At 51.4% G+C, this 136,872-nt stretch overlaps 7 protein-coding genes and 2 long non-coding RNA genes across 18 annotated transcripts in view; 6 read left to right on the top strand and 3 right to left on the bottom strand.

Moving 5' to 3' along the window:
- Positions 1 to 10,166, bottom strand: part of LOC308488139 (transcription factor CP2-like protein 1) — an 11,208-nt gene extending 1,042 nt beyond the window's left edge. Inside the window, exons 1-15 of the mRNA XM_081027476.1 lie at positions 10,141 to 10,166; positions 8,029 to 8,133; positions 7,381 to 7,532; positions 7,168 to 7,241; positions 6,350 to 6,455; positions 6,135 to 6,241; positions 3,963 to 4,115; positions 3,627 to 3,737; positions 3,050 to 3,147; positions 2,785 to 2,839; positions 1,935 to 2,028; positions 1,462 to 1,552; positions 914 to 996; positions 308 to 453; positions 143 to 194 (exon numbers count right to left, since the gene is read on the bottom strand). Of these exons, the coding sequence (XP_080883602.1) occupies positions 143 to 194; positions 308 to 453; positions 914 to 996; positions 1,462 to 1,552; positions 1,935 to 2,028; positions 2,785 to 2,839; positions 3,050 to 3,147; positions 3,627 to 3,737; positions 3,963 to 4,115; positions 6,135 to 6,241; positions 6,350 to 6,455; positions 7,168 to 7,241; positions 7,381 to 7,532; positions 8,029 to 8,133; positions 10,141 to 10,151 (1,438 nt within the window). The 5' untranslated portion in view covers positions 10,152 to 10,166. The remainder of the gene's footprint in view (positions 1 to 142; positions 195 to 307; positions 454 to 913; positions 997 to 1,461; positions 1,553 to 1,934; positions 2,029 to 2,784; positions 2,840 to 3,049; positions 3,148 to 3,626; positions 3,738 to 3,962; positions 4,116 to 6,134; positions 6,242 to 6,349; positions 6,456 to 7,167; positions 7,242 to 7,380; positions 7,533 to 8,028; positions 8,134 to 10,140) is intronic.
- Positions 10,167 to 16,716: 6,550 nt separating this feature from the next.
- STAC2 (SH3 and cysteine rich domain 2) lies at positions 16,717 to 29,511 on the top strand. 2 transcript variants are annotated; one of them, XM_081027471.1, is made up of 12 exons: positions 16,717 to 16,833; positions 17,041 to 17,179; positions 23,479 to 23,785; positions 24,121 to 24,218; positions 24,385 to 24,475; positions 25,494 to 25,606; positions 25,696 to 25,768; positions 25,860 to 25,918; positions 26,381 to 26,478; positions 26,799 to 26,850; positions 27,215 to 27,352; positions 27,946 to 29,511. In XM_081027471.1, the coding sequence occupies exons 2-12, from the start codon at positions 17,090 to 17,092 to the stop codon at positions 28,048 to 28,050; spliced, it is 1,224 nt and encodes a 407-aa protein (XP_080883597.1). In that variant the 5' UTR covers positions 16,717 to 16,833; positions 17,041 to 17,089; the 3' UTR covers positions 28,051 to 29,511. The 2 variants fall into 2 exon arrangements, with proteins under 2 accessions (XP_080883597.1, XP_080883598.1); XM_081027472.1 differs by lacking the exon at positions 16,717 to 16,833 and adding an exon at positions 16,841 to 16,872.
- LOC308488137 lies at positions 24,626 to 30,101 on the bottom strand. The gene is made up of 4 exons (XR_013991859.1): positions 29,879 to 30,101; positions 28,939 to 29,057; positions 25,543 to 25,603; positions 24,626 to 24,919 (listed from the first exon to the last, which is right to left on the bottom strand). It is a non-coding gene; the product is annotated as an uncharacterized lncRNA (long non-coding RNA).
- Positions 30,102 to 30,140: 39 nt separating this feature from the next.
- Positions 30,141 to 35,755, top strand: LOC308488328. The gene is made up of 3 exons (XR_013991885.1): positions 30,141 to 30,276; positions 33,164 to 33,242; positions 35,664 to 35,755. It is a non-coding gene; the product is annotated as an uncharacterized lncRNA (long non-coding RNA).
- Positions 33,219 to 37,831, bottom strand: RPL19 (ribosomal protein L19). Of its 3 annotated transcripts, none has more exons than XM_081027998.1 (6): positions 37,765 to 37,831; positions 36,839 to 36,945; positions 35,693 to 35,815; positions 35,040 to 35,160; positions 34,571 to 34,681; positions 33,219 to 34,236 (listed from the first exon to the last, which is right to left on the bottom strand). In XM_081027998.1, the coding sequence occupies exons 1-6, from the start codon at positions 37,767 to 37,769 to the stop codon at positions 34,113 to 34,115; spliced, it is 591 nt and encodes a 196-aa protein (XP_080884124.1). In that variant the 5' UTR covers positions 37,770 to 37,831; the 3' UTR covers positions 33,219 to 34,112. The 3 variants fall into 3 exon arrangements, with proteins under 3 accessions (XP_080884124.1, XP_080884125.1, XP_080884126.1); XM_081027999.1 differs by having other exon boundaries at positions 37,272 to 37,775; XM_081028000.1 differs by having other exon boundaries at positions 37,636 to 37,775.
- Positions 37,832 to 40,175: 2,344 nt separating this feature from the next.
- On the top strand, positions 40,176 to 57,822 carry CACNB1 (calcium voltage-gated channel auxiliary subunit beta 1). Of its 3 annotated transcripts, none has more exons than XM_081028383.1 (14): positions 40,176 to 40,510; positions 42,919 to 43,005; positions 46,087 to 46,206; positions 46,949 to 47,071; positions 47,633 to 47,769; positions 47,992 to 48,068; positions 49,467 to 49,486; positions 49,735 to 49,815; positions 50,241 to 50,299; positions 50,485 to 50,594; positions 50,742 to 50,893; positions 53,614 to 53,709; positions 54,130 to 54,315; positions 56,000 to 57,822. In XM_081028383.1, exons 1-14 carry the CDS (start codon positions 40,427 to 40,429, stop codon positions 56,459 to 56,461), a joined length of 1,794 nt encoding a protein of 597 aa, XP_080884509.1. In that variant the 5' UTR covers positions 40,176 to 40,426; the 3' UTR covers positions 56,462 to 57,822. The 3 variants fall into 3 exon arrangements, with proteins under 3 accessions (XP_080884509.1, XP_080884508.1, XP_080884510.1); XM_081028382.1 differs by lacking the exon at positions 49,467 to 49,486 and adding an exon at positions 48,467 to 48,621 and having other exon boundaries at positions 56,000 to 57,821; XM_081028384.1 differs by lacking the exon at positions 56,000 to 57,822 and having other exon boundaries at positions 54,130 to 54,522.
- Positions 57,823 to 62,229: 4,407 nt separating this feature from the next.
- ARL5C (ARF like GTPase 5C) lies at positions 62,230 to 69,720 on the top strand. The gene is made up of 6 exons (XM_081028478.1): positions 62,230 to 62,498; positions 63,108 to 63,168; positions 64,278 to 64,425; positions 65,502 to 65,585; positions 66,120 to 66,271; positions 68,494 to 69,720. Exons 1-6 carry the CDS (start codon positions 62,453 to 62,455, stop codon positions 68,540 to 68,542), a joined length of 540 nt encoding a protein of 179 aa, XP_080884604.1. The 5' UTR covers positions 62,230 to 62,452; the 3' UTR covers positions 68,543 to 69,720.
- LOC308488241 (NADH dehydrogenase [ubiquinone] iron-sulfur protein 5-like) lies at positions 66,994 to 67,314 on the top strand (the record flags this gene model as incomplete). Its single annotated transcript, XM_081027791.1, has 1 exon — positions 66,994 to 67,314. The coding sequence occupies one exon, from the start codon at positions 66,994 to 66,996 to the stop codon at positions 67,312 to 67,314; it is 321 nt and encodes a 106-aa protein (XP_080883917.1).
- Positions 69,721 to 72,411: 2,691 nt separating the features above from the next.
- On the top strand, positions 72,412 to 132,108 carry PLXDC1 (plexin domain containing 1). 5 transcript variants are annotated; one of them, XM_081027465.1, is made up of 14 exons: positions 72,412 to 72,921; positions 80,969 to 81,147; positions 99,130 to 99,273; positions 99,563 to 99,632; positions 100,260 to 100,382; positions 101,006 to 101,124; positions 102,108 to 102,207; positions 114,134 to 114,229; positions 118,295 to 118,376; positions 121,642 to 121,702; positions 122,714 to 122,849; positions 127,271 to 127,306; positions 129,384 to 129,544; positions 130,811 to 132,108. In XM_081027465.1, the coding sequence occupies exons 1-14, from the start codon at positions 72,846 to 72,848 to the stop codon at positions 130,928 to 130,930; spliced, it is 1,503 nt and encodes a 500-aa protein (XP_080883591.1). In that variant the 5' UTR covers positions 72,412 to 72,845; the 3' UTR covers positions 130,931 to 132,108. The 5 variants fall into 5 exon arrangements, with proteins under 5 accessions (XP_080883591.1, XP_080883590.1, XP_080883594.1 ...); XM_081027464.1 differs by having other exon boundaries at positions 72,719 to 72,921; positions 80,948 to 81,147; XM_081027467.1 differs by lacking the exon at positions 72,412 to 72,921 and adding an exon at positions 80,585 to 80,846.
- Positions 132,109 to 136,872: the final 4,764 nt, after the last annotated feature.

Raw genomic sequence — 136,872 nt, 5'->3', positions numbered from 1 at the left:
ACAGAAACGGGGGCATCTTTTTCCACATGAGAATGCATTTATCCTCCCATTTTTCCTGAGCAATATATAGCTGTGTTTTAGCTATATGAATCTCTGCCCCTTTGACACAAACGAAGCTGCCATCTCCCTGTAAAACCCCTACCTTTCTTCACCACAGCCACGAAGTGTGATTCGTCCTTAAGATTCTGAACCACCTGCAAGGGAGAAGGGGTCACTAAGACAGATCTGTTCTTATAGCCAAACAGAACCAGGGCAGGGAGAGGGAAACAAGTATGGAGGGCCTTACGGGGAACTGCTGTCCCTTTACCTGATCGCTGAGGAGAATGAGGATGCCCCCAGGGCCCTGGTGGAAGAGGCGGTGGATCTGATTGGCTGGGAGGGCCAAGAGCTCTGCCAGTTTCCCCATCAGCTCTAGGGCACTGAGTTCATCCAGAGAAATTTCTTGATAAAAGCCTGGGGTGTGGGCAGCAGAGGGGTGGGGATCAGTGCCGGGGGGGGTTCCAGAGGGAGCCCGAGACACCTGGGCTTGGTGACAGCCTCAGGGAGGAGATGGGGCAGGGGAGTAAAGAAGTTAAAAGGCTTATAAATCCACTTAGTCTTCACCTCTTTCTCACCTTTGGGAATGCCTCAGACTGAGGGGAGCCCTCAGTTGAAAGAGGAGATGGGAGATCTACATATGAATGACAAGCCCAAGTATAGTAATAAGATTACAATGTTCAAATCCCACCTACTAATAGAATGACAAAATCAGATGGGGTTTAGGTTGTAGAACATGGAGGAATAAACCCAGGGAGAGGAGTAATCTGGTCATGGAAGGCAGGGGCATGCTGAGGAGGGCATTCCACTCCCCAGGCCAGAAGAGGTTCCATGCAGCCATGCCTGAATGGCTTCTGAAGAGAGGCCAGAATCTCACCTGAGTCAGGGTTCTTAGAAACCTCGTTCTCTTGCCTAGAGGCCTCCTGAGCCACATATAAAGTCAGCCGGTGACGGATGGGCCTGGGCCAAGAAAACAGTTTATGTATCAGCCCTGCATAGCTGAACTAACCGCTCCCACTTTGAGCCCCTATCCCTGGGAGAGACCCAGCCTTCTCCCAGGTCTCTAAAGAGACCTGGGAGAAGCATTTCTTAGGCATTTCATGAATGCCCGGGGGGGGGGGGGGGGGAAGAGAAGGTGAGAAAAATCCACCTCTGTCCCCAGAAATTGAGTGATGCAAAAGGGATGGACACAAAAGAGGTCACAGGAACCTAACTTTTTAGCCCATCCCTGCCAGCCTTGTTCTGTGACCTCAGACAAGTCAGTGTCTCTCTTGGGCCTGAGTTTCTTCCTCTGTAAAATGAGGGAGTGGAATAAGTGGTCTTTAAGGTGACTCCCAGCTTGAACATCCTATGAAACACCACTGCTAGCTGAGTTGGTAGGTGCTGCTCCATTAGGAAGGGACCCTGGTTGGCAGTGCCCAGCACCTGGCTCTAAGAGTATTGAAAAGGCGGATCCCATCGGCAGCTCCGCAGATCTGGATAAGGTCCTGGCGGGTAAGCTTCAGCAGATCAGTGCCTGCAAAGTCAGACAGGGCCAGATTGGAGGGAAAGGCCTGGGATCGAGGGTGGTAAGGGACACAGTCCAACATTACTCTATGAAAGAGCCCTAGTATGTCCAGACGGGAGAGATGGATTCAAATCCCAGCTCTGCCACTTGCTAGCTGTGTGTCCTTGGGCAAATTATGTAACCTCTCAGCCCTGCCATCAAGGGGTAGTGTATAAATTATATGGGATAATACCAGAGACGAGAGCCTAGCAAGCACTGCCTGGCAATTCTTTGTCCTAAATGAAAGTTAGTTGAAGGGCACACAGCAAGCCAGGACAGAAACAGGCTTCCTGTTTAAGTGTCTTATCCTCAGCCCCTTACAGGTCTGGTCCCCACCAGACCCCAGGCTCACCAGTGAAATTGGCCAACATCCTGCAGTAGCTGGAGAACCGGTGCCCATGCAACCACTGCTGCGTCTCTAGGATGGAGGCTCCTGGGTTCAGATCCTGAGGCATAAAGAGGGCAGTCTAGATAACACCATGGACCCACGGACTGAGATCAAGGGGGGAGGGGAAAGTCTCCCTGTGGGGACAGAGCCAGGAGTGCACTTTCCAGGCTCTCGCCCTCACATGGAAAGGGACTCAGGTAGTAAATGGCCATCAACTGTGATCGGATGGCCATCAGCTGTGGCTAGTTGGCTATCAGCTGTAACCAGTTGGCCATCAGCTGTAACCAGTTAGCCATTGGCCAGTATTATAACTGCCATGGCTACGTTAGCAGCAAATGGGGGCTAGCAAGAAGATGGTGGCTGGCAAGCATGGATTGCAGTTAGCACGGTGGATTGCAGCTAGCAAGTGAGGTTGGTTGGCAGAGAGAAGTGGACGGCAGGTTGCGGATCGTGTGGCTCCTGCTTCCTGTGTCTCCAACCCAGCCACCAGCGAGAATGTAGTGGTGTGACTCCCCTATCTATGGCTCCGTGGGTGTTCCTTTTTGGCCTCACCATATCCTGCGTTCTTAGGTGGGGAGCGGGACCAGAGACCCCTCATGACACCCTGCATGACATTTCCCTTAAGGGCCCCAAATCTGAGAAGGGAGGCTCATCCTGCTGGTGGAAAGTGCCCATCCTAACTGGGAAGTTTTGCAATCTGTGGCCATACAACATCTGTCCACCAGGGGGCAGGGCCACTCTATTCTGGAGCGTGAGATGAAGCCTCTCAGAGGTTTTGGGATAATGGGTGATGGGTTGGAAAGGAAAGACTCACCTCAGCTGGGCTGCCGCCCAAGGTGTCCAAGAGGAATGGTGGTGAGTAGCAGAGCCTGTGGGGGAGCAGAGTCAGTCTCCCACCCTGCCTGCCTTCCCCACGCCTGCCCTGGGAGGCAGAGCTTGCCGCTGTCATCCCATGTTTCCAGAGGCACAGGGCACAGCTGCACCCCTCAACCCTGCCCCTCCCCCTATTCCTGGGCTAAGGAGCTCTTCTCTTCACTCTCACCCCAAAGGGCTGATAGAGGGTGCTCATCCGCACTTACCTCTCAGGGGACAGAAGCTTGCAGGAGTGGGGTGAGGTCAAAGCCAGAGGGCTGAGAGGCAGATAGGACCCTGCACTGGGCTCTGGCCACGGTGAACACTGGGCAAACAAACAGCAAGGTGGGCCTAGAGGTCTGAGGACAGTGGTGGCTGTCCCTCATTTCCCTCCATCTGTCTATTAAGAGCCTTGGCCAGACTGGGTCGCTGCCCTTGTCAGGAGTTCCTGACAAGTTGACCAAGTATCCACACAAAGGAAGAGAGTAAACTAGCCTTCCAGTCTGATTGGGGGAGTTGGGGCAGGCTTCCTGGAGAAGCCAGCCAGCAACACAGCAGGAAGGGAGGTGCTCCAGGCAGAGGGAGCAGAGGGAGTGGGCAGCAAAGGCGGGCACAGGAGACGCAGCCTGGAAGGTGTCAGCTCCTGGAAGTCCTGAGCAACAGGCCGTGCAGTTTGTCCTTGCGGGAGACACGGGGGGGGGGGGGGGGGGGGCAGTCGCAGCCCTTGAGGCCTCAGTTTCCCCAGGTGTATAACAAGAACCTTTTCTCCAAACCTCCCCTCATGGCCCCACCACCTCAACACACCTCCACGAAGACCGTGCTCTCACAGGCTATCTGGTACTTGTCTCTCTCATGCAGGGGCTGTCTCTCAATCTTCTCCCGGTCAGTTTTCAATTTCCGGTCAGCTCCTTTGGGCTACAGGAGGGAGACGAGGAATCTCAGAGACACTCTCTTTACCTGCCCACTTCTCATTACAGAAGGGGCTCTAAGAAAGAGATCAAGCCCCATCCCTCTGTGTACAGAGAAGGGAAAGAGGCCCAGAAACAGAACCACAGTAAAGCAGGGCCAGAATCCACACAGCCAGCAAGGCACGCTGGCAGCCCTGAGAGGAAGGGGAAAGGGCCCTGGTGGTGCCTGGACCTTGAACACCTTGATGAGGCAGCCAGCTGAATGCAGGTGTTCAGGTGGAAGCTCTTTGTCACTGGGCTTGAAAGTGTCAATCTGGAGGCGGAAGGGGACGCCTTTCTCTCCACCTTTTTTCCGAGGAGTGAACTCAGTACTGATGCAGTGAACCTGAGGTGGAGAAGAAACAAAGGAAAGAAAGCATGGTGACTCCAGGTCCCACCCACATTTTAGGGACTTCACCTAAAACCCGTTATCTGCCTGTCACCTGTCAGCCATTTTTCATCCCCAAGCAGGGTCTAGTCTTAAAGTGTAACTTTATTACATCCTTTCCCTTGTTCAAAATCCTTCAATGGTTCCCAAAGCTTATGGGATGAGAAGCAAAGTTCCTGACCCTGGCATTCGAGCAGCTTAAAGAGTCAAGTCAAGCCTTTCTGTGTAGCTGCTCTCTCACCCATTAATGAACCCACTGACCCATCTAGCCAGCCTATGACCCCAGCACAGCTGCAGAGTTCTCCCCAGAATCCTCTACCTGGAAAGCTCTCCTTGCTCACATCTGAGCCAAGACATCCCATTCCAGGGTAGGGTTGCCAGCTAAAATACAGGATATCTAGTTAAATTTACATTTCAGATAAACAACAAACAATTTTTTTTGGTATCAGTATGTCCCAAATATTGCACAAACTATACTAAAAAAAAATTTATCTAAAATTTAAATTTAACTGAGTATCTTGTATTTTATTTGCAAAATGTAGCAACCTACTCCAGGAAGCCTTCCTGGCCTGTACCCCACATGGCCTGCAGCCTGTGTGTTCTACCTGGCAGCGGGATTCCAAGGGTAAGCGAGGTCTTCCCCTCTGTTCACTGCCAAATTCAGACCTCCCACAATCCTGTGACGAATACTTAAAGGATCTAACTTTATAGTTGGGGAAACTAAGGTTCACAGAGATTATGTGACAAGATGCATGGTCAAGATCCTTACAAGGAAGTGATGGAACTGAAATTGGGCCACATCTGCCTGACTCGTAGTCTAGCGGCTTAGACTAGAGTGGGCACTCAAAAAAGGGACTTCCAGGTGACTTTTGACAATATTGTTTGATTATAAAGGGAAATCTATTTGTAAAAAATATATATTGCTACAGAAATGTATAAAATATGGAGAACACTGAAAAAATGTGAAGAAGAATATAGGCATCTCCCATCACTCCACCCCTCAGAGAGCACTGTTAACATTCAATTATTGTCTCTTCCTATCTTTTCTCTGGACAAGAAAAGGGGGAAAAAATGTATATACACACACACACACAAAACACACACTTTTATTTTTACAAAGTTGAAATCGAACTTTAAATACAAGTTTATATTCTGCCTATTCTGTCGTTATAGGAAAGCAGTTTCTCTTGTCATGAAATATTTCTGAGGCATCATTTTAATGGCTACATAATTTTCATTGTAAGCCTGTACTAAAACTTATTTAAAAGTCAACTCTCTTCCAATGGACATTTTAATCACTTAATCCTTTATAGGATAAGTTTCTTGAAGTGGAACTACTGGGTAAAAAAATACGACCATGAAATTTAATAAATTTTGCCCAAGGGCCACACTACCTATAGAATAGGTGCACCAACCTGTATTCTCAGAATATGAAGGTGTCTGTTTCTCCAAAGAGATGTATTTCCAATAGTAGTGTTTTAAAGTCTTCATCCGTGATATATATGAATTTTTATTAGCATTTTATGAGGTTGAACTGTCTATCGGCAATTTATATCCTTACATATATTGTCTGCTTATCTCCTTTGCCTATTTTTCTGTTTGGTTTTCATCTGCTTTTTTCTTATTGATACATGAGAACTTTTTATATCTTAAGGATATAAAAAATTATATGTAGCAACTATTTTTCTCACTTGGTGTCTCCTTTTAATTTTGCCTAAATATTGCAGACCATTACTTTCTATGAAGCTAAATTCTGTCCTGTGTTTTATAGTTTCTTCCATTGCTCTCAAGTTTAACAAGTCCTTCCCTATGGTGAGATTTGATGAACATTTATCCATACTTTTTCCTCGAGGTGCTTCCTGGAAGTGACTCATTCTTACTGTCCCCTCACTCCACCCAAACTCACCTTTTCCCACCTAGGGTGCCGCCACCCTCATCTGACCTCCAGGCTCATCCCAGTCCCAGAGGCTGACTCACCTGCAGGAAGAGGGAGGTCCTTTTGGTCGGGTCCCAATGAAACTCCACTGTATTGAGTTGTGAGGGCAGCACTTGGGGTTCTATCACCCCCACAGACAGTGGTACATCTGCAGGCATAGGATGGCAAACAGGGAGCAAGGCTCAGGCCTCCCCATCCATAAGGGCTTCCAAACCAGATAGCAGCTCTAACAGGTCCCTGGTCACTGCCTACTCACCGATGTCCAAGATGCGGTCCCCAGGCCGGCTCCACCTCCACCCATCCAGCTGCTGCTGCTCCGTGTACTGCAGGCGTCGGTCATGGAACACCACACGCACCACACTCTGTGGGCATAGGAGGGCGTGTCTCATCGGGCAGAGGGTGCCTGGGCATTTGGGAACCAGTTCCCACACCTGAGGTACATTAAGCCTCCCATCCTCTGCCCACCTGACTTCCCACCCCCAGTTCTGTCCAGATACCCACCTGCCACTCACAAGCTGTGAAACTGGGGAAGTAACTTAGAGACCCTGAGCCTCAGTTTCCTCATCTGTAGAACAGGGGAGTTAATCCATTCCCACTCTGTCACTCTACCTGTTTCTTTCCTTTGCAGCACTTATTAATTTGCAATTTGTAAGTCAACTTGCAATTGCATGTGATTTGTGTAATTATGTTTGTCTCACTCAGTAGAATGGAAGCCCCCTGAGGAAGGAGACTGCACTGTATCTCTCTATATACTGCTGAATCCCTGTCTCAGGAAATAGTTTCTGGCAATGAATGGAAGCTGAATTATTTTTTTTTAATCTTTTTGAGAAAAGGAATCATGTGTGAATAACACTATGTAAACTTCTAAATCCTGGCTCTGCATCCTTGAGAAAATACTTAACCTCTCTGTGTCTGTTGCCTCAACAATTCCTGCTCACCACTGTGAAGGTCAGATTAAAAGGTAGAATTGTGAAGTTTCTCCTTGACAATGGCATCGCAGTGATGACTTTGGCTTCCTGCCCAGAGGGACAGTCGTACCTAGCCTTCGCCAGTCCTGGGAGGGGTGGCACCTACCTTCAGCAGCCGGGGCCACTGGGTGGCATCACCCAGCTTGGAGTTGCAGAGCATCTGCACCTCATAGGACTGGCCTGGGAGAAATGAAGGGGATGTGTGAGCCCCACTCTGAGGGCAAAGATGGTGATGGTGCCTGCCACCCCAGCCCACACTGGGCCCAGCCTCCAGAGTTTGCTGCCCCACGAACCACTCTCCTTCCCAGGCCCCACGTACCCTGGTTTAGGTAGGTGAGGGCCTCCTCCTGTTGCTTCACGGCCGGTGAGGTGGCTGCACAGAGCACATACTGCACTGCGGGGCGGGGAGGCTCCTCGCTGGGGATGTTGGGCAGCTCCTCCTGCTTCAGGTAGGGCAAGGGCAGGGCCTCCCTGCCAGAGAGAGGAGGGCACTGTGGCTTGCTGCCCTGTCCACCCCTATCCCCTGTGGGGATTTGACCACTTTGCCAAGTTCTCCCTCCAGGGAGCCTCCAGTCTCCTGTAGCAGGCACCCCGACAGCAGCCAGGGCTACGGGGACCCCATTCGGCCCCTCTGGCCTCTGAGAGACTTCCCTTAAGGAGCACATCTTAGATACTACTACCCAGTATCTACAAACATCTGCCATCAAGGCCTTGTGTGCAACTTCAGGGCTTGCCTGATACCAAGTCAATGCCCAACAAAAGTGTCTTGGGCAGGTCATGCTCAGGGTGTTTGGAGAGGTCCCAGGGCCCGTAAACTCCAGGTGCACTGACCACTTCCCAACCCCCCAAAGGAACCTGACAGCAGGAAGCCCATCCCCCTCAGCTTGAAACAGACAACCCTATCATGCCCACCACAACTCAGACCAGCACCTTCCTCGGGGTGGAGGAAAGGGGATCTGGCCCTTACCTGAGCAAGCTGCTTGTAGGCCCGGGGTACAGTTCCCCAGGACTGGGCCATAGGTGCTCTGGCTGATTGTGCCAAAACAGCATCTTGGAAAGGGAGCAGGACCAGCTGTGTGACAGAGAGTTCAGCACTGGGTTGGGCTGGACCCACTGGGCCATCCACCCGGGGCCTCAGCCTTTATACACAGAAGCAAGCCCACTGTGGGGTGGGGTGAGGCCTGGGGCCTCTGATTGGCTGAGCACTCAGGGCTTTAGGAAACTCAGGACCTCTTAGGCAGACCAAGTGTGGGGAATCGAGAAATGCTGTCCCCAGGGCTACCCAGCAATCATTAGCTTGATAGGGAGATGGTGGTGCAGCAAAACAAAGACACAGGGATGGACATCCACTCCCCCAGCATTCTCCAAGAGGCCCTGGGACAATGCGGGGTACCCTCAGGTTTCAAGATTGGCCCCAGATCCACAAACCATGTGGAATAGTGGAGACCTGTGGGTCTGGACCCCATGGGAGGAGCCTGACGGCTCCAAGGGACAGAACAAGCAGACACGCAGCATCACATGGACCTACAAAGGGTCTTTGCTCCCTGCTGTCTACCCTTCTTCCCCTCCCCCCACCCTTACACACAGGTGCGTATGGCAGGACACCTGTCCTTTCACTAGGGGCTGCCCGGTGAGGGGACTGGAGTTTACAGAACATAGCTCAGCTTGCTGTGGAAACAGCTCAGGGGGTGGTGCTGGGAGGGAGAGCCCACTTGTGGGGAGGAGGAGGGTGTGCCTGGGGGGCCCCTCCCAGGGCAGAAGGAGAGGAGCTCCAGGGGGGCTGGTTTCTTTGACCCTCCTCTGCCTGGGGGTTTGGGGGTTTGGGGCAGACTGTGTTTATGGACAAATACAGTCTGCCTGGGGGACGGCTTCTTTCCCTATGCTCAGCCCCTGTTGTCACTGTACACAGATAGCCCCAGCCCCCTCCATCCACTCCTGACTACTGTGTTTGGTATAAACAGATGAGGGCCTTGCAGAGAGCAGAGAGACAGGGCTCTAAACACATGGCCTGACCTCGTGTGACCCTAGCTATCCAGGCTTTGTGATTCTGAGGGACCTGCCTGCAGGAAAGGGTATCCCCACACACATCAGGCAGGGCAACCCCATCTCTAAGTACTTGGCCCTTGGTCCTGCTTCCCCTCCCATAAAATTAGACAAAATGGAAGAAGGGAGAAAAGGGGATGGAAACATTCCTGCCAGTGGCAGCCAAAGAAGCCCACATCCTCAATACCCCGTGATAAGATTCCCTTAGACTTGGAGATCGCACCCATTGCCCAAAGCTGGATTCAAGGCCCGGAGGCCCCACGGAGCCCTCCCAGGTTGGACATAGCAGGATCCCAGGAAGGCCAGGGGGAAGGGGAATAGGAGGAGTCCTGGCCAGAGGTATTGACGTAAGAACGTCCAAACCTGTGGAGAATTTTTATAAAAATGAATCTGAGCCAAACAGGGGACACCCCTGGAAGCCAGATCTCAACAGACTGAGATAAATAACAGTTTGCAGTTTCTTTTATGCATTTGAGATTAAGGAGGGAACTAAGGAAGATAACATGAAGGTGGGAAAAAGCAAGACAGGATCAGATTACCTCTTGCATGCTTTAGAAGGAGGGATCTGAAAGGGTGGTCAGGTAGTATTAAAAGGAGGAGTCTGAAAGGGGCCATTTCAAAGGTTGGTTAAACTTATATGCACAGAAGCAATGGACAGGACTTGTTTACGTCAAAGATAAGTCTTTTAGTAAAGAAGTTGTATGCTGGGGCGTACCCACCGTGACTTGCCCAGTTAGGAATTTATGATCAGATCACCCTGTGAGGTTACTTTCCATAGAACCCATTTAAATTCATCCACAAGGGGGAGAAGAGTGTGGGAGTGGCAGTGGGGCAGAGGAGAGAAGTGAGCAGGTGGAGGTAGAAAAGGTGGAGGCTAGTATGGGCCCCCTTCAAGGATACCCCAGGAGCTGGTCCTGGGAATGGGACTCCAACTCCAGCATCCAATCACCCACCCTCTGCCTCCAAAGCTGTCTGTATCCTACCGCTTCTCCCCCTGAATCCCATCTCTCCCATACTAGCTGCTCCTCCCACCTACCTTCCACCCATCTCAGTCTCTGCACGTCCGTCCCCATCCAGATGTTCCTGAGTCTGCTCCTGGCTTTCCATGGCTCTGTTTCCAAAGAAAAAAGCCCAGATTAAGGCATATGGAGCCTGGCCATGCCCCTCCCCCCACCCCACTCTTTTTCTGTGCCCCTCTGGGCCAGCCCAGCACAGAGTCTGAACAGCCCATCCTCAGGCTTAGAGAGGCCTTAAGAAACTTCTTTCCAGGCCCCCCACTATCAGAGGAGTCTCAGGCCCACGAGGCAGGGGCATGGCCCAGACTCTGTCTCTTTACCTTTCTGAACCCACTTTCCTCATCAGCAAAATGGGAGCAAGGCTTCCCTCCCACGCAATGTGGCAGTGAAGATTAATGGAAATTCTGTGACGCTGCATCTTTTTCCAGGGTTTGATCCCCCAGGAGCTCCTCTTGGGGTTGTGGGGGACGCCACCAAGGACCCCAGTGTCCCCACCAGAGCCCCCTCTTGGGGGGTACAGGCATGACTGTCCCAGAAACTTCTCCATACACAGATAATTTCAGGGGCAGTGTTTTGGATGCAATGTTTTTAAATGGGTTTTTCCCACCCAAAATGCTCTATCATCTATTATTTTCTAGGCCATGACATAACCCATCCTAATAATACCCTTTCAGGTTCCTTAAGCCAAGGAAGTAACTTTTTATCTGTAAAAATTGCTGAGAAATAACAATTCCATGACCTTCTTCTCCTCTTACCAAAATGTTTTGATTTGTTTTCTATCCCCAGGCAACATTCCAACCTGGAGAACAGGAGACTGAGGTCTACCCTTCCCTCAAAGAAAGGGGGGCTGAAAGGAGAAGTGTCATTCATTCATTCATTCATTCATCCATTTATTTGACAAAATGTTATAGAATGCCTACTATGTACCAGGCTTGCTCTTGTTCTCTCTCTCTCTCCCTCTCTCTCCCTCTCTCCCTCACACTAGTGTGTGGGTGGAATCCTGCCTATATAGGGCTCAGGCACTCCCTGCTACCCCTGCATTGGTGGTCAAAAGGAAGGCCTGGGCCCTGAGTTCAGGTAAAACTATTTTAAAAAGGAATGGATGAGAGATGATTTTTTCAGACATTGTCCATGCACACGAGCATATACACAGAAATCTGACAATACCAAATGGTAAATCTCTGTATGATCTGTGTGTCTTTGTACACAAATACCCCCACCCCAGGAAACGATTCTTTCTCCCAGCAAAAGCTCTCTGAGTACTCAGGGCGCACAGCTCCACAATTGCACCACACTAAACAGCGCCCCCTAGAGTCAGTCAATGCATAGGCCAGGTTCTAAGCACGCAGTCTTTTATTCCTGAGAGTCCGTCTCAACCACCAGTAAGTCTCACCTTTGAAAGGCCCCCCTCTCTGTTCACGCTTCAAATTTACTGCCTGCAACTTAACCCTTCCTGCAGCCCAGCCAATTACTGCTTATGTCTCTATGTACTATCTCTGCCCTTCACTAAATTCCTTTATAGCAGTCATCCGATGTGTAGTTTATTCTTTGTGTACTTTGTCTAATGTTTTCTTCCCATCACAGTGGAAACCCCTTGAGGGTAGGAACTAAGAGAGGTGCACTAGTGTTAGGGTTACGAGTATGTTTGTTGGAGTGGCCGGATGGCTCAGTTAGAGTTGTGAGCTCTTAACAACAAGGTTGCGGGTTCGATTCCCACGTGGGCCAGTAACTGCGCCCTCCACAACTAGATTGAAAACAATGACTTGACTTGGAGCTGAGCTTCACCCCCCCACACCTAGATTTTGAAAAACGACTTGACATCCTGGAAAAAAGTAACAACCTTTCTGAGCCTCGTCCTGCAACTATAAAAAGAGGATGATGAGAGCCTTTACCCCATAGAGCTAGAGTGAAAACTGAATGAGATAATAATTGAGCCCTCATAAGTGTGGGTATCTTTTTTTCTACGAATCCCCAGTGCCTAGTACATCATAGGTTTATTTATTTAGCACTTAAAAGTAGAGGTTTATTTCTATAGCACTTGTAAGTAGAGGGTCTGTTTATCAAACAAACAGTTCTTCAGTGCTCTGTATGTCTTCAGAGTGCTTTTCAAACAGTCTACCTTCTGAGGAAGATGCTTTTTTTTTCTGATATATTATCCCCCATTGTACAGATAAGGTCACTGGGGCTCAAAGAGGTCAAGTAGCTATCTCAAAGTCACACAGCTAAGAGGAGACAGAGCCAGGGTTTGAACCTAGACCATCTGGGTCACAGTCACTGTTCTTAAATCACTGTACTATGCCCCATTCTGCCTGATAAATTTAGTGTGGAATTTAAAATGAATCTCCAGGCAACATTCCAACCTGGAAGCTGGAGAATGAGGTCTACCTACCAAGTCACCCTCACTTCTAACCTCCAGATCCAGTTGCTTCCAGACTTCATCTTTTCTCTTTTCCACCAGCTCTGAGCAACAGCCTACACCCCAGTCTGTGCCCAGGGCTCCTCTCCAGAAAAAGATCCTCCTTTAATAGTTTGGGGCTCCTCAGTTCTCATTTCTTCAAAATTCTAACCCTAACAGCTCTCCCAGTCCACTGGGTTCCACCCCCTTGCTCACCCCAAAGTGATGACATTGCTATTACCGTGGAAACAGCTGCTTTGTGGGTGGGTAGGGGGAATGGGCTGGTGAAAGAAAGCAATGGCTTCAGAACACGATCAGAGGCAGGGGATGTGGAGGAGTGGGTAAAGGTGCTAGGCTTGGGGAGGGACCACCAAGGGCTATGACCCCCACACACACACAGACACATGACTGCTATTAGTCATGTCTCTTTGTCCCCAGCCTCAAAGAGAAAAGAAACAGAAGGGGAAAGAGAGTTTTCTTCATGGAGGAAAGAACAACATTCCCAATTTCATTGTCCCCCTCACATGAGAACAGGTCTCCTGGACAGTCGGGGCTTGTCAGGGGACAGGGGTAGGATTGCGTGCACTGGAACCCCTGTTGTTCCCCTCCAGGGAGCCTGGTGCACAGACAGCAGTAACAGCTCACCCAGGGAGTGTTAGGGACAGTGCCACAGGCAGTGGGAGGGCGGCTCTATGCCAGTGTCCAGAGCTCCAGGGGTTGGTGGCAGCCGGGGGTGGAGGGGCCCTCCTCCAGCCCCTGAGGACCTGGCTGTCCCAGATGCCACAGCCGGGAAGTGTGTCAGGCACTTGCGTAAGAGCCTTCTATATTTCCATAAAGTCATAATTACCGATGCCTGCCATGGGGCTTAGCTCATTAGAGCGGTATCTGCCCCTGGGGCCCTGGGGTGGGCTGGCAGGGGGAGATGGCGGAGACTGGGCAAGGCCAGGACGCTCGGTGTTTTCTGCATTCCCAGCCCCACTGAGCCTGGACCCTCTTCCTCTCACCAGCTGGGAGATGAAAACTCAGACTTGGCCTCAACCATGACGGACTCCCCCACCCTAGGAGAGCCAATTCTAAAGCTGGAGGGAAAGGCCAGCCGCTCATGTTTTCAGCTTGGGCGTTCCTTGGCAACCCATGGGGCCAGAGGCCATAGCAGGAAGGGCTTCAGCTGAAGGTGTTTGTAGGAGAAATTGGGTTAGTTCTTATGGAAGGAGAAGCAATCCCTCACATCAGAGAATCTCAGCCACTCACTGGAGGGGCCCTGGGGGACATTCAGGCCAGAGGTTCTTAATTTGGGGGATCATAGATTCTCTGAAGAGCCAATGAAAACTCTGGACTCTCCTCCAGAAAATGCTTATCCTCCAAAATTTCACACAGCTTCAGGGGGTTCACAAACCTCCTGAAGCTCACCTACAAGACCAAGGTTAGGAATCCATCATCATCATCATCATCATCATCATCATCACCATCATCATCATCTATTGTGTGTTTACTGTCCATTGCCTTACATATATTAACTCATTTAATCCTCAAAAGAATACTAAGAGACATGATTATTGCCACGTTTTAATCCAACTCCCCATTTCAACCTAATCTAGTCTCATTCTGCCAATCTAAAAAGAAGGGAATCAAAGTCCCTCCAGAGCTAGAAGCTCTCTGCCCAAGGTCGCAGACTGGGATGAGGACCAGGCTCCCTTCATGTTCTGGACATTGTGCTGCATGCAGATTGGAAGTTATCTGGTCCATCCCTCTGCCCTCGGGTTCCTGAGGGCCCTGCGCCCACTGTCATTCCCTTAGCTCTCCTAGTAAGCGGCACCTCAGTAGTTCTAGTTTGACTTCCGGTCTAAAGAGCCCTTCTGAGAATGTGACCGCCACTTACCCTCCTGCAATGCCTTGCCCCTTCTCTGCCCATCCCTCATTTCTGCTCTCTGAATCTGAGATGAGACAACGTTCCTCCCCCTCCAGGAGAAGCCAGCCTGGCTGCTCCTGCCCTGTCCCTGAGCCACTGCAGTAGGAGTTGTTGGCACTGAGACAATGACTCAGACTTAGTTCATGAAAGACCGCTCGGAAACAGCCAGAAAGGACATCCAGAGGTCACGGCACCCAGCCCCCTGCCTCCTCCACATTAGAGAAGTGAGTCCCGAGGGTGTGCAGAGGATGGGGTCACTCAGGCTTCTGGTACTGAGACCACATGGGCCCGGGGCCACCAACTTCCCTGGCTTTCCTGGTCACCCATACCTGAGAATTTTTCCCCATGTCTCATCAGAATCTCCCTGGGTTGACTCCCCCATGAAATAACAGGCTCCAAACAGCCCAAGAAAGTGAGGGAAGGAAGCTGTTTCTTATCTCTGCCTCAGGAAAAGCACTGGAAACGGACAAATCTCCTAGAAGAAAGGAGGGAAAACAGAACATTAATTTTCCCTGCCTGTCTTCCCTGGGCTAAGTGGCATACTGCATTACCACATTCATTCTCCTAACAGTAAGGTAACACTATGTCCATTTTGTTGATGAAGAAATAAAGGCTCTAAAAGGTTTATGTACCTACCCAAGATACACAGTTAATTAGTGACTATACAGGTACTGGACTCTAAGGAATGCAGAGCTTCTGTTGTTTGGGGGGAAGACAGGGTTCTTCTCCAAATGCAGAAGTCCCTGTTTGCTCCAATCCAGGATAGGTGGAGGGCCTGATGACCCTATTTCAGGGTGCTCCAAGCATCCCTTACCACTCAGTTGCCCAGGAAAGGGATGTTGGGGTGACCTGGACTCGGCAAGCGGTAGGAGGGCTGCCCTCAGAGGGGATTAGGAGAAGGCTGGTAATGAATGGGCCTTTGGGGAGACTGGTTTGAGGGCTGAGGCCAGGTTCTTCTAAAGCTCCTTTCAGGAAAGTTAGCACTCAGAGAGTCTGCAGCTGCAGAGGGTAGATGTAGAGGGGGAGGGAACAAAGCCCCTACAAACACAAACCCTCACGTCTGCCCTTGTCCTACTTCTGCCACTGGCAAACAAATCTCTATTCCTGGACACAGTAACCTGAGCAGAGCTCCAATGGTGAGCTCATCCTTGGGAAGACAGAGATTGCATGAATGGTTATGTGCGTGCGCAGGAGGGGGGGCACAGGGTCCAGTCCCTCCTCCAGAGCTAGCATAAAGGCAGGACCCTCTTGAGCACCACCCACCCACCCATCTCATTACCCACAGCAGATGAGGAAGAGGGAGACAGACCCAAAAATTTCTCCACCCATACTTAAGAAGAGATTCTCTCAACTTCCAACTTACTTCCCTTTCATTGGATAGGCCAAGAGATGAAGCTAGGTCTTTTGGTCAGGACCAGAGAGGGCAGGAGGCGAGGGAAGGGGACTTGGAGAAATGGCAGATAAACAACAAGCATTAGAAGAGGTGCCTTCGGGCCAAGGGGACAGAGCACATCTTGGAGGGTAAGAACGCACTTCCCCCCCACATTTTCCTACCCACTGATCTAACTCCCATTTTTGGTAGGATCTATAGGATGGGGCTGTGTCTTGGAGAAGTTTAGGGGTCTTTAGGTTGAGGCTTCTTCTCTGCTGCAGTCCAGACAGCAAGACTGGAAAGTGACACCGTTGTCCTGTTTTACATCCACAAAAGAGAAATTGCCAGGCCTGGCCTTTGACACATGATGTTAAGTTGTCCCTTCTCTGCTTGAGGAAACCCCTACCTTATAGGCCAGGGGTGTGTATATTTGGAGAGAGTATCTCAAGAGCAGAGAGATAACCAGGTAATGGGATAGAAGGGTTCCCATTCTTCCTCCACTTTCTTATCAATAAGTCCTAACTTCGATCTCATTCTCAGCTGTCCTGCAGATCCAACCTATTTCTATTCCCCCAAGCCCCATCCAGACTCTAATATGATCTCCTGAGCCTTCCCTCAACCTTGTCATGCCCCCACTCCGAATTTTTCAGTGTAAAACTGCCCCCTCCACTTCAGCACCCTCCAAGCCCCACCCCATCTTGTCAAGGCTTCCAGGCTCCGCCCAGTTCGTCCTCCTGGCCGCGGCGGCAGCCAATAGCTGAGAACCTGATTTGCATAGCGGCGCTGGGGAGCGGCTGAGGGAAGGGGGAGGGACCAGGCGACCTCCTAAATCAAAGTTGGGAGGCGAGGACTGGGCGGAGGGGGCTGCCGGGTGCGGGGCTGGGACCCGCGGGGGAGGGAGGGGGATGGGAGGCGGGCGCAGCGGCCGGCGGTGCCCGCCGGACACGGACAGCTCCGTCGCTCCCTCCCTCGGCTCATCCCCGCATCCCCACTTCCCTCCTGCCCTGGCTCAGAGAAGCATCCTCTGCAGCCCCTCGGTACTCACTCCTGGGGTCGTCCCACTCCTGCTGCTCCGTGTAATTTCCTTCCCTCACCTGCCAACCCGGGAACTTTCTCTGCTCGCCCCCGGGAGTGAGGGGTTGCTTTGCCTGGGCGGGGTTTCTCCTGGGGTTCAGTGGGGGCAGTCTTCGGAGAAGGGCTTCAGGGTCCCAGAGAGACGTCCGCCACCCGTATCCCACCCCCAGCGGGCCTGCCGTCGGGTCTCGGTACCCTCTCATCCCTTCTCCCCCAACCATGACCGAAATGAGCGAGAAGGAGAATGAACCAGATGACGCGGCCACCCACACACCCCCGGGGACCGTCTCTGCCCTCCAGGAAACCAAGGTAACTCGGGAGGCGCGAGGCCTGGACCCCGGTCCGGTGCGCCCCCGGCCCGGGCGCCCACCCAACGCAGTTTCCACTGTGGGTTCGGGTGCCCTGGGGTCACAGTGGCGGGCCCGTGTGATCTTTAAGGCTCCGATGGGTTCGCGACGAGGGGCCACTAGGATCCCCCATCAGACAAGCACAACACGCCCTTACGCGCGTGATGAGCCGATTCGCTACCGCGACCCTCCAGGGAGCTTGTAACTCGGCTTTGTTGGAGGGAATCGGCGCAGCGAAGGCGGAGGGAGTGTGTAGCCGTGTGTAGCGGGTGTGGGCCGGTGTACGCGCCGGTGTGCGTGCGAGGCGCTCCCCTCCTGCGTCCGCCAGGTCTCTGGATGTAGCTCAGCCTCTCTCTCCCTCTCTCTCTCTCTCTCTCTCGGTCTGTGTCTGTCTGTCTCTCTCTGAATATGTCTCTACAACCTGTTTGTCTCTGTCTTGGTATCTCCCTGTGTGCATCTTTCCCGTGTTCTGGCGGCGTCTCTCTGTGTTTATCTCCGAGTCTCTCTGGACGTCTCTGTCTGACCCGCTGCAGTCCTGCATTCCCCACTCCCAACCGGGTTAGGCTCGGGGACGTGAGGCCGCGGCCCGGGGGTGCGCAGCTTTCGAGTCCACGCTAAGGGCTGCGGCAGCGCGGGCCAGCGCGGGCGGGGACCGGAGGACTGTTGTTGCAGCTCCAAAGCAGAAAGACAAGCACCCCCACTCCCCACCCCGGAAACGGGACGGGGGTGGGGTGGAGTTGGGAGGGTAAAAGCAAAAAGAGAAATCGTAATTAATGAATGTCATAATTAACCCTAATTATGTATGGTTGTTACTCCTGCGGGAGTCACAACGAATAAATTATTCCCCACTGAAGTCAGGCGGAGAGCCCAGACTCCTGGCACTGAAGAGGGGGAGGGGAAGAGCGCTGCTCGCATTCAACGCCCCACCCACCCACCCAATCTGTCTGCTCCCTCCTCAAGTTCTAGGTGTTCCAGACTGCCCCGCAAGAAGTTCTGCAGAAGCAACCTGAACGGGTCTGGGGATGGGGAAAGAAGAGACTGTGTTTACGGTGCTCCAGGCCCCCCTGCCCTAGACTTCAGGCCAAGACCTACTTCCCTCTCCCTTCCACCTGGTGTTTTGTTCTCACTCTGCTTCTGCTATCCCTGTGAGGAGGGGGCAATTAGGACCAGAAATGGATAGTGATACTTTAGCTCTCCCTGGTATCACTAGCCCACCTATAGCTCTCTCCAGTGCCCATCTTCCTTCTCATTCTGTCTTGACCACCCCCCCAAGATATGAGGTTAATTCAAGGTCAAAGTCATCAAGGGAGTGACCAGGGGGAGATGAATAGGGCCAGGGTGGCGTCTGGCTGAGGCATCCCAGGAAGCTCCCCATCCCTAAACCAGAGAGACCCAGTGGGTCTCCATGTCCAAATCTTCAGATAAACACTTGACCTTCTCCTGCCCCCTTCTAAGAATGAGACCCTGGGCTCTCAGAACACAGAATTAACTTCCCCTCAGAGAGTTAAGTGTCTGTTGGGAAAGGAATGAGGAGCTGGGGTGGAAGGATATTGCTTGGAATATCTGTGACAGCTTCTATCAGGCAGAGGATCCCAGGAGCTGAGCCCCATCCTGAGTTCCAAGGCCCCTGACCTTCTCAATTGCCTTCTAATCACCCTATACACATGCGTACATAACCCCCATGCTTGCTTCCCAGAGGCTTGGGGGCCTCCCAGGCCCTGCCCTGCTTCTCACACCAGGGCCTGTCAGCCATGCCTCTTCCTTAAGAGCTCTCTACAAGTAGGCAGGAGTGAAAGCAGGTGGGAGCCTGGGCAGTGCTGCCTGCTGCCTCAGCAATCAGCAGGCTGCAAGCTCAGCTGTGTTGGGAGGGGGAGGTCTGGGCCTGGCAGGTCTGTACCACCCTCTTTCCAGCCCAGGACCCTCCAATGCCATCAGCTCTGGGTCTGACCATAGAGATCCCAGGAGCAGGGGAGGAGGGGCAGTGCACCTCTGACCTGGACGTCTGTGCCAGACCAGTTGGAGCTCCATGCCTTTGCCCCTTCCCCTATACTTCCCCTTTGTGAAGAACTCAGTAAAAACTACACGGGCTGGGCTGGGGATCAGGAAGGCAGAGAGAGAATAATTCAGGGAACTTGCCAGCCTCCTTTTACCCTCCCGCCCCCAATCTGTCTCAAAGAAACCTCTGTCTCCAGACTGGAGGAGTGGGAGAGATGGAAGGGAGAGGATTGGTTGCTGCCCATCCAACCCAACTTGAAGCAGGTACAACAGAGGGGGCTGGTGCCCATCAGGCAGGGAAGCCAGAATTCCATGCTTATATATCAGTGTTTGGGGCCCACTAAGGCATTTCTTGCCAGCTCAAATACAGCTTCCTGCTCGTCCTAAGGTTGGGTCTCACCCCTGCACCCAAGCTACTCAGGGACATTCCTAGTATCCACATCACCGTTGATGGGTTCCCATCCCACAGTACCACACTGGACCTGCCATTCCCCCTTGGGTTTTATCCTTGGGAAGACCCTGCCATGCCAGCTCTGCCATCTGAATCAGCTTGTGCCAAGTCCACCACTACCCACCACCAGCTGCTTAGTGTCCTTTCAGGAGCTGGCGGGAAGTGAGGAGGTGCTGTGGGGAATCAAGGAAAGAAGGGACCACTTAGGGTGAGAGGAGATGGGCAGGCCAGCCCTGCCTCTGGGAAGGGATTCAGAAGAATAGGCCTGGTGGTTCTGGTGGTTCAAGCTCTAAGCCAGACAAGCTCTTGATACATTCAGAGGGAATAGGATCCAGGTGGGCCAGCTCACCAGGGTACATGGCAACTTCTTCCCAGGCCGGGGAATGGGTCCTGCAACAGTGGGGATGCCAGAAAGACAGCTGGTGGGGAGATGGGGAAAGGTCCTCTCTGGGAACTAGGAGTCCCAGGAGTGAGAATACCTGGCCAAACTGAGCCAAAATGAGGTTTGGGTAGCCAACCTAGATCTCTGGAGTGCGCAGCACGAAACCGTTTGGCAGAGGTGCCCCCTTCCTTTCCTCCAGACACAGCCCTTGACATCTGCCAGCCACCACATCTGGGGCCAACAGCCAAGCCAGGGCGTTGCGAGCAGAGCAGGGGCTGCCATGTTGCTGGGGAACATTCTGTTCCAGAGGCCTCTGGAACCCTGCAGAGGTGGCTCTTGGCACTGAAGCCAGGGAGCCACCAGAAAAGGGCACAGGCTGAAGCATAGTCTTGAAATCTCATCCTATGAGGATTACTATGGAAATAATGGTCTTGGGAGAGGGAACATGATTGATGTCTTCAAGTGTTTGAAGGACTGATGTGTGTAACAGGGAGTAGCCCTTTCTGGAGCCAAGGGAGGTTCGAACAAGGGCTGATAGGCAAAAATTACCAGGAGGCAGGTTTCAGCTTTACATAGGGAAGCACTTGCCAGCGATCTCAGCTGCCCAAAGATGGAATGACTGTCCCAAAAGAGGGTGTCCCTCCCGTCACAGAGGTGACCAACAGAGTCAGACACTATTCAGAGGGGACATACAGAGTGATAGAGTGGAGACTGTTCTAGGTGGCCAGTCTTTCAAATCTCTTCTAATCCTAAATTTCATGATTGACGTGGTGGACAAGCCTATGGTGCAACTGAGGGGCAGAGGTGAGGGCCAAGGTAAGGTCCAGAGCAGCAGGATTCGCCTGGTGCAAGTCCTGGCTCTGCTATGGACCAGCTGAGCACTTGTGATGAGTTACGTGACTCAACCGCTCCGAGCCTCCATTCCTCATCTGAAAAGTGAGACGAGAATTGTCACCACCTCAGAGGCTAGTACCAGGATTCAAGAGATGAGATGCTGCTTATAAAGTGCTAGCTCACTTCCAGTCCTCTGACAATGACAGCCCCTCATATCTATAAGTGTATGTTTTTGCGTTTTGGACCCAGAGCCTTGCATTGCTTAGAGAGCATGTAGACCTGCCTCCTTCCTCTTTATTTATTTATTTATTTATTTATTTATTTATTTATTTATTTATATATTTATATTGGGGAACAGTGTGTTTTTCCAGGACTCATCAGCTCCAAGTCAAGTGGTTGTTTTCAATCTAGTTGTGGAGGGCGCAGCTCACTGGCCCACGTGGGAATCGAACCAGCGACCTTGGTGTTATGAGCACTGCGCTCTAACCAACTGAGCCACTGGCAGCCTCCCACCTCCTTCCTCATGGATGTGGGGAAACTGAGGCTCACAGAGAGGAAGGAAAGTGACGTACCATCAGACAGCAGGTTTAGTTTTGCTCGCACCCTCCAGAGACCTCATGTACTCTATGTCCATGGCCCCTGGGCAGAACAGTGGGTGGTTCACCTGCCTCTGGGCCTGTCAGAGCCCCCAGAGCCACATTCAGCCCATAGAACACATTTGTGTTCTAATTAATTGTCCCTCTGGCCCTCCACCTCTGCCCCAAAGCACAGGCCTCTGAGACTGGGGCCCTGCTTCTTTGTGCTTCTGAGACTACCAGCTTCTCAGACGCACAAAGAAGCCCACAGTGCTGTCCAGGAAGCTGCATTTGGAAGGAGCTGGGCAACTCAGAGTGCCAGACACCCCAGGGCTCTGACTTCCCAGCTGGCACACTGGGGTGCCTTGTGCCCAAACATCCCCCTGTCTGCTCCCCCCTCCATCTTGCTGCCTACTGGCCTCCCCTATAGCTGGAGCAGCCACCACTTCCATCCTCTTGGCACAGTTACCAGGCTGGCAGTCGTGACACATAGTCTGCCCGTGTGCCAGCTGGAAACACTGGCCAAGTCTCCCTTCCTGAAGCCAGACTCTGGCCCCCCTTTTCTATCACTGGTGGAGAGGAGTGGGCAAGGGTAAGAAGGCTCTCAATAGGAGGAGAGGGATGAGGATCTGGGTGGAGAGTTTTCCAGGCCTCACCCTGGGCAGATTCAAGAAGGGTATGTTTGGGTGAGCAGCAGCAACGATTCTGGCCTCACTGCAGAACCCAAAACGTGACCTCCATTCAGGATTCCAGTCATTTGCTCATCATTTATTCAACAAATATTGACTGAGCACCTACTATATGTTGAGGCCCTGCGTGGGGATTTGAAGAAACTACCGCTGTCGTCAAGGGGCTCACAGTCTTCTGGGAGAGGGAGAAGTGAATGACAACATAAACATGACTGGAGCTATAATGGAAGTCGGTACGGGGTGCAGAGGAGGGAGTGGTTTCACTAAATGGAATTCCTACAGGAGAGACAGCTTCCAGGAAGAGAAAGAGTCACTGGAAACCCTGAAGGATAAAGAGGGCATTAATTGCATAAGGCAGAGAAGAGGACAAATAAGTCTAAAGCTCAGAGGCATGAAATATGAATAAGTTCAAATCCTCATGTCTGGGCTGCAGGTAAAAGGCATAGGTTGGAAAGGGAGGTTTGGCCAAGCCGCAGAGTCAAGTGACTGGGGCCAGGGCATTGGCTGGGTCCTGAGGAGCCATGAAAAGTTTTCAGCCGGGTCAGGGATCACCTCCCTGGCAGCTGTATGGAGAGTAGGTGGGAACGAGCAAGGTGGCAGCAAGGGTCTGTAGCCTTGAACCAGACTGGGGGTGCTGGACCTGAACCAGGGCAGAGCTGTGCAGGTGATGCGGTGAGTGTGGGGGATTGGGCTGGAAAGGTGTTTTGGAGGAAAACTCAGCCTGGAGGATGAGGAAGCAGGATGAGCAGACCCTACTGTGACTCTGTTCAAGAACACAGGTGGCAAACTTGGGACCTGGTGTGTTTTGTTTAGCCCCCGAAGTATTTCTTTTAACTTGAGTAAATGGTACACCCATACAATGAACTCCTGTGTAGCCATAAAAAAGAATGATGGAACTCTTTATGTACTGGTATGGAATGATTTACAAGATTGGCTGTTAGGGTAAAAAACAAGGTGCAAGAAAAATAGTATACTACCATTTCTGCAAAGAAAGAAGGAAATAAAACCTCTTGAGTTTATGTCTATCGAATTGCACATAAAATTCTAGGTTTCTTTTGAAAAATAGGCAAATCAGACAACACTGGGCTGGGCATACAGACTCGCCTCAGTTGGCTAGAGGAGCCCAGTAGCTGCTCCCCGACTGTCTGGTTTGCCTCAGCCCCCATGGGGGTTATCTGGGATTGTGACCCACCTTCTGGAACTTGCAGCCTCTCTCTTAGTACTTCATCTCACCTCTGGCCCTCAGCCTTCAGGCTGCTATTGACCAAAGAGCTATCCTGGAGGCGAGCCAGCCCCCTCTCAGGCTTCCACTCACAGCTCCTCTTCTTCTCTCAGCTCCAGCGGTTCAAGCGCTCACTTTCCCTCAAGACCATCCTCCGAAGTAAGAGTGTGGAGAACTTCTTCCTTCGCTCAGGCTCTGAGCTCAAGTGCCCCACTGAGGTGCTGCTGACACCCCCAACCCCGCTGCCCCCTCCCTCCCCACCATTGGCATCCACAGATAGAGGCCTGCCCACCCCAGCACCCTCCCCCTGCCCAGTCCCGCGCCCCTTGGCATCACTCAAACCAGTAAAGCTGCACAGCTTCCAGGAACATGTCTTCAAGCGAGCCAGTCCCTGTGAGCTTTGCCACCAGCTCATCGTGGGTAGGTGCCTGAGGCGGGCAAGGGATGGGCCCGTGGACCTCCCTGGGCTCTTGCTGTTCAGGGTCCCCAGTCCTAACTATGCTCTCACCCTGCGTGGACAGATGAGTCTTGGGGGTGGGCGGTTGCCCAGTGTTGCTGTGTTTACCAACAAGTCAGGCTTCAGTGCCAGTTTACACCCTGACCGTGTGAGGGGATACGTATTAGGCCCTGAGGCTGACACGAGGGCACGCAAACCCCCGCTCTCTTCCTACCCCCTTAGCTGCCTCCTCTGCTTCTTGTCCATGGATGCAGCCTCTCTTGACCAGCCCCTCTTGTCGAACCCAAATTCTTCCCAGGAAACTCCAAGCAGGGCTTGCGGTGTAAGACGTGCAAAGTCAGCGTCCACCTCTGGTGCTCTGAGGAGATCTCCCACCAGCAATGTCCAGTCAAGACGGTGAGTAGGGAACCATACAGAGACGGCTGGCTGAGGGCTCCCAGGACTGGCATGTGGGGGAGTGAGTACCCTTGAGGCTGGTTCCTCCTGTGAGGTGGTGGGGAAGGCCAAGTACTCAGTGGGCTGTGACATCCCCATGCCCTCTCTCTGGCCCCTCTTGCCACAGTCCTCCTCCTTCCGCCGCAACTTCAGCTCCCCCCTCCTGGTGCATGAGCCACCACCAGCCTGTGCCACAAGCAGAGACTCCCCCCCCACTGGTGAGTGTCCCCCTCCCCCGTTGCCCCTGATCTCACTGTGGTGCAATGAGGAACCCATGCATTCCGCAGATGGGCACCTGAGTCACACTGGCATTTCCACTTCCCTTCTCTGGATGCTCCTGTCCTGAGCGTAGGATTCATTCCTTCATTCCTCCTTCAACAAACATTTTATTGAGCACCTACTAAGTGCCAGACACAGAGGCGCAGCACTGAAGAAAGTGGAGTTCATGGTCTGTAAGGGGGCTAGATATGACATGGCTAATCACACCAATCATCGATCAATCGCCATTCAGATGAATGCCTGAAAGGAGGGTAGGGAACAAAGAGATGATAAAGCACGCACTGTCCTCATCCAAAGAGACCAGGAAGGCATCCTGGAGACGTAAAGGATGGCAAGTTAGGCCACTGAGGATCTGGGGAAGACTGGTGTAGGCCGAGGGTGCCCTGAGGAAGGAAGGAAGGAAGGAAGGAAAGAAGGGCAGTTAAAGAAAGGACAACATAGCTGGATTGAGAGTGAGAGGGTGTGAAGGGCCTTGGGGTCCATTTTAGCATTATTCTTTGGACTTTATTCTAAGTGTAATTTTTGTGTTTGTACAAGAGCGTTCTGGCTGCTGTGTGGATTGGAGGGGCAGGAGTGGACGCAGGGAGAATAGTTGGGAGGTCATGACAGTTTCCAAGGGAGAGTTTGGTAGCTTAGCCTAGGCTGGTAGCAGTGGAGATAGAAGTTGGCAGATTCGGGAAACATCTGGAAGGTAGGACTAGGTGATGAAGTCATATGGGCAGTGAAGAGAGTGGGGAGTCAAGGATGCCCTGGGTTTCTGCATGGACTCCAAGGGAGGACATGGAGCTCTCCCTGCCATGAGGGAGACTTGGGTGGGACAGGGGAGGGGAGGCAGGGAGTTCAGCCTCGGGCATGCGTAGCTGGAGCTGGTGGGGCAGACAGAGCCCAGATACAGGGCTTCAGGGCAAAGTGAGGCTGGCAGCTGGGTGCCTGGCCTTAAGGGTGGATCCTCATCAGGGGCCAGCGGGAAGGTGGACCCCATCTACGAGACCCTTCGTTACGGCACCTCCTTGGCACTGATGAACCGCTCCAGCTTCAGCAGCACCTCTGAGTCCCCCACGCGGAGCCTGGTATGGTGGAAACAAAGGGGAACCTCAGGGCCAGGGGTCTTCGAGGATGAAGGCCCAGGAGATGAACCCTCTCCTCTCTCTGTCCCCAGAGTGAGCGGGATGAGCTGACGGAGGATGGGGAAAGCAGCATCCGCAGCTCAGAGGATGGCCCTGGAGACAGTGGTGAGTGGGGGTAGAGCCCAGGGGTGGGAAGGGAATGCCCTGCAGACGCTTCTTGCTGCCTCACATCCTGACCCCACCCTGGTGTCTCCAGTATTCACAGCCCTGGCCGAGAGTGAAGGGTCGGTACCAGAGAAGAGCCCTGGACAGCAGGTGAGGTGATGCTGGCACCAAGCCCTGGCAGGCCAGGTGGGAAGGGGATGTTACTTCTTGTCACTGATCCATAGGTGGGTGAGAGCAGGGTGAGGGGAGTAGCACTGTTCCATCATTTATATTCAGTCTACAGGGATGGCAATGCCAAGGTGAGTGGGCACAGGAGGCAGGGGTATTACCCCTCCCACCACTGACCCAGTGCCTATTGCTCCCACTCCTGCTCCCTTCCAGGGTGGGCAGTTCCAGGGTACAGCAAGCAGCGGAGTATCCCCCCCATTCTCCATCCCTGGACCAGTCCCTCCAGGGGTGTGTAAGCACAGCAGATAGGAGAGGCCCTATCCGTGGCCCAGGAGCACTGTGTCCCACCTGTTAGCCCGCAGGTAGCAAGGTCAGGACAGGTGGATGGTGGGTGGAGTGAGGAGGGTGTCGCCCTCCCATCACTGATCCAGAGCTCTTCCACAGCTCCCCAAACCTCCCTTGCGGAAGGACGTGGGACCCATGTATTCCTATGTTGCACTCTACAAGTTTCTGCCCCAGGAGAACAATGACCTGGCTTTGCAGTAAGTTCTTTGTGCCCAGCCCCACTGGGCAGCTGCCTGGCTCCCACTTCAGGTCTCTGTGTTCCCTTGGAACATGAGGGGGGCCTTCAGGAACCTTCTTCTGGCATGGTTGAGGCTGCTGGGCCCAGAGAGGAGCGGAGCTGCCCAGACTCCAACAGGGGTTGTTGTTGATGGCATGGCTCCTGCCCACTGCCCTGGCTCTGTCCTGGAGAGTGTCTGCTGTAGCTGTGGGCCGCCCCCAGATGAGGGGGGCCCAGGACTGTTGGGATGTGGGAGGGCAGGTCCCTTCTGCTGTTTGCTGCCCAGCTCTTTCCTCCCAGGCCTGGAGATCGCATCATGCTGGTGGATGACTCTAACGAGGACTGGTGGAAGGTGACTTGAAAGCGGGGGGCGGTCGGGGTGCAGAGGGACCTGCTGGGCACCTCACCAGCCTCTGCTCTGCGTGGCCACTGCCTCCCCTTCTCTCCAGGCCCCTAAGACCGCCCCTTCTTCAGTCACTGGCCCACGCCAAGCCTAGGACCAACCCTCAAGCCTTGCTCTCGCTGTCACTCCACCAACCCCTGCCTCAGCCTTGTCCCTCTTCCCACGTCGTACCCTTCCCAACCCAGAAGCCACCTGACTGGGGGCTCGAACACAGAGAGCCCAGGATCTGGCATTGGCTCTGTGTGGGCATTGTGTCTAGAGAAAGCAGTGGGGGGTGGGGTGGCACTGGTGCTCATGTCAGCCTCATCCCCAGGGCAAGATTGGTGACCGGGTTGGCTTCTTCCCAGCCAATTTTGTACAGCGGGTGAGGCCAGGTGAGAATGTTTGGCGCTGCTGCCAACCCTTCTCCGGGAACAAGGAACAGGGCTACATGAGCCTCAAGGAGAACCAGGTGAGTGCCTGCGCCCTGCAGCGGCTGGAGAGAGGGGCACGGGGGAGAGGCAGCAGGGCCCACGAGTGTCCTGGAGGAGGATGATCGCAGCGTGGCAGTGGGAGGGAAGGCAGGTTAGAAGTGAAGGGACTGCAGGGCCTTCTTGTCCTCTGCTGGTGGGATTTGGGGCTGGTGGCCAGCACAGGCATGGGGCTGAACGACATTAGAGACAGCTTGGGGAGAGGAGGCGCACTGGATTAGGAGTCTAAAGGCTTGAGTTTGAACGCTGGCTCTGCCTTTGGCTAGTCGTGTAAACTTGGCAAGTCCTTTTCCCTCTCTTACTTGCTTTGTGAAATGGGAATGGGACCACAATAAATCAGCTGTTCTCAAAGGTCAGCCCCGAAGTGCTGCTCGGTGTCTGCTGATGTCCTGGTCTGGTTGCTGTGCTCCGGCCCCTCATGGGATCTGCTCCCAGCACCCCAGCTGAGGTCTTGAACTACATCTGATGCTGGTGGCATCATCCCCTGGAGTGGGCCCCCTGGGAACGATTGGCAGGACTCAGGGCCAGGGCTGCAGGTAGTGCCAGGCCTCAGTTCCATGTCTCTCTGTCTCAGATCTGTGTGGGCGTGGGCAGGAGCAAGGATGCTGATGGCTTCATCCGCGTCAGCAGCGGCAAGAAGCGGGGCCTGGTGCCAGCTGACGCCCTGACCGAGATCTGAGAGGAGCCAAGAGAACCCAGATGCCACCCCTGCCCATGCCTGGCCCTTGCTTCTAACCCCGGGTGGGGGAGCAGGCATCTGCCCACACTTTTTCTCCCTCTGCCTGTCTCCTAGGGGCCACTCACCATGGCTTGGGAGCCTTGTGGTCTGAGGACGGTTTTATTTCTTGGGTCCCAGGGTGCCCTGAGGAGGTGCTCTGGGAGTTGGGGGTGGAGGAGAAAGTGAGAGGGAATGGGGAAGCTCGTTAGGTCTACCCAGTGCCCAGGCACTCCCAGAGCAGTTGTTGTGCTGAGTCTAGCCCTGGGGGGCATTCCTGGGGAACTTCTTTGCTGCTTCTTCCAGAGAGTCTCCCAGTGCCCACACCAGCTTTGCATGACTGACACCTGCCTTTCCCCACAAAGCCTCTGCTTGGGTCTGTGTGTGTGACCATGCAGCTGTCCCTTTGGAAGTGGAGCCTTGGGAAGGTTCCTTCCCTGACCCTCAGCTACCTGTCCTGGGTTGGGAGGAGACTCAGCTATGGCAGGGTCCCGAGTCCACCTCCTGGTCTCACTGCCTCTCACTCCATTAATTCTCAGGAAAGTTCTGCAGGAATCTCTCCCATTACTTGAAATCTGGGCAGGCAGAGGAGGGGAGGGCTGAGGACCGTGGAGTGTGCGGCAAATCAGAGACAGTCACCAGAGAGCAGCCTCACCCTACCCTTGCCCACTGGAAAAGGACATCCAAGAGCAACCGGAACACAGAAACCCAACTGAGAACAAAAAACTGGCCCATGCTTGGTCCAAACAGCCCCCATTTCACTGTCAGGATTCTAAAAGCCCCCAGCGACAGGACCAATCAGCTCCAGGATCCTCAACAGGCTAGCCCCAGGAGCCCCGCCCTCAGACTGACCTCTAAATGGCCCCTTCCTCGCCCGCTCTCTGGGCGCTGCGGGAAACAGGGTTGCTGGGCTGCGGTTGCAGGGGTCCCTTTTCTGGCTGTATTTGTATCCTTGATCTGGCCAAAGCACCCTGGGAGGAAGAGGGGGTGAAAGATAAGGAAGGTGGATCATTCTGTTTGGACACCAGGAAAGGAAGGGAGTAGGTATCCTGGGGGGAGGGTGGGCACACACAAAGAGGATCCTTCCCTTGCAGGTTATTTTATTCTGGTGCCAACCTCCCTCTCCCCCCCAGCTCAGAGCCTCCTCTTGTGCCCTTGAGCGTGCCAGCTGATGCCAACCCCCATCCCGGGCACAGTCACGCCCTCCCATGCAGTGCGAGGGACACATCCTCCTACCCACTGGCCCCTGCCCCACTTCTCCCCTGCAAAGGGGGGCTCAAGCCACACTGCCCTGTTTGCTGCCATGAGGCCCCCTCAGCAATATCCCAGGGGCGGGCCCTATGCCCACTGTACATGAGGCTGCATGATGGGTCTGCTGGGGCATTGCTGACCCCCAGACTCCTAATTAAATGTTTCTTGTCCCAAGGTGTCTGCTCCGTGTATCGTGGGATAGAGGAAGGAAAGGGGCAAAGAATGGGGGTGGAGGAATTTGTCTCTAAGGAGAGGGGTGTTGGGGCTGACATTGCAGGGGTCCCCACGCCTCTTCACTCCCTCCCACTGAGCAGCCTGAGACGTGGGATCTGGGGAGGTGTTTGAGAGAAGGCGCTGGGGAGAGAGGGTCGTGGGACGCTGGAGGGAGAGACGGTGGGCCTATGATCATTTTCAGGTTCCTAGCGCACCTGAGGCGCGCAGGGAGCGGGCACACACCTCCGCGCGTCAGAACGGTTCCTGCCCACCCAGCAGTGCTGTCCCAGACCCGCCGTGCCTAGGACCTGGGGGACTCAATACCCACCCGAGATCAGTCTCGTTCCCGCAGCTCCCCCAAGCCCGAGGCAGCAACGCTGGCGGCGAGGACGGGAGCGGACAGTGGGTCCCTGAGATGACTCAATCACGCCCATCGGGCGCCTGGCACGAAGCAAGCGGGCGGCAGCTCCCCTCCCGCAGCGGTGCCCGCCGCCCACCTGCTCCAGCAGAGCTGCCTCCTTCCCCTCCGCCCGCCGCGCCACGTCAGCGTCACTGCGAGCACGTCCTGTGCTATTTATAGGCAGAGGGGAGCCGGGAGAGAGCGAGAGGCGGGCTGCGGGGGTGCCAGGGCAACGCGGTGCTGCGATAACGCAGGGGGTGGAGGACCTGCCCCTCTCTGACAGGCACTCACCGCTTCTGCTTTCCAGCCCCCACCACCAAAGCGAGGTAAGCTCGGTGGGACCAGACCCTGAGAGAAGGCCCTAGAGCTGGTGGGGGAGCAGGAGGAGCATGACCACCCCACCCCCTCTTCCTAGGACTCTGGCGGTAGAAGTGAAAAAAGGAGTCACACACCTAGTTCAAAGGCTTAAAAAAAGGTAAACTCATATAAATAGGCACCTACTGCACCCCAGGAACCAAGCCAGGAACTTAATTTATTTAATCCTCTCAATGATCCAGTGAGGAAAGTGGTAGTGTCCCTTTTCACAGATGAAGAAACTGAGGCCCAGAGATATTAGGTGGCTTACCCAAGGTCAAACTGAGACCCAGATGGATTAGTCACTTACCCAAGGGCACCCAGCAAAATAGTTGTCAAGCTAGTCTCAGAAATCATCTCGTGCCTCCCAGTTCAGCTCTTCCCCCACCGGACTCTGGGTCCCTCAGTGCCTTAAACCAACAAGATGGAAACAGAGACAGCCTGAGATGCTGAATCAGGGGCTCCAGGGATCAAGACCCCACCCCCATCAAGCCTTTCAGCTAAGCCTTCTGCACACCCCACTTGGGTCTGCCACCAGCCGGCAGCTGGCCTGGACCCCTCCACCCCCTCCCTAGCCCATTTGCTGCACTGCTGAGCACAGCAGCTTTTTCGGGTGGCTGAACCACTGACAGCATGCTCACAGCCTGGGGGCTGGGAACAGCTGGTGCCCCCACCATAGCCTCTGCTCTCCTCTGTGCTCACTCTGGGGGTGGCTGAACCAGCAATACCATTGGCCTGGGGCAGAGGATGCCCAGGAACCTGCTGGTGGTGCCAACCCACCATTTGGCCCTGTTGTCTGACCCACACGTATCCTTCCATCCTCCACCTCAACCTGAGATTAACTGTGTGGGGATGAAGGTTCTCTAGGTTTAGGGGTGCAAGAAGAGGAGGAGTTTGGGAGCTAGAGACAGGAGGCCTAAGGGCAGAGATGGATACCAGAGGTGGAGGAGGGGGGACACAGTGAGCCCCTCCATGCAATTCCATCCATCCTGCTAGCACCAGCTACTCTCTTTGGCCCCTTCAACCTTCTTCACCCGCCTCCTGCCCACCCCACTCCCCCCCTTGCCCCCATACCCTCCCTTCCAGAGTCCCACACCCGCTGCAATGCTTGGGATAGGCTGGGGGCACCTGCTGAGGAGTACAAGGCAGGCAGCATTGTACTTCCAGCCTCAGCCCCCCTGTGCTTGCAGGATGACCCCCGCCAGGAGGTCCCTCTGTTAACCTAGAGTGAGTTCCCGGGGAAGCCAGGGAATGGAGCCGGCTCCAGCTTATGGCCCTGCAGCACCCACTGTGTGCAGTAGCTCTGCCCACTGAGTCAACCCTTCCATGTCTGGAGGAGTCAGAAGCAGGTGCTAGTGTTCATGCAACGCAGAGATTCTGGGGAGTCGTTGGCCCGTCCGGGCCTGTTTTCTCCTCCAGGACTTGCTCAGGGAGTCTTTACCTGGGGGCCACGAACCCCTTTAAAGAGTGTGCAAAATTACATAATGGGACCAGTTGTATGCTCTTGAGAGAATGGATATATCTTTTCATCAGAATTTCATAAGGTTCCAGGACCTGGAAGAGACCTAGCAATTACTTTAGGGGATCTTCTTGCTGAGGGTCCTTCCCAGGTACTGCTCTGAGAAGGGGTTGGAAGCCCATGGTGGAAAAGAGGTAACCTCCAGGCTTGGGGTGAGCTTCAGAAAGAAGTGACTAAACCCTAAACTTCCCAATAGATAGGATCTTACAACCCATAATTCTTCCCTTCCCTTCCCTTCCACCCTACCCCACCCCACCCCACCCCACCCACAACAAAACCCAAATAGTGAGGCAGTTTCCTACACTTGCAGCAACCCGTGAGAGAACAGCGCCATCTCCTGGTCCAGGGTGGAAACCTGTGCTGCAGGCTCAGGAGTCCCACGCTGGTCCCAAGTTTTTACCTCATTTTTCTTCCTCTGGTCGCTCTACTGCCTGGAGGGTGTGGAGGTAGAGCGGTCTTCAATGCCCTCCCTTCGCCGGTCCAGGCCTGGGGAAGAGGTGTCCCATGCTTCAAGCTGGGAACTTGGCCAAGGCCCTTTTCCCCCTTCTAGGCCACCGCTTCCCCACTTGGGATGGGCAAAGGATTCGAGCAAGAGCTAAAGGATTAAATGCACACAGGCTGCTACAGCGGCAACAGGGAGCCCACAGATCAGTGACCTCTTGTCCCAGTCTGATGCACATGTGTGGTGAAGGTCCTCTAGAGATTCTTGAGTCTGGGTTTCCTTGTCTTGGGCCGCCCACCTGCCCCACTCTGTCCAGACTGGACGAGGACAAATGAGGCAGAGCTGGAGAGGGGTCTGCTACTGCCAAGACTTTAGCCCTGCCTTTCCCACACAAATGCAGATGGGACATCTGCCCAGTCTATCCCCTGAAGGCCCCCAATTGGCCTTTGCATTGCTTCCCCAAAAACAAGAATTCCTAAGAAGGGAGGAGGGCAGGGAGATAACACGCATGGGCACACCAGTCCTAGCTGTGCCCAATATAGTGGCTTTTTCTAGCCAACTTTCCTCCCAACCCAGACCTCTCACCTGAGTTGACACTCCTGTATTTAAATGGAGGACTGACCCCTTCTACTTGGACACCTCACCTTCAAACTGCCACCCACTCAATTTATCCGAAACTCAGCTCTTCTAGCCACTCTCCCACCTCAATTGGTTCCTTCTCATCACTATCCTCCAAAGCTTGAGGCCTGGGGACCAAGCCAGACTTCCTCAGTCCCCACAATGTCTAATGTCCATGTTACTTCCTAAATATCTTGAATCCGTTTTCCACCCCAACAGTGCAACATTAGTTCAAGTTGTGTGAATTCAACACATCCCTTCACCTGTTTTCCTTCTACAGAATGAACATGGTTAATAACCCTCCTTTACAATGTTGTGAAGACTAGAATCAATGCCAATGTACTTAGCTCACAGAGCAGGTAAGTTTATTGTAAAATGTATTGGCAGTTATTACAAGTGGCAAAACAAAACATACTTCCTATTTGCAAAAGGGGATATGAATTCCTTAAGCAACTCACAATGGCATTTTCGTATATTATATTCCCGTATTTCAATTTGAGAAGCCTTTCCTTTGTACCCTATGCGATAGATAAGAACCTTAAAATCTGGTAGGACAGGAAAGCAAGTTTAGAAATTGGGATGCTCCAAATGACAGCTTCAGTAGTTTAGAGCTTAGGTACTAGTGAGCGACTGAAGTCCAGCTGTCAGCTTCTTGACTGGTGGTAGCTGAAATCCCTACTGTCCTGGAGTTGTAGGGCCGTAGACATCAACCCTGGACCTCAGTGCCCAGCTGAGAAGTGTAAACATACTCTTTTGTTGTTTTTAAAACATGACAACTGATATCACAATTACTGGTTCCCAAACAACATTTCAGACCTCTTTAAGGTGACACTCATGCTCTACTGTCGAAGGCAGTTCTGAAGCAGTATTTTAGAGGCTTGGGTAGAAGCCATTCCTTCCTCTTTTCAATGAAAGGCCCACACCCCACTAAAACAAGATAAAGAAACCATCTCTTCCATGGACCAAGGGGTCATGAGCCTGACCAGAGGCCAGGAGCCAAGAAAGAAATGAAACAGGCACCCTGGAAAGGGCCTGCATCTGTCCTCAGTGTGGTCAGTACTGGCCCTCTAAACAGCAAAGACCCACCCAACTGTCAGAAACTTTGGAAGCAACAGAGAGGTAGGCAGATGAAAGCTATTTTATTGAATGATCGATCCATATACTGGACAGTGGCTAGAAAAGCTGAGTTTAAGTACAGGCCACTATGTACAGGTGAAAGAGATGGAGCTTTATTTCTTGGTCTCTTCTTCCTTGGACAGAGTCTTGATGATTTCCTCCTTCTTGGCCTGGAGTCGCTCTTCACGGCGCTTGCGTGCTTCCTTGGTCTTAGACCTACGGGCCTCAGCCTGGTCACTGAGTAATAGAAGAGAAAAGATGGGTCAGCTTGAGAATAGATGAGCTGCTGGGAGATGGAAGCACCTGCCCAGTCCTCTCCCTTTGAGCCTAGTCAGCTTGAGGAATGAGTTCCAGGGGCCACCAAGAGCTCCTGCTTCAACTAATCTACAGTCCCTACCCTGACAATGATGGTAGATGGTGTGGAGAGGACAGAAGAGCATATACTTCTAACGCAGACTGCATGCAGGTCAAGATTAGGTATTAGCACATTTTAAATGTCTCAGAAAAACCCCTCCTTTTAAAGGTCAAAGAGCCTGCCCCATGACAGAGGCCAATTCCTGAAGAAACTTACGCAAGAAGCTTCTTGCGAGCCTTGTCTGCCTTCAGCTTGTGGATGTGTTCCATGAGAATCCGCTTGTTTTTGAACACGTTACCCTTCACTTTCAGGTACAGGCTGTGATACCTGCAGGGTGTAAGAAGCAGAGGTTCTGGTCAGCAATGGGATTAGAGGTTGGCCCTTCCAGAAGGTCCCTAAATGTGTGGGTTTCCTTTCCTCTCTTCTATTGCTGTAGTAACTACTTTCCCCCAAATCAAGACTTTCTGTGCAATTTCTAGATAGAAGAGCTCATCTGGCAGATAAATGTGTAGACTATGTATGAGGAAAAAGAGAGCAGTACACATGGAAGACCTTTCTTAAAAAGGCTTACTTAACACATATGGCTCTCTTGCCAAGGCCAATGAGACGGCTTGTGTCTATGCAAAGAACAAGCCATCAACGCAGCAAACAAGTTTTGGTGGACTCAAGAGGAGGGTGTGCTTACATGTGGCGGTCAATCTTCTTAGATTCACGGTATCTTCTGAGCAGTCGGCGAAGAATTCTCATCCTTCTCATCCAGGTTACCTTCTCAGGCATTCGAGCATTGGCAGTACCCTTACGCTTACCTGCGGGGAAGAGGAGTTAGGTCTACTGTAGTGTATCCAGGTCGCAAGTCAGTTTTTTACAGGTGATGATCCCAAATATTAAATTTCGTTCATTTACTCAAAGTTTAAGGAAGCACAAACAAGGCAATTCTTCTCCATTCACCTTGCACTGAATGTGGATATGAGAAGGCATGCGCCAAGGCAGTATGGTAAGCTGGAAGGGGCTTTAAAGGTGGTGAGACCATCATCTCCCTAAATCATCCTGACCTTAGAAAGTGCTTTTAGGATTTATTGGATAACATTTTCAAGTACCTAGCAGAATCCTTGGCATAATGTAGGTGCTCAATAAATGAGACTTCTACCAACGCTTTCAACTTCAACACTAGTGCCAACTTTCTGATTTGCACATAGAGAGAAAACCCATCCAATTCAGAGTAAGAAAAGGGTTCAAGATGAGACAGAATGGGAGAAAAGTATTCTGAATGTATCTCAGTCTAGGCTTAACCATCTATTTTTTTTTTAAGTCTTAGAGAAAGGGCAAGAACGCACTCACCTATGCCCATATGCCTGCCTTTCCTACGGGCCAAAGTGTTTTTTCGGCATCGAGCTCGGGAATGCACAGTCACAGGCTTCCGGATGATCAGCCCATCTTTGATCAGCTTCCGAATCTGCTGGCCTGGAAAAACACAACGCACCTGGTCAGTCAGTTGGGGCCTAGCCCCAAGAACACCAGTCACAACCCAGAATCCAACTAGGACAGGCCAAAGGCGAGGCTCACAACCCTCGCGCAGTGATCTCAAAAATGGTAGCTATTCCGAACTGTTTTATTTCTCATTCAATTTTTTTTCTTACCCTTTTAGATGTTTTATAGTTCTCTCTCTCTCTCTCTCTCTCTATATATATATATATATATATATATTTACAATCAAAATAGTGTCCAGATACAGCCTAATCCTTTAGATCCTATCTGTCGCACCTATGAGCTACGGGTCTAAAACAAGATGAGGATTTTTTAGAGCACATATCACAATGCCACAAACCCAAATAGGTTATGATTTCCCCCGATATTTACAAAGAGTCTTTGCTTAACCAATCTTCCGTCAGCCTCTTGAACCTTCTCCTAGGCCTATCTGTGCACTCCCTTGTAAATTCTAGTTTTAGTAAGAATCCTGCACAATCTATCTCCCCTGCTGTAAAATCCCATTGCAATGGTCCTGAATAAAGTCCATCTTTACCTAATGTCACTGAATACTTTCTTCCTGTAGCAGTATTACATGGAAGTAATGTGGGGATCGATGTTACCTAGAGGACCGACATCTGTTGAACTGCCTTGAATATGCCAACAGGCTCTACTGAAGTCTAAGGCCAGGTATTCCCACATCATTTTCTTGTTCATCCCTACTCCCCAGTCCCGTCTCTTCTTATCCTTCACGTTGCTATAAAACAGAATATCCACTCTAGCAATAATCATTAATATAACATCAGGTGCTTCCATTAACTTCTATCCTGTCATTCTGGCAAATGGCAGAAGAAAACCTCTGGCATCTCCATTATTTCTGCGACTCCTCCATTTTATAAGACCTCCACACTAGGAGCTTTCCCTAGGTTTGTTTGAGTCAACACAATTGTGTTCTCTTTAATCTCATGAAGGCTGAGGAAGGGGTAGGGTGAAGAATGGATATAGATCCCAAGAACTCACGGGAGTTGGCATTGGCGATTTCATTGGTTTCATTGGGGTCCAACCAGACCTTCTTTTTGCCACAGCGGAGGACACTGGAGGCAAGCCTCTTCTGAAGCCTGAGCATACTGTCACAAACAAAACACGATCAGACCCTGGAAGCCATTCCTGGGCAAGAATGAGCATCCCCGGCAAGATGTATGTTCCCTCCAATGTCTTCTACTGTTATTTAACATAACACATGGGAAAGTGGATGTGTATATGCACTTAGTGTTAAGGACAAACACATTTCCCTGCCACCCCAGATTAATAATCTTTCTTATATCAAATATCAAGCTCTTTCTCCTCTGCAAAATGAGGACAATGGATAAAATGGGGCGGGGGGTGCTATCCTCATTCTGGTGTTCAGCTCTAAAAACAACTGTTTAGCATGAAGAACCCGAGGCCAGCAGACCTGGTTTGCTAGTTTAGTCCTTTGCTTCCTGGGCTCGTTTCCTTCGTCTTATCGTAATAATTACGTTCTGCCAGCGTTAGAGTTTGCTTATGAGCAGTCGACAGGCGTGCTAGGGATAACCTCCCTCCGCGCAGATGGAGGCCTGGGGCCTACGTCACGTGGAGGCAGACATCGGCTGGGATCCAGGGACGCCCTGCGACCACGGGGGCCACAGCCTAGTCCCCGCCGCTACCTTTCTTCTGCCCACGTGGGTCGCCCCCGACACAGGTGCGGCGCGGGACCAGTCCTTCCGGCGGCCTGAGTTCTCAGGACGCTCCCCTCACCCCCATCCTCCAGAGGCCCGGCCCAGTGTGCTCCCGTCTACCCCGAGCTCCCGGACCGGCCGCTTCAGGACTGCCTCCACCTCATCGCTCCCACCCGGGGCCACGGTACCGGGCCCTTTGGTCCTCCAGCAGCCCGGATCGACCCAAACCAGGGAATCGCGGGCCCTCACCTCATGGCTGCAGCCGCAGCAGGGACAGGAAAGAACTCCTTCTGGCCGGGCTCCTCCCATTATCTGTAAAGGGGAGAGCCCATCCCCGGCTCCGCTTTCACCCGTATTCCCCTCTGGTCCTTTCATCTTCTGCCACCCTAAACTTACTTATATCCTGTGTAAAGACCCGAGATAATAGAAGCCTGGTATCGGGAATCGTTTTTAAACTTAATAACATAGAAAAATGTATCCTTTTGTTAAGGCAAAGTGGTATAGCCCGACTTCCTACTAGGCACGCGCAGCATGGGTGCCTGGTCATGTGGGTAGTGGAAGCCGGAAGTCAGCTGGATTGCGCAGGCGGGCTGGGGGATTTTTGCTGTAGTGGCCTACTCCCTGCAGGTGTCCTGGATTCTCTGGAAGGTTGTTTTATTAGCGGGGGAAAAATTAGTGAATGAAGCAAGAGAATAATGAGGGCAGATATCAGACAAAAGCAACCTTTTATTAACGCTCTCAGTAGATTGGGAGCCCCCGGAGTGCAGAATACATCATCAAATACATTACTTTGTTTTGGCACCACTGCGGTCCTTAATCTCTTAGTGCCTCAGTTTCCTCCTAATCCTAATATTTCCGTCATCCAGTTGTGAAAATCACGTGAATTTATGTTTGCGACTTGTAAAGGAAGACATTAAGACAACAAGCTCCTTGATGGCGGGAACCAGTGTTTTGTTTGGCTCAGTGTACTACAGCAGGCTTGGACCTTTGCACATAGTAAACATTTGAGAAATAGTATATTGGCTGAGTGGATGCATAGTTATGAAAGTTAAAAATTCGAACGACCCGACAACCCACAGTTCTTTCTCCCTGATCTGGAATACGCAATGCAAAAATCCAAGGAGAATATTCTGCGTTCTGGCTCTAAATCCTTGCTTGGTTGGCTCCAGCTAATCACCCCATCTCTATCATCTGAATTTTCCTGGCTGCTAAGTAGAGCTCAGAAGGTCAAAAAGAGAAAGGGGAACGAAATTCATACCACTTGCTCACAACACAATTACTGTCATCCTCATTTTACAGCTAAGTGAGGTAGTACAAATAAAAAATCCAGGTCTTTCTGACTGCAAAACCCATACCTCCTCTGTCATGCCAGGTTCTCCTGTGCCCAAAGCGCAGATGGGAAACCTGCTCAGGGTTGTTCACGAACAATGCTAACAGGCTTTATCCGCACCTTCCCTTTAAAGTAATGTGATTAGACAAACGACTTAGGCTGGCCATCCACTTGTGGAGGGTGAAGAGGAGGATTCGGTGTATTCAGTCCCTAGCAGAACACAGCAGGTTGGCCTTATATGTATTAGGGTCACTGAACCTGGGCAAATCTACATTCTACTTCTCATCTCACCTCTTTGTGGAGCAGGGGAAGGCGGAGAATAGGGAAGTAACAGGTCCTTCCATCATGACTGACCCCTGCACAGCACCTTACAACGTGGCCAAAGCCCCCAGCAACCCATCATTTAATTTCATTCTCCCTCATCCTCCCAATAATCCCAGGTGACAAAGACCCATTTTACAAACAAGGTGTAGTGATTTGTCCAGGTCCACACCACCACAAAGAGCCTGAGACCAAATTGGCACCAGGGTCTCTTACCAGGATCCCCTACTCTTCTCTCCACAGATCATGGTGGGTGGGGTCCACGCCCTGGATATTTGTCTCTATCTCAAGGATGAAGGGGGAGCAATTCCAGGTCAAAGGTCATTAGATTTGATTTTAGGCAGTCTCCTCTCTCAGCTCCATATTTCTTCTTCCTCTTTCTTCTCTCTTCCAAGGTACATGGACCTCACCCAGCCCCATTCCTGGCCTTTGGAAAGGCCTGGGGGATACTAACGACTAGGGGAGAAGGACTCCTGGATCTCTGAGATTTCTTGTTGCTGTTTCTGTTGGGACTCCCTTTGGACACCCTCCCCACCCCAGCTTCAAACTCCGGCCTGCCGGCACCGCGTTGGAGGGGAAGGGGCTTTTCTGTTTGGTTTAGGGAGGCCTGGGCCCACACAAGGGAGAAAGGAGTTAAAGCCGGGTCCCAGGATCACCGGGTCAGGGAAGTTCAGGTAGCCCAAGGTGGAGAGGAAGGGGGAGACCCGCTAGCAAGAGTGGTTTGGGACGTAAGGGGGACGTGGTGCCAGCCGTGTTAATCTGCGCTGCACCTCCATTAGCGCTTGGCACCTCCTGATAGCCGCCCCCCCTCCCCAGCCCCAAGGCAAGTTTCCACTCCCCACGCCCGTCCCCGCAGAGTAGGCTGCCTTCACCCCAGGCCAGTCCGAAGACAGAGCCAGCCGGATTCCAAAGCCAGGAGGGGCGGGCCTCCCTCCCGCCGTCCTCCCATTGTCTGCGCCGAGCAGGCGGAGGGGCTGCGAGGGGCGGGGCCGGGGCGGGCTGAGGGAGGGAGGGAGGAGGGGTTGGGGGAGCGGAGCGGGCGCGGGGAGATGCTGAGCCTTCAGGGGCGGAGGAGGCGGCGGCGGCAGTGGGGAGAGCGGGAGGAGGGAGGCAAGGCTGGAAGAGGGCAACCGCAGGCCGGGCCAGGTGGCTGGATCGGGTGCTGGCTGCGCTGCGCCGCTCTCGGTTCCGACGGCCTCTCTTTTGTGCTGAGGGCGCCCGGCTGGGCCGGGCCAGTGGCCGGAGGGGAGGCTCCTCTCCATGGTCCAGAAGACCAGCATGTCCCGGGGCCCTTACCCACCTTCCCAGGAGATTCCCATGGAGGTCTTCGACCCCAGCCCACAGGTGAGGCGTGGTGGCCGGGCCGAGGGAAGGGGGCCGCTCCCGCGGACCTTGTGGGGTCGGCTCGAGGGTCGCTGGGGAGGAAGGGGTTATGTGCCCGGCGCGGAGGAGAGAGGGAGCCTGTGCGCCCTCCGTTCCTGCAGGTTAATGATTGATGGGCGCTTGGCCCGGAGTTGGGCTGCGGTTTTGCGGAGCTGGAGGGGGCGGTTGGGCCGCCTGTCATTCTCGCCTCCTCGTGTCGCCCGCGTTCAGGGTCCCTGCTGCTCGGGTACCGGCTCCAGGGGGTTGAGAGCTGGGGGGATTCCAGGGTTGAGGGAGGCTAGAGAGAGAGCTCAATGGGGGCTACGCATAGCACGCTCAGGGGCGCAGGGCGGGGGTGGGTGAAGTGGGGGTGGCACTGGGAGATGGCGGAGGCGGTAGTCCGAGGGCGGCGCCAGCAGGCCTTTGGAGCCGCAGACACTGTCCCTCCAGGGTGGGGAAGGGGCCAGCCTCCATTCCTGCCACCTCAGCCACACCCCTATATTGGACCAGCTCCTCTCCAACACCCACGTTATCTCTCCCTCCTTACCCCCTCCCCCCAGCCCCGGAAAAAAACGCCTCTAAAGTTTGGAAAGTTGGATGGATGCCAACTCACTGAGAAGCTTTTACCTGGGGGAGGAAGTCTGCTGCCCCAACCCCACTCACGCTTCTCCTGTGCCCATGGGTTACCCCCAGGAAGGGGAATTCTTGGGTGTGGTGGGTGTCCATGTAGTTACCAGGAGGGTCTAGGGTGGTCGTGCCAGGGGCTTTTTTGGGGACATGTCCTTCTCCAATCTGTCAACACCCCAAGGCTAGGATAGCATTAACTTTTCTTGCTGTAGTTAGCCTGGAGCAACTGTAACCTCCATGATGTGGTTCAAGGGTGTGTGTGTGTATGGGGGGGAGTCAGGTCAGTCCTAAAAATACCTCCCTTCTCCACCCTAGGCCCCTTGGATCCTGGGTGGCAGCTGACTGGGGCCTTCCTTTCAGCTGTCCCTTGTCCCTCTGGGTGCCACTCCCTTTTCCCAGTCTGGGATGGTGGTGGGAGAGAGAGTCCGGAGCTCACTGGGGGAGTCTCTTAAATTCATAGAGATCCTCAATCCTAGAGGTTGGGTATGGGTCTGGTTTGAAGAGAGGGGTGGGAGGGAGGATTCTGGCCTTGCCAGGTGCCTTTCTCACCCGTCTATCCATCCTCTTTCCTGTACTGTACTCAGATCCAAGGAACCAGAGTTCCTAGTCTGGTCGTGGCTTATCAACCTTTTTTGGTAAAGAAACTCTAGGGTACAGGCTGTGGGGCTGGGGCTTGGAGGGCCTGAAACCTCAATCATCATCCTCTACTCCGGACTGGCCTCTGGCCAATATGTGTATGTGAGTTGGGAAGGGCAAAGAAGTAGCCCCCTTTACAGGAGGCCTGGCCACCTGAACGTGTGGTCAGGCAGTATCCACTCCAGCCAAATCAGGAGCCTAGCCAGTAAGACTGAGCCAGCCTACCCCAGGGACCTGTGGGGGCTATGTCCTAGGCTCCTCTTGGGGCAGGGCCAAGGGGCATTTAGATTGATGCAGCCTCATAGGTACCATGGGAACAGGATGTAGGTACTGGCAGCTGGAATCAGTGAATGCTTGATCCCTCTTGCCCCCTTGGGGAGAGGTGTGATCAGTGTGATTGTGAGGAGGGGGCTGAGAAACAGTCCTGCAAGGGTAGCTACCCCCCCTCTCCAGCTAAATCTGCCCCATGGCAGTGGGTAGGGATTGGGGTTAGATGTTTACATTCCAAATACTTTTCCAAGCCGCCCCCCACTCCCTCCCTGGAAATCTAGTTTGGGGTCTCCCAAGAGCCAAGAGCTGTCACTCCCCTCCCCACTCTGCGAAAAAGGAAATCATGAGTTGGGCATGAGAAAAGCCAGGCTGGGGCCTGTTGGCAGTTGGCAAATCCTCTTCTCTCTGGGGGCCACAGGCACACTCCGCCCCCGTCTGCTCCAGCTGAGGGGGAGAGGAATGGGAACCTTCCCCAGCCCTCTCTGCCCCACCCCCCAGCACTGCAGGCAGCCTCTCCCTTCCCCTGAGGCCACTGCAGCCTGCCCAGCATCTTAATTGGCTTTGCTGCCTAATGAGCCTCCAGCTATTCAGCGCCTTCCCCTTCCCAGCCTCTCTGGCGTGGTTTGGGGGTTTCCGTGTGTGCTTCCTAGGGCTCTCTTTCACTGTCCCCGACCCTCTGGTTGTGGTCTGGGGCCTCCCTCCCCCTGGGGCTGTACCATCTCGGGAAGAAGATGGGGGGCGCTGTTCAAGTCAGAGAATGATACTCCCAAGGCTTGGCTGTAGCTCTGGCCCTGATGGGATGAGGGTTGGAAAAGGGCCTTTCTGATTCCACTCTTTCCCCTTCCTGGCTTCTCCAGGGCAAATACAGCAAGAGGAAAGGGCGGTTCAAAAGGTCGGATGGGAGCACGTCCTCAGATACAACATCCAACAGCTTTGTCCGCCAGGTAATGGGGAGGTTGGGCTGAGAGGAGGGAGGTGGTTGGTTGGTGGAGCCCAGCGTTGGTGAGCTGGGTCTGAGGCTTTCTCCAGGCTCCTCCCCCATGTCATTTATCACCTGTCTGGAGCTACCCATCACCCTGACACCCCATGACCTCTTCTACATAGACTGTCAGCTGCACCCACTCCCTCAGCCCCCTCCCAGTCCCTCCCCCAGCACCAGGCACCAGCCCCTGCTGCCTGCGTCATCTCATTCAGGGACAGCCTGGCCTGCCTCCTTCTAGCTTGCTTCGGGCTGTCACCCACTCCCCCTGCCGGCTGTCTGCTTCCTTGTCCTCCCCCAGAATCTGACAGTGTGGAGTAGAGGCAGGTCCTAAGAAATGAGGAGCCAGGACATTTGAGTCCCTGGAACTCTAGTTAAGTATCAGTCAGGGAAATGCCCTCCTCAAATCTATATATGATTGTTCTTTAGTATGCAGAGAGAAAGTGTGTGAGGGAGGCAGGGTAGAGGCAGGAGGGAGTTGATTTTAGACAGGATTTTAGCTTAGCAGCCCAGACTGAAGCGGGGTGTGGGAGGGTGGGGTGTGTGTGTCACTTGAATAGCTTTCTGGGGTCTTCTGTGCTCAGTCAGGAAGATGCCATTTTCATTGCTGTTCTAATTCTCAACCCCAGGCCATCTCAGGCTCAGGGAGAGGCAGTGAGAGAGGCATGTGGTTGCTATGACTACAGAGCATCTCAACAAAGCCTGGTACCCAAAAAAGGCAAGGAGGGCTTGGGATCAGACAAGGAAAAGGAGTAGTTGAAGAGGAAATTGGCAGGGCGTCTGAGGGCAGAGAACAGTAGGGAGGAGGAGCCCCGTGGAGGTCAAGCCCCCCCTTGGGCCAGAAGAGAGAGGGTGGTGCCAGGCAGATCCACCACAGATTGGAGTGAGGCCCTTCTTTTTGATTCCTCTGTCTCCAGAGCACTTGGCACGTGTCTGCCTGACTTGGGTCAGAAAAGGGGCCTTTCGTCCCAACATCTCCTAAGTACACAAAAAAGAAGTCCTTTCTTCAGTCACTCCCTCATCCCTTCTGTTGCATTACTGGGCCAGGGCCGGGGCTAGGGGCTAGGAAGAATGACACTGCACTCAGTGTAACCCCTGTTGACAGAAAAAGGCCTTGGTTCCCTCAGTGTTTGGCAACCCAGGGTGTCAGACCCCAGCCTCCAATCCTTCCTGTCTTAGCTCCCTAGCTCTGACCACCCCCAGTAGGTGGCGGGGAGTGTGGGGGGGCAGTCCTTGCCACATCTCTGAGCTAAATATACCCCAGCAGTTTGCACATGTAGCAACTCTGCTTGAAACCTGAGCCCCCTGGGGGAACAGGCAGTTTGGGCCACCTCCTAGGCCAGCAGGGCCAGGCACTGAGGGCCCCGGGATGGAGGTGCCCAGCCGGACCCTTGTGGTGGTAAGCTGGGGATGGGGAGGGTCTAGGTGGGAGCAGCCCCTCAGGAAAGCTGGTGGGGTGGGCCTTCACTCCAGCCTGTCTCGGCCTCCTCACTGTTTCCCTGCTTCCCGCCATTCCTGATAGGTCTGTGTGTATACATGTGTGTTTGTATGTGTGTATATGTGCATGCATGTGTGCATGAGTGTGTTGGGTCAGTAAGTGCATCTCGGCCACTCTATCTCTGGGTCTGGTTCTCTGGCTTTCTGCACATCCGTCTCCCTGACTCTGCGAGCTCCCGTCAGAAGGGGTGAAAAGCAGTAGTAGGTTAGCTGGTTTTCACTCTCCTCCATTTGCATCTTTGTCTCTTTTCCAGCTTCTGTTAGCGACCTCAGCCCCCACCTCTCACCTTTTCCTTCATAAGTCTCCCATTTTTATGATTTGGCTGGGAAAAGGATGGGCAACTGCACTAGCTAATGACCAGGGCCTTCTAGGAAAGGTGAGACTTTGTCTTCTTTTCCCAGATCCCTTCCATACCAAGCTAATGGGCATTTCTGGTCAAGCGACACTTTCATGCCCTCAGGAAAAAACCCCCATATCTCCACAGTCCTGTTCTTTCCCCCACCTCACCTCCCACCCTTGTAGCAACAGCAACGCTGCACAGTGACACAAATCCACATTTCCTGGCTCCTGCCCTCATGTGCTACACACCCTCAGGGACACTGACACCTAGGGCACCCCCCGTATGCACTCATGTGTACCTGTCTGCATTCAGTCACACTACCCAGCATATATCATAGAACATACCCTCTTACACACACTGGAAGTTGCACCTCCAAGCACATCCATGAGTAAGCATGTTCATTCACACTGTGGGTCTGGACAGGCTATGTGTATCTTAACACATGTGCCTGCATCTCTGAAGGAGTTGTGCTCTAGGATGGTCAGTGTGGTTAAGGCCAGCTTCCTGGCACGGCCAGACTTCTGAGCCAGCCTTAAGCCTGGCATCTGCAGGCCTAGTCCTGGGGAAAGGCCTGCCCCACGTCCTGCTCTTAACTTGCCTCTTCTTTCTGAACCACCCCAGGAATCTTGGACTCTCTTTTTGTATCTTATGAGAGCCTGAAGGTTGGGACTCCCCTGATTCTGGCAGGGGACATAGGATTCTATCTTCCTTCAACCTTGAGCAGAAGATAGCAGTATTTTTGGTGGCCCCATCATGCCGAGCATGCTGCCCACTGCCAAGAGTGCAGAAAGCTCAGGTCTATGCCAGCGGCTATCGTCCCTGAAAGGACCCACTGGGCTTCTGCTGATTCTGTCTCAGACAGTGCTGGGGGCAGGAGAGGGAAGGAGGAGCAGAGAGTGGAGACTCGTCCCCTGGCACTCCTCTCCTATGCTTTGCCCCTATCAGGTTCCTGTCCCTCCCTGGGCCCCAAGCAGCTGTCCTTGGACCTGCCTTAACCCCTGGCTTGCTGCTGTCACCCTTCCTAGGGCCACACTCTTCCCTCAGTCCCTGATTCCTTCCATCTAGTACCACCTTCTTCTAGCCCTTGTGGCATCATGCTGGGTGGCTGGGGCTTGAGGCATCCGTGATGGGTGGCACTTCCCTGCCTTCCGAGGCCCAGGAGCTGGGGAGGCAGCAGTACCCTGAGTTGGCCCCCTGTCTGTTTTCAGGGTTCAGCGGAGTCCTACACCAGCCGTCCATCGGACTCTGATGTGTCTCTGGAAGAGGACCGGGAAGCCTTAAGGAAGGAGGCAGAGCGCCAGGCATTAGCCCAGCTCGAGAAAGCCAAGGTGAGAAAGAAGGGAGGGGCTGTGCTGGCATATTTTCACCACCCTCAGGCCTTGGAGACAGCCTGGGCATACTGAGGGTCAAGTCTTGGCTCAGCTACTTCCGAGCTGGTGTGCGCTGGGCCTCAATGTGCCTCTGTCTTTGTAAAGTGTGGGCTATGATACCGACCTCCGTATACAGTGTAGTAAGTGTCTGTTTCCACACATAATAGGTGCTTGAGAAGTGCTAAAAATTTACACTTCTTTCTGGAGTCAAACTTCCTGGGCTGACTCTTAAAGCTGCATGATCTTGGGCAAGTCACTTAACCTTTGTGAACTTTACTCTCCTCATTCATTAAAATGAAGAGAAGAATACTTAACTTCATAGAATTTTTGTGAGGAATAAATGAGATAGTACACGTGAAACATGTAATGTAGTACCTGGCACACTAAACGGAAGCTGCTATCATCATGATTGTTGCTATTATTCCTTCTGGGTGTCCTTCTGGGTTCCCCCACCACTAATACATATTCCCCAGTGTCCCCTCCACTCTGTGAGAGCTGAATTCTAGTTTTTGCTTTCTTTTTTTATTGTGAAATTTAACATACATACAAAAAAAAAAAAACTATGTAAACCATTCAATGTGCCTTTTAATGAACAGTTTACAAAGCAAATCTCCACATAATCACCACCCCCGTCAGGCAGTTGTGCATTGTATTATGGTTTAAGCCTCTGGTTGTTTTCCTCCCTGTGTGCCTCCTCTAGACAAAGCCAGTGGCATTTGCTGTGCGGACAAATGTTGGCTACAACCCGTCTCCAGGGGATGAGGTGCCTGTGCATGGAGTGGCCATCGCCTTCGAGCCCAAGGATTTCCTGCACATCAAAGAGGTGGAGAGAACACGGCATCTGGAGGGAGGGCAGGGCAGTGGGTGCCGGGAGAAGGGCAGCCAGATCTATAGTGGAAAAAGACTTCTGAGCCACGCTGGGCTGAGTCTGCTGTGTGACTTTAGACAAATGTCTCCACCTCTCTGAGCCTCTAATTTTTCATTGGTAAAATGGGGTAGTAATGCCTAGGTCACATGGTTGTTGGGAAGGTTTGTGATGATGCCTGTAAGTGGAGTGGCAGTTTGCCAGGCACATGTAGATGTCAGCATTTACTTCTCTGCCATTCCAGGGTTGGGCGGACACGTGGGGAGGAAGGACTCTCAGAAAAGGGATGTGCTGGAGGCGGGGTGGTCCGTGGCCCAGGAGGATGCTGGTCCTGGATTTGTTTTGAGAATTGGGAGCTATACTCAGAGGCTGGAACCAGGGGCTGGGCTCTCTGAGGTTGCCACACCCTGGGCAGGGGAGGCAAGTCCAGGGGTGGTTTCCCCTGGAGGGTGGCTGCTGGCTTGCATATCCAATCTCCCTCTTGGTCTCTCCCACCCCACTTGCTGCTGTTGTTTGCAGAAATACAACAATGACTGGTGGATTGGGCGACTGGTGAAGGAGGGCTGTGAGGTCGGCTTCATCCCCAGCCCTGTCAAACTGGACAGTCTGCGTCTGCTGCAGGAACAGAAGCTGCGCCAGAACCGCCTCAGCTCCAGGTGTCTGGCTGGGGGCGGGGCACTGCCAACCCCTGAGAGGCCCTGCAGCCAGGACTAGATTTCAAGGGTTGACCCATTGTCCTGAGGGCACAGAGCTGCCTGTGGCATCACCAGAGGGGCGGGAGCACCTTGGGGGAAGGGCAGCATGTGAGAGAACAAGATTCCTCCACTTTCACACCCACCCCTTTGCTCAGAGCTCCGTTTGCCTCTCTGCCCACACAGCAAATCAGGTGACAACTCCAGCTCCAGTCTGGGAGACGTGGTGACTGGCACCCGCCGCCCCACGCCCCCTGCCAGTGGTAAGAGCTGCCGCCTCCCCAGGGAGTGGGGAGGGCTCCAGGGTGGAGTGGTCTCCCCACTGCCTTTCCCCTCCTTTCCCTGTAGTAGTGGGTACCCCAACCTCAGTCCTCCAAACACATCTAGGGGTCTGCTTTCCATGAAGAGTAGGGTACCCACACGCTGGGCCGGTCAGCGCCCGTCCTCTCATGTCTCTCCTTTCCCATTTCTTTGGTAGCTCCATCTCTCTGCCTGACTCCCCTCCCCCTACACCCCATTCGTTTCTCCCAGCCCTGTTCCATTCACCTCTTCTTCTTTCTTTTTTCCCCATCCCATCTCTGCGTTCTGTGTTTGTGTCGCCATGTCCATCTCACTCCTCCCCACCTCGCCTCCCTCCCTCTCTTCTGACTCTCCGGTCCAGGTAATGAAATGACTAACTTAGCATTTGAACTAGACCCCATAGAGTTAGAAGATGAGGAGGCAGAGCTTGGGGAGCACAGTGGCTCTGCCAAGACTAGTGTTAGCAGTGTCACCACCCCGCCACCCCATGGCAAACGCATCCCCTTCTTCAAGAAGGTAATTCTTCCTGGGCTCTTACACGAGGGGAGGGGGTCAGGGCCCAGCTCTTTTGCGGGGTGGGGGGTGAGGGGGGAAGCTGGAATGGATTCAGGTGTGGTACCGGCATGATTCTGTGGCGATCCAAGCTTCCTGCTGAGGAGAAGGGAGGGGTAGAATGGCACAGAGGACAGGCACATCCGTCTCCACACATAATCCCACCCTGGTCCACTGCACAGGAAGGGATGGTTCTTGCAATCGAAGCACCCCTTCCCTTGTAAGGTCTCCCCCGAGCCCCCAGCATCAGGGTCTGGTGCTAATGAAACCTGACCTTTCCCCTCACTACCAGTGGGATATTCCATGTTTGCCCCGCACCCCTGCATGTGAAGGGGAGAGTGGAATGGTGACCCTTCTTTGCCCTTTTCAAACTCCATGGGACCAGGGTGGGCTAGGACTCCGTGTGGGGGTCTACTGGCTGCACAGAAGGACAGTTAAGGGAACCCTTAAAATGGGCCTATACTGGGGGCAAGAGATGGGCACTAAAGTAAGAGCTGTCACCCTTCCCAGCTCTTTTCCAAGATCCAGAAAGGGGGTCTTGTTATGTCTGAATATTCCCAAGTCCACTAGACTGATTGTCAGTCCCACTCCCAGCCCTGATCCAGGGTCATCTCTGGCTCCCCTTTGGCATGGGGGTCCCACCCCACCTCTAGCTCTGTCTGTCACTAACACGCATGCCCTGTTATCTCTCCTCGTCTGCCTGCTTTTCCTCCCCCTCTTGTCCTGGCTCCTTCCTTGCCCTCTGCCCCTGCCTGGGTACCTTCCCTTCTTTCCTCCCCCTCCCGCCTCTTGGCAATCTCTGGACCCAGCCAAACAGAAGCAGAAGTCGGTGAGTATCACAGCTTTCTATGTCCCCCCTCCCCCCACCCTGGGGTGAGCTAGGGAGATCTTCTAACACCCATTCCCATATCTGCCTCCTGGTTCTCCCTGGCCATCCCTCCCCACCCCCACCCTGATCCCCACATCTGGGCTTTGGGACCAGGGAGAGGAAAGGATGCATGGGGGTGCCTGGAGGCTGGGAGAGAGGTGCTAACGCCATCTCCACTTCGGGGTTTCCCCTCCCTCCTTCCCCTCCAGACAGAACATGTGCCCCCCTATGACGTGGTGCCTTCCATGAGGCCCATCATCCTGGTGGGACCGTCGCTCAAGGGCTATGAGGTAGGAACCCTGAGTGGAAAGTGGACCCAGAGGGGCCCAGACCTCCAGAGAGACTCCAAAGAAAGGTTCAGATGCCAGAGAGATCCCTGGGAAGGGCCCAGGTTCCCAGGGGATGCTCCCCTTCAGAGAAATTTCCCAGAGGGTCCCAACCCTCAGGGAGACCCACCCAGAAGAGTCCAGTCCCTCCCAAAACTCCCCCAGAAGAGTCCTCCCAGAGGTCATACCTAGCAGGACCTTTGGAATCAGAGATCATATTGGCGTCCCCTCAGTCTCAGAAGCAATTTCCCTCCCCCTTCTCAGGGGCCCATTCATCTCAGGAATTTAAGAAAATGGAATGTGAGGGTGCAAATAACCAGCAGCTCACCCTTCCTGACTGGCTTTAAACACCTGTTTCTCCTCCCTGCCACCCCAACCCCCATCCTCAGGTTACAGACATGATGCAGAAAGCTTTATTTGACTTCTTGAAGCATCGGTTTGATGGCAGGTAAGATCCTGGGAGCTAGCTACCCCCTTCCACCGTGGTCCTCTGCTGCTGGGGATGGGCAGGCTGGCTTGCATGATCATCCGGGGACTCTGGGACCGAGGGATAGGAGGCAGTCCTGGAGCCTGGGGAGTGGGCAGGGCATTCTAGCCTCCCCGACACCTGACTCCCTTTGTCCTGTCCCCCAGGATCTCCATCACACGTGTGACGGCGGACATTTCCCTGGCTAAGCGCTCAGTCCTCAACAACCCCAGCAAACACATCATCATCGAGCGCTCCAACACACGCTCCAGCCTGGGTGAGCTCACCCCTCAGCCCCCGTCTTTGGAGCCAGATGTGGGAGGGGAAGTAGGTGGGGGGCATCTCCAGAAGTGTGCTATCCACTTACTGCCTCCTGGGGGGCTCCCTCACATTTCCCCCTTCCCCATGACTCCATGTCCCCCAGCTGAGGTTCAGAGCGAGATTGAGCGAATCTTCGAGCTGGCCCGGACCCTTCAGTTGGTTGCTCTGGACGCCGACACCATCAACCACCCGGCCCAGCTCTCCAAGACCTCACTGGCCCCCATCATTGTTTACATCAAGATCACTTCTCCCAAGGTGCGTGCAGGAGTCGGACCCTAGTGGGGACAGGAGCGCTCAGGAGTCAGGCTGACTATTTAAATCCCAGCTACTGCTTACTAATGTGTGACAGTCTCCCCAGCTTGACTTTCCTTCTCTGTAAAACTCCATCATACAGATATTGTGAAGATTCAACCTAAAGTGAATACTTAGCACTTAGCAAAGGGTCTGACATCATGTACCCCATCATGTATTAGCTCTATAATATTACATAAAGAATCATATAAATATTTTATTGGGGTTGTGCAGGCCAGTCCCCTGTCTCCACTCTGGTTGACCTTCCATCTTTGGTCCTGAAAACTGAAAGAAATCTGTGCTTGTTGTCCCAGTGTCACTCGGCTACTTGACAGTTGGGAGGTCTTTGCTGTCTTTGGATTTCAGCCCTTTTTGCCGCACTGTCCTCATTTGGACCTTGATAGAGATGAAATCGGTAGGAAGGCTGATTTACTTCTTTGTCATATTGCAGCCCCATTTTTTCCCCCCTCCTAGATATTAGTGGGAGTTTGAGGAACATGGAGGGCAAGTGTAGGTGAAGGATTTGAAGTTAGAAGACAGCATGGGGTTCAAATCCTAGCTCTGGTTGGCTTATTAATTAATTAGATTTTGTTGTTGGTTTTCTGACTGTTATTTTCATTGAAATTGAGGCCGCTGAGCCTCAATTTCTTCACCTATGGAATGGGGATTATAATCCCTTCCTGTGTTATTGGTGAGAGGATTCAAGGTGATAGTGTAACGAGCCCAGAGTTCTGTTTGATTTCATGATGGCAACTAGGGGTGGCAGTTGTTATTATCCATGTAGCACCCTATGAACTGAGCACTCAGTTACTTAACCTTAATCTTTCTGAGTCCTAAATTTCTAATGAGCATAAAGGGCATGATAAGATCTAAGTACTTCCTCAGGGTGATTGAAAGGATCAAATGAGATAATAGATGCAAAAATACTTTGTGAAGTAGAAAGTAAGAGATGGAAGAGCCCCGACTGGGTTAAGGGTGGAGACTCAGAGTTCAGACTGCCTGGCTTTATGCCCAGTGCTGCCACTTACCAGCACTATGCTCCTTTGGCAGGTCACCTAACGTCTCCACGCTTCAGGTTTCTCATTTGCAAAATAGGGATCCTCAAATGGTGGTTGTGAAGATTAAATAAATGGATTACCCATGCAAAGTGGCTGGTACCTGCTAACACTATATCTATTCTACTTTTTTTTTAATTAAGATATTTAGTTTAAAGTAATTTTACATTTACAGAAGAGTTGCAAGAATAGTAAAAGACTTCTCATTCTTGGAATACCTTTCGCTCAGATTCACTGTTTTTTTAAAAGCTTTATTGAGAGATGATTCACATATCATTCACTTAGCCATTTCAAGTATACAATTCCATTTTTTTCAGATTCACTAATTTTGCATTTTGCCTCATTTACTTTATCTGTCTCTATCGTTTTTTAAAATTGGGGAATATTGGGAAACAGTGTGTTTTTCCAGGACCCATGAGCTCCATGTCAAGTCGTTGTTTTTTGGGTTTTTTTTGGCAATCTGGTTGTGGGGGTGCAGCTCAGTTCCAGGTCAAGTCGTTGTTTTCAATCTAGTTGTGGAGGGCGCAGCTCACTGGCCCATGCGGGAATCGAACCAGCAACGTTGGTGTTATGAGCACTGCGCTCTAACCACGGAGCAAACCGGCCGCCCTAGCTTTCTCTACCTTTATGTATGTATGTATTATATACATAAGCATTGGAATGTAAGTTGTGGATATTGTATGCCTTTGTCCCTAAATACTTCAACATGTATTTCTTAAGAACAAGGACGTTAACTTAACCACAGCATAATTGCCAAATTCAAGAAATGTTATCTAAAATACAGTCCATCTTCACTTCTCACCAGGAGTCCCAATAATGACCTGTGTGGAGTTTCCCCCTCAATCAAGGATCATGTGTTGCATTTAGTTGTTGTAGCCCTTTGGTTTTCTTTAAGCTAGAACAATTCTTCAACCTTTCTTGGATTTTCATGATACTGACATTTTTGAAAAAGTACAGATCACTTGTTTTGTAAACTGTTCCTTAGTGTTGGTTTGTCTGATGTTTTCTTCATGATGAGATTTAGGTTTTTGCCGTTTGGGTAGGAATATCACCAAAGTGATGTGTCCTGAGTGCATTGCATCGGGGCACATGATGTGGGTTTGTTGCATTGTTGCTGATGTTAACTTTGGTCACTTAGTGAAGGTTGTGGCTTTGTTTTAGCTGCTATTATTGAGTGAGAATAATAATAGTGGTTACCTAATGGGATTATTGTCAGGACTAAGTGAATTGATTGTGTATAAAGCACCGAATAGTGCCAGTACCTAGCAAGTGCCCCATATAGCATGGCTGCTGTTATCATGCAGGGGAAATTGGCCCCGAGAATGAAGCCTGGAAAGAAGCTGAGAGGGGCTGGGATGAGAATCACTGCCCTTCATATAGCCACGGCTAGGAGAACTTCCCAGGACAGGCTGCCATGAGTCCTGAGGGAGCCTGAGTGTTGTGTATGATGTCCCGAGCTTTAGAAATCACCTTCCAGAGCTGCACCTCTAAGGAGGTAGCCAGGGCTGAGAGTCATTGAACGTACCCCAGCCCCGACACTGGCTCTCCACCCTGGCTCCAACCAAGACCTGCCTTTCTGACTTGCTGCATTACGGGGTTCCTCTAGCTCTTCTTCTCTCCCCAAACCAGGTACTTCAGAGGCTCATCAAGTCTCGAGGGAAGTCTCAATCCAAACACCTCAATGTCCAAATAGCAGCCTCAGAGAAGTTGGCGCAGTGTCCCCCCGTGAGTACTCAGACCCAGGGAAGGACGGGTGGAAGATTTGGGTTCTGGCTTCCTCTGGCTTGCATGGGAGACAGAGTGACCAGCAACCCCTGGGCTGGGTCCACAGGGGCAGACTGGTCTGAGGGGACAGAGTGCTGGACAGGCAGTCAGAAACTGCCTTCAAGCCCCAGAAGCACTACCTCTCTGTGGGGAGGAAGCCTTAAATCTAAAATGAGGGAGTTGGATTATGTGGGTGCCAAGACCTCTTACAGTTCTGCCGAGGCATACATGAGTGTTCTCCTCTTCCTGGACATCCAGAGGTCTCTTTTTAACTTTGTCCTCCAACCCGCTGACTCCCTGCCCACTGTGCCCAGGCCACACACTCACCCCCTTGGTCGCGCCTGGCTCATCCCAGCCCCACCCCTAACCCCGCCTCCACAGGAAATGTTTGACATCATCCTGGACGAGAACCAATTGGAGGATGCCTGTGAGCACTTGGCAGAGTACCTGGAAGCCTATTGGAAGGCCACACACCCGCCTAGCAGCACGCCTCCCAATCCACTGCTGAACCGCACCATGGCCAGTGCGGCCCTGGCTGCCAGCCCTGCCCCTGTTTCCAACCTCCAGGTACAGGTGCTTACCTCACTCAGGAGAAATCTCAGCTTCTGGGGCGGGCTGGAGGACACACAGCAGGCCAGGGAGGTGCCCCAGCAGCAGGAGTACACCATGTAGATGCCCCGCATCTCCCTCCCTGCCAGGGCCCGGAACTGGAGCGCAGGGAATGTGGGGAAGGAAGGAAAGAGCTTTATTTTATAAAAAAATGTGGTGAGTGGCAGTTTCTGGTGTCTGTGGTTTTTGGGGCTGGCTGGTGTTTCCTGGGACTGGTCCCATAGGACTACATCTGCTGCTTTGGGTGCTTTTAGGGATGAAGCCTGATTAGGGGCCTTATAAGACAAGTGACTAGAAAGAAAACATGAAGAAGACTGATAGATTCTTTCGCCGGACTCCATACCTATTTTAGACCCAACAAGTGGTCATGGCATTTTAGTGGTCACAGCAGGGGGCCTCAGACCCAGAATCCCACAGAGCAGGGACCATTAAACCCAGTGGGACTGCCCCCTCCCCTAAACTCCTAACCCCAGAAGTCCCCTCAGAAGGGTCCCAGAATGTAGCAGTTTCTGTGATTGATTGGACATTCTGTTCTCCCAGTGAAACAGATTCTTGGAAAGGGCCTCTTGTGGGTGCCCCGCCATGGGAGCCATGGCCGATCTCTGAGGTCACATCATTAAGTATTTGCTTCTAGAGTAGAGTTAGAAAGAACCCCATTCTAAACTGTTGCTTTTCAAATTTGTTTTCAGCGACAGATCCCATTTCTTTACTGAATCTTATATGGGAGCTCATGTAGATAACATCCTTGCTCTGCTCCGAGGGAGCGAGTGGCTTGGCCTCCATTTCACCTCCATGGGGACCCATAAAGCACATCTGTGCCCGCCTCACCCTGCCCCCCCAACCCAGACCTCCACAGAACAGTTTGGAAACTGCTGCTCTAATCCCCATCACACCACCAGAGAGAAACTGGGCCACAGAGAGGGGAGCCATTAGCTTAGGGTCACACAACTTAAAAGGGCAGGGGCAGGACTAAGACCCAGGCCTCTTTGCACCCACATGGCAGCCTCCGTGGTGGCAGTGGCCATCAGGTCACCTTCATGTGGCATTTGGTGCTGAGGACATTGGGCCACCTCATCGTCTCCTGTGGGAGATGGAGACCTGTCGCCGTTCTCTAGGCTGCTGCTTTGAGTCTGCTGGGGATTGGGGAGGAATCCATCTGACTGGGACAGGCGGAAGTATGGGGTTCTGGAGGTCTCTGGTTAGGGTCTGGTTTGTGCTGAAGGAGCTGGGCTTAGTGAGCTTGAGCTGAAATCCCCTTAATATGTTGGGAAAACAGGCAACGACTAACTTAATCAGTCACTAATGAGTAGCAATACTAATGAGCTGTTAATGATGACTTACCCTAAGACAGCATTAATGACGTGTGTTGAAGCGAAGACTAATTGTTCTTGGGCTCTGTACCATGGTTACCAGGAGAGTTCACGCCTCCTCACGCCTTAGGAAGGTTGAGAGCCCCCCCCCCCCCACCAGAGGAGCTAAAGTGCCGAGGTCTGGCTGGGCGCTAGAGCCACCCCCTAGAGCCAGTCCCCTCCTCCCTCAGTTGGGCTGGTGTCTGGGTGCCCGCACTAATCTGCCTTGCTTTGTTGTGTTTCTCTCACCCCTGCTTGATCTGCATGGTGTGTGCCGTCTGTCTGCTAACCAGGGACCCTACCTTGCTGCTGGGGACCAGTCGCTGGAACGGGCTACCGGGGAGCACGCCAGCGTGCACGAGTACCCCGGGGAGCTGGGTCAGCCGCCAGGCCTTTACCCCAGCAGCCACCCACCTGGCCGGGTGGCCACCGGACGGGCACTGTCCCGTCAGGACACATTTGATGCCGACGCCTCTGGCAACCGAAACTCTGCCTACACGGAGCCGGGAGACTCGTGTGTGGACATGGAGACCGATCCCTCAGAGGGGCCAGGGCTTGGAGACCCTGCTGGGGGCAGCACCCCACCAGCCCGTCAGGGATCGTGGGAGGATGAGGAAGACTATGAAGAGGACGTGACTGACAACCGGAATCGCAGCCGGAATAAGGCCCGCTACTGCGCGGAGGGCGGCGGTCCAGGGCTGGGGCGCAACAAGAACGAGCTGGAGAGCTGGGGGCGGGGTGTTTACATCCGCTGAGGGGCAGGGGCCACACGGTGGGGAGGAAGGGCTCTGAGCCCCAGGGAGGGGAGGGACAGCGGGCTCACCTCCGGGGACGTATCTTGCCTCCAGGGGGCGCTGTCTCCCTCCTTTCAGATGCCTTTGCTCAATGTTTGGGGTTTCTTGGGTGGTAGCAGCCCAGTTCCTGGGAGTCCTTAAACCCCGGCTGTAGGTTCTTATCTACCTGCTGTGGATGGATGGGGGGTGCCCACCTTTCTGCAGTGTCCCCATTCCCCCACCTAAGGGGGCTCTCTCCCAGAGAAAAGGTGCACTTCCTTAACTCTTTCTACTTGGGGCTCTAATGAAGGGTTCTAAATGGGGTGGCCCTTTTTTCAACCTGGAACATTTGGGAATGGTAGGGGGCTTTTCCTGGAGAGGGAGACCACAGACTTTCCCATGAGGATTCTCTTCCCCCAAACCCCAGATCCAGGTCCCTCACCATGCCCAACCCTCCCCCCAGCTTTCTGGCAGCATTGTCTGGTAGGAGACAGCTACAGGATGGAAGCCCCTTGGGGAGGGGTCTGGATAGAAACTGGCAGGCCTCAGATGTAGGGCCATCTGCCTGCCTGGGACCTAACACTGAGGAGTGGGCAACCCGAGACGGCTGCTACCCACCCCACCACCTCCATGCCCCAGCCTTTGCCTGATCCAGGAATGAGCTTTGCCTACAACATCCTTTGCCTGCTGCCATCGAAGGAGGGGCTCTCTGTGTCTGAGCCCCCTGTCCCTGTGTCCCCTGGGTGTGGAGCCCATGGAACGCTCTGGTTCGCCTCATTTTGAAACCAAAAACTCATTCACTCACGGTGAGGCCCCAGGAGAGAGGCCCTGTGGGTGGGTGCCCAAGAAATGATCACCACCCCAGGGGTTTCCTTGGGACCACGGACCTCCCTGGGGGGATTGGCTGCTGCTGCTGCTGCTCTATATTTGCCTCTTGTGATCCTGTCCTTTACCCACGTCCACTTCACTCCCCCTGGAAGCCTTTGTACCCCGTCTGCTCTGGAGTGTCCTCTGTCCAGCATCTCCATAGGCCAGCAGCCCTGCCCCTCCCCAGCGTCTCAGCTGGGCCAGAGAGAGCCGATTGTGCCAATGACGACTGGGCCTTGCCTGGATGCCCACCTCAGGGATGGGCACCTCATGCCTGTCTCACCACCTCCTGTGCCAATGTTGTCTCACCCCCCACCTGGGGGTGGGGTGCAGCTTCCACTTACTGGTTAGAAGAGACCACTGCCCACCCTTTCCCCCCTCCCTGTCTGGTGTCCTGTGCCCCCATCTGTCTGTCTGTTCGTCTGTAATCCCCTAGAAGTATTTTACCACATATAAAACCGCCACCCTGTCCTTTGCGGCGCCTCCTGAGCCTGCTTCTTTGTTTCCGCCACACAGTAGCCGACCTAGCGATGTGAGAACTGCCGCCATGCAGGGGGGTTGAAGGGGTGCACACAGAAGTAAGCTGTGCCCTGAGAGTTTACTCAACAAGAGAGATGGCACTTTCTTGTGTGGCTCTGATGCATTACATTCAAGCCTGACAGGAGCTGCGTGGATATCTCAGTCCCCACTCATCCTCAAACACCATGCCTAACCCATCTCCCCGTAAGTAGAGCCAGGAAAAATGGGAAGCTGAGGCCGGGAAATAGGGTGTCATTCGGTGGGTGAGCTCCAGACCCACTGGCACAATATCTTAAAGGCTTGTGCTTGTTTTTCTGCTCCTGTGGCCTCAGCTGCTCCCCAACACCTCAGGGAAGGGAGGGGCTGAGCTTCCGGCTTTCTCCACAGATGCCACCACAACTACCATTCTCCCGGACCCTACTAACTAGGCATGGGGGTGGGGAGGAGGTCTACTTGCATGGAGGAGCAGAGAAAATCAGGGACTCACCCAGTCCTATCCTGAGAGAAAGATCAAGAGTGAAGAAGAAAGCGGGTGACTGCCAGTTTTTGCCATCATCAGTTGGCAGGATGCGAACTTCTGACGGTTGTTACTGCTGCTGTCACCTGTATCCTGCCTCATGTAGCACCTACCAACTTTTACTCCTGGTTCTTGTTTTGTGGTGGTGGGGGGTGGTGGTGACCTAAAGGGCTAGAGCTCCTGGGTCCTTCACCTGAGTGTTCCTGTGCAAAATGTGTTTGCGTACAGAGGGCAACAGACATCCAGGTGCGCCAGATGAAGGCTTAGCAGACCCAAGAAAAGAGGAACTGGGCAGGCCAACAAGGTCAAATCACTGGCCCAAGGTTCCTGGGGAGTTGATAGCAAAGCTAGCTAGCAGACACTGCTGGGACTGGAGTCCAGCCTCTGCCTCCCAGTGTAACACTCGCATTGCCTTGCAATGCAATCAATGCTTCATTCCTGTATTTGTTAAATATTTACTGAGCACCTACTATGTACCAGGCACAAGTCAAAATGGCAATTCAGGACCGCACAATGAGCTCTTTGATGCCAGAAGCCCTGGGTCCTGGGGGAGCCTGGAAAAGGAGTCACTCCCTTAACCTGGGGAGGCCAGGAGAGGTTTCCTGGAGGAGATGAGGCTTAAGTAGAGACAAGAAGCAGAGAAGTGGGGGAAATGATCAAGGCAGACAAAGCAGGACATGTCCTTGGACTTCACGTGTAAAGCATGCTCTCAAGGCAGTCGTCAGAGAGTGTTGGCAGGAGCAGGTCACAGTGGGGCTTAAGTCATGTTAAGGAGTTTGGACTTGGTCCCGAAGCTGGTGTGCAGAAATTAAAGGATTGTAAGCAGCGATGGCATGATTGCTTTGGTTGCAGTTTGGAGCATAGATTGCAGGGCAAAGCCTGGAAATCTACAATATTCCAGGTGAGAAATGAGGAGGGTTTGCAATAGGCTTCAGCAATAGAACAGGAAAGGAGGCAATAGTTGCCAGAGACACCTGGCAATTAGAATCAAGGGCTCTTGTAGAGCAATTGGAGGTGGCCAGTGAGAGAGAGGGAGGTGTCTGGGGTTCCTGTGGGTCACAGAGAGGAAGCAGGTGAAGAAACCAGGTTAGAGGCAGAAACAGTGTCTAACTTTGGACAAGCTGGGTGTACGGTGCCTATGGGAGATTATCCAAGGGGAGAAGAGCAGAAGACAGCTAGGAGCTTGGCCTGGAGCCGAGCAGAGAGCTCCATCTGGAGTGGAACCTGATATTTTGAATCAAGGGCAGGGATAATTAACTCTAGTTTACACATACAGCTCAGAGAGGTTAAGCAACTTGTCCATAGAAAGTTACACTACCAATGAGCAAGGACATGAACTCAGATGACTGGATTTCAAGTCCTGTGACTCTCAAGTCTAATGCTAATTCCCCTGCCCCAGGGTGCTGCAGCTTCTGTGAGGGGAAGGGGCTTGGGGAGAAGGAAGCAGGTGTCTGAATGTGTTTTTGTCTCCTCCACACGTGCCTTCTGCCTGAAATTGGACTTGCCCAGAACTTGCAGGCAGGAGCATTTCTGGGTGGCTTGGAGATATTGAGAGATGCGGGGAGACATTCTTGTCTCTTGGTAACCACAAGCCCTCAACCTACATGGTTAGCACTTTGGTGGTTGTCAACATGTAAGGAAGTTACAACCTCGAAGTCAGCTGGGACTAGGCCCAGAGAGCCTGGTGCTACTACCACAGCTGCCTCAGCAGCTCAGGAACTGGAAACACCCCTACCTGGAATCCTTCATCTCCTTCCCTGAGTAGCTAAACCAAGCCTTCCCACGTACTGTCTCTCAAGGTTTTTGTTTTGTTTTGTTTTGTTTTGTTTTCGGTATGTGTATTTGTCTCCCCACTAGACAGTAAGCTCCCCACTAGATGGTCGTAAGCTCCATAAACCTGGACTGGGTCTGTTTTGTCTACTTGACATGTGTCCTAACTCCTGGTTCATATTTGTCAAATGAATGAATAAATGAATGAAATGCCCTTAAGATTCAGGCTCTGGGCCTTAGCAAAGGCAGCTCTTGTCTGTTTACTGAATGTGCTCTAGCCAGCAGACTGTCACTTTCAATTCTGCAATTGGTGGTAGTGGTAGAGGGGGTAGGGTACAGTTTCCCCAGCCAGGAAACAGATGGTGAAAATACTTCACACACTGCTGCTTCCCCCAACACCGTTCTGTTCCCCCACTCTATTGCACCCAGCTGCAGCCCCAGCTCCTTTCCTACGGCTGAAACGGAATCAGCCAGATGGGCTCTGCTACCCAACTCCCCTTCCTTCTAACTCTGGGTACCAAGCTGGGTGGGATGAAAATTCTGTATTTAGTAAACTGTTTTCCCTCTTCTCTTCACAAACTTCCCAGCCTTTCTCAATCCTCCTTAACTTGTGCTCATACTTCTTTTTTTTAATACTCCAACACCACTTTTCAGGCTGTTAGCTTAACTCACTGTACTTCAGTCCAATAGCAATACATTCCTACTGTGTGCCACGCACTGGGCCAGGTGGGGTGTGGGGGGAGTACACAGGTGCGCAAGACATGAACCCTGCCCTCTAGGACTCACAGGCGATTGGATGAAATAGACATGCCCTTTTGCAATCTCTGTGGAGAGAAGTCCCATCTGGCTGGAGAACCAGACCAGAGCTTTTATAGCAGGCAGCTAACTGGTCTCAGGAATCTTCCTTTCTGAGAAGGGGAAAGGCGTTCAGGTGAAGGAAACACAGAAGCAAAAGCACAGTTGGAAAGAACTGTGCATGGGTGAGCAAGGACAAGTGGATGCAAACATAGGAGATAAGCTGCAAAGGCAGATGGGGCTATTCATGGAGGCTCTTGCATATCAGGTGAGACTGATCTGAATCCAGTGGGCAGTAGGGAACCATTGAAGGTTTATGAGCTGTGGAGGGATAGACTCTGAGCTGTGCTTTAGGAAGCTTAATAGGGCTGTCCTGCTTAATAGGAGGATGTCCTGCTAAGGGGCAGGCAGAGGCAGGGAGACCAGTTAGAGTGTTGTTCTCTTATGGGCTGTAGGAGAGCAGTGACAGTGGAGAGAAAGGAGCGGATTCTCCTGTGTGATGGATGACTGGTGTCTCCTAATCACCCCCGCAGTCTGAGGTTGGTTTCCCTTCCCCACTTCTCTTTTTGTTTTCTGGGTTTTCCCAGTTTAAGCAAAGAAGGAAATTCACAAACAAGACCAAATGGCTCCCCCTTCCTCTTCCAGCCTGGCTGTCTCTTGGCCCAGGTTCTCCTCTGCTGGGTCTTAGTATCTGGGATCCCTGTGTAGAGATCTCGTTTTGCTCCATCCCTGTCTTCAAATGCCTACCCTTGGGAACAGGGAGCTGTGCCTGAGCAGCGGGTTTGTCCGTGAGTCATAGAAGTAGCACCGATTTATTTCTAGAGTTGCCGGTCACCAAGGTACCTGAAAAAGGACGGGGACCCTGCCCATTCCCAAGGGAACTCACTTTGAGTGGGCCTAACAAGACCCACACTAGTGAACAATTAGAGATCTGTTGAGAATTGGAATATTCCCCCAGCTCAGAGAGAGAGAGAGAGAGAGAGAGAGAGAGAGAGAGAGAGAGAGAGAGAGAGAGAGAAGAGAGAGAGAGAGAGAGGATCCGTGAGCCCTGTCTACCCCACACAGCTGGTAGGTGCAGAAGGTGGGTGACCAAGCGTTTTGCTTCAGTCCCGTGCCCCAGACATGGCACTTGGAGAAGGGAAAGCAGGGATCCAGTGGCGGGTCACTGTACTGAATCTTCTTGATTTGCAGTGGGCGAACAGTCCACCCAGAAAACTCTGGAGTTTTCTCAGGGCGATTGGGAGGATGTGGAGTCTGAACCCCATTTTCCTTGTACCTCCAGAGTTCTGGACGGGTAGTTTGTTGTCTCCCTGACGTCCACAGCGTCTGCAAGGGGCCAGCGTCCCAGGGGATTCCCAGGCCCTGCAGAAGACTCGCGGGGCTTCCGTGACCTCGTAGGCAAAGCCCTCTTGGCCCTCCCCAGGAGGCGGGGCTCGAAGCATCCGGGCTGGACCTCGGCCCCCGAAGGCCATCGAGTCCTGCCCCTGCCTGGCCCCGGACACGCCATGGGACAACTGATCGCCAAATTGATGGGCATCTTCGGGAAAGAGGGTAAGGGACGCACAGTGCATCCAAGCGACCGCTTTGACCCTGCTTCCACCTGGGGCTCCCCTGATCTGGGGTCGCCGGAGCGGATGAGCTGGGGGACCTCGGGTTCGGAGGGTCGGGCGTGGGCGTTCCTCGCCGGCTGCGTCGTCTCCCCTGCCCCCTCCCCACCTGCTCCTAGCGGGTTGCGGGCTTCGGCGCGTCCCCAGGGTGCAGGGCTGGACGAGCCTCCTTCCTTCGGGTAAACGCCGCCGCGGGTTTCCTGCGGTTGTGATTTCGGGCTCGGTTCTTTTCCCAGACCCCTTCTCTTTTGGCAAATTCAGAGCTCCCCGGACCCTTCGGACAATCACTTTTCTGGAAATGTAGAGAGAGCGAGGTGGAGCTCATCTCCCATTCCACTGTCCGGGAGTGCAGCGGGTGTCCGGGGCTCGGTGGGAAAGAAACCTGTCCTTTATTGGAGGTGGGGTGGGGGCGGGGGAGCAGAAGTAGTACCGAGGGGAAGGTCCCCCAGCCTGCTGGGAACACTTGTCTCCTTCCTGGGAGGCCTGGAGGGTCACACGGTACCTTGGGCATCGCATTTGTCCCTGACTCTGCCCTTACCCCGGACGCCTCCAGAGCGCAAGGTTATCATCGTGGGACTGGACAATGCAGGAAAGACCACCATTCTTTACCAGTTGTAAGTGACTCCGGGGTGGGCGGGGGAGGGGATTTGGACCTTCCTGTAGGCAGGAGGAGAGGTGTGGGGAATGCTGGTGGGACCTTCCTGGTTTAGTGACCCCTCAGTTCAGCGCCTCCCCCCCGCCACCACCCCTCCCCCCCGCCTGGAATTGGTATCCTGCTTGGCATGGGCAACCCCGGCCCCTGCCAAACGCGGCTGCAGACTTGACGTTGTCTGAACCTGCCTCGTAAGCAGGCAGGTTCTTCCCACCTCCCTGCTCTTCGCTCCTCCTAGCGGCAGATCCCCCCTTTCTAACTCCTGCACCCCATCTTTGCGTCTTAACTTTCTCCCCCTTCTGCAAACAAAGAGGGATGCCAGCTTTGGGTCCAGCTGGGTTCTGTAGCTCCTGGTCTGGCAGAGTTTGGCACTTGTGCTAAGTACCCTTTGGAACTTTTCCGGAAATTCTCTCTCTGGATGGCATCTCTCCGGTTCTGAAGCCTCCAGAGTATTTACTTAGGACAAATTTTCCTCTGAAAAAGTGATATATGTAAATGGTTTTTACAAGTTAGAAAAAAAAAGAAACATCCAAACAGTGCAAGAGTATACAGTGAGAAGTAAATTTAGGTCTCGTCCCTAATTCCCAGTTTTAGTTCCCAGCCCTTCCAGAGGCATTCCTTACCTATAAAATTGTGTTTTTTATGTCACTGTAAATAGCACCTTCCTGATGGCCTCCCTTGTGTATCGTTTTTCTAACTCCTTGCTATTCAAAGTGTGGTCCACAGACCAGCAGCATTGGAATCATCTGGAAGCTTGTTAGAAGTACAAAAGGCTGGGCCCCAGCCCAGACCCCCTGGATCCAAATCTGCATTTTAACAAAACTCCCAGGGGATTCAACTGCATATTACAATGTGGGCAGACTGCTCTATTAAGTCTCCCCTTTCTGGGGTCCAAGCCGGGACAAGACTTGGTCTCACTCCTGTCTGCATTCCCTTTTGCCCAGCAGAGGCTCGGTTAACCTGGGTTGAGTTGTTCTGAACTAGATTCAGCCTGACTTGGGAGCAGAGTGCTGGGAGCACCACTGGGAATGGACTGGGCTGAGTTCTTGCTGCTTTCTCCTACCTCCCCAGCTTGATGAATGAGGTGGTCCATACATGTCCCACCATCGGTAGCAATGTGGAGGAGATTGTTCTGCAAAAGACCCACTTCCTCATGTGGGACATAGGTGGACAGGAGGCTCTGCGCTCCACCTGGAACACGTACTACTCCAACACTGAGGTGAGGGAGGCATGGGAGCTGGAACGGCTGTATGAGGGTAGCCAGCCCTAACCTCTCTCAGCCTGGGTTCTCCCACTTGTGAGACGGAGATCATAATAGTGACCTCCCTGAGTTGTTGTGAAAAATTAAATAATAAAAAAATAGCTCATGCATGTGTGTCAGATACTGAATGCAGCACAGTGCCTGTTAACATTTTTGAATATTTCCTAGCAGCTTTGTCTGTGCTGGCAGCTTTCTGTTTGAGGCATTGAATGGGGTAGACCCTTTGTCTCCTTACTTTCTCATTCTGGCAGCAGTAGAATTCAGTGGTTTCATTCCTGGAATGAGACAGCGACTAGTTCAAATTCTAGCACTGCCACTCACCAGCCATGAGGCTGAGGGCAAGATATGTCACCTTGCTGAACTTCAGTCTCCTGATTTGTAAATGGGGGTAATAATACAGTTAACCCTTGAACAACACAGGTTTGAATTGCATGGGCCCATTCATACATGGGTTTTTTCAATAAATATACAGTCAGCCCTCTGTTTCCCTGGGTTTTGCATCCATGATTCAACCAACTGGGGATTAAAAGCAGTTTTTTTGATCCACAATTGGGAGTCTGTGAATGCGGACGGTCAGCTGTATGCATTGTTCTATGCCATTTTATATAAGGGACTTGAGCATCTATGAATTTTGGTAACCAAGGGGTCCTGGAATCAACCCCCCATACCAAGGGATACCAAGGGAGGACGAGTTTTTGGGGAGTCAAAAGTTATACGTGGATTTTCAACTGTGCAGGGGTTGGTGCCCCTAAGCCCTGAGTTGTTCAAGGGTAAGCTGTAGTTCTGGTTTCACAGGGCTGTAGTGAGGCTTCAGTGAAGTGGCACACAATCAAACGTTGTGTTGTGTACACCCTGTGTCTGGACGGGAAAAGGAATGAAAATGGGACTAGGGCAATAAGATCTTGAGACTGGACAGTTTGTTTGCTGTGGGGCGCACTTCAGGGTAGTGCAGAGGCCAGGGGGAAGCACAGTTGTACAGGAGGCGCCTTCACCGAAGAGAAAGGCCACCACTCACAGTTCCCTCCGCTGGCCAGTTCATCATCCTTGTGATTGACAGCACGGATCGAGATCGGCTGCCGACCACTCGGGAGGAGCTGTATAAGATGCTGGCCCATGAGGTAAGCCCCCTACAGTTGGGAGAGAGCCCAGGATACTAGCTGTGTGACCTCAGCTTACTCACTTAGCCTCTCTGAGCTTCATTCCTGATGCCCCACTCTCCAGGAGCCCTTAGCTCAGCAGCTTGGGCAGGGCTACTTTTCCCAGATGAAGGACAATAATGCCCTCGGTACAGGTGATAATAGAAGACAAAATTGCTGGTTCGGGTCCTGATCCCACTTCACACTCACTGCGGGACCCCAGACAGATCACTTTGCCTCTCTAATCCTCAGCTTCCCCAAGTGTAAATTGGGGAGGATCATGAAATTCCTCCCTCCTGGGACTGCTGTAAGGACGCTAGGAGCCAGTTAGGAGGCTCCACAAGCTGTTGGTGTGCTTTGCTGGGGCTGCTAGTGCTGGGGGAGGGCGCGCATCCCCACCCCACCTGGGTGAGACTCTCTTGCCAGGACAGCCTGGGAGTCAGGTGGCACCTGGGGCACTGGGAGGGGAGGCTGGGCCCTGGCAGGCTGACTCGGGCTGGGTTCCTCTGTCCACAGGCGCTGCGAGAGGCTTCCGTCCTGATCTTTGCCAACAAGCAGGACATGAAGGACTCCATGACGACCATGGAGATCTCTCAATTCCTCACCCTTAGTGCCATCAAAGACCACCCGTGGCACATACAGGGCTGCTGTGCCCTCACCGGGGAAGGGTTAGTGGCTGCTCCCTCTGAACTTCCAGGGCCTGGCCAAGCCAATGAACGACTGACCGTCAGAACCTTCTCATATCTCTCCCGTCAGAATCTGGTTCACGGGTAGCCAAGTCAGTTGAGCACATACTCACAGTTGAGATGCTGTGGGTAAGCGGTGAACGAGAAAGTCCCTGCTCTCAAGAGGCTTGTTCTAAGGGGGAGGGAGAGAGGTGACAATCTACCTCAACACAAACATTTTAGGTACTGATAAGTGCTATGAAGAAAGTGAAATAGGATAACAGTGATAGAGGGGTGGGAATAGGTCTGGTTTAGCTCTTGTGGTCAGGAAAAGCCTCTCCTAGGAGGTGGCTTTTGAGCTGAGAGCTGAATGAATTGGAGACAGCCATGGGAAGACCAGGACAAGCCTTCCAGGCAGAAATCACTGACTCTTTCTGACCTTGAATTTTCTGATCTGTAAAGAGGAGGGTGATTATACCTGCTCCCTCCCAGAGTTTCTGTAGAGAGTAAATGATACTGTTCATTCAACATTTATTAAGCACCACTGTTCCAGGCACTGTTCTAGGCACTAGAGAAACAGCAGTGAACAAAACAGACAAAAATGCCTGCCCTCGTAGAGCTTACTTTCCAGTGGGAGGCAACAGAAAACAAATAATAAAAATAGAAAAATACATGGTGCAGTAGCCGTGGCCAGGGAGGAGGCTAGGGCACCGCAGCTGGACGCCATGCCTTTCTTTGATATACAGAAAAGGCTGGGTGTTGACATAGACCGCTGGATGACAGTCCAGAGGGCTGAGCAGCCCCACAAGCTTTCATCTCCGTGCCATGCTTTTGAAAAAGAATGGATAGAATGTTCATATGGAATTGGTGTTATCTGCGCAGAGAAAGAGTGCAAGATAGAGTATGATGATTTTGTAGAAAGTCTGCTTCGGCAGAAAACGATGAAACGTCTTAGTGCCATCATGAGGCAGTGGGATAAGCTAATAAAGGAGGGGAAGTATACGCCTCCCCCCCACCACTTGGACAAGGAGGACCCCAGACCCTGAACAGAGGAGCTGCTGACGGCTGAAGGCTGATTTCACGTCTGTTCTTCTCCACTAAAAAAGTAATGTATGGACAAACTCTGTGAAAGTGTCTGACAATAAAGGATTGTTCCATCCTAAATATATATATATATATATGTATATATATATATATATATATATATATTTAGGATGGAACATATATATATATATATATATATATATATATATATATATATATATATATATATATATGGTAAGTTAAAAAGTGCTAAGTGCTCAGGGAAAAAGTCAAGTAGGCAGGGAGACCGGAAGTATGTGCAGGGAATGTTACAATTTCAGATAAGCTATCTAGGGGGGCACTGCTGAGAAAGCTGCTAAGTAATCACCTGAAGAATGTGAAGGAGCTAGGTCACGGTCACATGGAAAGGGCCTAACATCAGGTTTGGAGAATTCCTTTTCCTCTTCCCTCTCATAGTGGAATCGCAGCAGGCTGAGGACCTGGATGGCTGGTGAAGAAGGGGGGACTTTAGGCAGATATGCTCAAGGAACCACACATTTCTGCCAGTGTCTTGCCAACCCCTGGGTCAGGAAGACCCCTCTCCCCCAACCCACACAGTTCAATTCAACCAGATTTCCTAAGTACTCCCCATGTGCCATGCACTGTACCAGGTGATAAGAACACCCATCTCCTGCCCCTTGCTGTGGCATTGCTCAGTCTAATGGGGGAACTTGCTTATGGAGTCTCTTCCCAGGCCTTTGACTTCACCCTGGCACTGCCTCAAGTGATGGAGTGGGTAGGAAGGGAGCATTGGAACTTTGCCCAGAGATACTGCTAAGATGGGGCTCCAGGCCCCTTCCTTAGAGATATCCCACTACCCCCATCTCCCAGACATCCAGAGGCTTCTGTGCATTGCCTTCCTAACCTGCCTCACATATGTAGTTATGGAATTATTTGTTTAATATCCATCTCCTCTGCTGGACATAAGGCCCAGAGTGTGTGTCTGTTTTTTTTACCGTAACCTCAGACCCTAGTACAGTATCTGAAGCCTAGTAGGTACTCCGACTGTTTATATTTGTAGATTGAAAGATTGGATATAACTTTGGTCATCCCCTCAGTTGGCTTTGGGCAGGGGCTGGGTCTTGAAGGTCATCATCCTCATGGGATATGCTAATCCTTGCCCTCTTCCTCCCTTCCTGCAGACTGCCTGCTGGGCTCCAGTGGATGCAATCTCGGACGGCTGCCAACTGATGTCCCAGCCTGAGGCCAACCAGAAACTTTGGGGTTTTGTATGGACTATGTGGGTGGAAAACCCAAGTGATTATTTATTACTTTTCTATGATTCTTTGATGGGAGCAGGGGTAGCTATGGACAATGACATTGCCACTGTCCACCCGACAAAGCAGCTAAACAGCACACCCTGAATTACTGTAGACAGGACAGCAGGAAAAGCTGCCCCTCACTCCATTCTTGGAGACACCAGAGAAGTTCTTGGATGTCCTTCTTGGAGACACCAGAGAAGTTCTTGGATGTGTTGGGCAATTAGGAAGTGAAGCCTCCTCCCCTCAGCTCTCAACCTCTCTGTAGGAAAAATGGAGGGGAGCAGAGTAAGAGACTGCTTTATTTCCTAGAACCCCACCCCTTCACCCCAACCCCAGCTTTCTGGCTCATCAGCCATCTTTAGGCAAAGAAGATTATAGAAAGATGAAGGGGGTGGGCTCCGAGGAAGGAGGGCAGACCCAAAAGCTGGGAGGGGAGAGGGAGTGAGACAGTACATCCCAGACAGGGACAGTCCTTGGCACCGAATGCAGTTCCACTCCTCCCTTGCCTTCCCATTCCCTCTGAGAAGCTGGCTCTGACCACAGCTTTTGAGCCTTAAGCCACCCCATCGTGTACCCTTCACTCCCAGTGTCCTTCCAGTGTGAATCCCACTTCTGCCAAGTGTCCCAGGTTCATACAGCGTCTGCTTATTTTGTCTGTTTTTTTTGGTAATGATTTTTTTCACACTGTATTAGGATTTTTATAAAGGTATAATAAATGCCATTGAAAAGTACTCCCCTTCTTTCTGCCTGCTTGAACAGCGGCCCTTAGGGGTTGGAAAAGCCCAGGAGTCCTAGCTACATAGAGCTGGAGACAGGATAGAAACGCAGGCTTTCCTGTATACAGGAAGCGATGCTATTACCCCAGAATACATGGGATGGTCTTGGGGTCCGTGGGTCGCTCTACTTCGCAAGACAGGCAGTGGACATCTCGGCGAGAGTCTGGACACAGATATAGAGGGCCCAGTATTCTTTAACACTATGTTTTTCCTGAGGCGTGATTGTGGAGGAAGAACTCAGGAATTCTAGTCATCTCTGCTTGGATTCTGAATTGTTTTTCATTAGGTTGTCCTAATACAACCCTAAACATAATAAAAGTACCATTTCCTTATTCCATAGAAATTTATCCTAACGATGAACATAAAGGAAAGTGGGGGTATAGCTCAGTGGTAGAGCATTTGACTGCAGATCAAGAGGTCCCCGGTTCAAATCCGGGTGCCCCCTCTGTGTACCAATCCTTTCTTGCCTTTTTAAAGTCCTGTGGTCCACTTCCCAAAATTTCCCTTTAGGTGACAGGACGCGACCTCGGGCACTGCCAACCTCTTTTGCAGACGGTGAGGATGGAGGCCCGGGCCCTGCCAACTCACGCGCCCAGCTTGTGTGTGTTGTGTGTGTGTGTGTGTGTGTGTGTGTGTGTGTGTGTAAGGGTGGAATGCAGTAGGGGTGAGTGCGGGGACCTCCAGGTAGACACCTGTGGACCGTACAGACCGCCCATTCCCCTAATGGTAGGGCGGGGGCTGACGCACTACCAGGTCGGCCTGCCCAGTGACCCGAGGGCTGTTTTTAGGAAGGGGTTTGAGCTGGGGAAGGAAGGCCCAGAGAAACCCACGTGACCATGTGGGAGGGAGAGAAGGACGCCGAGTAGCAGTGAGGCCTCCAGCAGGGCGGGAGAAGGTGACACCTGCCCGAAGGAACGCCCCGAAGTGAGGGATCTCGAAAGATCTCGAGGGACTCCCTTCCCACATCCCAAATTGCATTTTTCTTACACCATCAGTAGAAACCTTTAGCTCAGAGTTTCAGGAAACAAACCCTGCATTCAGATGAGTAATTACTTGAGATTTGTATTCTTTTTCTTTATCATAAATCTCGGACTCCACTACTCTTCGTGAGCTCTTTACGGCGCCTGCGCAGAAGCAGCGCTAAGAAGCTACCTGAGCCCCGGCCACCGACAGAGGGGGTATAGCTCAGTGGTAGAGCATTTGACTGCAGATCAAGAGGTCCCCGGTTCAAATCCGGGTGCCCCCTTCCTTCCTTTTGAGGACCTCAATTCCGCTGTCTCAAGAAACAATTTTCTTCCAAGATTTTTATTTTCCTTCCCCATTTTTATATTGATGTTTCCTTCGTTACCTCCTCTACGCAGACGAGAAACGGTGAGAGTGCAAGAAGCGAGAATTTTAGAGCAGCGGCTCTCAAAACAAGGTCCCAAGACCAGCACCATCACCTGGGACGTGTTAGAAACGCAGGTTCTCGTCCTCATCACAGAACTACTGAATTAAAAACGTAGGGCTGGCGCCCAGAAATCTATTTATTAACAAGCCCTCCAGGTGATTCTGATGTGTGCTCAAGTTCTAGAAGCTTACATTCAAAAAACATTTCCACGACATTTGCTTCTAATTATTTCCAAGTTGCTGTTTAAGCGTGAGCCCTTGTAGGAGACCTTGTACGACAGACCGCGAGGCACTCGGAACCGGGGAGTGTACAAAGAAAGCTGGGCCAGAGCTGCAATTCGGTCCTGGGACCCCTCACCTCGACCTCGCGGAAGGTAGGGGCGAGAACCCGCTGGGCCAGAGTCAGAAGGAGTGGAGAGCGCCTGGGCAGGTCGGGGACAATGAGCTACATCCGACTCCGCGGGAAACAGCAAAACACACGCGTTGCGGCTCGTGATGTGGCCACTAGAGGGCAGCAAGAAGCCGCAGCTGGAAAGGTAGCCCATTTGATCCTGTTTGAGAGTTGGCAAAATCGGGATTTAAATTAGACAAGAAGAATTTACAGACAGGCCTTGTCTTGTCCCGTCATAAGGGACTAGAGGGTTTAGGACTGGAGCAGGTCGTTTCTGGGACCCAGGGTCCCGAGGAAGGAGGACCTGAGATTCTGAGAGATTAGAGAGTTTTTAGTTCTTGCTTCATTCTCTGGCCTCAGTGCCAGGGAACCAGCCTCTTCCAGCTCATACTCTTCCTTCTCCTGTCCCCACGCGTGTCCCTCCTCCTGGGGAATCCCCCCAGTGGCACTCAGCGTCCCTAACCTTCTCCGGGATTTTCCAGTCCCTAGGCCTCAGACCTGTAGAAGCCAGTGTGTCCCCATCTCTCACTCGAACCCCCTCCAGCGCTCCAGCTCCTTGCTATCGCATGAAGTAGGTCAGGGGCGGGAAAAGGCACCTCTGAGTCCTGACCTGATTCCCTGCCGTCTATTAAATCTTCTAAATTGCGGGTATTTTTATTCTGTTCTGGAAGAAGGAAAAAAAACCCAGATCTATCCCCCGAGCCTGTTCACAGGTGGTGGCAGGTGGGGTGAGCCTTCTTCCTGCTCTGGGGCTGCCTTTGAAGATTGACTGGGTCAGGCCCTGAGCAAGCCTGGCGTCCCCAGAGAGGAGGGTGGCCTCGGTTACCTTCAGGGCGTGGGGAGAGGTCCAGGCTATTTCAAAGCAGGGGTCAGCCAGGCCCCCTCCACCCCCAAGTCAGCTGTGGGGGGCAAGATGGTGCTGGAAATGGGGGGTGGCGGGATAAAGCGGAGAGGAGCCAGGGGAGGGGGTGAAATTCAGGCACCTTGTTGGGGAGAGGACCTGGGGGTCTCTTCTGCAAGGGGAAATGCCTGGGGTGGGGATGGACATCACAAACCCACAGAACTGAGGAACAGCCCAGAAAGTCGGGAAGCCTGGTGGAATTGGGAGGAGGGAGATGGCAGGAGCCCATAGCCCGAGGAAGGGGCGCCGGTCCCTTCCTGGAGTCTGCCCCCCCCCCCCCCCCCCCGTCCTCGCCCGGATTTTCTCTCCGCAGCTTTCCCCGTGGGGAGAAGAGGAGGGGAGGGGTGGTAGGAACTAAGGCGCGGTGTTGGGGGGCAGCTGATGCTCTTCCGGAGTTCTTTTAGTAAAAGGGGGTCTCCCGCCCAGTACCCCGACTCCACCCCGCTCAGACCCCCTGGGTCCTCGCCTGGGATGCTGCTGAGGGAGCTCTCGGGAAGGGCGGGGAGGGCCCAGGGAAGACTGGGGAGAGCTCTGGAGGCGCCGCGCCCCCCGCCCCGCCCCCTCCGGGGCTCCGCTCCTGGCCGCCGCCGCTCTGCTCGCTCCCCGCCCGCTCGCGCGCTCGCCGCTCCCGCCTCCTAGCCCGGCCCGGCTCTCCGCCGCCGCCTCGCAGCCCACCCCTCCGTCTGTCAGCCCCGAGGACCACGCCGCCTAGCCCGGGCCCCTCCCTCGCCAAGGCCCGGGAGCAGCGGGCGGGGGGCGGATCCTGGCGCCCACCATGCGGGGCGAGCTCTGGCTCCTGGTGCTGGTGCTCAGGGAGGCTGCCCGGGCGCTGAGCCCCCAGCCCGGAGAAGGTAAGACTGGCCAGAGTTGGCCGGGTGGGCCGGGGTCCGGGGAAGGGGTAGGCACGCAGGCGTAGGCGTGGTACCGACAGGCTGGTGATACCGTAGGGGGTGGTATTGTCCGCGGGAGGCCAGGACCCTTGTGGGCTGTGGCAGGTGGACAGGTACCACACTTTCCTAAACACATGGATGTGTGAGGTTGGACGCATCAGACACTGTCCTCCTGGAAGGACATTGGAGGGACCCCAGTAGAGGGAGCTCCACAAGGTGGTGGTCTCTGGTCCCATAGGCGACAGTGGGAGAGTCATAGGGACCCCTGGTCACATGAAGCGAGATTGATTTTGGTGAGATGGGGAGCCTGGGACGCCTTCTGCCTCAGCTTCGCCTCTTCTTTCTCTTCCCTGCCCCCATCTCCAAGCTGACTCAGGCTGGGTCTGAGCCAGATTTGGGGACTGGGTGGGAGCAGCCAGGGGGATGGTGGAGACCCAGATCTTTCCCAGAGCAAGGGCAGTGGCAGCCTGGCCTGACACCTTCCTCTCCCTGTTTGGCGCCTGCAGAGCCGTCCTGGGCCCAGGAAGAAGTGACTTGCTGCTCCCCTATCCCCCAGCCTCCAAGGTCCTCTGGTCACTCCTGCCCAGCTCTCCCCTGTGGCCTTTGGCCTTTAGCTGTTCTTGCTCCAGATAGAGGCTCCTGTAGTGGAGGTAGAGGTGGGGTTGGGGTGGGTAGGACTCATATCTGCACGCTCTTCCTACACCAGTTTTCCACAACCATCTCTCCCACCTGGAAGTCCTTTCTGAGATCTACTTTGAGTCTCTCATTTTATAAAAGAACCATTTTTCAACAGGTGATTTTATATTCTCCTCCTTTCTCCTCATAACCCAGACCTTCTTTGGGGTTGGGACAGAGAAAATTGGGAAGATAGAACCGTGCCTCATTGGCATAGGTGTCCCTCAGATGGGTCAGAGCAGTGGACCGTGTGTCAAGGGGTGGGCTGCTGTGTCCCAGGGGTGAGCTAGCATCAGTGACAGCGTTTTTGACCCTAGTGGTCCCTGTGTGTAACTGAGACAGGCCTGGGTCCCTGCTGAGAAGTGGGGTGGGGCAGGGTGCTGACGGTGATGTAGGCAGAGAACAGTGAAAGGTGACGTGGCAAGAGCCTTCTGGGGCAGAACCACCAGTCTTCAGGGAGACCACACAGAGACTGGCCAGAGACTTGGCTTCTAGTCCCAGCATCTCACTTGCTGTGTGACCTTGAGCAAGTTGTTTTCTTTCTCTGGGCCTATTGCCTCACTTCTAAAGTGAGACTGTGGGCAAAATCTTTGACTCTTGGTCGTGGGGTTATGAACGATCTCTCTCTCTCTCTCTCTTTTTAAAATGATTGTCTTTCCTTTTCAGATTTGTTATGATGTATGGGTAATTGATATTTCACACACACACACACACACACACACACACACACACACACACACAAATCAGTATCAAAGGGAAGACGTTGGACAGGTCAATATTTGAGGTCCTTTGCAGCCCCAACCTGATGTGATCTTCTGAGTTCAGGATGTGACTGGGTTGAAGAGGGAGGCTCTGCACCCCGACTGAATTGGGAGAACCACGGAGAGGGTTGGGGAAGGTGCACGGGGGGATGGTGGCCAGACCCCCGCCTGGCTGAGGGTTGCCTCTTTAGAGTCAGGTTGAGGGAGTAGACACCTGGTTTGGTCAGGAAAAGCAGGGCAGGCAGAGACTTGAATCACATCTGTAAGTAGAGGACGCCCTGTTGTCTTGGTTTTCACAGAGATTCAGGGAGGAGAAACGGACTTTCTCTGCAGCAGGAGAGACTGGTTAGACCTAAGGAAGCGTTAGGAAGCCAGAAGGGGCAGCTGTTGACTGTCAGTTCTGTGCTTTTTTCACAAGACCAGGCTGAATTATTTGGAGGGGCTATAAGGAGGTAGGGATGTATCTTCAGGGGAGGACTGATATAAGGGTGAGGCATTCCGGAGGAGGGCCACTAAGCATAGACAGCCCAGCTCAGCTCTGTGGTGGAGCCCTGGTGACTCGCGAAGGGCAGCTGGGAGCTGAACCTGAAGGGGTGCTGCCATTCAGCCCCAAGGCTCTGAGTCCTCTGGGCTGGGATGAAGGGCAGCTCAGGAGGGAGCTGAGATCCCCTGTTCGATGGCAGGGCAAAGGTGTACTGGCCACCGGAATGAGAAAAGTATCTTCAGACTGAAAGATGAAGCAGACAACTCCTTTGAATATAACGGAATTTATTATACAGTCATTTACTTATGGGAAGATTGAGCTTGACCAGACAGACAGCCCAGCAGTTTTGTGCAAATTATTCTCTGCTAACTGAATTGTGTTACAGTACTTTTTTTAATAGTATAATTCGGGTACTAATGACGGACAGGCCAGAGGGAGAAAGAATACTGGAGCGCCAGCAGCCATACTTCCTGGTGGTCTTGTGATAGACAATAGCTTAGAATCAATACTATCACCAGTTTAATATTTATCTTGGTTGTCATGCCATTCTGGCTGCTACTAACAAAAATAATATATTTATGGCTACGTGTTAAGGTACGCAGATAATCATGAATTAGAGAGCTTTGATATGCTTGCTAAGGACAGTGAAGTTGGTGAAAGGTCACAGCGTGAAACTTCAATGGGGTTGGTTTGGTTCACATCTACACCCACACATCTCCTCTCCCTCTTGATGGATTGACATGCTTGGTGGAGCCTTGAAACTGTACCCATCATTAGAATGGAGCAGAGGAGTGACCCAAAAATATAGTTAGGTCACTACTGGGGGGAGACTAGGAGAGGCTGACACGAAGGTGGCCTTGGGGTGCACAGTGGGAACAGGGGGCACCGAAAGTCTGTCCCAGGTAGAACCAGGCATGTCTAAAACAGACATAGAAGGAAGAGGCAGCGAGAGGTGGCGTCCTGGCCTGGGCGTCAGGAGACCAGGCCCCTCACCAACCCCTGGTGAGGTTGGCAATGTCCTCCTTTTTTTTTTTTTTTTTTTTTTTCACTTCTTCTTGCTGAGCTATGGTTTACCCTTCTATAAAACGGGTTTTGGACCAGATTGTCTAGGGCCCCTTGAAGCCATGATTCTGCTTCCAGCCTCATCCTTGCTTACCAGGGACTTCCAAGCAAACCAAGACAAATCCAAACTTCGTAAAGCAGCCATCAGAGACAGCCTTTCCCCACCCCAACCCCCGCCCTCACTCTCCCCAGGTCCATCCTCAACACACTCAGGTTGCCTCCCCTTGGACCTTCAGGTAACTGGCTTCTCCTCATCCTGGTTTCAGACAGCTCAAGGGCCACCTCCTCAGAGAAGTCCACCCTGGTGGCTCTGTCCAGAGTAGCAACAACTCCAACCCATTTGTCCATCTTTTTTTCCCCATAGCACTTGTCACCACATCGCATTGTCTTATTTGCTATATTATTCATTTTGTATATGTCTTTTCCAAATAGAATCTTCACGGGCACAGGGATTGTGTCTGCCTGTTCACTGTTGTCACCCAGCAGCCAATGTGGCACCCAGCACACAGCAGAGTCTCAATAGTTGAGTCTCAATGAGTTGAATGGGTGAATCAGGGGTAGTCACAGGCCTCAGACTCTCCCTTTGAGAGAAACTCACAGGGAGCCAAATTCTTTTTCTCTATTTCCTCTCCTCTTTTCTTCAGAACTACTTCGTGGTCCCTTCATGCCAATTCCTTATGCTTCCCTCCCTCTCTCCAGATAAGAGTCCTCAGTGGGAACCTGCCTGCCAGCAGGAGGGGAGAGGATGTCCTTGAGGGCTTAGTAACTAGAAGGAAGGACTTCGGCTCAGGGTCTGGAGCCTTTCCCGAGCCCCTCAGAAAGTCGGTCCTCGTGTGAAACCCAGGGAAGGCTGGACCCTGTTGGGTGCTTTGTGTACATTATTTTGTTAAAGACTCAAAATGACGACCAAGTGTAGGTTTTATCATCCCCATTTTACAGATGAGGAAACTGAGGCTTAGAGAAATCATGCAGGTTGTCCAACATCACAGTCAATAGGTAGTTGATTCAGGCTTCAATCTCCTGTTTGTCAGATTCCAAACCTGTGCTCTTCTATTGCTGTGAATTTGCAGGGAGGGTTTCCTGTGGGGCTGTGCTCCAAGGGAAGGGTCTTCTCAGGTTCTCAGGGCATTTAAAGCTCCTCCCTTCCTTTCTCCCTCCCTCTCTCCCTCCTTCCCTCCCTCCCTCCCTCCTTTTCTCTCTCCTTTCCTTCCTTTCTTCCATCATCCATATGTGCCTACTGAGAATTTGCTCTGCGTCAGGCACCTGGAGCCTACACATGCATAGCCAATAGCGATATGTTGGGATCAGGGCTGGGGTGGCACATGTAGCATTTGGAACAAGGGGGAGAGATGTCAGGGGACACGCTAGGAAGAAGTGACATTTCATGAGACTTGAAGGATGACAAGAGCTCATCAGGAGAAGGGTTTATTTGTGGAGCAGAGTGATCCTGGCTGAGAAACTGCCTGTGTGAAACCCCGTGGGCAGAGAGAGAGGGCTGGGTCCTAGAGACAGGGCTTTAAGGGGGAATGGAGGAGAGAGTAGGGATCTTGAATGCTGGGTGGAGGAGCTAGGCCTTCAGCTGGAGGGCTGTGGCAAGTGGGACGCTTGGGAGAGATGGAATCAAGTTTGTCCTTTAGATGCTAGCGGGCATGGGAGATGAGCTGAAGGGTATTAAAGGTGGAGGCTGAAGTAGCTACTGAACTGAGTGGTGGTCGTGGGGCTGGCATGGCAAGCTTGGGTGATGGGTAGGATGAGGGTGGCTTGGACCAGGCTTTGGGGTGACACGACCTGGCCTCCTGAAATCAGCCCATTGCTTCTTATCCTGGAGCAGGGCAGTGGCATGTGAGGGGGATTGGGCACTTCCACTGGGTTACCCGCTTACATGACAGGGAACACAGCCTCCCAGGGCAGCTCCCAGGGTCAGTCTGTGCAGGATCCTCTGAGAGCCCAGCCCACATGTCAGTCCTTCCCTGGGGCTGTCCCTGCATCTTAGGGAACAGCCTAGGGTTGCTGCACTTTCTGGGGTCTGAGCAGAGCTTGGAGTCAGCCTGCCTGAGGGTAAATCCTGCCATGGACTTGTTGTGTGACCTTGAGAGATCCCTTAACACCTTTGTGCCTCAGTTTCCCAATTTGTAAAATAGATCTAAAACTGGCACCTATGTCATGGAGTTATTGTGGGGATTAAATGAGTTAATGTGTTTAAAGCACTCGGAGTAGTGCCAGCATAGGGCAAGCGTTCTCTAACAGTTGGCTATCATTTTCATTTTTACTATTACTACCGTGACATCCCATTAGACCATATGCTACTCGGGGCCATGGGTGGATGAATGGATAAATACGTGAATAGCGTGTGCTCTGGAAGCTTCTTGCCCTCACTCACATGCAGAGGCTCTCCAAAGCAAAGCAGAAGGTAGAGCAGGGAGGGGCCAAGGGTTGGGTAGGTGTGTAACATGTGCATGAGCACCAGGGAGGATGGCCAGGGCGTCCAGGCAAGTCGGTATGTGCGTGTGTGCGCACACACACAGGCACGTGGGTCCCTGCACACACACACGTGAGCAACCAGCTGTGTTGGCTCCTTCCACTGGCTGAGGGGATGATGTCCCGTCCTAGCCAGCCGGGAGGGGGAGGGTGGCAGGGAGACAGACTGGTGTGGGTTGGGAGGGCAAGATTCAGGGCTCGGCCAGACAGGGCAGGCTCCCGTCTATCCTTTTCCCTGCCATCTTCAGGGACTCTGCCTCAGACCCTGGCCTTGAGCCCTCTACTTGTAAAGCCTTCTCATTTCTGTTTCTTATTTGATACTAAGGGCAGGCTGTGCAATAGGCATGACTGACGTCCCCATTTTAGTGATGAGGAAACTGAGACTTAGAGAGGTCAACTGATAGGCCTAAGGTCACACAGCTTGTGGCTGCAGGTGTCTCTTCCCTAACCCCACCTCTGGCTGGGCATCTCCAACCTCTGCCCTTTCCCCAGGCCTTGGGTCCCCACCATCCATGTACCCTCCTGTCTCAGTTGCAGGATTGTGATGCCTGCAGATCCCAGCATCCCTTTCCAGGCTGGCCGACTCCTCCACTTGCTCTGCACACACTCCTTTCCTATCCTGGCTCCTGCCCAGGTCCGAGAGCTTCTTGCAGAAGGACCTGGGGAGCCAGGCAGAGCAGCCTGGCACAAACAGTTCTGTCTTCAGAGGCAGCTATGGGCCTCACCCAAGAAGGGCAAGGCCTCGCTGGCTTGGAGTCTGGGCCGAAGGCAGGCTGTCTTCCCGGTACTGGGCTCAGTCCATCTCAGCCAGTGGGCATCTTGGGAAAGGGGTCTGGAGACCACCCCTCTCCCCATCTTCTCCAGAGCATCTGGTTTCTATTAGGGGCAGAGAAGTGACAAGGGGCCGGCAAAGGTCCAGCAGGCACCAGCTGCCAAGAATGACTTAATTGGATAAAATGTCTAATGACAAACCAGAGCCCCACAGCAGAGTCCTGGCCCCAGCCCCAGGCCTGGTCCTGGCCAAACGTTGTCTCAACCTCTGTGCTTGCTGGCTCCCAAGTTACTTCCAATATTGTGCCCTCGACTATGCAGTGATTGGGCATCTACTGTTTGCTAGGCACCAAGGATACACATTTGCAGAAGTTGGGGAGTCTAGGGGGGTACCAGGGAGACAGGCACATAGTTAGAACACCAATGGATGCTCTAGGAAAGAGGACTACGTCCAGGAACTCTGGGGAGTGGGTGGGGACAGGCAGAGGCCGAGAAAGGCATCTGACCCAGGGTGGGCCTGAAATTGGTGATCACAGAGAATGTCAGATCCACCTATCTGGTGGTCTGTGTCCCATATACCCGACCATAGTCGTGTGACAATTGGAGTAACAATATAAGACACATCTTTGGGGGCACAGATCTTTCTGAAATGGAAAAGCATGGTTTCTGTGTCATTCAGAATACATTTAGTGGCCTAGAGAGAACTGGAGAGAACATCGAGTCTAGGAAGAGCTGCTAATCTAGCACTCTCCCATCTTGTGCCCATGCAGACATTGCTAATTGGTCATCATAATCTTTCCTGCTAAACACAAGTGGGGCCTCAGAATTCTTCTCAGTAGAATGCTCCTGGCTAGGGGATGAAACCTATTTGCCATCCCTGACGGTGTCCAGGCTGTTTGTTTTATGGGGGAAGTGACTTGCCCAAGGTGTTGGAAGGTAGTGATAGGATTAAACAGTGCCCCGCCCCCACTGTGGAGACATCTTCCGCTGTCACAACCTGGAGGAGGTGGCATCTAGTACGTAGAGGCCAGGGATGTTACGATGCCAAGGAACAGCCCCCGCAGCAAAGAATTATCCAATCCAAAATGTCAGTAGTACCAAGACTGAGAAGCCCTGAACTAAAAAGAACTCTGTTCTCTGGCTTCTAGTCCCCGGAGTCAGCTGGAGGGTGAGATTATGTGCCATTTCTGGCAAAGAGATAAGGAACTGGTTTGGAAGGTTCCAGAGCAGTGGTTCTCACCCTTGTCTGCAGTGTTAGGTCCAGGGCTTCTTAAAAGGTCCCCTGTGGATCATGTTGAATGCTCATTCAACACCGTGGACCAATTACATCAGAGTCTTTGGGGTGGGACCCAGACATCAGGAATTTTTAAACCTCCCTGGATAATTCCAGTGTGCAGCTGAGCTTGAGAATAATCACCGCTTGGGAGGCAGATCTTCCTGGGTTTGAAACTTATCTCCATCCCTAATCCGCCATGTGACTTTCTTTAACCTCTTTGAGCTGCTGATTCCTATCTGTGAAATACATTTCACTGTGAGAGCATCGTATCTACTGCGGAGGGCGGGGGTGAGGACTGAACATGTTATATGTGCAAAGCGCATGGAGTGGAGCTGGGTACATGTCTCTCAGTGGATGTTGGGTGTCTCCTGCCTTGGCAGTAAGTGTCCCGAAAGGCAATGATGGCACGGGGTCAGGACTCTGCAGAGTAACTGGGCTGGTCTCCCTCCCAGACCTTCACTCTGGACTCCCAGGACTCAGCTTTCTGTCCCCTTCTCCCAGGTCAGGATGCAGGCCGAGGCTCTGGATGGGCCGCCAAGGGGACAATGCAGAGCTGGAATCGGAGAGCCCGAGAGAGCCCTGGGCAGATGTCGGAACCGGACAGGACCCAGCTGAGCCAGGACCTGGGTGGGGGCACCCTGGCCATTGACTCACTGCCAGATAACAGGACCAGAGTGGTGGTGAGTGCTGCAGGAATGTGGATGGGGAGGGAAGGGCCTGGCGGGAGCTCCCCAGGTGCCCCATGACACTTGTTATGCATATCTTTTGGGGTTGGCCCTGGAGGTCAGTGTGGAGAGAGAGATCTGGAAGGGATGGAAGCAGGACCTAGCCTGAGTCATAAAATCTTGTCATCTCAGAGCTTCATAGGCTGCCCACCTCGTAGACCCAGAGAGGTAAAGTGATTTGTTCAAGGAAGCACAGTGTGTCCACATCGTTCCTGACACTGGACTCTCCCACTGCTTAGGGCCTCTACCAAAAGCTGAATGAAGGCGGGCGGCATTGTTAGTGACATCCAGCTGCCAGCTCTGGCCCCCCACCCCACCCCATTTCTGTGCTATCTACAGACCTTGTGTCCCCAAAGGGTTCCTGGCTGCAGAGGCTCAGGCTGCTCAGCTTCATGGCAGGGCACTCTGAGTAGAGGAAGCTATTAGGGTGAAGCCCCAGGAGAGACCCTCCTCTGCCTGGGGCAGTTCTGGGGGTGGTGGGTGCGGGGGAGGTCAGGGGGATCAAGGCCGGGAGGAAGTGCTGTCCTTGCAGTGTCTGGCCCTGCTCTCCAGCCTGCTCTCAGGGAGGCTGATGCGGGCCTTTGCATGTGTGTGAGTGAATCTACAACCAGGTGTGCATGTCAGCAGGAGTGTGTTTGCACATGTGTCTGAGGGTCTTGGTGTATTATGCACGTTTGCCTGTGTGTCTGCCACCATGGGCTGCTTGTGTCTGTGATGAGTGTGTGTGTGTGTGTGTGTGTGACCATGTGAATGCAAGTGTGCCTGTGGCCCTGTGTGTACATGCCTGTGGTTGAGTAAAGAGGGGGGATCCTCAGGATGCAGAAAAACTGCGAAAGAAGTAGGAAGAGGATGTGCTTCTTAGTGTATAGTATTTCTTTATTTTATGTTTTAATAGTGATTTTTTTAAAAACTCAAAGAAGTGCGTGCAGAAGGCCATACAGGTCAAATAATGCAAAAATCAGAAAACAAAGCACAGCACTCCCACGCCGCCGAGCCCCTCTGGACCTGCCCAGCCCTTGCTGGGAGGGCTGCTTCAGGTGTTTCCACTGGTGGTTACCTCCACATTTCTAATTTGCTTATACGGCTGCCTCTTGATTAACCCGTTTCGACATTCTCTGTTGACTGCCTGTGTTATAGATGAAGATTTGCTTTTATGTACTCCCCTGGGCATCAGTTTACTTTCTCAATATGGTTGTTAAATCCATGTGCTCTATTTTATATCATTATAATCATCTAAATATTGTTCACCACAAATCCAAGCAGGGTGATAATGTTGTTTACTTTCTTATATAATTTTTATTTTTCTTGGATCCTTGCCCTTTTACTCACTTGCTTAGTTTTCTGTACTTAATACAGCTATATATTTTTCCACCCCTATTGGCCTTGTTTGAAAAAGAGACAACAGACCCAAAATGGAGTCACTTGTGCTAAGCCCATGGCACAAAATCCAAGACTTAATACCTAACTTAATTACACTTTCAACTTCTCTCAGGAGTGGAATCTTAAAGCAGTCAATCTGGAATTACCTGGTCCGCACTAGTGAGGTCATGTGCCTGATAGACCCCTGTCATCCCCTGACAGAAGGTGACTTTGCCACAAAGAATCTACTCTTTGCTAGAAACTTCCTGCTATCTGCTAGATGGGATGCTGCCTGATTCATGAATTGTTCAGTAGAGCCAATTAGATCTTTAAAATTTACTCAGTTGAATTTTGTGTTTAACAGCCACAAATACTAGAATTTTCGGTGTAGTCAGACCTATCAGTTCTGTTTTTCCTTCCCTTGGAAACCTGTCTGTTTTTGTCCTGCTCCAACCTGAACTGGCTGCTTACATGCCTGCCCCACAATCTCCCTGCAACCTCCCTCCCCTTCATCACCGAAGCCCTGTTTTGGGTGTCCTGTTCTCTTGACCCTATGTCTTCCCTTTCCTACTTCTCCTCCTTGCTTGTTTAACTTCCTGAGGAGTGGTTACACAGGAGAAAAAAATGCTTCTGAGAGCTTGCGTGTCTGAAAATGACTTTATTCTATCCTCACACTTGATTAATGGTTTGGTTGAATATAGAATTCTAGGTTACAAATAATTTTCCTTCAGAAGTTTGTGGGCACCTCACCATTGTTTTCTGGCTTCCGATGTCACTTTTGAGAGGTTTGATGTCATTTGTATGCCCCATCTTTGTGTATGCCTGTCCCCACCCTCTCTACCTCTGGGAGCTTTTGGGTGTTCCCTGTAACCCCTGAGAATGAGGGCCTTGCTCTGGCTCTTCTCTCACCACACTGGGTTTTTGATGGACTGTTTCAACCTACAGACGTATATTAGTCAGTTCTGGAAGGTCTTCCTCTTTTATTTCTTTGATAATCTTCTCCCTATCATATTGTCTTCTGTGGGGACAGAACCCCAGAAAGCAGTTTCCAGGCTCTCGGCCTCACATAGAAAGGTGCTGGCTCAGGTAGTAAATGGCCATCAACTGTGATCAGATGGCCATCAGCTGTGGCTAGTTGGCCATCAGCAGTAACCAGTGAGCCATTGGCCACTAATATAACTGCCGTGGCTACGCTAGCAAAAAAAAAATGGGGGCTAGCAAGAAGATGGTGGCTGGCAAGCACAGACTGCTGTTAGGACGGTGGGTTGCAGATTATGTAGATCCTGCTTCCTGTGTCTCCAGCCCAGCCGCCAGCGAGAATATATTGGTTTGAGTCCCCTATCTATGGCTCCGTGGGTGTTCCTTTTTGGCCTTACCGTGTCTTGCGTTCTTATGTGGGGAGCGGGACCAGAGACCCCGCATGACACCCTGCACGACATCTTCTTTCTACAATTCCCCTTGATTTGATGTCCATCTCTGGGAGTAATCCTCAAACTTTCTTCTCTCTTCTGTTGTCCATATGTCCCATTTGCATTTTTTGTTGTTTATTTTTTAGTTTGCTCATTATTGTTCCACTTTCTGGGAGATTTCCTCAATCTTATTTATTTATTTATTTTTATCATGTTTGTTGCTGTTTATTGAAAGGAAGAATCAGAAGATAGGAATGAAAAGAATAAGAAGCAGCAGAATCAGGAACAGAAGTGCAAAAAAAAAGAAAGGAAGGAAAAGAAGTGTAGGGAGGGAAGGCAGATGTGAGTGGGGGGTGGAGAGTGCAGAAAGATCCAATCTTATTTTCTTAATGTTACAGATTTTGTCTCCTACTATCACACTATTAATTTCCAAGAGCTCTCTATTATTTTCTGATTATTTTTTTTCTTAAAAAAGTCTCCTGTTCTTGTGTCATAGATGTAATATCTTCTCTCGAAAGATATTTTTAAAACTTAAGTATTTTTTCCTACTCTCTGTAGCACTCCTCCCTCCCTCCTTCCCTTCCATCCTTTCTTTTTTTTTGCTCTCTCTCTCTTTCTCTCTTTTTCTTTCTCTTTCTCACTTTTCTTCTTTTAGTGGGGGATTGTTTAATGCAGGGGCACTTGCACAGGAGTGGGCAGGGTGAAGGAAGACAAGAGGTGGCGAAGCACTTTAGGAATAGTAACAGCGCGGTACAGCTAAGACTGCTACCGTTGAGCTGGCAGGGAGGGTGGTTGTCCAAACCCGTAAGGGCTGTGACTGTCTCTGAGGGAGGGACTGCTGGACAAGAGCTGCAGCAACAGGGATGGGAGACAGACCAGTGCCAGCCTGCAGCCCGATAGGGAGGGAGCAGGGTAATCAATGCTCCGAACTCTCTTCCTTTCTGCATCTGACTTTTCCTTTTACCTCAGGCTCTGACATGGCTTGGCACCATTACTGATCCTGTCTTTATTTAAAGTTTTGATATTTTGTTCATCATGGAATTTATTTTGCATTCATTTTGATTTTTAACAATATGGCATTACAATATTCTCCATCTTGATGACTGAGTTTGTCGGTGCCACCTTAGACATTGCACCTGAGGTCTGTGCCTTGCTTGCCTCTGGCCCTGAGGTAGAACCTGACCTCACACTCACGCAGCCCCGCTCGCTTCCCATGCTGCTCTGTCTTCTTCAGCCTGCACAACCAAGGAGCTGTGGTGCAATGATGAAGTAGAAGGCCAGGGCAGGAGAGGTCCCCTGAGTAAGGGGCCACCTGGAGGCTCACTATCTCCTTCCCTGCCTTCCCTTCCCAGCTGTGTCGAGCCATCAGTGAAAGAACTGATACTTGCTTTGGGCCAGACACCATGGCCAGAGCCACGTCCCAGTCTGTACAGAGAGGACCTTGCCGAAAAGAGGCACAGAGACGTGGACTTCTGGAAGCAATTGTCCGTGGGCGTTCAGAAAGGGCAACGGGATCATTAAGAGCCAGCATGGATTCAATCACCCCAGCGTTAAAAAACAACACAAATGCCTGGGCTCCACCCTGGACCGGCTGGTTCAGAGGCATTGGAGATGGAGTCTGGGCCTTTGTTCCTCTAAAAGCTCCCCCATGTGATTCTGATGGTCATCTGCCATAGATGTTGGAACTTCCGACATGTAACACTTCAAACCAATTTCAGATCAGTTAGTAAGTTGATCACTGGCACATGGGTCTTTCTCAGGCACTTGTACTTGACCACAAGGCTTCCACCATCCCGGGGCTTGGTGGCTCCCTCAGTAGCCACACATTGAGTCCACGTGGAGTAGCAAAGCCACCCTGGCAGGAGGGGCCCCTCTGATTAGGTGAGGGGCTGTGCCAGGTCTGCCCGGAAGATAGGAGGCTCAGACTTCCAGATCAGACTTCTGCCTTAGCTGGAAGTGAGTTCAGATGTCAGGTCAGGAAGTAGAAGACCTCCTCTTCAGGCGGAATAATACCTACTTGCCTTCCCATCAGATAAAACTACCGGGATAAATACCATGTTTCCCCGAAAATAAGACCTAACCGGAAAATAAGCCCTAGCATGATTTTTCAGGATGACATCCCCTGAACATAAGCCCTAATGTGTCTTTTGTAGCAAACCTGAATGTAAGACCCAGTCTTATTTTCAGGAAAACACAGTATAAATCCTGGCATTTAGGTTTAAACTAAGGTTAGAGAGATATGGCTTAGCAGCAGTTCAGAAGGAAAAGACTTAAGGTTTCTCACTGCCTGTGGGCTGGGGATGAGTCAGGAGTGAGAAGTGGCTGCCAAGAACGGAGGAGGCAAAGCGGGCTGTGTTAATGGAAACCCATGGAAATCCATGGAAACCCTGGGACCAGGGCTGGGGCTCTGGGGATCCTGCGGGGATTTCTCAGCCTGACCACAGCTGTGGGGCTTGTGCCTTTTTAGATGGTTATCTGGAAACCAGAGTGGTTCAGAATGGTTGAAGGAGTTTGGAGTAGTTAGCCTGGTATAGAGAAGGCTGTTTTCTAATAGCTGCAGGGCTGAGACTGGGGTAGAGAAAAATAGACAATTTTTCTCCATAGCACTTATTCCTTCCTGCACTGAATTCTCTATTTATTTTGTTTATATTTCCTGTCCTCCCACTGGAACCCAAGTGCCATGAGACCCGAGACTGTTTTATTACTCTGTTGCCAAAACCTGGCACACAGTGGGGGCTCCTCTTTGAAGGAACAAAGGAAGTAAGGATTTTTCATCCCCAGAACCCAGAAGAGGGTTGTCGAAGAGAAGAGGTTGTGCCTGGGGTGGGTCATTGCATTCAGTGGCCTCTAAGGACCCCAATTGTGGGGACAGAGTCCCAGAGAGCAGTATCCAGGCTCTTGGCCTCACGTGGAAAGGTGCTGGCTCGGTTATTAGGTGGCCATCAGCTGTAATCAGATGGCCATCCGCTGTGGCTGGGTGGCCATCAGCTGTTACGGCTTAGCCATTAGCCACTAATCTAACTGCCGTGGCTACGCTGGGGGGTTAGTTTGTTGGTTGGCAGAGAAGCGGACAGTGGATTGCGGCTAGCAAGTGTGGTTAGCAAGCACGGATGGCGGATTGCAGATTGTGTGGATCCTGCTTCCTATGTCTCGCCCCGCCGCCAGCGAGATTGGGGTGCAGGAAGACCCCTCGTTGGGATACTGGCAGATGTTTGCTTTGTGTTTCAACCAGTCACCATCGAGAATATAGTGGGATGAACCCCCTATCCATGGCTCCATTGTTGTTTCTTTTTGGACTCACCATATCCTGCGTTCTTGTGGGGAGGGGGGCGGGAGCTGCATGACACCAACTCTGACTTTTGGGTTCCCCCACACCTAAAAGAATGTCAGTGCTTACATACGTGTGTGCACACCTGTAACCCACATGGTCTCGTGTCTGAATTCTCAGAAGGGCCTGTGCCCCCTTTCCTACCTTACCTTTGAACCTGTTAGACCTTACACTGAGCAGTTGTCAGCAGGGAACACTGGTGTGGTCAGTGGGGGACACTGCTGATCCCCCCTTCAGTATAGCCAGGCCTCAGTACCACCCTTACTCACCCCAAGCTAAGTGCCCACACTGACCTGGATGGTGGGCAACCTTCGTCCCTGTAGGAGCCCAGTGAAGGGACCCAGAGACGCCTGCTTCTTCCCTGGTCAAGCATTTCTGAGAGCTGTGTTCTCTTTGGCTGAAGGAAACCCCACCTAGACAATAGCCTGGTGACAAAGAGCTGAGCAAGAGGGAAGTGGCAGGAAGGAGACATGTCAGCAAGTTTAAATCGATCTGTTTTCACAAGTTTTCTTGGGTCTCAATAGGAAAACATTTCCATATTATAGCCTGGTCCATGCCTGTGCTCTGGGGCCATTTCAAGGACCAAGAACCTGGCAGGTGGGCTTTCATTCTCTTTGTCTCCCTCATATCTACCCCAGTGTCCCCTCATCTATTCCTTCATTGTTCCTCAGCACACCCTTTTGGCCATGGCTTCCTTTCTGGGCTCAGTCCATGTGGCCCAGCTCTCTAAACTCAGCCCCTCTGCCCAGCCCCTTCTTCCCAGCACCCCTGCTTAGCTCCTCACCTCAGTGCTTTCTCCAGCTCAGACTCTCTTGCTCTGAGGCCTTGAAGCATCCAGTCTGCATTCCTGGGGTGAGCTGGCAGCTCCAAGGCCCCTGGCCAGAGTGATCTCCTTGGGGTTGATTCTTACGCCCACTCTAAAAGCACATCCCAGTAGGAATAGGACTCTTGTCTGGATTCAAGCTTTCCAGAGGTTTCCCACCAAGACCAACACTGAGGTCTTGGAACCCTGGGAATTTTTGTGGAAGGAGAGGGATGTGGGTTGGGGGAAACCATAATGCTAAGTCAGAGGCCCTGGGATGTGCTACAGTTTTCTTCTCTGACCGGCTGGAAGCTGGAGGCCTTGGACAAAGGCTCTCTTCCAGCCTGGGAATTTCCAGATCCTAGTCCAAGGTTTTCTTGGTTCTGTGGTTCAGGTCTGGAGCTAGGGTTTGGGAGGAGCCAAGTTTAAGGACATTCAGATTTGGACGTTCCCCTGTGATAGAATAGGTTCACTCTGCCATCCCCGTCTTCCCCGGCCCAGCTTGCATGACGTCCTCTCCTCGTTCACCACCGTGGCAGGCCCAGAAATGCAGAGGGACCTTGCACTGGGGCAGACACCATGTCATCCCAGATGGTGGAGCAGTGAGAGGAACAAGTGAGTACGATTCCTGCCTGGTTTCTACAACCTCTCAACGGAGGTAGTTCCCAAAAGGAGACCTCCAGAAGGCCCCCTCCCCAAATCTAAGGGCCTATGGGAGATAGGACAGATAGACTCGTAGCACAGACACACGAAGAGCAAGCAGTGCTCATCGAAGAACCCCACCACGCCAGAGCACTCCAGGGAAGGGATGAGGTGAGGGGGCCGCACGGGAAGACTTCTGGGCGTAGAGTGTGAGGTGGGGTGGAGGGAGAGGCAAGTTATGAGTCAGATTTTGACGAGAGAGAGGATGAGAGACTTTGTGAGAAGAAAGGAGGTAGGAGGTGGAGTCTAGATGTCGAGTCTCCAGCGCTGTGGAAAGAGTCTGGCGGTCCTGACCCCTGAACTTGGCCCTGGCATATACCAGCTGCATGACGTTGGGTAGACACCTAACCCCTCAGTTAGTGCACCTGACATGGCAGGCTTCTTCAAGCCCCCGCTAGCTTCAAATTTCCCAAATGGGGTGGTAAGTAGTGATCTCACAGGATTGAGATTTAAGAGCAAAATTAAAGGAATCTGATGGGTGCTCAGCGCTCAGAAGTCCATGTCCCACATAGGTCCCTCTTGTTGACCCTTTCCCTTGGGCAGGTTTCTTTCTTTCTCTCTTCCTCCCTTCCTCTCTTCCTCCCTTCTCTCTCCCTCCCTTCCTCTCTCCCTCTCTCCCTCCTTCCCTTCTTTCCTTCCTTCCTTCCTTCCTTCCTTCCTTCTTGTTGAGGTGAGGGTCACATGACATAAAATTAACCATTTTAAAGTGAAGTGTATTTAACATACCATGTGTGCAACCATGATCTCTGTCTAGTTCCAAAACATTTTCATCACCCCAGAAGGAAATACTTATGCAATTGCTCCCCATTTTCCTCTCTTCAGCCGCTGGCAGCAACCAATCTATGTTCTGTTTCTATGTTCTTACTTTACCTATTCTAAATGTTTCATATGTAAATGAAATCATACAATATATGACCTTTTGTATCTGATTTTGTTCACCTAGCATAATGTTGTTTTTTTTAAGATTTTATTGGGGAAGAGAACAGGACTTTATTGGGGAACAGTGTGTACTTCCAGGACTTTTTTCCAAGTCAAGTTGTCCTTTCAATCTTAGTTGTGGAGGGCGCCGTTCAGCTTCAAGTTGTCCTTTCAGTCTTAGTTGTGGAGGGCGCAGCTCAGCTCCAGGTCCAGTTGCTGTTGCTAGTTGCAGGGGATACAGTCCACCATCCCTTGCGGGAGTCGAACTGGCAACCTTGTGGTTGAGAGGACGTGCTCCAACCAACTGAGCCATCCGGGAGCTCAGCAGCAGCTCAGCTCCAGGTGCTGTGTTCAATCTTAGTTGCAGGGGGCAGAGCCCACCATCCCTTATGGGACTCGAGGAATGGAACCAGCAACCTTGTGGTTGAGAGCCCACTGGCCCACGTGGGAATCGAACTGGCAGCCTTCGGAATTAGGAGCACGGAGCTCCAACCACCTGAGCTACCGGGCTGACCCCTAGCATAATGTTTTTGATGCTCATTCATTTTATGGCTGAATAATATTCCATTGTATAGATATACTGTAATTTGTTTATCCAATTATTTGTTGATAGACATTTGGGTTGTTTCCACCTTTTAACTATTGTGAATAATGCTGCTATGAACATGTGTACATGTATTTGTTTGAATACCTGTTTTCAACTATTTGGGATATATACCTAGGAGTGGAATTGCTGGTCATATGGTAATCTATGTTTAACTTTCTGAGAACTGCCAAACTGTTTTCCACAGTAGCTGAATCATTTTACATCCCCATCAGCAGTGTATGAGGGTTCCAATTTATCCCCAGCCTTGCTAGCACTGGTTATTTTCCATTTTTGGGGTTAAATTATAGCATCCTAGTAGGTATGAAATGGTATCTCATTGTGGTTTTGCTTAGTGTTTCCCTAAGGACTTATGATGTTGAGCATCTTTTCATGTGCTTCTTGGCCATTTGTATATCTTCTTTGGAGAAATGTCTAAGTCCGTTGCCCATTTTTTCCATTGCCCACTTTTTTTGTTTGTTTTCTTTTTTTCCATTGCCCATTTTTAAAATTGGGTTGTTTGTCTTTTTGTCTTGGCAAATTTCTTAATCCCTCTGAGCCCATTTCTTCATTGTTAAATGGGGATGTTATTGTCTAAGTGTCACTGCAAAGGTCTTCTATAGGAATCTATATAAAGGAAGGGCCTGGCACAGGGTAGGGAATGATAAACATTAGCTGCCTCTGAATTAGGTCTGGTCTAGGGTGGCCAACCATCTCAGTGTTCGCAGGGTGGTCCTAGTTTTAGCATTAGATGTTCAGCATCCTGGGAAATCCCAGTACGAGGCAGACCAGGACAGCTGGCCACCCTACTATGGCCCCAGGCATGGTAGACTGTTTATATCCCTGCCATATCATCACTCTAAGCCTCAATTTCCTCCTCGGTAAGGTAGAACTGAGAATGCCTCACAGAGTTGTTATAAAAATCAGTCAAGCTAATTGGTTGACAAGGTTAACCAGAAAGGTCTCAGAAAAAAGGGACGGGCGTTCCCCCACCCCCAGATCGTACCTGGAAGTACAAAAATAGGATTCCAGCCACAAAAAAAGATTTCCTGGCCTTGAAGCCTGAGGTATGACTCTTCCTAGCCTTACTGCTCCTCAGAGTTTGGTGGGAAACCAGCAGTACTGACTGTACTGGGAGTGTTAGAAAGGCAGAGGTCAGGTCCCTCAGACCTGCAGAATCAGAATCTGATTCCCAAGTGGTTTGTGTCCACATTAAAGTGTGAGAAGCACTGCTTTATGCCAAAGGCTTTGAAGCAGGAGAAATAATCCAGGATATGAAAATGCATCCATATAAATTAATTAAAAAAAAAAAAAGTTTATAAATAAATAAATAAATAAATAAATTTGATGTGAAAAATCTCAAAAAAAAAAAAAAGAAAATGCATCCATAAATTCATCACAGCACTATTTGTGAGAACATAAAAATGGGAAGCTACCTAAAGGCCCAATATTAGGGAAATAGTTAAGAAAATTGCGGGTTTTCTTCTGAGTAGAGAGCCACGAAGCTGTAACAAATGATGGTTACAAGACATGTTCAACATCAAAAACTGCTTTAAATATCATGAAACGTGACCAAAGCAGCTCACATATCTGGATGATCCCCAGAATGATAATCATGAGAAATTATATACATATGAAAAAGACTAGAAAGAAATAAGCCAAATGGGACCAGATAACGGATGGGGGAGGCCTGCTTTCATTTTCGTTTTTCCTTGTCCTGATTCTCTGTGGTTATGTGATGTATATTGATGCCATTAAAAGCTCTGATTGGCTGATATGTCTCCAAAAGCCCACATGTTGAATCAATGCCAGGACAAAATGATTCTTCCGTTTCCATGAAGTGTTGGGGGCATGGAGAAATGCTTTGTCCAGAAAGCCAGTCCACACACCCTGTTTCCAAGCCTGGTCCAACCCCCACTTCTAGGACCTTCTTAGGTCAGCCTCATCCACCCTGATATCTCTTTATCCCAAACCCTCGGTGCCCATGCAAGTACCCCGTTGTCTAGCCTGGGTTGCTCCCTTTCCGGGGTGAGACCTGCTTTCTGTACTTCTGTGATGACAAGTATGCAGTGTGGGTTTGTTTCAATCTGATGCTCGAATACTTCCAGAGGGCAGATGGAAGTTATTGTGTGGATACACGAGCAAAGAAAGTAATAACAACAGGTAACGTTAAAGGAGCCCTTCCTGAGTGTAGGCCTCATTCTGTGGCCTTGCGTTTAACTCTCCCAACTACCCCAGGAGGCAGGTATTTCTATTTCTACCTTGGAACAGAGAGATAAAGTGCTTACCCAAGGTCACACAGCTAGTGAGTGGCAAAGCCAGGACAAGAACTTAGGTCTTTCTGTCTTTGGAGTCTGAGCGTTTAACCACTGTATCCTCATGGACAAAAATGAGTGACATGTTGGTCCAGACAAAGGGTGCTTTTAGACCAGCACTTTACCAAGTTCACTGCAAGAGAATCCCCTAGAGAGCTTGTTCACATGCAATTTTGATCCAGAAGGTCTGGGGTTAGGCCCAGGATTCTGCATTTATCACAGGCTCCCAGGTGTCGCAGATGCTGCTGGGGTACACTTTGAGTAGCAAGGATCTAGAAAACATTCCTATTGGTCCTGTAAGGCCTCATGGAATGGTGGAGGCAGGGGATGGGATGCTCCCACCCCAGGAATCCCGTCAGCACTCCTGGGTTGGACCCAGCTGCCTGGAGCGCCGTCCCGACATGCCTGGCCAGCTAGGCCTTTCCAGCAGGCCCTACAGGGTGCCCTTGGTTGCCTGCCCTGGCATTTCCACCTGCCAGTTGGCTGGCAGGTGATGGGCCGATGGTGACAGCTTAGCTGGAGTTCCTGTCCAGAAACGTCTTGAGCTCAGCCAAGGTAAATGCTACCCCGCTGTCAGAAATGAAGTGCTGGCAGGCTCCGGGCATGAATAATTGAGGCAGAAGAGACATTGTAATAGCAGACGTTTAGGATGGAGCTGGGGATGGCTTCGAGCAGGCAGCCTCCACAATTAAGACCTTTTCCTGGAAAGGTCCAACAAAATCAGCATCATAGCTCGCACTTATCAAACACCTACTGTGGACCCAGCACTGAGCTAAGAACTTTCCATCGATATGTTTTGTCTAATCCTTTCACAAACCCCAAGAAAAAGGTTACTGATGGAACGGACACTCAGAGAGGAGCGTAATGCTTGGCACCAACTCTGATGTAGTGGAGCCAGTTTTTGAACTTGGGTCTATCTGATGTTATAGCCCCTGCACTTGATCCTAGAGCGGTGTTTTCAGATCGCGCTCCACGGGAACCCTGAGGTTTCCCACAGGTGCTTCCCGGACTGCTGTGAGAGGGGAGGCGTGGAGAAGGAAGTAGCACAGCAGGCTGGACTCTAGACCCTTCTCTTTCCTTCCCCCAGAGTGGCCTTACTTTGATGTGATTTACATATTGAGCTTCCATGGAGATTCATTGGAAGAAAGGATTTCATGGCCAAAAATATTTGAAATCTACGTCATGCTGCTTCCCCAAATGAATGGGGTTTATTGAGTAGGGTTTCTCGCATGCATTTCGAGGAAATATGGTTCCCTTTGGTGGATTTGCCAAGTGATCTGGCTCGTGCTACATTTTCTGACCCTCCGTAATGTCATGACACCCCATCACAGCTCCTAGCCTCCGGTCCACAGTGCCTGGAGGGCTGCCCTCTGGGGTAACGTGACTGCTCCACAAATAGCAGGTCGGATGCAGTGACAGGCTGTGAATTGAGTGAATTTCTCAGAGAAGTTGACAGGCAAGCACGGCCTCTAAATCCTTTTTCAGAGATATACCTATATGGATTATTGTGAAAAAGCCCTCAGACTGACTGGCCTGAGGCGGCCGCTTAGGACCTTGTATTAATTAGGCTACAGATTCAGCTATTGTAACAAATGCCCAGCTGATGAGGCAGTTAGACCTGAGAGAAGTTTATTCTTCTCTCATACGTAAGAGCGTGAGCATAACGAGGCAGGGGTTGATGTAGTGTCTCCACGGCACTGGGGACCCAGGTTCCTTCTATAGCATGTGCCTTCCATGTTCTGGTCCAAGATAGCTGTGTCAGCTCTGAGGGCAATCATTTTGCTCGTCTTCCACTGGGCAGACATACTCATGGAGCCTCACCCAGCTGAGAAGAGGGCTGGGAAACATAGTCTAGCTGGGTGGTGATGTGCTTAACTAAAATTGGGGGGTTCTGCTACTAAAGAAAGAAGGGGAGAATGGTCATTGGAAGGCATTTATCAGTCTCTGTCATGGGTGGACTTCTACAATCAAAACTGCTGGTGCCAATGGCAGCATGATCAGGGGCCTGCAGTAGTAGATGGGAAGCAACCCCAAGTTTGGAGAATTCCAAGCCGCATGATTCTTTTCCTGGTGGTCAGTCAAGAAGCCAGCAGGGATTGACTTTGTAAAAAAAAAAACACATGGTGGCCTGTGTATCGCCACAGAAAAGTTCTCCTAGAAATTTGGTTTCTCACTTCTCTCTTCCGGGGTACCTCATGAGCAAGACTGTCCTAGCTAGGACCCTTTGGTCCCAAGGAGCCATTTGAGCTGTCTCAGGGGAAGGCTTTATAGTGAGGGCACAGAGACCTATTATGGGATCCAAAGGCTGGCAGCGAGGACAGCATGACCCCAAGGACCTGGAAAGCTCTTGGGAACCAGGGCTGCTTTCTGTCGCTCGAGATACACCTCAATTCTTCTCTCGTTTTTGTTTACCCAGTATATATTTTTTGAGGCCAGATGCATGCAAGGTTTTCCTTCTCCTTTGTACGGACTGCAAGTCACACTTAGGACTATGCCCTGATGACCTCAGAGTCACTCATGTTCCACACTTGCTGACCTCCTTCCAGCCACTTGAGCTCATAATACATTCCCTCCGTGTTTAAGCTGGGTGGAGCCAGGTTTCTCTTCCTTGCCCTGAAAGCATTTCTCTTGTTAGCTTCACTTTCTCAGAGAAAAGCTTGAGAAATCAGGAAATAGCTTCCTGTGTGCAGGGTGTCCCAGCCATGGGAATGCTTGCCATGGACTTGGATTCCCAGAAGAGATAGTTAAGTCCTTTGCAACTGGCTTTTGTGTCACTTGCCATCACTGATGGGGGTGGGTACTGTCCTTGCTGGAGTGACACCGCACATTCTCAGCATAGCCTCTGGCTCCATCAGCTGTAGCGCCCTTGTGATTGAACTAATTCAGCAAGCAGATCCCTAACACCTACCATACGCCAGGTGCCAAGCCCTGCGCTAGGTGGGTGCTAGGGCTGAGGAGATGAATGCGACACGGTCCCTGAGCTCTGTGCTCCATAAAGGACCCACGCTGGTTCTTCTGATTTTAACCAATGACTGATAATTGGCCCAAGTTGCCCTCCAGTGGGGCAGTTACTTAAAGACCTAGGAAACAGTGGACAGAGGAAAAGTCACTGTCTTTGGGTGAGACTGACCTGGTTTCAGATAGGTATGTGGGCCTCAGTTTCCTCACTTATAAAATGGGTCTAATTTTAGTACTCACCTCCCAGGGTTGTCCTGTAGTGAAGCATTTGAAAGGCCTAGTGCAAATGTCACAGCTCTGCCAATGCCGGCTGTCCTTCTCTTTCCTCCTGGGCCTCTCCCCCGAACTCTTACAGACTTTGTTCTTGGCTCTGCCCAGGAGTGGCCCCAGCTCCAAGTTGTCCCTTCCTCTCCAGGCTGCAGTTTGGCCTCACTTATCACCACGGAGTCTCTTCAGGCCAGGGCTCTAATAGATACAGCTCCTGGCCTTGCTGTCCTGGGGATAACCAAAGTCACCTTGCACCCAGGAGAGGTGGTCTGTTGGGGCTTATTTGGGACTTGTGGTAGATTCTGACCCCCTCGGGCAGTTCCCCTGGCAGGCGGGCTGCACTTGGCACTTTTAAGGCCTAAAGCAGAGCCTCGGCCTCGCATACCTGGCCTGCGCAGGGGTCCACATGTGCCAAGGCCCCCGCTCTCCTAGGGATCTGCTGACTCACTGGAGAGAATCTCTGCCCAGGAGTTAGAGCAGCAGCTCCTTTAGTTTCTGATCATCCTGAGTCAGCATAGCTGAAGACTTTTTGTCAGTTAGGAGGTGCCACGAGAGCGTTTCTAGGGAACTCCACGAGTGAGATGATTCTGCCCACGGATCCCTTCATGCTGGGAGGAGGCACCCAGCCCACCTCCTCAGGGGAGCAGCTCTGGCCGGGCCAGTGGTCTGGTTTCTTTCATGGGAAGCAGAGGACTCAGAGCAACGGGCTGGTGATACGCGTCCCCACTCACTCCACCCTTTGAGTCTTGGTGAGGCAGCAAGAGACATGTCAGCTTGTTTGGGTTTCATAACGGTGGAGTATGGCTTCTGTCCAGGGCCCTTATTTCCAGCGCGTGAGGGTTTGGAGAACGCTCTCAGCAGGTGAGTCCCAAGAAGCAGGTGATGGAAACCTGACCTTTCTCCCAGCCTGCAAGCAGCCATTTTATTTTTATTTTTATTTATTATTTTTATTTTTGCAAGCAGCTATTTTAAACACAGGCCTGCTCAGGTTCCTAGGGGGGAGCTGTATTCAGTTGACTCCCGCCGTACCCAACAGCTTCTGTTCCCTGTTAGTTGCTGTACTGCCGTGTTTGGTAACACCAGCATGCATGATGGTAGCAATCAGACAAAGGATGGGCAGGCCTTCAAAAACTATGCTTTCAGACTCTGAAAGAGCATTCATTCAGTAACAAATTCTCCAACTAAGCACATGCTCTGGCTTAGACACCATAGATAAAGGCTGACCTTACCTGTGGGGAACTTATAGGAGAGATGGAGACCCAGGAGGAAACGACATGGCATCTGATCCCCTGGGGAGTCTGGTGAGAGGCAGAAGCAGAAGGGGCTGCTTTCTTGACAGAGGCTGTAAACTCTGGGCATCAGCACAGCTGCTTTTGTGCCACGAGCAGAGTGGGGAGCAGTGCTTCCTCCTCTGGGCACCTTCTGGAGCCCCAGGGTGGGTGACGGTGGCAGCAATGGCAGACAGCATCCTTGCTGTGGGCACTTGCCTTCACCCCAGGGGGGTAGCATCGGGGTGGCCCCCTCAGGTAGCTTCCTGAGTAAAACCAGAAATCCAGGAAGGGTGGGCTCATGTAAGTTCCACAAATGGTACATACACCCCTTGAGGGTGGGGCTCCCATGGAGGGTGGGGCTCCCATGGAGGGTGGGGGCCATTGCAAGGGGTGGAGGTCCTCCACGGGCAAGTAGGGGGAGAAGATCAAAAAGAAGGTGAAGTTTCAGCTGAGCATTGAAGGAGTAGGAATCCGCCAAGGGGAGAAGACAAGGAAAGTCATTTCAGGCAGGAGGGTCAGCATGTGCAAAGGCGTGAGTGACCACAGGGGGCCTGAGACATCAGGGGAATCTGATGTGGTGGGTGGAGACACAAGCATGCACAGGGGACATAGAGAAGGCAAGAGCAGTGAAACTGGACAAAGTGGAGCTGGCTCGTGAGGAGGGGACCTCGCATGCCAGGCTGAGGTTTGGGTTTTGTCACGAGGGCAGTGGGAGCCTCAGCTCTTTGTGAGCCAAGTAATGTGGTCTTGGACGTGTGTTAGCTTTGTGTGATGGATGTGAAACCAGGCAGTAGGAGCAGTATGCAGTCTCCTCCCATTCAACATGTTTCTTCTGCTCATCTTCTCCCAGCTATGCCCAGATTCTCAGAGTGTGTCACTTGTCAGAAGAACAGAGTCTGCCTCCTGGCAGGTGGGGAGAGCAGGCATCTTGTCCCTGCTCATGCTGGGCCCAGGGCAAGGGCTGGCTGGGCAGCTGGCAGGTTGGCAGGGAGAACATGGTCTGCTCTGCTGTGTCTGCAGTCACTGCTGTTGGACAGCTTGATTGATGACCTCTGACGCCCAGCGCTCCTCACGGGTCAGCAGCACAATCTCGGGCAGCGGCCAAGTGAACCTGCCCACTTTGCTCCATTCCTCCTGCAGCTGGCGCCCCCTGGATGGGCTGAGATGCTATGACATCGCCTCCTCTCCTGGCTCTTTTACCCTTTCTGCCAACCATTTTCTGGCCTTCTTTAAATCCTGGCCCTAAATGCTCCCGTGCAGGAGAGGTTTTACAGAATTAACACCCAGCCTGCTGTGTTCTGGCTTGTTCTATTTTATCCCCATTGGGCACATAGTAGAGGTTAGAAATGTATCTTGAAGGAATCTTTGCTGCTTCTCCCCCCTTTCCCAACCCTCTAGTGACTGTATATGGGCCCTGTATCATCTCTCTGCTTGAAGGTCTGCATCTGTGCATTCTGTTTGCGTAAGTCCCACCTCCTCCCCAAGGAGGAGCAACTCCCCAAGATCAAGGGTCTACCTCCATCTTTAGACTGGAAGCTTCTAAGATCCTAAGTTTTTTCTTTTTCCTTAAATAGGATACTCCTCAGAGCAGGAACCATGTCTCCCCCTCAGTCTGGGAGCTCCCCGAAGACAAGGGCTCTATTTGGGGCTTACCTGTCTGTTTCTCTCTGATACCCCAAGCCAAGCTCTGCCTTTGGGCATGTTCCACGGGGACACAGGTTCTGCAGGAAAAGCCTCCTGGCCTATCTGGAAATGGAAGGGCTGAGCAGGGGTACAGCAGGGGTGGATTAGGCTGGGCCAGAGCTGTAGGGGCATGACTGGGGTGAGGTACTGAGCTGTCTGCAGCTAAGGGAAGCCCAGGGGCTCCCAGGCCTAAGCCAGCCTTCTGGGCCACAGGCCCAGGTCCCTGGGAGAGCCATGACTTCTTGTATCTAGAAGTCTGTGTCGGGGGTGGGGAGGTGCACAGGGTGGTTCTTGGCATGCCTCATGCCTCATGCCTCATGCCTCTGTCTTCTGTGGCGACAGGAGGACAACCACAGCTACTACGTGTCACGTCTGTACGGCCCCAGCGAGCCCCGCAGCCGGGAGCTCTGGGTGGATGTGGCCGAGGCCAACCAGAGTCAAGTGAAGGTCCACAGGATCCTGTCTAACACCCACCGGCAGGCTTCAGTGAGTGCCCCCGTTCCTGGCAGCACTAACCTGGGCTGGGAGGCTGGGGGCCAGCCCACACCGCCTGGTCAGTGCGCATGGCTGTGGTCTAAGATCTGTGATCTGGGAGGTGCCTTCCAGGGGATCACGGGGGGCTTGGCCAGAGTTGGGGTGTCCACCTCTGCCAGTAGTCCTGGCAGCCTTGGATATGCCTGCCCCTCACCCTGTTCCGACAAGCATGGGGCAATGTTGGTGCCCAGCCCCCTGGCCTGCAGCTTGTCCCGTGCTGACTGTCTCCCGTCCCCTGCAGAGAGTGGTCTTGTCCTTTGATTTCCCTTTCTACGGGCATCCTCTGCGACAGATCACCATAGCAACCGGAGGTAAGGCTGTGTTCATGGGGTTGGGGGAGGGTTTGGAGATCTCAGCCAGAACTTCGGGGAGCTTCCTGAGGAGGTTCAGTGGAGATAGGGCTAGAGATAGGGTTGTGTGGATGGACTGGGGAGGGACCCACATTTGGCTCTTGGGAGTCCACTCTCAGGAGGGAGATCAGTGAGTGTGACGAAATACCTCCTCCATATTAGCTGACTTGTTCTTGTGTGTGTGTGTCCCTCTGGGCCAGCTCAGGCCAGTGTGGGCAGTTCGTGTGGTCCCTGTGTTTCTGAGTCTATGAATGAGAAGGAAAGGGAGACTGCATTGAGAGCTTGCGTCCCGGGACCAGGCTCCCTGTTGATATTAGGAACCCATCTTTGATTCCTGTGTACTTCCCCAGGGGGAGGGAGAGGTGGGAATTTGTGCCCACCTGAGAGTCAGGGAGAGCCTTCTCTGGTCGAGGACACTTTTGCTCCATGCACGCCTGACCTGAGCCCAGCAGTTGGGATGGGGGCAGGATCCGAGGCTTGCTTCTAGCTATGTCTGCACTACTCCTTCCTGCCCTTGGGGGGAAACCCCAAGGAAGCAACTGCTCTGGGCCCTCTCCGGTGATTCGTCTGCCCTTCTCCCCATCCCAGGCTTCATCTTCACTGGTGACGTGATTCATCGAATGCTCACAGCTACTCAGTATGTGGCCCCTCTGATGGCCAACTTCAACCCTGGCTACTCCGACAATTCCACAGTCGCTTACTTTGACAATGGTGAGACCAGCTCTCAGAGTTTGTCACCCAGCCCCGGGGCACCCCTGGTCCAGCCCCTTCAGAGGAGCCCAAGGCCCAGACAGGGCAAGGGACTTGCCCACAGTCACACAGCAAGGCAGCCACCCCAGCTTTCCTTATCGGTGAGATGGCGACAAGATGCCTGCTACTCAGCAGGATCCGAAGAGGTAACAACATGAAAGTGCTTGGCTCTTAGTAGAGGTGAAATAAATACTGGAGACCTTTACTGTTTCTTACGCTCACCAGGTTGTCCCTTGAGCACCCACCCTCCTACCCCAGGGGAACAAGCATTTCTCCTATTTCTCCTCCTTTGCATTTTCATCTCAAGTGTCAGGCTAGGCAAGAAGGAAGGGGCACGCTTGGGGTGACAGATGATCAAGCACAGTATCTGGGGGCTGAAGTAGGGTCTCTGGTTCCTCTCCAACTTGGAAGTCAGGATGATATTTGTGGGTTGCCCAGCTCCTGCCTCCAGTCAAATCTGCAAACTGCCTCCATCATCCCTGAGGGACCCGACCTGTGTCCGATCCTCTTTGGCCACCATTTCTGCAATGCACTACTCCCTGAACTACCTTTCCATCCAGCCAGGTCCCTGCTCTTCTCCACAGGGACAGTCTTTGTGGTTCAGTGGGACCACGTCTACCTGCAAGGATGGGAAGACAGGGGCAGCTTCACCTTCCAGGCAGCTCTGCACCGAGATGGCCGCATTGTATTCGGCTACAAAGAGGTGAGTGAGCCCTGCTGCAGAGATGGCTCGATCTTGTGGAGCCTTTTTTTCATTCAGCAAATATTTGTAGAAAACCTGCAATGTGTCAGGCATAGGGCTTGGTGCTGGGGATACAGCAGTTAATGAGATGGCTGTGAGCCTTGCCCTTGTAGAGCTTAAGGCTTGTTGAGGAGATAGACAATCACTGCAGAGACAAATGTAGAATTGCTACTGTGACAAGTGCTTCTAAGTCAAGGTGCCTGGTGCCAGGAGAGCCTTCTGTGGGGCTCTTTACATCAGCAGGGGTCAGGGAAGACTGCCCTAAGGAAAAGAATCGAAATCTGCAGGATACATAGGAGTTAAGGAAGCAAAAAGGAGCGTGCAGGAGGTTCCAGGAGAAAGAAAAGCATGTGCAAAGGTCCTGTGACAGGACAGAGCGTGGCTGGTACAAAACGCTGAAAGAAGGCAACATGGCCGGAGGGGAGAGAGTAAGGAACAAGACACAGCAGGGAAACACCAGATTTGTCTTTGACCAAGGTCACTCTGGCTTCACAGTAGAAAATAGATTGTTGGAGGCTCAGAGGGAATGCTGGGAGAAGATTTAGGAGAGAGGTGATACCAGCTAGGAGTCTGGTGTGTGTCTGGGGGGGTGATGGTGAGAACTGGATAGATTTGATAGCCAGTTAGCCAGCTAATTGATAGGATTTAGTGATGTATCAGATGGAGGAGGGGGAAACGAAGAAAAGGGAGGGACCGTGGTTGACTCCTAGGTATCTGGTGTGCATGGAGTTTACCATTCACAAAAATGGAGTCAAGAATAGGAAATGTGCTTGGAGGGGGTGTGGGGAGGACTTGAAATGTGGATGGGGCCCTTGGGTATGAGATGACTTCACGTCCTCCAAGAGGCGACTCTGAGCACAGATGGGTCTGGAGCTCAGAGGGGAAGTCTAAGCTGGTACGAGAGTGCGTAGGGCGTAGATGGAGCCTCTTCTCCCCTGCTGCAGGTCCCTATGTCCATCCTGGAAATCAGTTCTTCCCAGCACCCTGTCAAAGCCGGCCTGTCAGATGCCTTCATGATTCTCAACCCATCCCCGGATATACCAGGTGAGTCCCCATGGACCCAATAGAGACCTGGGTTGGGTTGGACTCATCTCAGACTGACCCAGGCTGATGGTGGGATGGCAGTGGGGGGGAGTGGATGGATGGTGGAGCATTGAGTGGGAAGTGAGGGAAGAAAGGGGCATAGTGAGTTCCAACCTTTCTCCCTTGAGGGAAAAGAGGGCCAGGGCCCTTCCACTCAGCATCCCCTCCATTTAGAACATTTCCGGATGCTAAATTAGGGTTTGTGAGTCCTCCCAGGCACAGCCATAATTACCTCCCTATCAGGTGATAGAAGGAGCATCACAGGGGCTCCAGGAGACAGAAAAATTGGGTTTCTCTCCCATCCCTGACCCCCACCCTCCCAGTTCCCCTTTCTGTGGCAACTAGGGATGCCAGGTTATTTCTAGAGTTACAAGACGTCAGGTAAGTATATGTAGTATATTTAACACAAAGGATGGCATACGATGCCACTCTTCTGCTCCTGAACAAAGTATATCCTGCCCATCATTCCATAACAGAACATACCTCATTCTGTTTCGGCTGCATGATAGCCCATTGTATGGATGGCCTTCATTTAACCATTCCCCTGGGCATACACTTCTCAGTTGTTTCCAATCTTTTGCTACAACAAATAATGCTGCAGTGGCTATTTTTGCAAGCAGGTACTTTTATGCCTCCGTGTGAGTATTTCCATAAGATAAATTCCCACCACTTCACCTGCCCCCTCCCTGGACTCCCTTCCCAAATTCCCAGTGCTCTAGCAAGTGGCTTGGCAAGGACCTCGAGACCCTGTTCCATTGCTGCTGTCAGCTTCTGCTCTAACTGGTTGGTTAACGTCTGTGCTGAGCTGGTTGCTAAATAACCTCAGTCTCACCCTGATTGTATTAGTTAGCTACTTCTGCATAGCAAATTACACTGAAACTTATTGGCTTGAAACAATGAACACGTCATCTCTTCCTGATCTGTGAATCAGAAAGCAAAACACACGACTTAGTTGGTTCCTCTGGTTCAGGGTCCTTCACAGGCTGCTCTCAAGGTGTTTGCCGGGATTAGTTATCCCAACGATTGATGGTGTGTATGTGTGTGGTGGGGTGGTGGTGGTGGTGAGATCCACTTCCGAGAGTTTTCACAACATTGTTGGTAGGATTCAGCTCCCCACTCAGTTCCTGCCTTGTGGACCTCCCCGTAGAACAGCTCCCAACCTGGCAGCTGGCTTCCATTAGAGCAGGCAAAGAAGACAGCAGTGGAGTGTGAGTAAGAGGGAAGCCAGAGTCTTTTTGTAACCGAATCTTAGAAGTGCCATCCTATCACTTCCATTCTACTGGTTGGAAGCAAGTCACTGGGTCTAACCCACATTCAGGAGAGGGTTATACAGGGTGTGACTAGCAAGAGGGAAATCTTTTATTGTTTTTAAGATTTTTATTAAAAATATAGCTAACACCAATATATGGTGATAGAAAGAGAACTGACTCTGGGTGGTGAACACACAATGTGATATATAGATGATGTAATACAGAATTGTACACCTGAAATCTATGTAACTTTACTAACAATTGTCACCCCAATAAACTTTAATTTAAAAAAAAATATATATATAGCTAACATATATTATATGTTTCAGGTATACACCATAATTGTTCAACATTTATAGCCCTAAAGAAGTGATCACCATGATAAGTCCAGCAACCATCTGACACCACACTATGCCACCACAATATTATAGACTATATTCCCCATGTACGTTACATCCCCATGACTTATTTGTTTTATACCTGGAAATTTGGATCACTTATTGCCCTCCACCTTCCCCCCCCCCCCCCCGCTTTTAAATTTTCAATTACAGCTGACATTCAATATTATTTTATGTTAATTTCAGGGTACAGCATAGTGGTTAGACATTTATATAATTTAAGAAGTGATCCCCTGGCTAGTCTAGTACCCACCTGGCACTATACATAGCTATTCCCATATTGACTACATTTCCTATGCTGTACCCTACATCTCCATGACTATTTTGTAACTACCAGTTTGTACTTCTTAACGCCTTCACCTTTTTCACTCTGCCCTTCCACCCCCTCCCATCACCCCAACAAATCTAGTACCCCTCTGACACCATACATAGTTATTACAATATTATTGACTATATTCCTTGTGCTGTACCCGACATATCCACTCTTAAGAATTTTGACTTGATGCTGCAGATAACAAAGAGCCAGACAGAGAACATCGTGATCAGATCTGTCTGGCAGTGACAAGAAGCAATGGGGGGCAGATAGAAGGGAGAGTGGAGGCTGGGACTGAGGGTCAGGCCCAGGCTTTCACCTGGCTGCTGGACATGATACCTTGGCAAACAGCCCCTGGAGTCTCCAAAGCAGCAGCTCCCACAACAGACCCCTTGCGCCTCCTTTATTATTGATTTTTTTTTAATTAAAGAAAAGTTTCCATTTATTAACAGGGACCATTTTAGAGACTGCTTACCACACTGATTATAATCCTGTCCTCAGGCACTGAGCTTTAGAGTATCTTATTGGATCATCCTCCCAACATTGTAAGTGAATGTTCAATAGTCCCCCTTTATCCGTGGTTTCACTTTCTGTGGTTTTAGTTACTCATGGTCAACCATAGTCCAAAAATACTAAATGGAAAAATCCGGAAATAAACAATTTGTGTTTTAAATTGCACACCATTCTGAGTAGCATAATGAAATCTTCTGCCCTTCTGTTTTATTCTGCCCAGAATGTGAATCAACCCTTTGTCCCGCATATCCATGCTGTATACGCTCCCTGCCCATTAGTCACTTATTGACTGTCTCACCAGAAGGTCTATAATAGCAGAATGCTACGTCACACTGCCTATATCATTCACCTACCCTCATCTCATCATGAAGGCCTTTTCTCATTTCACATCATCACAAGAAGAAGGGGGAGTACAGGACAATAAGACATTTTGAGAGAGACCACATTCACATAACTTTTATTACAGCATATTGTTATAATTGTTCTATTTTATTAGTTATTGTTAATCTCTTACTGTGCCTAATTTATAAATTAAACTTCATCATAGGTATGTATATAGGGTTCAGCACTATCCACAGTTTCAGGCATCCACCAGAGGGTCTTAGAACATATTCCCTGCAGATAAGGGAAGACTACTGTACATTTGTCACTTTCTAAATGAAGACACAAAGGTTCAGAGAGGTGGAGTGACTTGCTTGTGTCACATAGCTATGAAAGGGAGAACTGAAAATCTGATGTTCTGGGGTTTTTAAACTCCCAGGTCCACCATGGAGACTTTCTAAACCTGACCCACTTCTATTGCATCCAGAGGGGTGAATCCTTTCCTCCTCATTCCCCAAACACCCACAGCCTTATCTGCACATACTTCCTGTTTTGCAGGAAGGACAGTGATGCACACTCCAACCTCCCCATGTATCACTGAAGCACTGGGGCAGGATCTGGTCTGTTTCATCTGTGCCTCCCTCAGAGGGCTTTGTGCACGGCAGAGCCTCAGGAAATGTGTGTTGGATCCAGCTGTTGAATAAGGGTGAATTAGAGGAAGTCAGATCCCCTGGGAGTGTCTGCATCTGAGGCTCCTCTGTGCTTCTGGAATAAAAAGCTGTTTTAGAGCCAGCCAGGGAGATGTGGGGAGGCTGGGGAAGGGGTGGGGGAGGAAGTACAGTGCACCTGAAAAAACAGCAGGGCAGCCATGCCTGTTCTGAGAAACCTGGAGGAGGCCCAAGGGGTCTTTTGTGGGAGCTGCTGCTTCGGAGACTCCAGGGGCTATTTGCCAAGGTATCATGTCTACCAGCCAGGTGAAAGCCTGGGCCTGACCCTCAGTCACTGCTCAGCAGCTCCCAGCCTCCACTCTCCCTTCTATCTGTCCCCCATTGCTTCTTGTCACTGCCAGACAGATCTGATCATGATGTTCTCTGTCTGGCTGTTTGTTGCCTGTAGCATCAAATTAAAATCCTTAGAGTGGCATTCAAGGCCGTGGGCAGCTGCACACAGCCTGACTTTATACGCTCACCTCCAAACCCTCCTGTCACGCACCACTCTGTCCACGAAACACTGGTCTGTGTGTTCTGTGTTCCCCAAACATGCCAAGGACTATCCCTATGTCTGTGACACAGTCCCTGTCTAAAATATCCCCCAGCCAACCAACCCTTTTGCCAGTTGGCAAAGCTCAGATGTCACCTCCTCCATGCAGCAGACTTCATGGTTTCCTCCTCCACCCCCGTAGCACTTTGTTGATACCTTTAATATTGATCTCTTCACTCTGCCCTGCTTATCCACTTTCTCCCCAGTTAGCTGTGAGCTCCCTAGGGGCTCACTGTGGCCCCAGACTTAGCCCAGTGCCATGGTAACAGCCCAGGAGTGTGTGCTGCCAAAGATTCCCTGTCATCTGCTCTCTGCTGACCCCAAGTGGGAACTGGGCCTGACACCACTTAGGTTTCAGGTTGAGTGGTTTGGTATTTGTTATCTCTTTTTGTCAAGATTTTTAGCTTGGGGGGTCCAGGCATAGACTTTGGGAAGAAAACTGAGGTGCCCTAGATGGAGCATAGTCACATGCCTGCATTTTTCTGGGAGAGTCCCCATGGCCTTCATTGGGTTTCAAATGCTTTGGGGAGTGATGGCTTTTATGTGGCTAAGAGGTCAGGTTCCTCTGGGTCTGATAGTCAACCCAGGAAATAGGGAACTAGTTTGGATTAGGTTGAGCTGCAAATAACAAACAGTAAATCCCAAATGACCAGAGCTGAAATGAGACAAGTTCAGGGAGAGTGCTTTCATCTGCAAACCTTACTATCACCGTGGATATTCCCATTGTCCAAGCCCAGTTGGTCCTACAGAATGGGTGGCATCACTGTCCTTGTCCCCAAGCTGGGCTTCTTCCTGCCTGGGGTACTATGAGGTAGAGTTTGGTTCCCCACTATTCAAGAATCCCCCTGCCACTGAACCCTGTTGCGGGACTCTCCTTTCCCAGCCTCCAAACACTTGCCTCCCACCCACGCCTGAGGGCAGAGGGAATTCTACATAGTCTCACTCCTGGGTTTGAGAGGAGGACAATTTTTCTTACCATTATTTCCTTATATAAACTACTATACAGGCTTTGGAGCAGGGAGTCTGCAGAGTGTGTTTCGATGCAGAGAAAAAATTCATGAGCAATTGGCAGCATCTTTCTGCAGAGGCACACAAAACATACAGAATAGCTTATACACTTTTTATTTGGCTGGAGAGGCCCCCAGAAGTCAATATAACTTCTTCTATTCACTTGTTTAAGAAACGCTTTCTTTCATGGACAGTATAAAAGCAACTTTAGTGTAGCCGATGTCAAAATGGACAGATTCTGAGTTTGTGGAATCAGTTAATGAGACTTCGTTATTAAAGACTGCCCCTTGGCTAGCCCCAGAATGGCCTCAGATGGCCCTAACACTTGGGCCATCTCCTTTACCAGAACTTTCCTTTCCTTTCAAAGGCAGATGTGAGTCCAGAAATGTGTCAGAGGCCTGTGCTGTACCTCTGTGATGGGTTGCTGGGTGGGAGGCCCCGGAACTGGCTACAGAACAGTGAGAAGGACTAGCCAAGTGAGGGAGTGGTGGGTGGAGATATGTCATCACCACGTCTGGCCCATTTTGCCTTCTGGCTGCTCTGGATAAAGGGTCCTTTACAGCGCTCTCCAATGGAGTTTTTAATCCATGTGGGAGCCCTTTCTCCCCTCTTTTCGCTTTTCTCTTCTGTTTTTCTCTCTACTCTGTTCCCCGAGTCTTGTCATTTCTTGCCTCCTCTCCTCTCTTGGCCCCTTTTCTGCTTTGCTTTAGTGCTGAGGGAGAATCTTCCTGGAATGAGGACCCTCATTGTGTCTACTTCTGGGGTTCCCTGCTGAGGCTCCATGCATAATTATTGAATGAATAACCAAGTTGAGCAAAGGAATACATGAATGAGTAAATGAACACTTTTTCCTGAGCCACCATTTTATATTTTTTTTATGTTAGATCCACTCATTTTGGAGGGAAGTTTGTAGCAGGACCTGTCAGTCTGATTTCTTCTGACCAATCCAGCTCTCCCCCATTGGTGTCTGTGTTGAAATAAAACGGGGTGTGTAAACCTCTCTTTTGAACCACTAACATTTCCTGATTTGGCGGCAGGGCTTTCTATGTATGGACCTTAGTATTTCTGAATCTTTGATGAGTAGAAGCAGAGATAAAACAGAACGTGTCCAACTGCCAAAAATGTGGGTTTGGCGTGGCCTCTGTCTGTTCCAGAAGGTATTCGCTGGTCACGCAGACAGACGTCATCGTCCTTGGGCGAACCCCAGATGCGGGCAAGATAATCCAAAAACAAATAACTCAGGCAGGGATATTAAAGGTTCTGTTTATAGAGAAATAAAAATATTACCAAAACCATGCACTCAAACAAGCAAAAGTTGGCTGTTGAAGTGAGCAAATATTTTTAATCAGAGATGTGTTTCTGCATCCCCCACCCCCGCTCAACCCCCTGCCCTGCTGGTAGGGCTGTGGTGGGTTTTGGAGGACATCTGACCACCTCTGGTTGCACCCTCACTTGAGGCACACCCCCCACTCTGCTAAGACCAGCCAGTGAGGAGACCTGTCCCTAGATTCTGGTATAAGTTTTGCTGGGAGCCCCGCTTTCCCAGGCTGCTGCTTGTGTCTCTCTGTCCCTGAAACTGGCCCCTTTGACAAGTTTGTGACTCCATTTGTGCCCCAACCCTGACTCTTTGACCCTCCCGCTTCACTTTCCTTCTGACCAAGGGCCACTGTCCCCTACCTTCTCATAGGTGGAGAAGTCCTGCAATCCAGCTCTCCTACTTTCAGCTCTAACTCAAGAAGCAGCATGTCTGGCTTTCTCTGGCCCACTAGGGGTGGCCCTTTGAAGAAAGGCCATAATCTGTGGTGGGCAGGAGAGGAAGTGTGTTCTTCCTTTGGGCTGTGGGCTATGAAGTTATAATAGTGCTGAGGTTTTCATGACTATTTGTAACCCATTCATTCATTCACAGGCATTTCTTGAGGCCCTGTTATGTGCAGGGCTTGTGCTAGAGGTTGGGGGACAGAGACAATTAAGTTGCAGTCTGTGCTCTTGGGGAGCTTGCAGTCTGGTGGCATGGGTGGCCAGCAAAGTAAATAATGATGGAGCAGTGTAACAGGTGACACCAGACATTGCACAGGGGGCAGCGGAGCTCAGGAGGGGCCACTAACTGTGCCCAAGAGTGGGGGAAGTCTTCCAGGAGGGCATGTCCTTTGAGCTGAGCCCTGAAGGATGGGGCAGATAAAGGAAGAAAGGTTTACATAGACTCTAGACCCACTGGCCACGTGCACCTTGGAAGACCTGGCGTTTCACGTTTGTTTTTTATCCTATTACATATCGGTGCTAAAAGGGATGGTTTTCAGGAGGCGAGATGGTTCCTGCAGGTAATGGGTGGGATGGAGCCAGGACCTTTCCCATCCTCCGCATCCCCCAGCCTCAATCAAAGCCCAGGTCACCTTCACATAGCAGTTAGTGTCACACAGGGAGGGCCCTGCCACACAAATCAGCCTGGGCCTTTGTGAGAATTAAAAGTTGGTGCCTCCTCTGGGCAGATGAATTACAGAAAGACGCCCTTCCTCACCCCAATTTCAGACCCACTCCTGCTTTGTAAGGGGCCTTTCTAAAGTTGTGAAAAAAAATGTGTGTGTGTGTGTGTGTGTGTGTGTGTGTGTACGTGGCTACACAGGGCTCTGTGAACCTCGCTCCCTTGGCTTTTGATGGAGGGTTCTCTCCTACCTAGGCCCCTGGTAAGCCTGTGGACATCTGGCGGGTACGGCCTGATGGGTGGGAGGTTTGCCTCCTGGGCTTCTGCTCTCTCAGACTTGTTTAGGAGAAACATCAACACACCATTACTAGATCTTTGGGACATTGGTTTAGTGACATTTTTTTTAATTGTAAATATTTCCCTTGGGATCTTTTAGAAATACAGCTAAAGAAACCATAAGCAGAGGTGTGCTGGAGACACTTGTACAGATTCACAAGAGCAAATTGGCCACGTTTCTTCCCAGTTCTGTGCTCGGTGACTCCCAATTGGGAGCTTGAAATCAGTCATTTTGCCACAAAAATCAGCCAATGCTACAAGTGAGGGCCCCTCCCTGTTCCTACCCCTCCCCATGCCAGGAGCCAGTGGTTAAACGTTTTACTACACACACGGCTTTGCTGAATTTCTGGAGCTGCACTGACATCAGGCTTGAGTTTTAAGTCTGGCCTCTGGGGAAAAAACAAAAAGCTGTGTGGCTTTGGGCAAATGAGTCCCCTCTTTGATCTCACTGTTCTCCTTTGTGAAGTGGGGAGAACAGTGATGTCTGTCTGGACGGACGCCTCAGAAAGTTATGAGAGCAAGTGGGAGGAGTCAGATCCAGGTACCCTCCGATGATGTGAGCCCTGTGGGGGCAGGGCCACCTCTGTCCTGCATGTCACTGAGGGCTCAGGGCTTAGCACAGCCCCTGGACAGAGCAGGTGCCATATCTGTGTGTTGAACAAGTGAATGAATGTGGTGCATGGGGGTGCTGAGCTTTTATATGAGCTTTTTCATTAAATAGTTCTTTTCCCTTTAAGGCTGTGGATAGGCCTGGTAAATTGTAAAGTGTTACACAAAGTTTCATCAGTCCATGGGTTAATCTGCCTGGGCCTCAGTTTCCCACTTGTGAAATGAAGGGCAAAACAACTTATCGCAGCTCTCAACCTGATATGTCTGAGTCTCTGAAGCCTGTGGCCCATCTCTTCACTCATAAAGCCCACACAAGGGTGGTGATCTCCTGCTGGGCACCCTTCAGGACTGCCTGGACCCCACCCTTTCCAGCTGTTTTCCTTAAAAGCAGAGAGTCCCCTGATCTGCCCGAGAAAGAAGGAAGAGCGGAGAAAAAGCAGGAGGAGGCCTGGATTTCATTACAAACTGTCTAGCTCCAATTCAGGGGTGGAGGGAGGGTGCCTTGGGGCTGGAGTGCTCATCCTCCCTGGAAGGCCAAGTCCAAAGGCCTCCTCCTGCCCCTCTGCATGGCAGCTAGTAGATTGGGAGCGGGGGAGGGACTCTGAGATAAAAGTACTTACTCTCTGAAGAGCCCAGAAAGGCAGTGTGGGAAGTTCCTCTAGGCCCATTCACCACCTTAGCATTGACCTTCCCCCACTTCTCCTGTTAGCTCACTCTGGGCGGGGAGGGGGGTGTGAAAAAGCAAGAAACAGCATTCAATCTGGACGAGGAAAACTAGGGTAGGGGGCAGCACTCATGGGAAGAGAAGCGAGCAGCCTGGACCCTGGGAGCCAACAGGGAGAAAGAGGCCCACAGTGGGCAGTGGAGGTGGCACCTGAGTTTGGGAGTTGTGAAGCTGGAGGACCAGGATATCCAGACTGCTGGCACAGCCCTGTGGCCAGGCTGCCTCTTGGGTGTCCTCACTCCATCTGCAGCCCCTCAGGAGTTCCTGAGGAGCTGAGGAACCCACTTAAGAATCGCTCACTGACAAAAACTATGCTATGGGGGGTGGGAGGAGGGAGGGGAAAAAAATGAACCATCCTTTTTTCTCATATTCTTTGGCCAGGGTAGAGTTTGAGGGGTTGGGAGAGGCTGAATATGCTCTAGTCTCAGCCACAAGAAAACCAAACACACAAAAGGAGGGGGTGGTGAGAAGATAGAGGAACTCACATATTTTAAGTGACTTCTCTGGGCCAGGTACTTGCTGTACATAAGTTACATACTTTAATTCTCAGAATAACCCCATAAGTATAATACAACTAGTTTCATGTTTGGATGAGACCCACTGGGTTTAAGTCCCTTGTCCAAAGGGACACAAGTGGTAAGGACAGAGCCTAAACCTCCCCTCCCTGGGTGGCCTCTCCCGATGTAGGGCTTCTCTTCCTCCATGTTCTTGTCAGTCTCTCCACATTCTTTCCCCTTCCCACTCTGCCCAGAGCAGACCTTGACCCATGGGTAACAGACAGATCTCCTGGTGACATGTAGGTAAGTAGTGCCCGCATTTTAGGCACACGCCTCTGAGGTGGGGCTGCAGATTCTTGTTTAGTTCCAGGAGAGCTTTGCTGGCATCAGTGCCAAAGCGGTTTCCTTTTCATTACATGAATGTGTGTCAAGGATGTGTCTGTGGTTTCAGGTGTTTCAGGGGCTGAGGTGTCCACTGTTTTTCTTCAGTGGGGCAGTGTGGTGTGCTGGGGAGAGAGCACACTTGGGTGCCAGACCAGCTGGGGGGGTCAGTCATGGTTTGAGTGGGAGGAAACAATTCCAGATTGGGTAATAAATAAATGAAAGAAACGTAGATGAGATAGATATTTTTTTAAGCAATGGACACTCCCCCATATTCTTTATATTGGAGGGGGAGCAGAGGGATGGGACACCTATCAGTTGCACAGGATGCCCTCTCTTTTATGGGTGCCCCTACTGAGTTCTACTGCCACCTTGGGAAACCTTCCTCCAAACCACCTTCAGCTGAATGAGAAAATTGTATCCTCACCTACTCTGGGCTTCTAGTGACACAACCCAACTCAAACTAGCTGGGAAAAAGGGGTACATTGGGGATATTGAAGTAGCCCACAGAGCCAGAGGAAGAGGTGACAAATGGTAAGACAGGGACCAGGGCAGGTCCTGGGACTCCAGAGCCTGGAATGTCACTAGTATGACCTGCTTCTCTCCATGAAGTGGCTTCATTCTCTGGCCTTCCGCATGAGACTGGAACTGTGGCCATTCACAGACTCTTAGCTTGCATTTTCTCAGCTTCATTACTAGAGGGCAAAGGGTCTCTTGGTTACAGTTGAAAAGTTCCAGGGAAGGTCTCTGATTGGTTCGGCTTCCATCAGATGGCCAGCCCTGGACCGTTCACAATGTTACCAGAGGCAGGGTCATGGAGGAAGATGGTAGTTCCTGCAGACCACATGTAGGAAGGGGCTGGGGGCAGTTCCCCCAAAGGGAATTAGAGAAGCAGTCCAGAAGGAAGAAGGGGTGCTGGGGTGACCAAACACTAAGTGGCCTTTTCCCCTCATGGAGAACTCATTCACAAAGCTTAGTGGCTGGCTGCCTGCCTTTCAGAGACAGAGGAAACCCGCCCCCCCAAGTCGTAGTTCTTGGATGGGAATGGGGATGTGATGTGAAATATCAGAGCATCTCAGATTGCTATTTTAGGAAAAGTCTTTTAATCTTCATTTCCAGGTTTTTTTCCTCCCAAAGGTGTGTGGCAGGTGTTTCTGTCTTTCCACCTCACAGACAAGAAACCAGGCCCTAAGGTTATCCAGCGCGTCAGGAGCAGAACTCAAATCAGAATTTGGGTCTCCTGGCTCTGAGATCCTGTAAGAAGTTTCTGCAGGGACCGAGGCAGGACAAAAGCCTGGATCCAGGCCCTGAACCTCACCCTGGCCTCCATCCGGGAGGGGAGAATTTCTTCTACTTCAGCCTGTTCATCTGCAGATACAAGGTGTTCACTGTAGGTCAGGTTCAGGGCCAGATGTTCACAGTCTAACGCTCCCACCCTCCAAATAAAACACGAGGTGGTGAGTGCAATGGGAGGAGGGCACCTGGCCGGAGTGGGGAAGAGAAGGGAATGCTCAAGAGAGGCTGCTCAGAGGAAGTGGCCCTTGAGCTGGATCTAGAAGGATGAGCTGGACAGGGAGAGAAGGGGTGGAAATGCATTATGGGTCAAGGGAGCAGTAGCTGTGAAGCCACAGAGGCATACGGGAATGTGGGATCTCCTATGTCCTGACCACAAAGCTCTCTTCTCAAGGTCACCTCCCGTCCTCTGTGTCCTTGTAGCACCAACATCATTATCCTAGGTTGATGTGTGTCTTTTTTTGCCCTCAGTTCCACTTGCTACAACCTTTTTCTTGCCCATCTGTCAGGCTCCCAGGTACAGCCCATGAGATGCTCCTAACAACAGGCTCTGCCTCTGTTTCAGAATCTCGGCGCAGGGCCATCTTTGAATACCACCGTGTGGAGCTGGATCCCAGCACAGTCACCAGCACGTCGGCCGTGGAGTTCACCCCATTGCCAAGTAAGTAGGGGTGGTTTCTAAGGACAGAAGGAGGCATTCTGCTGTGCCAGAAAGAGCTCTGGAGTCAAACAGAGTGCCTTCCACTGACCCCTGTGTGGGTACAGCCACCTAACATCTTAGGACCTTCATTTCTCGTCTGTCACATGGGCCTGACACCACCACCCTTGGTCAGGGTTAGAACCACAGTAGGGAGAGTTGAGGACGTAAATGGCAGCTCTGACACTAACTGGCACATCTCAGGCCCGGGGTGTGGTTTGTGCTCGACAGATACACCTATTGTTATTTATACATAATTGAAACCCAGGAAAGATGTACCTCTGAGGACTTAAACTGAGCACCCAGGAAAAATAATCCAGGAACTGAATTGATCCGTAAGTTTATCATTTTATTGTCCTGAGAGGAGAGGTGATGCTGGAGTCCAGGCAGAAGGCCATAGAAGGATTTCGCCAGCAGTTCTCCCAGCACCATGGGGCCTTGGCCCTCTCCCCCCTTGGTATCCCCTCACCTATAGTTGAAGGCCCCCCACGGCCACGGCCCCAATTGCTGCTGTGGATCCCGCAGAATCAGGGTTGGATGTTCTCCAGGATCTGGTGGGAGCCCCTGGGGAGAGTGAGGGGAAGAAGCACCACACTCCCATTCTTATATTTTTAAAGAACGTTTTGATTTCCTCTCCTGTCTCACGGTCCCTCCAGCTTTTGAAGCCATGGCCTTTCCCTTGCCTCTCTCCCTCCTTTCCTCTTCCCAGGGGGCTCACGGAGCAGGGACTGGAGAAAGAAGAGGAGGAGGTTTCTTCTCCAATGCTCTGCTGCTGTCTCAGTCCGGGCTCAGCATGTGTCCTCCCTTGGAAAAGAGGAAGGACCCAGACACCATGGGGTCACAGGGCTGGAACATGGTGTAGGGTCACAGCCCCACCCCCACCCCAGCCACCCTCCCTCTAGTCCAGAGAGGCCTGGGGCCTGAGAACCAGCGGTTTCTCAGGGACTGGTGGGAGCAAATCTCAAATCCTAGGACTTGAATAAAACTTCATGTGGGAACAAGGATATCCAAGGACAGGGCTAACTTCCCCAGGCGGAAAAAGTGAGCCGTCCTGGGAATGCGTTTCCGGACCACTGTTTGCACATGTAAGCCACTTCCCACACCTCCAGTAAATTTTGTGAGCATTTAATAGCACGCAGAACATCTGAAATGCAGAAGAGAAACAAAGGTCAGTGGGTTTTATGAACACCCCACAAGACTCCCAGGATTTGTTCTCAGCTTAACTGGAGCCATTTAAGGGGCCTCTAGTGTCACTAGGAATGACCAGGCCATGGGCTCCCATGTGGGTGCTGCTGGTGGGCAGGCAGCAGTGCTACCAAGGTTATGACTGAAGGCCCTGGGAGGCCGGTTAGCTTTGCCCTCAGAAAACTGCGTCCCCCAGCCCAGGCTTACCTTTGGGTCAGGGAGGACTTAGTCAAGATTCTTCCAAAGGTATGGGCCATCTCCAAGCCATTGCACTCTGTGGCTGGTCCCTCTTCTAGAAGAGGCTCATGAAAAGGTGGTGTGGGGTATGGGTGGGTACTGGGGTAGGGGTACCCCACAGGGGCTAAGAGCTGAAGCTCTTGGCTCAGGCAGATCTCAGTTCACAACCAGACCTACCCCTCTTAGCTCCATGACTCTCCATGACTCTCTCCAAGCCTCAGTTCCCTCCTCTGTAAAATGGGGTAAGAATAGCATCTATATATCGATTCTAGAAACCCGTAAACTGCCTACCACATGCCAGGCACTGCTCTCGGCCTTCTGGATACACAAGGGGACAAAATAGCCAGAGCTCTTTCTCAAGGCCAGGCCGATCTCTGCTTATTTCCTGCCTGTGGTCTTCTATTCACCCTTCCAGGGCCTGCAAAGCCTTGGCAGACAAAAGGACACGGTGCCACCGACAGACAGTCCCTCCTACAGACTGGAGGTGACCACGCTGTGCCCACAACAGCTTTCCTCCCACTCACCAAGGGCTGGTTCCCAGCTGCCATCTTGTTGGGGGGTCCGTGGAATGCAAATTGGTTCCCCAAGTAATGGATTGTGGTAGAGGCCCATGAAAACTCACATAGTGAAGAAATGAGTGTGATGTTTGTTGAATGAGTGGTCATTTTTCTGTATTGTTAGTTGTCACCTCTTGCTGCCGTCAACGTGTTCTGTTCAGCTGCTCATCTGATGAGCCCTTCTGTTGCGGTTTTTCCGGGGGAGGGCCTGTCTCTCCTTATAATAAAACGCATGGGCTTTGTGGCAGCTGCTTGCCACTCAGAGGTCATTCTGGTTCACTTAATTGGGTGGTATTCGACTGCAAGTGAACAACCCTCAAAATCCAGCCCCCATGCCTCCTGCTCCCCGGGCCTCCCTGCTCCTCTGCCCGGCTGGTGCCAGAGGGGTCTGCACACCTGCCAGCAGCCTGCTCCCACTGACTTCTCGCCTGCTGACTGCCCTGCTCAGGGGGTCCCACATGTCCCTCATGGTCATTTCTACCACCTTCCGCCTCTCCAGTCTGCCCAGCCTGTTAGTGCTCTGGCTGCTGCTGGGAACACACCTGGGGTGTGCTCCTCCTGGGCCGCTGCATAGATAGAGCCGTCTGCTTGAACTTCTCCCCCAGGAGAGCTGCCTGTTCGTTTCCTCCCTTCTCTCGGTCTCTGCCCAAGAGTCCTCTCCTCAGACACCTTCCACAACCTCTCTGAATAGAACATATCCCCCATGGTCATTGCAGCTCCCTGTTCTGCTCTTCTTTTTCACAGCCCTTCTCACCACCGGAAACCCCAGTGTAGATTTATTTGTCTGTGTATGTGTTGGCCGTCTCCTCCCCAAGACTGCGGGCTGTCTTTTCTTGTACGTCGCTGTATCGCCAGCACCTGGTACAGTGCCTGGTTCGTGTCAGGCACTCAATAAATATTTGCTGGAAGAATGAAGGGCTGGATGAATGAGTAAATGAATGCCTGATAGGGATATCGACGGAAATGAAGAAGACCGCAGTCACTAACAGCAGGTAGCACTCTCTGTGCTCCCCATGGGCCGGCACTATTCTAAAGCCTCCAGGCTTTATCTCATGTCATCCTCACACTCTACCAAGCCGATAGCATCACGATCCTTCTTTTATAAATGAGGGACTGAAGCACCGAGAGGTTAAGTAACTTCCCAAGTAAGGTTTGAGCCTGGGTGAGCAGAGATGCCAGCACACCCCCTGGGGTAGCCCATTTCCCAGAGGAGAGGAAGAAGGAATGGAATTACATATGCCTGTTTTACCCTCACAAATTCAGATGTCCCTGGGAGGAGGCGAGTGAGGAGGTGAAGAGAGGCCAGAAGTGGGCACTCGGAGACAATCCCTCCACCTGGACTGAGTCAGAGGCGGGAAATGAGTTCTCCCCGCCAGCTCTGGATGGGGATCAAACCAGGAAGATCTTAAAAAATTCTTTTCAGTGATTATAGACACAAAACTGTATTATAAATATAACACTTGCTAAGAGACTAGATCTTAACTGTTCCCACCACAAGAAGAAATGATGATTATGTGACATGGTAGAGGTGTTACTGCAATGGCAATCATATCGCAATATAAATGTATCAAATAGATATGTTATACACCTGAAACTTACACAATGTTATACATCAGTGTGTCTCAATTTTAAAAATCCTTTTCCACGCTTCCCAGACTAGGTGAGATCTCTTTGTACACGCTCGGGGCAGCCTGTAATTCTCCTTCATAAACCTCATCGAAATAATAATTACATGGTTATCTTCGTGTGAGTATCTGTTTGATGTCTGTCTCCCCAGATAACTAGAAGGCCCAAGAAGGCAGGAACCAGGTCTAACCGCTGAATCCCCAACACCAGCTCAGGGCCCGACAGCCTGGTGACAGAAAGAAGGAAGGAAGGGAGAGATGGAGGAATCAGGGCTGGACTCAAGTGAGGGTGGTGTTCATGACCTCTAGGGTCCCTGAGAGTCAGACCCCACAGTTCTGTAAGGACCCTGCATTCAGGAAAGGTGCACCTTTTGGAGGCCTGTGAGGGGCCTGGTGCTGAGTGGTCACTGCCTTCTCTCTTGCAGCCTGCCTACAGCACCAGAGCTGTGACACCTGCATGTCCTCGGACCTGACCTTCAACTGCAGCTGGTGCCATGTCCTCCAGAGGTTTGTGCCCAGACTGACCCTCGGGTTCCTGCCAGCAGAGTGTGGAGGAAGGGCAGAGGGTAGCACAGCTCCACTCCTTTCCTCAGGCCTCATGCCAACATGAGGGCATGTCTGGCCGGTCCACTCTGGCCATAGGACAAGAACATCACAGAAGTGAGTTTCTCCTTAGGGTTTTGGCTGATCAAGGTGACTGTATGCTCACCTTCTTGTGCTCACATGAAGTTCTTGAAAGACCGCTCAGAGATTCCAGCTACTGCAGCTCCCTCCTCATACCTGGGGAGGGTTGGTTCATCCTAGGACAGGGCTTCTCAGACTGGTCCACAGTTGCAGGCATTCTAAAATCAGCTAGGATCACGTGAACATGCAGATCCCTGGGACGCACCCCGGCCCCTGCATCAGGGAGCCCAGGAGGCTGCATTTCAACAGCACACACGCCTGAAATCTGCTGGCTCCTCAGACGGGGTGATCCAAAGACCCATTGCTGTTGGGTGAGAGCTCCATGACCCCAGCACACCACCCCAAGATCTTTTTCAGTCCAGCAACAGGGTTTCCTGAAAACGAGAGGTGTGGAAACGTTAGGCCTCTGTGGACAGTTGGGCAAGTTACAAAGCTGTGTTTGCTTAGTTTTAGAAGCAGAGAAAATTCTGGATGAGATGCAGGTTAAGGGATACATTTCTTAAATCCAGCTCATCTTCCACTCCTTGTTCTGAAATCATTTCCTCACAAATTAGACTCAGAAGTTGAGCTGTCTTCTCCTGCCCAAGATAAGTAAATGGCAGGAGGAAAAAAAGAGTAATTTCTTTGGGGATAAGGGCTCTCGTGTGAGTGGGAAGTCCTGTGAACTCTTGAAAATTGCAAAATTACAGAGTCCCTGAGTTCCTTGCAGCTGTCATACATCTGTCAGTGTTTCCTTTGCTCCTTTCCAAAATCTTGGTGTAGAAATAGAAGCCCCTGCCTTTATGGATGGTCGCCTCACACACAGGACACAGCTCTGAGCTGGGAGGAGATGGGGGCCCTCATCAGGCCTCCCAGGTATTCCTCCCACAGCTCTTATTCACTCTCTCTGGCCTCAGTTTGTTTTCCCTGTCAAATAGACTGGAGTTATATGGTTTGGAGAGACGTGGGTGAGGAACACACTGTTGTTTTAACTGCTCAAATACCAAACAGCATTTTTGCAAAGTTTTCAGGGACCTTCCCATGAAAGGCACAGAGCCTCAGAGAGAATACACAGGTTAGACGCCAAGTGGTTTCTTCCTGGAGTAGAGCCTTGCAGCGTGGTCCATCTTGTGCTCTTTCAAGTTTGAGAGCCACCATCTCAGTGTGGGGACAGAATCCAGATGACCTCAGATGAGCCCTGGAATCCTGAGGCTGGCTGCCACCATATGACTCAGCGTCTAATAAGAGCTGAGCCATGAGAACTGCAAAATGGGTCAGATGGAAGCAAACCCTCGCACTGACACAGCCCCATTTAACGCATATGCCCACTCCCAGAGACCATGACAGTTTAATGAGGTTGGTCAGCTTGAGGGAGGGCAGGGCGTTGGATGTAGACCCTGCCTGTGCTGTGGTTATGTCAGCTGCAGCACAGAGATGCTTCATGAGAGCGTGCAAGGCTGACGTGGTTCTGGAAACCTCCACTCCACAGATACCCATGGACCTTGGCTCACCCCAATGTGCGCTCCTCTTGCCAGTTCTCTGGAGCCTCAGCTCCAACTAAGAGCTGACTCCAGGTCCCTAAAATGCCAGAGGGCAGGGCTGATGCATTGGGGCTGGCCATCATGGCCTCTCCAACCAACAGCTGCTGGCACTCATCATGTGGGATCTCTACTACCCTTTCCCTTCCACCCACTCTGCTCTCTGCAGCCTCCCAGGGCTTCCCCTCCCTGCCCTGGACCTGGATCTCATTTAGATAATTTCACTTACCATGCAGGTGTCTTCCTTTCATTCCACATTGACTCCCCTCCCCCCATGGCCCATTTCGGAGTCTAAGGATGACCTTAACTCCAGGATTTGGCTCAGGAAATGAGGGACATAATCCTTGCCTTCCTGTGCCATTGTGAGGGTCCCATGAGGTGGTGCAGGGGCAGCAAATGGCGGGGGCAACAGGAGGCACTCCATAAATGGCCATTTCTCATGCCCTTCTTCTCTGAATCTGGGTTGGTTGTCTCAGGGCTGCGAATGTGATGCTCTTAGACCTACATCAAAGTCTCAGTCCTTGAAAGAATCAGTGTGGCCTAAAAAGAAACTCTAGTTCCCATCCTCCTCAGTAGTGGACACGAAGGACCTGAGAGAGGGGAGTGTGGCTGGCTCAGTTCAGCCGGGCCAGCTGCAGGAGGACCAGCTCAGAGGCAGCTTCGGTAGGAAAGGCTGACAGTGCCTGGAAAGCCTCAGCCCTCAGCCTCCCAGGACTCGGGCAGGTGGGCAGGCATTTGCTGATACAGAGAGTTAACTAGCTATGAATTCTTTCTCAGCACAGCGCATGCTATTATTCTTTCCATACAGGTAGATGTCCCTACACTTGAGTAGAGCTAGGTGGATTCCCCTGGCACCAGAGAGTGAAGACGGGAAATTTGAGTGTGATACCATGGAGAACACTCTCTGGTTCATCATCATGCCCCCCACTCCTTCCCTAGGAAGGCGCTTGGCGTCTTCCAGACCAGCGGAGCTGCATGGTGTCCTCTCAGGGGACCCTGGCCAGCCAGTTGTCAATCTCGCCCAGCCTGTGGCAGGACCCTCATTTCTGCCCTTTAGTGATCACACAGGAAGATGTTGGCTAAGCCTGCTGATGCCCGTCTTCTCCCAGCCTCTCCTTGCCAACTTCAGGCCCTTCCATAAGAGAGGGGTCTCAGTGAATGAACAAGACTTCCCCAGATGACAACATGTGTGTGTGTATGACTTCCTTGAATTCTTAGCAATTTCACGGCTGCTCAGAGTCAAGGGGACCTGAAAGGTCATTAGAGGTCATGCTGTCCATCTAGCCCCATACACACACCTGTCCAGGCAGACGTGGCCTTGATTCCTGGGAGCTGGGTCAGAAAGAAGGTGGGCACTCCATAAACATCTTGCCCTCCTGCTGGAGAAGGAATAGAGAAGCCAGGAGGGTCTCACTCCTGATCCCACAGCTGCCCAGTGGTCTTGGGGAGCTTGACCAGCACTGAGAGGCCAGCCCCCTCCTCACTGTCATGGGAGAGCTATAGGGAGAAATGAAAGGGAGGGCTTCTCTGTCAGTCCTCCCCACAGCTCTGACTTTTGGTTCTCCCTGCAGATGTTCCAGTGGCATTGACCGCTACCGCCAGGAGTGGCTGGCCTACGGCTGTGTCCAGGAGGTGAGAGGCTTAAGTGGGCCAGGCTGTGGGGTGTCGTAGGGCTGTGAGCAGGCCGCTTGCTTGGGAGCTCCTCTCAGAGTGTCCTTAGCTCTTGGTGAAGTTCTCTCCACCTGGGACTTGGAGCCTCTGGGAGGCTCTGCTCTGGTGAAATGACTGCTGGGGCTCCATTGAGGCTTTTGAGGGAGGCAGTTTCTGGGATTGAGGAGGGTTGTTCCAGGCTCCTCCCATTTAGAATCCCATAAAGGTTCCTTCTCACTGCTGGACTTTTCCAGAATGCCCCACACTTTGATTCTGGGTGGGGAGTGTCCTATTCCCACACCTTACATTAACACAGGCAGACCCATTCATCTATGCGTCCTTTTTCTTTCCATCTCTTCTTGCAATGCAAGCACACTGTGTGTGCCCATCACTTCATTGCATGCCGCCCTCCACTTGCTCTGATTTCATCTTAATGTGACCCCAGGAGCCGGGGGCCAGTGTCCCCACTGATCAGAGCAGGAAAGTGAGGCTCAGAGAGGTTTAGTGACTTGGCCTGCATCTCACAACTGGTGAGATGGTGAAGGTGCCAGGGCCAGCATTTAAACGTAAATCCCCAGACCCCACTGCCAGGTACTCATCACTGTCTGTTTTATTAGGAAGGCTGGGTGAGCTGTCTTTTTCTGGCCTTAAAAAAAAATCTTGTCCAGCAGCCCACTTCTGATGTTGGCTGTTGGTGAATGCACAGATTTGCTGTATTTATTTAAAATTGGCATCTCCGCTCCTTCCTTGAGGAAGGATTCGAAGCAGCAGACAGATAAATTGCCTGTAAAATAAGATGCTTCCTTTCAGGATAAAACGGAAGGCTTATAGGCATGTAGGGCTCAGCTTTGGTTAGATTACCATGCTTTGACCATGCAGTGGAATCTTAAATTTTCTGGCCGCTGAGGGATGGAAGTGCCCCCACCATCCTCATTTGTGTGGCATGCCCGGCGGTGAGGCTCTGTCCAGGACAGCCCTTTGTCTCTCTTCCAGGCAGAGGGCAGGACATGTGAGGACTTCCAGGATGAAGATCACTACTCGTCCTCCCCCAACAGCTCCTTCAGCCCCTTTGATGGAGACCTCAGCACCACCTCCTCCTCCCTTTCCATGGACAGCCTCACCACAGAAGGTACGGCTGGGGAGGAGAAGGGCAGAGAAGCCAGGGAGAAGGGTTTGTCACCCTGGAGCATCACTGTCTCTGACGGGGATTACCTCGGGGAACAAGAATCGCCCTGTCCTTTCACAGGTGAGGGATCTGAGGCGCAGAGAGCTGGATCCCTTGCTGGTGAGAGCAGAACCAAGTTTAGAATGAGTGGACTCCACGCCCAGGCTCTACCTGCTATACTGGCCCATGTCAGGGCTGTGGGATGGAATTCACTGTGGCGAGGGGAAAATGTATCATCCAACGCAGGGCCCGGTGTTTTATGTAATATTTTACTTAATCATACTAGCGATCCTCACCGAACCCGTGAGGCCTCCTCGCTGTAGCAGGTGTAAAGTCCGTCCACACACTCAGAGGTGAGAGAAGGATGCCTCATTTTCCTATGCTTCAATCCTGGCTCTTAGCCCTCACTCAGCTGGAGTATGAGGAATCCCACCGCAGCCCTTCTGGGCCTGGGCTCCCTGCCCCTGGGACCTGGTGTGGCAGAGGGTCTGAGTGGGGCAGCTGTGACCATCCTGGTTGCTGCTGATCCATCCCTGCCTTTTCAGGCCTGGCTGTCCCCAGGGGATTTTCTGCCATCCTGAGGCTTTGGGTCAATACTTTGAATCTAGGTTAAGACTGAGAGACTTATGGGCTCTTACCACCTCCCATGAGTCAAATACCTGTTTGACGGGGACAAATAAAAAGGAGGACAGGAGAAAAGAAAGAGGTTAATATTGTAAAACATCATTCAGCCACAGTCCCATTTTGTAGATATGGAAATGGACTCATAGGGGCAAGGTAGGTTACTCAGGTAGGGTTACCTGAGGGATAAGTTGTAGAATGTCCTTTCCATGGAGGCCCTGCCTTTCTAAATGCAGCCTAGAGAAGAACTAGAGCAGGAACCCATGGGTCTGGCCATAAGAGAGTCATAGAAGAAAATGAACAAATGACAGAAAGAGCTAACGTTCGGGGGGCACTGACCATGTGTCAGGGAGGGTGCTAACATGTGTGCATTAATACTCACTTAATTCTCCTAACAATCCTGTATGTTGATGCTCTTTTATCCCCATTTTATAGAGGAGACACTAAGGCTCAGAGAGGTTAATGACTTGCCCAAGGTCACACAGCCAGGAAGAGGTGGAGTTAGGTTTCATCTGGCTCCAAAAGCAGTTATCTTGCCCCTCTTCTTGGTTCTGAAAGAAATAAAAAGGGATCTTCATGGATTCAGGGAACAGAGAAAAATAGCAAAAGTGAACAAGCAAGGCAGCTTCAGATGGTTCCCATTACTCTAAAGTTGCCCAGGAATAGCAAGGAGCTGCTTAAAGCTTGGGTATTGAGAGCAGAGCTCCTGCTGGTGCTGTGGGGGATTAAATAAATTAAATGAAAAAGGAGCAGGAGGAGACCTTGTCCTCCAGGGAGTTAATAATCCAGTCCAGGGTAACCTTCCAATGAAAGGAAATTCCACTTAAAATGAAGAACCACTTGGCCAGTCACCCCTGAGTTAACCCTATGTGCTTATTGAGGGCATGCTCAGAACCCAGTGCTCAGGGGTTTAGTGAGCCACCGAGTGTCAGAGGCCAGAAGGTGGCGGTGCTGGGTGTGCAGAGCCCAGCATATGAGATCTGGGAACCGGGTTCAAATCCTGACTTAGAATTAATCAGCCCCTGACAGTCCATCTCTCCCCAGTTACTGCCAGGGTGGGCTGTCCCCACACAGAGGCAGTGCAGTCTATTGACCAGTTTTACTATGTGTGTATCTCCTGCCAGCCAGAAATGTGTCTCACTTCTGTGTGTAATCATCCCAAACAGAAAACATTAATTAGAGTGAGGATGATTACGGCTCTATGTCATTCCAGTCCTGGAAGAGATGGCAAGGATGATCAAGTTATGTCTATCAGGAAAAAGCATTTTGATGGTGACTTACCCCAGCTCCACTTCTCAGGGCATCTTGGCAGTTTAAGTCACCCCTGAGTTAACCCTGTGTGATTACAGACAGCATAGGGAGCCTTGCAGGTGAGGGACGTCTAGCTCAGGTCCTGGGAGATGCTGTGAGTGAAAGGCACACAGCACTGCAGCCACAGGGACCCCCTGAGCAGGGCAGTCAGCAGGCGAGAAGTCAGTGGGAGCAGGCTGCTGGCAGGTGTGCAGACCCCTCTGGCACCAGCCGGGCAGAGGAGCAAGGAGGCCTGGGGAGCAAGAGGCATGGGGGCTGGATTTTAAGGGTTGTTCACTTGCAGTCGAATACCACCCAATTAAGTGAACCAGAATGACCTCTGAGTGGCAAGCAGCTGCCACAAAGCCCATGCATTTTATTACAAGGAGAGACAGGCCCTCCCCCGGAAAAACCGCAACAGAAGGGCTCATCAGATGAGCAGCTGAACAGAACACGTTGACGGCAGCAAGAGGTGACAACTAACAATACAGAAAAATGACCACTCATTCAACAAACATCACACTCATTTCTTCACTATGTGAGTTTTCATGGGCCTCTACCACAATCCATTACTTGGGGAACCAATTTGCATTCCACGGACCCCCCAACAAGATGGCAGCTTGGAACCAGCCCTTGGTGAGTGGGAGGAAAGCTGTTGTGGGCACAGCGTGGTCACCTCCAGTCTGTAGGAGGGACTGTCTGTCGGTGGCACCGTGTCTGCCAGGGGTAGATGTTGTCTGGGTTACAGTGGATTTTCAATAGTCTAGATTCGGAATAAGTTGATTTGAATGAAGTTAATTTTTTCCAGTGATGTTTAGGGTCATTTTTGATGAACCAATTCATTGTTTTCAACTTGCAGTAGCAAAACAGGTTCAGAGGTGTGTTTAAATACTCCTGAAAAAAGCATAGCTTTCTATTATGTCTGTAACTCCCTGTTTTGTTTTGCTTTCAAATTTAGGGGAGCTTTTTGATTTCTTTAAATTACGTTATAGTTAAATGATGATTTACATGGTTCCATATTCAAATCTACAAAAGCAGGCATATCCAAAGAAGTTCAGTTTCTAGTTTTCTCTCCTCTATCCTGTTCCCTCTTTCCCCTATAGGGAGCCATTTAAAATTTTTTTTATAGTTTATTCTTCCATTGTCTAGTGTGATTTTTTGGTATTTCAAGAATTTCTGGAAATAAATAGCAGAGCAGGATGTCACGTCCAGGCCCAGGCAGTGTAACGCGGCTGGGTAATGGGCTCTTACCACCTCCCATGAGTCAAATACCTGCTTGACGGGGACAAATAGAAAGGAGGAAAGGAGAAAACAAAGAAGGTAATATTGTAAAACATTATTCAGCCACAGTCCCATTTTGTAGATATGGAAATGGACTCGTAGGGGCAAGGTAATCCAGCTTGTTACAGCTTGTTGGCAGCTTGGTACAGCCACTCCTGCTGTCTTGAGTTGTAGAAAGCTTAGGGACAGATTACAAGGACCTTGAACACCTGTGAATAGAGGGGAGCCAGTAAACCCTTTAAGGTAATGTGGAGGGTGGAGGTGCTAGAGGGGGATGAGGAACGAGATGCATGTTGCTGGTCCTAACCTGTGGACTGGTTCAATTTGTTTAAAGTTTTGGTGCTTAAAGCCGTCACCTTCGGTCATCTAGAACATTCTCCTGACTCAGAACTCATGCTTTCCTTTCCCCCACATGACTGCGGGAAGAACCACAGGAAGGGTCAATCACTGGAACTTATTTAGGAAGCTGCAGAACACACCTTGAGGTGGAGAGAGAGTGTTCTTGTGGAAACCTGTCCCCCACGTTATACCCTCCAGGCAAATCTGATCTTGTGACACATTCACCCCCTCCTCCAATCCTTCCTCAGTTTCCCATTGCCCCTTAGGAGAGCATGAAAAATCCTCACCTTGGTTTCCTAGCAGCCATTCCCGCAACCCTCTCATCCTCTTCACCTTCCAGCTATACGGAACTGCTTTTAATTTCTCAACTGGCCAAGTTCTTCCTGACTCTGAGCCTTTACCCATGTGTGCTCTTTCCTCTGTCTGAAAGCTTTTCTCAGCCCCATAGTTCACCCCCCCTTCATGCTCCCTTTGTCTGGTGAGACCCGCCAGTCAGAACTTCATTATGCTGGATTTTAATTGTCCCTCCACCGCCCCACCCCCGCCACCTTTTAACTCCCTGAGGGCAGAGACCATGTCAATCCTCAGCGCCTACTCCTACTGCTCAACTCATAGTTGATAGTATTTGTTGAACTAATGAACATGAGACTAGGAAAAGTTGGCTTGTTCATGGCTTTCTATCATTACATTGCTGTGTGACTTTGAGCAAGTCACCTCCCCTCTCTGTGCTTCAGTTTTCTTGCCTCTGAAATGAAGGGTTGGACTAAACCTCTCTAAAGTCCCACCCAGACCTAGAGTGACAAAGACCATAAGAATTCCACTAATCTTGTGTCTTCCCTCCTTTCTTTTGAAAGATGACACCAAGTTGAATCCCTATGCAGGAGAAGATGGTGAGTACAGGGCTGCTTGCCCCTCTACATCAGACCTGTTGCCTTTTGGACGCACCCCCAAAGAGGGTGCAGCAGTCACCTTGCCTCTTTGCTTTTGTTCCTAGTGGGGATGGGGAGAAAAACAGCAGCCTGAGCTTTGCAGAGAGGTCTGCTGGGTGGGAAGGCAGGGGACTTCTGGGCAGAGGCTCCCTATGTGTCTACATCTAGACATTTCCCTTCTCAGTCAGGAACCTCTGTACTTCTTCTCTGCTCTTAAATATTCACCAGCCTAAAAGGAGTGAGAGAAGGAGGGAAGGGCTGTAAGGGCAAGCATGGCGGTGTGGGGGCCTGTGGCCCTCGGCCCCCTACCCCCATGGGCCTCACAGTCAATGAAGGCTATAAAGCAGCTTCTCTCACATTAACCTTCCTTTGATTCCCAACCTGGGTTGGCAGAAAGTACACAAAAGTTGTCTGCCACAATTTTTATAGGGTGCCAGAAGGTGAGGTCTGCTGCGCCAGGATTACCTGGGAGAGTAATTTCCTCTCTGATGATATGAAGTGGCCCCACCTCCCCTGCCCTTCTCCCAAAGCCGACTCAGGCCCTTGCTAAAACCACTGTAAGGGGGAAATAGAAATGCCTTCCAACTCCAGGGCCTGGGAGATCTGGGGTTCTAGCAGGAGAGGAGGGGCTATTAACGCAGCACAGTTTAATCTGGTCTGTGGGAGATGGAGCCATTACACCTCTGTGGGTAGTGGGTGTGAGTGTGCGTGAGTCGGTGTGGGAGCCAGGTGGGGGTGTGGGGCAACTGGGCCACCTTCCCCTCGCTCTGTACCAGGTGCTCATCAGCACAAGCCCTGACCATCATGTCATCAGGGTCACTGTAAGCTGTGGGCTGGCTGATCGCCAGGTCAGGGGAGGCCAGCTTGGGGCACCTCAACTCTCCCACCTATTAGCAGACAGAGGCACTAACCCTGCACTGGCGTGCCCGGGGGTAATTCCTCTCCTGGGTTTCCTCTGCTTGCAGAGAAGTAGGGTTGGGGAGGGCAATGATTTTGGATGCCTGCCACATCCCCTGTTGACTCCAGTCCCATCCACTCGCTATGTAAATAAGGTTAGACATTCCTGTTGTTTATAGGCTCATCTGTCTCTATTGTATTACCTCCACATCCCTTTAGGGTAGGGAGAAGAAGCAAATAGCTGCCCCAGGTAGTATCAGGAAGTCTGGCCTCTTAGTGGCTGGCCGACTGTGTCCTTGGGCAAATCACTTGACCTCTCTGTATTTCCATTACCTCAGCCGTACAGGAAGGGTGAGACTGGATGAGCTTCCAGCTGGATAGTGCATGGAAATACTCAGCCTTCTCCTTGGGGTCTATTTCAAATGCTTGGGATGTTCTCAGAGAGTGCCTGCTGCTATATTAGCCCTCAGAGGACCTAGCTCATTTCTTTTACTGAGCTCCTACAATGGGTTGGCCATTTTTTCTAAAAGCTGAGGACACAGAAATGAATAAGACACTGTGCGCCCTCCAAGAGGTCACAGTCTGACAGTGGACAGTGACAGGTAAAAATATGGTCATTTTGCTATCATAATACCTGACACTCCCTGAGGTCATCCAAGATACCAGCCGTGGTCCTTGGTACTTGACACAAATTCTCTCATTTTAACCCCAGCAGGTGGTTATTATTATCCTTGTTCTACAGATGTGATAACAGACACAGAGAGGTTAAATAATTTGCAAGTTCACACAGCTAGTAAGTGCCAGAGCCGGCATTGGAACCCAGGCAGCCAGGTTCCGGCTCCCAAATTCTACCATCACACACCCATTGTGAATTTCTTAAGAGTGCTTATGTGGCATGAGTATCAGAGAGGACTTCTTTTATGATTCTTATTAGACATTTGCACAGCTTTAAACGATTTTTAAACCACCTGAACCGTGCTCATGATTCCACCCACTCCAGCCCCGTCTTTTCACGTATTTGGTAAATAGGCCCAAAGGTTCTGTTGACTTTCACCTCTGGGACTTTGTCAGAACCCAGGACTCCATGGGCCCCCCTTCTCTGCTCCACTGCAGCTGCCCTGCCCTAACGATCTCTCCACAGGCCTTCAGAACAACCTGTCCCCTAAGACAAAGGGCCCCCCTGTGCACCTGGGCACCACAGTGGGCATCGTGCTGGCAGTCGTCCTCGTGATGGCCATCATCCTGGCAGGGATTTACATCAGCGGCCACCCCACCTCCAATGCTGCTCTCTTCTTCATCGAGGTCAGTGTAGAATGTGGGCCCAGCTCCGCCGTCTTCTGTATCAGCGTTGTCCCAGCTGCTCAGTACCTGCCTCTCCCTATCTCATTCCTTACCTGCCACCTGCCTGGCTCCGCTTCCCACCTAAGGAACCTTCCTCAATCCCATCTTGGCACATCTCACTCTGGCTAAGGCCCTTTTAGTCCCCAGCTCCCAGAGTTCTGCCCCTCAGAACTCCTCCAGCCCTCCTGTCCTGTCTGCTTTTGCTCCCCCACTTGTGAAATCAGAAGAGGCCCCGGGGGGAAGAAAGAAGGCCAAAGGTGCCACACATGCCCATTTAGTGACTGTGCAGCCAGCCAGTCGCTAATGATTTATGGTCTCTCATGGCCAAATTTCAGGCCCGGTGCTTATTCAAAGCCATCACGGAGCTGAGGTGTCGGCCACTTTGGCTGCTGTGTGGGTTTTTTTTTTTTTATTAGAATCGACAAACCATAATAATAATAATAATAAAAGTTGCTCTCTCTGGGAACTTTCATTGAGGATGCTACAGTCTTACATATCTCACAATTCGGAAGAGCCAGCCCAAGGTACAGCATGGGTAGTGAGGCCCAGTCCCCTTCCCTCTGGGCCCCAGAGCTCAGCAGCCCTTACCCCGGCCCTCCGCATCTCATCGTCTCTCCACATGGCACAGTGGTGGCACCTCTGTGACCACAGTCTCCTCCACAGGGTTCAGGAGCCCACCGACATTGCCCATAGGCCCAAGTGGTTCCCTCCTCTTTGTTTAGATACCCCATGTTTCTCGTGAGTCCTAACCAGTCATTCTTAAGTCTGAGCCTACTTAATATCATCTGAGGAACGACAGACCCCCAGCCACAGGGATGCTGATGGGGCAGATCTAAGGCAGGCCCAGGAATCTGCATTTTCATAAGCTCCCCAACTGATTCTGATGTCGTACCTGTACTGTCTGGAGTGTTACCTTGTCATTTCTAGAACCTCCCAGATCATTCTGTATCTCACCCACTTCCACACTTGCCATAGTCTCAGGGCTCTACTCCGTATGTTGCTAAAGCTTTCACCTTGTGTCCTGTAGCCCACACACCTCAGCAAGTTTCCCAGTGGTTGAGGGATCACAGCAGGGAGCCCTTTGGAGAGAGGGTCCCTGAACTTCACTTGGCTTTCTATAGGCCCCCACTGCCCTTGAAAAGAGTCCTAATGCTCTGCACTGTCCCTGGGGTGGTGGTCCCCAGTGGGTGAGGTCATGCCTGCTGACTCTGGTCTGTGCCCCCACAGCGGAGACCTCATCACTGGCCGACCATTAAGTTCCGCAACCACCCCAACCATTCCACTTACACGGAGGTGGAGCCCTCAGGCCATGAGAAGGAGGGCTTCGTGGAGGCCGAGCAGTGCTGAGAGCGTCTTGGAAGGGTAGGATGGAAGACCCCAGAGGCCCCAATAAAAATAAGTCAAACAAAACAGAGAAGCGATTTTTCTTATTCTCCTCTGAACATATCCTGGTTGGGAAGATGGGACAGTGGTTTGTGGTCCTAGACCTACAGTTTGGCCATCACATTCCAGATATTGAAGCAGGGGGCAGAAAAGCAACCACACTGAGTTTTTAAGGAACCATGACCTAATTTCATCCTGTTTTGATGCAAGGGGCTTTCAATGGTCTACTCTGTAGCGGCCCCAAAGGCCCCTCCCACCTGAAGATGGTCAGATGCCTGCATAGGACACAAGAGAAGCAAACTCTCGATTGAACGGGGCTGCCGCATTCCAGGGTCCATAGACTCAAGAGCTGGTCCTCATGGCTATGGATTCGGCACATTCAGCCCCCACTTCTGGGCTCTGGAAATCTGGAGAAGTTCTCTCCATCTGTTAAACTAGTACAGCTGCTCTCAGCCCTTCGTCAAGCCACTGAACGGCATTCTATCATCCGAGGAAAGCCAAAGGAAAGGAGAGTAAAGAACTTGTGAGGAAAATTGCATCTTTAGGCTGTGCTCCCGCAACTTGCCCTTTCTGCTGAGAACCAGTACTTCTGCTTCAGACGTGTGTGCCCCCCGCGTCACGGGCTTTATCCTGGCTGTGCCCAGACTCAGCCTGGTGAGCCACACGGGGCTCTTTATTCCAACGGCACCTTTGGTATCCATTGCACGAGTATTCACTGACCTCCTGTCAGTGCCAGTAAGTACCTCCAAGGGCAGAGTTTGCCTGATCACCATTTTTCCTCCTCCGAACTGGATTTTGATAGCTACTAAAGAGAAACAGGGTGGTTTATTGAGACATACCCAGCAGGGAACTTCAGTTGGAATCTGTTGAGAAGCTGTCGGTTGGAACAGAGGACTCTTGACATGGGAAGGAGGGACTTTCTACGTAAAACCTTGACCTGGAAAGCTGCTTCTAGCTCCCAGTTCTGCTGGATGTTTTTGTGGCAGAGAGTTTAGGCTCTCAAACTTAACCTCGTTTTAAGGGAATTCTGTCTCAGAGAGGAGTCAGGGCTGCTTCTGAAGAGGACTTAAAATGAAAATCCATAACTCATCCTCAGTCAAAGTAAAACATATCAGCAGTCAATAAATATTAAATCACAGTCTTTCCTTCGTCATGCCCTTTTATGCATATCATCAGGACCCTGCAAAAAAAAGAAGTTAGTCTAAATATACAGCCTGCCGAAGTGGAGGTAGGGAGTCCACAAGTAACCAGACACATCTAAACACTCCATGGGTGCTTTTCCAGATGCTCCATGGTTTATCCTCGATGAGGACACTAGTAATAATCAGAGTGAGAAACATGCTGGACCTCAGCTGTCTATATATATATTTTATAAACCAGACAAGGAAGAGCTATGGGGAGGGTCAGAATTTGAGAAAGAAAAAATACAATGCAGCAGAGAGAACAGGCTTCTTTTCAAGCTTCAGAGGGACAGGAAGGTGTGTAACAGTTCTCTTAATGAGAGAAGCGCAGCCAGGCTCTGAAGTGATCTGGGCTCCCAGTGCTCCTGGCCAGCAGGAGGGCAATTTTTGTTCTTGCCTGACCAGCAAAGCATCTATGAACTTTATGTGTCTAAAATGACCAGTGGGGCAGCTTCTGTGGTGGCCAATGCAATGCACACCACCAGTTGTCCTACTCCCAAACCCAACGTGCTTCTTCCCAGTGGGAGCTCTGCCAGCCATTCTGGATTCCCAAACAGAAAGAACACTGAGAGTGAAGAAAGGGGCGGTGACGCACTTGGGCCTCTGCCGTCACCGTTGCAGGTGGGGAAAGACTGCGTGGTGCCTCTGCTGGCCTAGTCAAGAAGCCTGGCTGACCTCTGGGCTGACAGTGGGGAGGGCAGTGGAGAGGTCTGGCAGCACGTAGCCTGGTTTGCTTACAGCAAAAAGGACTAAAGATGTGTCACTAAGAGAGGCTTCTAGACGTTAAGAGCCTCGGGTTCCTCAAGCCAAAACACGCAGCCCGGTGCTCCCAAGAAACAGAGCCAGGCACTCACAGAGTTAATGCTGGGTCCCATCAATCCTTAGGACCTCTTGTGTTTTTTAGACAGACCCTAGAGTTTTACTCTAAGGTTTACAGCATGTTAGCCTGGTAGCTGGGGAGAGTGACAAGAAGGAGACATCGGGGTCTCATGGTCAGCCCTCCGCGTGTGGCTGACAGTCCAGGAAGGCAAAGTAGCATCTCAGGTACTATACACCCACAGAGAGGGTTAGACTTCCAGGCCCCTCAACCCCACAAGCATATACAGTCTCCAAGGAAAGCCGGTGGTTGACCGTTCCTTTCCCTCTGTGGTGTCTCTGGGCACCTCACAGCGATCCCACTGGGACAGGAAGCTCCAACCTGTGCAATAGGGCTCTGGGGAGCTGTCTGCCTTTTACCCAGAAATAGGAAGGTCTCAGGGAGGCTCCGTTTTACACCAGGACTCTTAAGAGAGTCAACAGAACAAGGGAATAAGAAAGGAAACAAGGAGGCTGAGGGTGAGAGGGGCCCTGGATCAGGCTGTGAGCACAATCTCATTCTTCTTTAATCAGTCACTCCTGGATTTTTGGACATGTCCAGTAAGGTCCCAGGGGATTCTGATTCTAGAATGTGAGTGCATATGAGACCAGCCCTCAACCCCAGCACCTAGGAATGCCCCAGGTAGCAGATGGGGTTTCCAAGCTTGACTGACTGGCTACCTCCCTCCCACCATAAATCAATTATTACCTGCTTGGCCCAGCAGGCCCCTGACTCTGGAAACCACTTCTTCAGGTCTCAGCCTACAGCCTGAGGTTGAAAATGTCCTTTTGTCACTATTAGAGGCTCTCAGTGGACCTATGAAAGCAATTTTTAAAATTCAATGTGTTTCACCAGGGATCCCCTGTGTAATGTATTCCTGTGTGTATATATATATATATATATATTGTGTGTATAAATATATATATATATATATTTAGGCATATACATGTATATAAATACATATGCATGTACACATGTGCATTTTATTGCTAAAAACATTGGATGAAGCTACAGCTGTGCTCAGCCTGTAGCTCAATTTGTTAAATTAAGACAGTGGCAAAGGCTGCCAGCCAACCACACCATTTGAAAAGCAAGGTGTTCACCGCTTGAGCTGATCACTCATCTGGTTGTGGGCAGGGCTAAGACTCTTCTCCGGGAAATAAGTATTCTACCTGAATATTATTTCAGGTAGAAATAATATTCTACCTGAAATAAGTAGCAGATCAGCAGCTGCACCCAGACTCCCTGGCCTTGAGAAGAGACGCCAGGTAGAGTCACAGATAAAATGCAGCCAACCTCTCTTTCTCTCTCCATCCTCACTTCTCCTCCACTCTCCAACAAAAACCTACCTGAATTTACAGCACAATTAGAAGTTGTATGGGGATTAGTTGTATGGGGATTAAGTTGTATGGGGATCGTAGCTATCCTACATGCAATATTCTCATGAATTTAGTGTGAATTCTCTGCCTGGATTCTCAGTGTTAATAATAAAAGGTAACATTCTTTTACGACTTCTGCTGTGTGCAAAATAAAGTGCAAAGGATTTTGAGTGGCATTCCGCAAATCACTACACATACCTTAATCTAGATGACTGACATCTTCGGTAAGGACCTTCACGGAGGAGTACAGGAACAGCCTCCATCAATCTGCCCAGCAGGGGTGTTTTCCCACCCTCTTGTCCCTCCTCCAGGAGAAACAGCCTGGAAAGAGACCCACCTATTTATTGATTTGGGGTTTGTAAATCCCTGGTAGTAAACTTCATGGGTTTCTAATCTACTATCTAAAGTTACAAAATAAATCTGTATAAGTTAATGCTGCCACATTTCTGGAATCTTTGCATTTGAACCATTTTAGCAGCCTCATTGTGTTTTCATTACTTTGCGTTTTTTGCTCACAAAACATGGTTAAGCAAACCAAAACAAAGAGAGAAAAAAAATGAACTCCTCACAGCCAAAATCAGCTATGCCAAATTTCAGGCTCCAAACAAGCCAGTTTATAAATAAACATGCTGTGTTTGCCAAAAAAAAGAGGAATGTGTTAGAGAAGGCAATGTAGGCTGGTGGAGAAAGAGTCCAGTTATGCAGGGAGTCAGAAGGTGGGAGCTGTAGCCTCAGCCCTAACCCTGAAGAGCTGTGAGATATGGGCTAAGTCACCCAACGTCTCTGGGCCTCTGCAAAATAAAGGGGTGGGGGAACTAATTGATCTAAGGTGGGAATATGCTCCTCTCCTCAGCAAACAGCTTCACCTGTTCTGTTTTGTTGTTGTTTGTTTTATGTTTTGTTTTGAGTTCAGACCAAAGCATCCTTTTTTTTTCCATTATCCCGATAGGGTGACCAACTTGTCTAGTTGGCCTGGGACTTTCCCAGTTCTAACACTGAGAGTCTGTGTCCCAGGAAACCCCTAATTGCGGAACATTGGGACAATTGGTCGTTGGAGTCTATCCCGACCCCATCGACTAAAGAGATGATGTTAATAATTTCAAGGACTTTAGCGTCTTGGACCTCGCTATTCAAACTGCGGCCCGTCTAAGCATCACTTGGCGGTTAGTTGGAAACGCAGAACTCAGGCCCACCGACCCTAGACCTCCTGAGTCAGAATCTGCATTGAGCAGCTCCCCAGGTGACTCAGGTGAAACACAAGCGTGTTTGAGAAACATGTCTAAGAAACAGTTTTACCCACATGATCACAGCCTGTTGGGGAGGCATCATTCCCCCATTTCCCAGATGAGGAAACTGAGGCTCAGACATGTGGTTTACTTGTTTTGTTCATTTGATCCATCCTCATGAAGCACCTACACTATGCCAGGCAGGCACCATTAAGTGACTTGCCCAAAGGCACACAGGAGTAAGAACAGCAGTCGAGACAATCCCCAAACCCAGGTCTTCGATTGTCATCTGCTATTGTTTCCTGTGTATCATGGGGAGGTGCAGAATGACGTGACCACAGTTTAATATGGAAGCAGACTGTAAGTTAAACAGAGGGCCCCCCACACCTGTAGAGAGCCTCAAAGAGATGATAGTGACAACTTCAGATACACACGGCTGTTTCATGAAACTGTGCACTTATCCTCTGTGCATTTACATACCCCAAGGGCTTGAAAATGTCCTCATTATCGCTGGCTCCTTCTCATCCCCTTTCCACCACTCCAGTGACCTTCCCACATGAGGATTTGGAAGCAGTCTCCATAAGGTTTTAGAGAACACCAAGGCCTTGCCTGTGTGCTGTTTATCTTCTTGAATGGAGGACAACTGCTTACTTCATTGGCCAGGAGGGGGTTGGAGAGAAGGGAAGTGGGAAGGGAAGAGAGAATCCTTAGTTGAATGGCCAAAACCAAAGAGACATTCTTTGGGGGACAATTTTTTTCTGACGTTCATAAAACATTTTTACATTTAGTGCCTAGGGATAGCTAAATCATTTCCACAGTTTCCGACAAAGGTAAACGCACTGAAAAAAGAAACACAATATAGGCCAATAGGCCAATTCCATCATACAGTCCCAGTCTTGGGGTAGAACCTTCCCTTCCAGCATCAGTCTTTCCTCTTCAAAGTTGTTTTATTCTGGCACCACCATCCCACTGAGAAAAGTCTGGAAACCCTCAAAAAAGAACAGATATGACTTCTCCTCCATTGATCTGCTCCCCAATCCCCTCAGTTTAGATCCCATTTTGAATTCACAAATATGCTGGTCTCAGTAAACTCATAGATGGTGGGTCGAGGGCCCCCTATTTTGACTCCCCTCTGTCAAGGAACAGTACAGTAAATCCAAGAGCCCCTCCTCAAGGCCAAGAAGGCAGCCTGCCCCTGGGCCCACCCTCTTCTTTCTCCAGAGCTGCTGACACCCTTCTTGTTCCTTGAGGCTCTTTTTCCCCA

The sequence above is a fragment of the Rhinolophus hipposideros genome, assembly GCF_964194185.1.
Source record: "Rhinolophus hipposideros genome assembly, chromosome: 20".
NCBI lineage: Eukaryota > Metazoa > Chordata > Mammalia > Chiroptera > Rhinolophidae > Rhinolophus > Rhinolophus hipposideros.
The sequence above is the reverse complement of the archived record's forward strand: the minus strand, read 5'-3'. Positions and strand labels throughout refer to the sequence as shown.

What these genes read in the sequence shown, in the direction of transcription:
- PLXDC1 (XM_081027464.1), top strand. Translation starts at nt 72,846, where the DNA reads ATGCGGGGCGAGCTCTGGCTCCTGGTGCTGGTGCTCAGGGAGGCTGCC. An exon ending in TTGTATTCGGCTACAAAGAG is followed by an intron (nt 101,125 to 102,107) that starts GTGAGTGAGCCC and finishes CCCCTGCTGCAG; the next exon opens with GTCCCTATGTCCATCCTGGA. An exon ending in TCCCTATGCAGGAGAAGATG is followed by an intron (nt 127,307 to 129,383) that starts GTGAGTACAGGG and finishes ATCTCTCCACAG; the next exon opens with GCCTTCAGAACAACCTGTCC.
- ARL5C (XM_081028478.1), top strand. Translation starts at nt 62,453, where the DNA reads ATGGGACAACTGATCGCCAAATTGATGGGCATCTTCGGGAAAGAGG. An exon ending in GGGCATCTTCGGGAAAGAGG is followed by an intron (nt 62,499 to 63,107) that starts GTAAGGGACGCA and finishes GGACGCCTCCAG; the next exon opens with AGCGCAAGGTTATCATCGTG. An exon ending in CGTACTACTCCAACACTGAG is followed by an intron (nt 64,426 to 65,501) that starts GTGAGGGAGGCA and finishes TCCGCTGGCCAG; the next exon opens with TTCATCATCCTTGTGATTGA.
- RPL19 (XM_081027998.1), bottom strand. An exon ending in AATCGCCAATGCCAACTCCC is followed by an intron (nt 35,816 to 36,838) that starts GTGAGTTCTTGG and finishes GTGTTTTTCCAG; the next exon opens with GCCAGCAGATTCGGAAGCTG. An exon ending in AGGCAGGCATATGGGCATAG is followed by an intron (nt 35,161 to 35,692) that starts GTGAGTGCGTTC and finishes TCTTCCCCGCAG; the next exon opens with GTAAGCGTAAGGGTACTGCC.
- CACNB1 (XM_081028382.1), top strand. Translation starts at nt 40,427, where the DNA reads ATGGTCCAGAAGACCAGCATGTCCCGGGGCCCTTACCCACCTTCCCAG. An exon ending in TCTTCGACCCCAGCCCACAG is followed by an intron (nt 40,511 to 42,918) that starts GTGAGGCGTGGT and finishes TGGCTTCTCCAG; the next exon opens with GGCAAATACAGCAAGAGGAA. An exon ending in CAACACACGCTCCAGCCTGG is followed by an intron (nt 50,595 to 50,741) that starts GTGAGCTCACCC and finishes CATGTCCCCCAG; the next exon opens with CTGAGGTTCAGAGCGAGATT.
- STAC2 (XM_081027471.1), top strand. Translation starts at nt 17,090, where the DNA reads ATGACCGAAATGAGCGAGAAGGAGAATGAACCAGATGACGCGGCCACC. An exon ending in CTGCCCTCCAGGAAACCAAG is followed by an intron (nt 17,180 to 23,478) that starts GTAACTCGGGAG and finishes TTCTTCTCTCAG; the next exon opens with CTCCAGCGGTTCAAGCGCTC. An exon ending in AACAATGACCTGGCTTTGCA is followed by an intron (nt 26,479 to 26,798) that starts GTAAGTTCTTTG and finishes CTTTCCTCCCAG; the next exon opens with GCCTGGAGATCGCATCATGC.